The following is a 144,179-nucleotide window of genomic DNA, read 5'->3' on the forward strand; positions in this document are numbered from 1 at the left end:
CCGAGCCGTGCGGGGCCCATTTATGGTTGCGTTTCCACTTAGGGTAGTACCGGCTAGCGGGTACTATTTCACCGTTTTTCTGGCCCCATAAAATCGAGGTTCTTTCCGGGCCAAAAACCAGGCTGAGTCGGGCTGAGTATGCTAAACTAGAGAGAGAATCGCTGGCAAGGGGGCTACAACTACAACAAGATGAACATATTTGACCGTGATTTAATTGTAATACACGTTTCAAAATGATGCCGAAGTAACAACATACTGATACCGGTTAGTAAAAACCATGAATTAATGCTTTGACAAGTCTGCAGACAGACGGCAGGGGAAAAACCTTTTAAAATGCGTGTTTTCTGAATGGAGATTGGCCAAGCTAACGTTGTATATGCTCCGACCGTCCACACTCACAACGGCCTATACAGACATAAATAAACTAGTGACTGTATTCGCCATGACACAGACAGTCTGTGGTTTGTACTTGTTTAAATTTTGTCTAGTTTCTGAACAGATATGAGGAGCTGTGAGCTCTAACAGTCTTTTGATGTGAAAGACACGATTACTTTAATGTTCATTTCTGGATAAAAAAAAGGTTTCTTTAGCTTATTTTTTAGCTTCATTGCATATTTCGTATGTGTAGTTTTAACCATAATTGAATCATGATGATAATTGGTATTTTTATAACTTATAGCGTCCTTGTGAATCCTTAAAACATTTTTTTAATAATGCCGGTTGGCACTTGTTCCTCTTGCCCTCTGGTCTATTTTTTTGTTTTGCCTTGCCTAGTCCACCTGGTTTTGTGTTGTCTCACTTTTTGCTAACTGTGACAGTACGAACAGACCACTATCACAGTTTGTCAAGGTGGGAATTCACAGACACAGAAAGCAAAACAAGACCAGACAGAAGAATAAAGATAAAAAAGAAAAGAAAAAGAAGAATAATCCCTGAAATAATCAGAATAATACATTCTTATACTTTAATGCAGGTCTCTTTCCTGCAGCGCTCTAGTGGTATGAATTTTAAAAGGACCATGTTGCAGAATTTTGGATGATGATTAAAAAGAGGGTTTAATCCATAAAATCAAGATAAAAGCAAAAAAGATATACATGTTTGCATGTATCTGTGCCTGTGTGCATGTATCAATGGAATGGAATCATCAGCGGAACAGAATCATCAGCGGAACAGGTGGTCAGAACAACCTGGAAATTCTAGCAGTCCAGAACCCCAGACTACATGGAGGTGCATTCCGTCAGCCACTTTGGTCACATTTGACAACCAGCCTTTCAAAGAGAAGACAGAAAAACAGACATAGCAGTTAAAACATTCAGTTACAGCACGAAACAAATATGGAATTGATTGATTTCAACTCAACTGAGGAGGACCCTCCTATTAATTTCTTCCTGAGTTCCCTTGAGGAACAAATCCGGGTTGAACTGCATGACAGCAAGGCAAGGCTCACCCAGAGTAAATCTGAGGGCAGAGTCCACCTGGAAATACAAGAGGACTTACTGGCAAACCTTCTCGATCATCTCCAAGAGCGTAGAGAGGATGACAAATGCAGCCCTAAGCAAGAAGGCATGCAGAAAGAGATATGTAGCCTACAGGCGCATTTCACTGAAAGTGTCAGTGAGGTGAAGTATCTCAAAAGCCAGCTGATAAAGGTCCGCCCAATGTTGAGGAAAGCACAGGAAGATCTCGTGCAGCAGACCGCAACAAACAAAGTCCAGCAGATGGCATTGGAGCGCATGAAGGCAGAAAAAGACGCCCTTCAAAGTGAGCTCCGCACTATAAGACCAATGCTGGGTGTGGCAAAAACGCACGTGGAGTTGGAGTTGGAGAGCTATCTCGAATTGGAGAGAGCGAAGACCAGGAAGATCACAACAGCCCTGAAAAAGGCGGAAGATCTCCTGGTGACTGAGCGCCTTCAATTCAAGCAAGAGATCACTGACCTCCAGGATCTCAAGCATCAAACCTCCCTTAACAAAGACAAGCAACTCACATTGGAGCGCATTAAGGCAGAACATGAGACCCTTCAAAGTGAGCTCTGTGCTATAAGACCAATGTTGGTTGTGTCAAATACCAACCTGGAGTTGGAGAGAGCGAAGACCAGGAAGATCACAACAGCCCTGAAAAAGGCGGAAGATCTCCTGGCGACTGAGCGCCTCAGATTCCAGCAAGAGATCAAGACCCTCCAGGATGTCAAGCATCAAACCTCGACAAACAAAGAACAGCAGATGGCATTGGAGCGCATTAAGGCAGAAAACCAGGCCCTTCAAAGTGAGCTCTGTGTTTTAAGACCAATGCTGGGTGTGGCAAAAACGAACGTGGAGTTGGAGTTGGAGAACTATCTCGAATTGGAGAGAGGCGAGACCAGGAAGATCACAACAGCCCTGAAAAAGGCGCAAGATCTCCTGGCGACTGAGCGCCTTCAATTCAAGCAAGAGATCACTGACCTCCAGGATCTCAAGCATCAAAACTCCCTTAACAAAGACAAGCAACTCACATTGGAGCACATGAAGGCAGAAAATGAGGCCCTTCAAAGTGAGCTCTGTGTTTTAAGACCAATGTTGGTTGTGTCAAAAACGAACGTGGAGTTGGAGAGCTATCTCGAATTGGAGAGAGGCGAGACCAGGAAGATCATAACAGCCCTGAAAAAGGCGGAAGATCTCCTGGCGACTGAGCGCCTCAGATTCCAGCAAGAGATCAAGACCCTCCAGGATGTCAAGCATCAAACCTCGACAAACAAAGAACAGCAGATGGCATTGGAGCACATGAAGGCAGAAAACCAGGCCCTTCAAAGTGAGCTCTGTGTTTTAAGACCAATGCTGGGTGTGGCAAAAACGAACGTGGAGTTGGAGAGCTATCTCGAATTGGAGAGAGGCGAGACCAGGAAGATCATAACAGCCCTGAAAAAGGCGGAAGATCTCCTGGCGACTGAGCGCCTTCAATTCAAGCGAAAGATCGCTGACCTCCAGGATCTCAAGCATCAAAACTCCCTTAACAAAGACAAGCAACTCACATTGGAGCGCATTAAGGCAGAAAATGAGGCCTTGAAAAGTAAGCTCTGTGTTTTAAGACCAATGTTGGTTGTGTCAAAAACGAACGTGGAGTTGGAGAGCTATCTCGAATTGGAGAGAGGCGAGACCAGGAAGATCATAACAGCCCTGAAAAAGGCGGAAGATCTCCTGGCGACTGAGCGCCTCAGATTCCAGCAAGAGATCAAGACCCTCCAGGATGTCAAGCATCAAACCTCGACAAACAAAGAACAGCAGATGGCATTGGAGCACATGAAGGCAGAAAACCAGGCCCTTCAAAGTGAGCTCTGTGTTTTAAGACCAATGCTGGGTGTGGCAAAAACGAACGTGGAGTTGGAGAGCTATCTCGAATTAGAGAGAGGCGAGACCAGGAAGATCATAACAGCCCTGAAAAAGGCGGAAGATCTCCTGGCGACTGAGCGCCTTCAATTCAAGCGAAAGATCACTGACCTCCAGGATCTCAAGCATCAAAACTCCCTTAACAAAGACAAGCAACTCACATTGGAGCACATGAAGGCAGAAAATGAGGCCTTGAAAAGTAAGCTCCATGCTGTAAAACCTATGCTGGCTTTGTCAAAAACCAACCTGGAGTTGGAGTTTGAGAGCAATCTCAAATTGGAGAGAGCGAAGACCAGGAAGATCACAACAGCCCTGAAAAAGGCGGAAGATCTCCTGGCGACTGAGCGCCTTCAATTCAAGCAAGAGATCAAGACCCTCCAGGATGTCAAGCATCAAACCTCGACAAACAAAGAACAGCAGATGGCATTGGAGCACATGAAGGCAGAAAACCAGGCCCTTCAAAGTGAGCTCTGTGTTTTAAGACCAATGCTGGGTGTGGCAAAAACGAACGTGGAGTTGGAGTTGGAGAGCTATCTCGAATTGGAGAGAGGCGAGACCAGGAAGATCACAACAGCTCTGAAAAAGGCGCAAGATCTCCTGGCGACTGAGCGCCTTCAATTCAAGCAAAAGATCACTGACCTCCAGGATCTCAAGCATCAAACCTCCCTTAACAAAGACAAGCAACTCACATTGGAGCACATGAAGGCAGAACATGAGGCCCTTCAAAGTGAGCTCTGTGTTTTAAGACCAATATTGGTTGTGTCAAATACCAACCTGGAGTTGGAGAGCCATCTCGAATTGGAGAGAACGGAGACCGGGAAGATCACAACAGCCCTGAAAAAGGCGGAAGATCTCCTGCAGACTGAGCACCTCCGATTCCAGCGAGAGATCACTGACCTCCAGGAGAAGACAGGTCGTTTTAGATTTCTCTGTCTCGCTCAACTGGAAGCACAAACTAGTAAGCTCATGGGCGCTCTAAATGAGGCTCAGCAGGAGCTGAAGATCAGGACTCTCCAGTGGCAGGAGGAGAACATTGTTCTCACTGCAAAGCTGGAGGTATCCCATGTCATCCATCTTGCCCAGCTAGAGATGCATGCATCGGAAAAAAAGACCTTTGTGTCTTTGCTTCAGGAAAAAGCAGAAGCACAGCTTGAAGGGGATCGTCTCCTTGAACAGCTGATGGAGGAGGTTGGGAAAACAAAGACTTCCTACGAGACTCAGCTCGAGGAGCAGCAACAGGCAAATAAAAAGCTTGTGGACAATCTGAACGAGGCTGTGCAGAAGATGGAGCGTAATTGCATCCACTTGGAGGAGGACAGGTTGACCGTCCTGCGGGACAAAGAAAGGCTGAAATATAATCAGCAGATGGAGAAGGAGGAGTGGCAGAAAACAGAGAGCTACTTAAAGTCTCAGATTGAGTGCCAAACCCTCCAAAAGAAGGAGAAGAAGTGGTTCAAGTGGCAAGGGAATAGACCAACCCTCCCTCAGGACTCAACAAACGTGTCGCACAACCTGCAAAAGAAAGAGCAGAAGTGGAAGAGCTGTAAGTCGACCCTCCTTCAGGCCTCATTGAGGCTTGAAAGGAATCTGCAGGAGAGGGAGCAAGTGTGGCAAGAGGAGAGATCCACCCTGCTTCAAACCATAGACTGGCTGAAAAACCATCAGCAGGCGAAAGAGCAAGAGTGGCAGAAAGCAGAATCCTCCTGGGACCTGACGGACCTTCAGAGTCTGAACTCCAAGAAGAAGAAGGAGAAGACCTGGTTCAAGGGCTTCTTCTAAAACCCTGCTCCGAGTGTTTGCGCTGGGTCTGTAAGGCCACAGCAACACCTTAAGCTTTAATAAAACTGCTAAAAGCATGTTAGGTTTATCTGTCGGTTGTTGTTAAACATACATTTTGAATTGCATTTCAGCATGTGTACATTAAGTGCTTTGTTTTAAATTATAAATCAGGGTAAAAGCATTGAACTGAACTAAAGTAGACCCAACTTTTCAAGATTTTAAGTTGGTCCAAATGTAAGGATTTTTTTCAAGAAACACTAATTTAAAACACTTAGCTTCTTCCAGGCCAAGAAAGGTCCTTCAAAAATAAATACAAACTGATGTTTTTTTTAATAAAAATTAAGTTAAGTGTTAAGTAGTGAGTACGTCTATGTTATATGTACATAGATTTAGTTATTATATTAAACAAAAACATGGACATTTTAAAAAGTAAATCACACATAATTCACAAATTGGTCAACATTAGCAATCTTAAATCAAACAAACCAAAAACACTATGATATCACTGAATGATGTAGTAATAATATTTGTCGTTTGAAATGAAAAACCGCTGTAGGAGAAAACATGTTAAAGCGACTGCTGTCCACATTTGTTTTTGGTCACAAAGCAGCCAGCAGCGGCTGCCATTCATGTCACTGTCTATCACTGTAACAGGTAAACCCATTGTTCTAAAGACAGGTACTTGACTTTAAAATGACACCATAGACATGACACCAGACCAAAGCCATCGTCTTTGCCTCGTGCCAAGTCGCAGAGATCCGAGAAGAAATAAAAAGGTGTCAGAGTCTCCCCTGCAGTCATTGACGGGGCGAGAGGGTGACAGCATGATGGATGTCTTGTTATGAGCGTCTGCAAACTGCTGCTGTGTGTGAGCCGGTCCAAAGATGTCCAGGTTATGAATGGACTAGTCAATGAGGGAGAACATAAATGGCCTTTGGTCATAATTTCTTAAAATGAGAGGGGAGATGTCACCGCTCACTGGAGAAGATGCATCGCTCAATTTGGGTGTCTCATCTTTCCTGGGGTTTTCTTTTACTCCTCTTTGATTAGCATAGCTGACCTATCACACACTGGTGCTGAGTCATTATTAGGTGTTAGCATTTTCAATTACCTCACACCTCCCATCTCTGCCACCCCGTCTCCTCTGTGAGGCAGACGCTGCACAGCAGGAGAAAAGCAACAAAATGCTAATTTACTGCTTATAAAAAGGCTAACTACATCTGAGCTCCACTTGAAAAGAAAACAAAAAAACAAGCAAATGAACAAAGCGGGAGAAGCTATAAAAACAAACAGCCCTTCTAATGTCCCGTGGTTCATGTAGAACTTTATTTCAGCTATATGGTTGTTTTTAAAAGCACTTATTAGCAATACAGACTGAACGGTTTCCATGATACATGTCGTACTGCATATGTCAAACATTCATGCCAAAGGAAATACTACTGATACATAATCAACAGGACAGTTACAGGTATTGAAAATAAAGTACAAAATAGGCTTTTTCATAACAACCATAACAAGACAACACTACCATAAAGCGTATTAGTGCTTCTAGCTTAAAGTGTTATCATGACAAATGAAAGGAATCAAAACCGTTCTCAAAAAAGTAGCTTTCAGTCGTAAAAGAGGGGGGAAAAAAATGCTTGTATGGGCTTGCAAATTCCCACATAGCAGAGCAAGCTAGCTATCTTGCTGAGTCTCCACATGGGCAACTGCCTTTTAAAAGAGGTAAGGCAAGTTCTGTTTTAAAAAAAATCATTAGCTTTCCTCCCAAATAAAACATTGGTGAAAAGATACTTGACACTTTTGACAACAAAATGTCTTTTTTTCTGTTTCACAAAGAACACGTTAGGCTTACAGAGACCTATTTTAGCGAAATATGCTTCTACCGATGATTGCTAGAAAGCTATTGCCAACAAAAAGCAAACGGAAAAACATCACAAACGTGTCTCAACATTAATATCAAAGCAGAATGTTATTGAGATTTTGAGGCTACATATTAGGAAGGCAGTGAAACCTATGAATCCTATCTTTTTGGGCAGCAATACAAAATAATTTAATCTACATTTTTATCTTAGTGTTCTAATAGATTGTACTCTCTAGCTTAATAAATGTCAATTTTGAAATAAAGGAAATACACTTAAATTAAAAAAACAATACAAGATAAAGAGCACCTTATCCCCATACAAGTTATTTAAGATTTTTGGAAGCAAATGGCACAGTCGTCAATGGTAAATTAGCAATGCTCGTTGAATTGTACATTTTTTGTCAGAAAATACCGCCAACTCTTAACAGTTTTATTTAACATCAAGGTGTGACAAGATACTCTAGAGAAGTGTTTGCATCGGGTTGAGCTGTGTGTACAACAAACAGGTACAACAGGGGCTGATCACTGGACAGAAGCTCAATGTGTGTGTGTGTTTACTGCCACTGCCATCTCTGTGGTGTGCTACCTTGCAGTTACTACACCTCCACCTGTGTTTTAACACTGAGTAAAAGAGGACCTCCAGAGTCAGTGCAGCAAAGAGCTTTTACCCTGACTCAGCTTTTCTTGTGCAAAACTGTCACGACTGGTCTTTAACTGCAAGGACAGTCGGCCTACAGCGTGTCACAACAGCCAAACTGAACACAGACATGAAGCGAAAACACTCACTGAACCTTAAAGTTGAGCAAACAGTAATGTGTAAAAACAACTTGCCATACTGTCGTGAAAAATTAAGTACTTAAAATCCACATCTGGAGCTTCCGATACCAATACACGTGCATAAAGATTTACAAATACAATGAAACTTGATTGCAGCTGGCAATGACTGCGACAGATGCGCGAGAACTTTACATCCAAGGTAACAGGCCGACCTCTGCATCAACTCTTCTACACTTATGAATTTGCTCAGAGCTGTTCCAGAAACAGTTCATATCCAAGACTAAGAGGCCAAAGAAGCCACCGTAGACTTAAGGAGAGAAAAATAACTTTCACATATCAAGTAAAAACAGAGAAAATGACACAGAAAATTGAACGAGAAGGGGAAAAGTAGGTATAGAAAAAAACTAGAGCAAGCGTCTTTCTTGTTGCAGTGCGGACTCACGACAGAACAGCAAAACTGATGAAAGTCATTTCATAATTTTTTTCCTTGTAACAGAAATTCCATCTGAAGACAATCAAACCATTAAGAGAGCATTTGCTGTGTCCAATAAGACATTTGAGGATGCCCTTAGCTGGCTGACCCGGTGCGGTGTGGATGGTGGAGCAGCGGCAGCAGCTGGTGTGATTGTGGCTTTACGGGCATGGACGCTGTGAGCTTTAAGAGAAGAGAAAAAAGTCTGTGGGGGGTGGGATAGGGGGTCTAGTAAAGAAGGATGCGTCGCTCGATGGCCTTGCGGCAGATGGGGCACTCGCTCATCCGGTCCCCACACAGCTGGCAGGTGCCGTGGCCGCACATGAAGATCATGTTCTTCAGCCGGTCCAGACACACCGGACACATCGTCTGCAATCACAGAGCATGTGGTTTGTGATAAAGTCATTTTAGCTTTTAGAAAAACCCACACAGGGAATGACCACCTGAGACAAGCCCTACACAACAAACTTTACCATGCAGACATTGGTTTCATTACTTATAATATTCTACTCCCTCTTGATGGTTCACGAGGCACAGCTGGGGTGCATCCCAATATTTTCAAATGCAGCATGCCAAAAATACCAGGGCGCTCTACTGCATCCGATGCATTTTTTGCAGAATGCTTTACTGGCTATAAAATATACAAAATTCTCAGCTCAGAGGAAACTAGTCACATCGACTGAGCCGCAGAGAGGCTCAGTCGATTCCAAAATACGGAATCATATGAACGAGAGGGTCAAGGTGCGATGCTATTATGAAGAAGTATATCCCAATTGTATGCATAAAAGCAGCTGCAGTAAGTACTAAAAGTTAAAAGTATGTGATTTTGAACTCAGCCCCGTTAAATCTTACTCTCTTTATGGTAAAAAATAATATTTAGATTTAACCGATCAAGTTTCTTAAATATGAAGATTTGTAAGTTTAATACAAACTGAAGACAAACTGGGACATTTTAAATGGCATTTTCTTTACCATCTTCTCCTTTTATGATCAAAGAATCAATTAAATATTTCAGATTTAACAATGCAAATGATAGTCAGTTGTGTTTCATTAACTAGCCGCCCTGTGATCTACAGCTCCTACCTGCTCCTTGATGTCTTGCAGCTGCTGTTGTAGCTTCTGAACGTCTGCGTTGATGTTGGTGTTGTCCTTGTCTCTCTGCAAGGCGGGGATGTTTCCGCTGGCTGTTTGGATGCAACAGCACAGCAACATGTTGAGGGAAACAGAATTCAGTTACCAGCCAAGAGACTAAACAAATAAGAAGGTTTCGCTTCAGGCCACATCAAATGTTATCTCTGCATAATGATAAACTATATAGTCAATAAAACTGAAATGCAGCCACACTGACAATGTCAATGTTACATCCGTCAATCGACTTTTGAAGGCATTTCACCCAGTTATAAAGGACTTTAATTCAGAAATGCATACTTTATAATTATCTGAAATATAAACTGGCTCAGGATAACGTAGTATTGTAGGAGCCACAATGACATGAGAGTGTAACTGCCTGAATACATTATAAGAGCACTCAACCAAAATTAGCTGGGCTGAGGAACTGTAAGCACCAATGTGATAAACAAACAACAGACTGTGTGTGTGTGTATGTGTATGTGTATGTGTGTGTGTGTGTGTGTGTGTGTGTGTGTGTGTGTGTGTGTGTGTGTGTGTGTGTGTGTGTGTGTGTGTGTGTGTGTGTGTGCTCTTTAAAGGGAGGGAATCATAGAGGTATACTTACACCAACTTAGAGCCAGATTGTTGGGCTGGACAATATCCTGCGATCCCCCTGCCATATTGTTAGTGCTCCCTGCTGGGAATAACCAGTCACATAGTTATAGCGGGGCTGTCCTCACCAGCTCAACGGCTGGCCTAGGGACTGAAACTACTCACTACAGCCTCAAAGGGAGGTCCAAAGAAAGAATTTAAAGAGAAAGCTAGCAGTTGGAAACAGTAATCAGGGAAAGAATGGGAAATAGAGTCTCTTTTGATGTAGAATCAATATTAAAAAGCATAGCGGCAAGTGATTCTTTCTCTTGTTGCCATCAGCCAATGCTAAAGCATGAGTCTAATGCCTGCGCTACATCATGTCAGAGAAGTAGGGAGTCAAAATAATCAAAGTGGCGGATGATTTTTCGTGCACTAGATTTGCTTTTGTAGCAGACGGTCAGAGTTACTGGGATGAAGGCAGAGGAGATAAACAATCAATGCTGCCCCTTGCATGAGTGTATGCGTGTTGGGGTCTGCATTCACTTTTGCAAGACTGCAAATAAAGATTTGCATGCCAACAAGCTGACATGTGTAATAATGAATACACGGGTAAACATGAAGTTAGTGAACTTACAACAGTTTCCCTTTTAACTCAACATAAAAATGTGGAAAACACGGACTAACCACTGGTGAGATGCACCACTAAAAGAAGGTTATGGGCAATAAAACACTGTGTTCGACTTGGAGACAAGAAGATGGAGTGTGATTCAACTACAAAATAAATACATTTACACACTTCATTACATTTTCAGTGGACAGTTTTTGGCTTGTGTGCAACTGAATAACATATAGGTTAGGCGTTTAAAAAAAAAAGTATCATTCCAAAACTGAAATGATCTGCAAGGGAGGTATTATAATTCAGTATTCTTGGACATTCAAGTGGTTATTAATATTCATATATATCATTATGAGTACAAGAAGTAAGCATATGCTTATAAATAAGTTATTCCACTTAATGCAGAGTGATTAGTCAAACTTTTAGAGGCTACAGGAATAGAATAATGTTATCAGCTTGTCTGTATTTTATGAGATTATTGTGTTATTTAGTGCAGGTCTGCAAAACTAGATTTAGTGTTTCCTTTTAGAAAGATTAGAATCAGATTTTTGGAGGATCTATTAAGCTAATTTCAGACAAGGCAGGCAAGCACTTTGAAGCCACTGTCATTTCAGCCAGTATCCGACTAGAAGCTAGAGCAGATGAAATGATCACAATGGAGACAATGATTAAAAGCATGCCAGATCTAGTAGTGGTAAACAGTTTGCAAAATAATATGAACTAAATTAAAACACATGACTTAATTTACACATTTCTAACATGTCTAGTACAGTCAAAACAAAACAATGTATCAATGAGCAAGCTAGCGACAAAGCAAAAGATAAACACGGCTAAAGCAGATACTTTGAAAGGAAAAGTGGAAAAATAGAAAAGAAAGAAGGAAAAATAAACGGGAATTAAAAGGGAACGTGTGGAAGATTCACTCACTAATGTCATCATCATCATCATCATCATCATCATCATCATTTTCATCATCATCATCATCATCATCATCATCATCATCATGATCAGCGGCATCATCCTCCATACCTTTCCCACCACAGCACATAACGAAAGGGGTGCGGCGTTCTACAACAGCCCGGCACTGTACGCACTTCTTCATGAGGCTGGCACAGTCTGGTGAAAACAAAAAGAAAGACAGTTAAAAGTCCATTCTTTACGAGGATAGTTTTTAGTTCAGACGCTGCTAAAAGGATAGAGGTGAACTTACTCTCACAAGCGCACATGTGACCGCAGGGCTGGAACAAAACGGCTGCTTTTTTGTCAGAGCAGACTACGCACTCTTCAATCTGTGGAGGGACAAATTCACCAAAAAAGCGGTAAAAGTTGTCTGCTCTAGTTGGTGAATCATTTCCCTGGACTGGTACTAGTCTTTCTGATACCTTAGTTCTTGACTGGACCTGATCCTTGCAGATAAGACACTTTTTAACCCGAGGTGAGCAAAGGGAGCAGGTGGCGATGTGTCCACAGGGCCCGAAGATAGTGTCTCTCTTAAGGTCTGAACACACCATACACTCGTCCAGCGTCTCGTTGTTGCTGTTCTGAGACGGGCTGCGGGTGCCCACCTGGCCACTGGAACATCGAGAAAGAAAACAGTGTGTGAGAGCAAATAATAATATAGGTTAGGGCTGCTCAATTAATTGTATTTTAATCGCAATTACGATTTTGGCTTGCAACGATTATGAAAAAGACATAATCGAAATAAAAAAAAATGTTTTATTGTTTTTTATTTTATTTGGTTTTTCAGTTGAATTATACTTAAAGGTGGGGTAGGTAAGTTTGAGAAACCGGCTCGAGATACACTTTTTGTTATATTCCATGGAACGCTCTTAACATCCCTGATAGCAATGAATATCTTAAGTGCTTTGACAAGAAATCCATAAAAAAATATCATCTGTGGAAGCCGTAGTACTGTAAAAAGTACGACCAATCATTTTAGCCGGCCCGGCTCAAGTAACTGGATGGCCTACCTGCCTGTCAGCCTTCCATCTGTGCACAAACTTATCTCGTGCCCTCATTGGTCATGTGCGCGTTCGTGTGTGTTGGAGGAGGGGCTCTGTAAGGAAGTGGCAGATTTTTTCCGGCTGTGTATTTTCAAATTCTAGCGCACTCGAGCTGGTTTCTCCGAAATTACCTACCCCACCTTTAAGGTTCAGGGTAATCAACTGTTAAAAACATAGTGTTCACATTTTTTTTTTTTTTCAATAAATGGATGTTTTCAAAGTAAATGGATAATCGTTTTTAATAATCGTGATATCAATTATTGAACCAAATAATCGAGATTATGATTTTTGCCATAATCGAGCAGCCCTAATATAGGTGCAGACAGATAGACACTGAGAAGAGAACATAGGGGAGACACTGAGAAGAGAACATAGGGGAGACACTGAGAAGAGAACATAGGGGAGACACTGAGAAGAGAACATAGGGGGAACATGGCAGAGCATAGGAAACATGGCCCTACTGTACATGTAACATGTTTTGCTAAGAAAGAAAATCAATAGAGTTGATTTTTCTGAGACGGCCCTTCTTCCTATTTCTCAGTCAGGTGTTATAGGTACTGTTGGTGCATGAATATAATTCAAAACACCAAATACATTTGTATAAAATCATCTATTTTTAGGTTTTCAGATTGATTAAAGTCATGTTAGTTTGATGAAGAGTAATGTGTTTTTTGGCCTATTTGGAAAAATAAATAACTTGATTGAGGTCTCTAAATCTAACTCCTCATGTAAAAGCCTTATTCAATAATGAACACCCTCTTTAGACATGCTGGTAGGTGGGTTACTTATTAAGCTAAAGACAAGGCATCATCTTACATTTTTTGCATTTTGTTGAGAGCAACATACAACAATAGAAAACGTTTTTTCCCTCCAGTTTCCAGTCTTTACACTGAGCTAAGCCCGCTGTCTCCTGGCTCCAGCTTCATATTTAACAGACAGACATTAGAGTGCTATCGATCTTCCCGTATAACTCCCGGCGAGAAAGCAAATAGGTGTATTTCCTAAAATGTCAAAGTATTCCTTTAAGGGATGTTTACCTGCTCTTCTCTTTGTGACATTTGGCCAGAGCTTTGCAGAGGCTGGGGTCTGGACACAGGTCCAGAGGGGACTGGCCCTTCTTGTTACGAATGGTCAGGTCCGCTCCGTTGGCTGCCAGGAAGCAGGCGATGGATGCTGCGCTCTTCTTCTCCGCCCCCTGGGTGCCGAGGCCCATGATTAACTGCAGAAAGACAGACAGACACACACAAACAGATACATCAGAGGAACTTCGGGCACTTGTGACATGACATATTGTTTCTTAAGTTGAATCCAAGTGGGTACACAGTTTTGTCTTTACCTCCCACTGTAGCCTTTAAAACTATTACAGAGCAAGAGGAGATATGATATTAATATTATTCAGATGGAATCATGGTGAAATTCAGATGGACCATGCCGAAGTACTATCAGATCATCACTAATTAGCCAATCAAAGACATGCCTTAAGATGGCTGTCAGGCAGAGTTACCCCCTCACCCTCACCCAAAATCCCATTAACTGTCCCGCCTCTCCCTCCCACTTCCAGCTGCTCGTCTCAACTTCAAACCCATCTCTCTCTCCAGCAATTTGGGGCCTCCATGTTTGATTGTCTTCAACCGGTGGCTTTTACATCCCTGCTGATGGAGCCATCGGGCCGGCTAATTCAATTCTCATCCTGAAGGAGAAGGGGAGAGCTATGGGAGGGTGACCCAACCGCACATATCTCAATTAGGCCCGCTGTCGGTCTGTTCCGCTCCTCCGCGGGGAACCAGGGAGAGCAGGAAGGCGGACAGGAGAGAGGAGGCGGAGGAGACGAGGAAGAAGTGGGAGGCAGACAGAAGGTGACAGGTAAGGGAAGTGTGTAGCGAGACCCTGCAGCCTGAAACTCATCCCTGTAGGGATTAGTGGTGTGGTGTTAACATGAAGACGGTTCAGGTCTGACACGGCCCTGTTGGCCCTACAGGGAGACAAACTCATTCAGGCCGGCCGAGAGGCTGCAGCGAGCTGGTTGGCTGCTTCACGCTGCTGCTGTCTGAATGATGAACTAAAGAACAGCGAGGTCCTGTTTAAGAGTGATGTGTTATACGTTTTCAAACATCAGGCAGTGGTACACTTACTGATCCTCATACAGGTCCTGCAAGATGCTGCCAAGACTACCCTAAGTCCAAACACCTAAAATCATGAAAACTAAACTGCATCACATGATAATACTCTCATCACTGACGTAGGAAGTGTTAATCACAAAGTCATTCTCATGTTTCTCAGTGTGGTTTGTGTGTTCTGTCTATGTTTCCACAGGTTGTCTTTGGTATGTTCTTTACAGCCCAAAGTTGGATTATTCTGGAATATGGAAAGGAGAAATAAACTGTCCCTAGGTGTGAATATGTTTGCATGTGGCTCAGCTTTGAAAAACCCTTGTGACTTGTCCAGGGTGTTTCATAGTGTACTGCCTAATGTATTCTGGTCAGACCCTCAATAAGAAAAAACAGGAATAGTAATAGAATGAGTTTGTAAGCTTTATACTCAGCATTTAAGGACAGTAAATCAATGGCAGGCAGACTAAAGTTCTTCCAACATGCTGCATTAGTGTGCATGCCTTGCTTAGGCAAATGCATTTGGGAATGTTAACTGAATCACGTAAACCTATTGGATAACGAGGCGCTTCAATCCATGACCTCCAGTGTTTTCAGTTTGTTCCTTCCTCTCAACACACAAGGCTGTTCCATTTCATGTTAGTGCTGTGATGCCGTATGACACCTAAAAGGAACCTTGACTTGAGTAAATGACTGTGATCATGGAGGAACAGTGAGGGTAATAATAAACGTATACGCACTGTGTTCTTGGAAGGTTCCCAGGGCTCCACTTTGCTGACATCCTGCATATCTTGGAGTTGTCGCAGTTGGGACAGTGTGTGGTGACGCAGTGCCTCGTGAAGTGGTGTGTCCCCGTCCTTGTCCTGCACATCAAGCTTGGCCTCTGCACGCACCAGCAGCTGTGAAGAAAAAACACATACATAAATAAATACAAACTCGCAGTCAAACAGGAACTGTAGCAATAACTGTAAAACAACTTTAATTTTATGCTACAATGCAAATACCACAGTAATGATTTATTAGGCTGCCGATAGCCGAGAACTACCTGAGTGTTTCGCGGCCCCAATTATGGAGTGCATTTTTTCTTGAGTCCACAAGATGGCAACGTGGCAATCTCAATCCAATACTACGCCAAATGACTCTAACCAAGACACTGCCTCGGAGAGCGTTTTCCTCACACAGCATCAATCTGAAGCAGGAGCTCATTCCACTGCAGGACATCCACCAGTGTAAATTAAATATGAACTGCACTGATGTTGTTCTACTCCCCTTTGTGTGTAGTCCACACTGAGAGATTGATAGAGGGATTACTGGAGGCAGAATCTTCAGTTTGAAGTCAAAGTGAGAGGAGAACAAATGAAAGGAGGATAGGGGGGAAAAAAAGGCCCCACTAACCCGGACTATCTGGGTGTGTTGACGCTCCACTGCCAGGTGTAACGCCGTCTGCTGGTTGACGTTCTGGATGTCTAAGCTGGCACTTCCCTTGGAGGTGTGAAGAGGAGAGAAGGAAAACAGACATATGTGCATACGTTAACGACCCACAAAATGAATCACACAAATGTATGTGCTCATAAATACACAGGCAAGTGATCAATGCAGACAAACAAGAGAAGATATTTCAGCTCAAAAGTGATTGTAACATACTCTGACAATATGTAGCATGACAGAGTCTTCCTCTCTTTAACCCTGCCTACCAACAAAGTCTCACCTTCCGCCTAGGAATACAAAACGTGTTCTACAATAACGCTGCACTTGATTGTCATTTCCAATTGCGAACACCTCAGCTGAGGAGATGTGGAGGGAAGATAGCCATTGTGATCAGGCAGTGTGGGAAATCCCCAAGTAATAAGACTGACTGGCTGGCTGGCTGGCAGGGAATCTGCAGTGCACCTTGTAGTGCGGTGCAATTTCTGAATAGAAAGCTGAGCCATCGCTGCATTCTAGACCATTGCAGGGACCTGGGAAGAAAGGCCGCCCCTGCCGAAGGGAAGCTTGAACGGCGAGCGTTCATGCGTTGGAATGTTGCAGCAACATTGCTGCCTTGCACCATATCCTAATTAACCCAGTTCTCGCTTGGACAGGTGACTTTGCCGTACACTCATGTCTCTTCAGAGAGTTAAACCTGCAATCTCAGAAGGGAAAAAGACCATGAACCTATGATTGCAGGAGGAGGAGGATATGATGGCCCAACAGCACTAAAGAATACCCCTAGAGGCTCTGTGAACCGTATGGATTCAATAAAAAGAAATGGCACTTATAGCAGTTTAAATTGGTCTACAGCTTGCTGGCTGCAGGGAGTGCAGTGGAAGCTGCTCTTAATGTTCTGTAGTCAGGGAAAGCCAGGAGTGCGGGCTGAGCTAATGCAGGATATGCTTTGGGCTGATAAACGTAAAGAAAAATAGTCTCTTATAGGGTAAATAACTGCATCTGTTGTCGGTGTTTAGCGTGCATTAAAACGCTTTAATACATCTGTGTTTGTGCCGTTACCTGGTGCACCAACAGCTCAGCCACCTCCACATGGTTGTTGAGGGCAGCCAGGTGCAGTGCAGTGTAACCGTCGTCCTTCTTCTCGTCTACGATCCAAGGCCTTGGCAGTTTAGATAGCAGCACACGCATGGCACTGTAGAGGAGACACAGAGACAGGGAATAAAGTGAGTGTTTGAATTGGCTGAGCTGAGAAGCATGACAGAATAAGCTGCAGAAAGGTACAGAAAGGGTGGTCAATTTGGTAGTTTGTGATGTAAACTGTCCAAATTAATCTGTGACTGAATGTCTCATGCAATGTATGATAGCTGGGGGCCAAACACAAACTGCTGTACGCAAAACACATCGCAGTGTCGGTACTGCTGATACGCAGCATATTCCAACACACTTTCTTTTACAGCAGAGCATATCCCATTTTCACACATGGGGACAAGAATACTAAATCAACTTAGGGAGGAGCTGCTTTCCCAAGCAGAGTGTTATTTACATCAAGCTTTGAGCGGTACAAGAGCAACGTGTTCTTTTAGAGAAGCCGTCCCCCTACCATCTCCTCAGTTAAGAACAGAAGTCTCTTTTACCTCGCTGCCTATCATAGGGAGGCAGAATGGTAATAATTACACGAGATTTAGCTGCATTCACTCGGGTATCCTCCCGGGGGAGAACCAGGCAGGGTGGGAAGGGTGAAAGAAAACAAATCCATTGTTTTAACAGTGCTGTTTAACAGAAGTAGCCCGGTGTGGAGAAAAGAGCCAGTCAGTTCTGTGCCACTGAAGGTCATTTAGAGGATGTGTGCCACAGAGAGAAGTGGCTGCTAAGACTACTGTACAGGATGAAGGCTGAGAAGGAGTCACAGTGGGGAGAGAGGGCGGCTGTCACCTCTCACAGCGTCATTGACGAATACACCTATGTTTTACTATTAAAACATCTTAATGTATCCCACAAAACAATGAATAAGCAGGGAGAAATACAGACAAACTCCATGAGATTGGTTTTATGTAATACTGTTGCAATTAGATATAAATAGATGTGAGGTAACACCCTTTTTCCTACTAGCTTTGGTTCAGCGTTTGAACTAAACCATTATTTTACCCCCATCTCTTCCTACTCTTTTTGCTTTAGCCCCTGGGCACACATCCAGGCATATGGCACATGAGAATACTGAAATGAGATGCATCTGTAATTTAGTGTATGACCGGTGCATCAGTCGGGGATGAGAAGCAAAGCCTGCAACACGCAACTCTTCAATTTGTGCAGATGCTATGGAATATAAAACAAGCCCGTTAAAAAGCCTTATCCCTGAACCCTCTTCTGAAGTTAGGTACACAATGTACCTTCAATAAGCATTTAAGCAGCATCGCTGGAGGGAACACTTCTGACCTTGATTAACCCTGAATAATCATGCAGGGCATATCTTTGAACTGCGACAAAAGGAGGAGGCAGCCGATTCTACTCTAACTTTGATATGGCTGAACAGCCCCCACGCGAGCACTGGAGTGTTCACCTACACAAGAGTGAGGTAAGTATGGTCTGAGACAGTACAGGGAGGTAATGGGCTCCAGCACAGAGCACGAAGGCCACAGCCAGCAGAATCAATGACAACTGTGAACTATTAAGACGGAGAACAGAAAGAGATGCAAACCAACATGCTGGCAGGCATTCAGAATGAAGGTAATCAGGATGGCTGGTTCCCTGCGGGTTTTTGCTAAACCTACAGCTTGTCTCCCTCCTCCTGGGGTAATGAAAGAGAGCATCATCAGCACACTCTCTTGAGGAAGCAGAAAAAAGGGCCAGAGAGGCAGGGGGGGTGGGGGGGACAGGCAGTCAGCACCTCTGCACGGACAGAGATCCAGCATGGTGTACTGCTGCAGTGATGAACAGCGCAGCACACTGATCCCAGGCTCCCTCGCTCTCTCGCTCTACCTCTCAGCGCACAGAGGCTTACGCACACACACCTGCATTGCTTGCAGCCATCTTCAACCACTTAATGCAGAGGAGCACTGCTTAAATGTGATAGCAACCGCACCCTTTCTGCCTAATCTCACATTCATAATGTGTCGCCTTTGTTACGGGAAAAAACTATTTGCGTTCGTACTGTACATTTTACATCTCAGGGGGGGACTTTTGAGTAATTTCATCAGTGGCTCTCCCACCGGGTAGGAGTTGAGACTTAAACAAGCAAATTATTCAACAAAAGACCTTGCCACATCAGACTCCTGCCTGAAGCTATGACATTAAACTTATCCCCAGTGGTTAAACACAGCACTCTCTCAGCTTTTTGATAGACAATACAAGAATGCAGTTTTCTTTCTTTACTACAACAGTATCCATTAGAATCAAGGGCAATTGTCCCACATAAAGCCTTTGTTCTTTTTGTTCCTATTTCTTGCTCCAATTGGTGCAATGTATAAGAGTTGTCCAATCCGGATTGGCTGGAAATATCTCCTATATGTTGAACAACTGGCCAATAAATGCATGCCTGCAACACACCAGGCGCTCAGTGGCGCCTTCTGGTGTCAGAAGCAGGCACTTGAGTGCTGGGCAGGTGTTTGCTGTAGTAAGGAGCCCCTTCAATAAAAGTCTTGATTGACAGGCTCCCTGCCACGCTGGGCAAAATGGGCGGACATTAATATTAATGCCCAATACTGGTACTGCTGCATTGCAGTTAAGCTATTTGCTGTTAAGGCAGAACAAAAGAGTGAATTAAGGAACCAAGAAATAAATCCTTGTTGGTTTTTTTGTAATCTCTTCGGTAAGTGATGTTAACAGTGACCGAGGGGGGAATGAGAGAAACTGCATGTTGGCTCTTAATGTAGCTTGTAGAGTGGGAGATAGAAATAGTCCGCTGCAGACCTTTCACTCAGCAGAAGACACTGACCTGGGAGTGAACATTTAGACACTGCAACGAGAAGTGAAGAGGGGATCTCCTTATTACAACTCAACTATAAAACCAATGCAATGGTCTGTATGAATGCAGGAGGACGTGCCGCTATAGAAAATGGAATGGTAGAGGAGAGAGGTAGAAGGGGAGACGTGATGGAACTGGGTCACCCTGTGAGAGATCTCAAGAGTCCCTCAGGAGTGCTACACCGGGGCCTGTTGTCTTGGGCTGCAATTTGTCATTGAACAGGACGCTCCCTGGCGCCCTCAGCTCTGTGTGTGTTGACGTTTGTCATTGTGTGGAAGACAGAGGAAGTGTGTGATGGTGAAGTCGTGTGTGTGTGTGGGTGTAGGGGTCGACAGGTCCCTTCTGCTGCCCTCGCCTGGCTGACAGCCATCTGTGTGGTGGTCCGCAGCCGTTATTACAACAGGAAGTGAGAGTCGCGGGATAATAAGTTGGGTAGGAAAGGGCAAAACGGGAACAGTCAACATCCAGCCTGAGATTAATGGCTGTGCACAAACATATGGTTACTCTGATGTAGGAGACGTGTTTGGCATACCGTCATCCTTTAACGAAGGCTTCAAGCTCAAGCAAAGGGATTCTGCATTGGAAATGAGTCGCCAAACAGGCTCCACCTTCAATTGGGAAAATAAAGTGCTTTATAAAGCTGATCATGAAAATGGTCAGTCTTGCATCTTTGAGAAGGCTCATGTGGTCAAACATACACATCAGACCAGTTAAATATTCCATACCCGAATACATTAGGTACAAGTTTTGACCTTGGAAATCAATCCCAACTCAAGGTCAACCCTCACATTTTTACCAGGGCTTTAAAAGTACAATACGCCATCTTCATCAGCAGGTGAAGATATATTTTGTACGTACCACTTTTTGGACCTTTGGAAAAAGCATTTAAATAATAAGAAAAGACCAACCAGTCCTTAAATTGTGGGGCATTAAATCCAGAAAATGCAGCAAATTCACTTCGCTGATGAGTTAGCTTTTGGTCTAAAAAAGATGGTCAGAAATAGCTTTAAATGCCTAACCTTACTACCTATATCTATATCTATATATTCCCTTCCCAACACGATAAGATTTTTCCATGATGCAGAATTCTTATACAGCCTTTCAAGACAAGACGACTTCAGGCGATACATGAGGTGTCAGCTCATCGGGGACAGGATCGATGCTTTCAGGTCCTTTGAAATAGGGAGCCCTGTTCCTAACAAATCATTCACAAAAGCAACCCACCAACTCTAACTGGAACCCCCCCCTTCCCCCTTTTCACTGTGGGCAGCCAGCGAGGCACTGTTCATCTTGTCTGAAAGGTTTTGGAAGGCACGGAGTCCTTTAGTTGGAGACAGCTGGGAGGGTTAGAGACATAAAACTGTTCCGGATTTCACTGATGCAAAAACAGATTGCTTTGAATGTGATTGCTGGCTTACATATTGTTTATTTACGGGCATTACTTTAACACGAAAAAGGGAAACTGTCAATTCCAATTAACTCTCCAAAAACACAGCAGATACTGGACATGCCAAATAATTTAAGAAGCGTATAATCTAAACACAATAACACCCGATTGAATTTCGGATTCCTGGCCATTACTCCACCCCAACAAGCAATTAGTTACCAGCTCACTTTGTCGGGGCCGTCCCACAGCTGCTGGCCGCCCCCCTGCTGTGGACGGTGTAAATAAACACAGATAGCGTCCGGGCCAGCAGTGCAGCAGAGAGCCGAGGACGAGAACCTAGCTGGCTCCGCTCAATAAAAAAAAAAACCCTTTCATTACCATGCCGTGAAGAGAATAATTTCCCCTACAATGTGACCTTCCCCTGCCTGCCTGTACCTGAGGCCCCTGAGTGAGCATGCTTTTATTAAAGACTATTTGCATAAACTGGGAAGGGGGAAGATGGGGAAAAAAGGGTGCATTTCTGTGATGTTGTGGTTATCACTACAGCTATTGCCTGTGCCTTGAAGGTTGTTTAGGAGACGCAGGGTGCATTTCAAACATCTCAGGTACAGTTGTCTGTCCATTTAGGAAGTAGGCGGGGGCCTTAGCTTTAATTAGCCTTACAGAACCTGGTATTATGGGCTGTCCCGATTCATAGCAATGTATGGAGAAGGAGGCAGCAAGACAGTCAGAGAAGCCCAATAGCGCGTTCATGTCCCATTGGTTTGAGATGACCCAATTATTTCGCTGTGCTTCTCTTCCTTTCAACTGTATTCTCCACAGCACCTTGAAAAAGACTCATTCTCATCCCTGCACAAGCCATAATACGTCAGAATATACACCCTTCTCCCTGAAAAGCTCAAACTGACATAAAAGATAAAGCAAGGACATGCAGATTATATTAGAACAAAGAGACACCTACATCATGAACATTATACCAAATCATTGCTCAATAGCACCATTAGCTATAAAACAACCATGTCATAATTGCACACCCGTTTTCATACAGGCTTGGATAGGCCTGGATCCTAACTTCATAGGTTGTGCATTCATCTTTTGAAAGTACAAGTCTGGGGACAGTTGAACAAATATTAATAAAACGAAATAACCTTCTGAATGAATATGACTCTAAAGTAGTTGACCTAGGATTGACATAGGAGTACTTTTTACAATGTGCAAATAACACATTTGAAAAGTGACAAAACCACCCGACAGGATTTGGTCATAACATTTTGAATGTTTGACTTGACGCAAGACAAGGTTGACAAACCGAGGCACAGAAAATGACAGTTGTAGTTAAAATCACTTATCAGCAAAGGAAACAAACAGACTTGAGTACGCTGTCACAAGGCGTCCACACTCTGAGGCGCAATGTAATGAAAGAGTGTTTAAACCAGCTGCTAACAGAGCAAGGAAAATTATCTAAAAGTCTTAACCATGATCATTCCATTTTCAACAAACAAGTTTCTGACTGTAATACAGAAAACACCGTTTTATTTTCATGCTTTTTTTTTTATTGATGGGTGTGGCATGCAAGTGCTTTTCCACTGTGTCTCCTGTGAGATACTGAATTCATCAACATGCGGTACAAAAGAGACATTTTGTCTCTGCCTAGATTTGGATTCTATGGCCCCTTAACTGTGAAGATTAGGAGAAACCAATGCAAGTAAAAAAATCCCTTCCAAAACCCAAAAGGTAATGTATCATCATAAGTAGACATCAAATATCCCCTCAGGTTGAGCAGTAGAAAACCCTGAGTTTTAACTTCAATATCTCTAGGATTTTCCAGGCCATTAGCAGTCTTTGTGATGAGCCACCATGTCATGTGAATAGTTTTACAGCTCACCAGCCCAAGAGCATCAAAATGACTTATTATCTGTGAAGCAAATGTTTCATTTCTGACCGACAATGATTTTTTAATTGTGACTGAGATACTGGCCATTCTGCTGATTATAAAGTTCCTTTCAGATTCTATGAAACAAAATCGGACTCGCTCCTGCCTGGTGAAATTAACTGCAAGTGCCTCCAGACTGAGGTCCAAAGCAGTAAATAGAAAGGAGGGATTGACTCTGGGTTTTGCAGAGCGGTGGGGAATTTGGCCGTGCTGAAGGTCCTTCGATCGACAGCCACTCAGCGGCATGCCACACTGTCACCATACCGGCAGACGATCTGAGAGGCTCCCATGATCTACAGTCTCACTGCAAATCTACCACTTTAAATCACTCCTCACTCCCAGCCTGCAGTCCACCTTTTATACCCCAACGGACACTTCCCCTCCCCCTGAAACGATCTTTTCTGTACGGTGTAACCTGCGAGGGTCCCTTTACACACAGCAGGAGCAGTATCGCCCTTTAAACAGGACGGAGAAATGAGGGTAACGACCATCAAATTCTCCAAAGTGACACAAACAAGCTGCCACATTGAAGCTGATGACTGACTTTTTCAGCAGTTTCACTTGGCAGACACGCAGAGGAAGAAGCGGTGGCTGAAAGAGCCGTTTGGTAATTAAAATCCATTGTTTGCAGAGGGAAATAATAGGGATCAAAGGGCCTTGTATCAGCGAGTGCCTCCCCCTAAGCACAGAGACAACAGGCCATATGCCCCAGAGCAAAGCAGAGAATGTCTAACAGCCAACTTGTTAATGGTGGGGGATTGGGCGCTTGTATGAATCTACTAAACATTACAGATAAGGCTCCTTACAAGCGTCCATGTATTCCAAAGAGGTCTGCGATTCTGCAGATCTTCTCCAGCAGTTTTGCATGTAAACTACTCTGCCAAATTCAAATAATGTCATGCATTTTTACAAAGGATGAGCTCGGCCATGGTCAATTTTCTTCAGTATTCTTTGCATGTTCGGACACAAGGCTCCACACATGCACAAGCACACCAAAAGACACAAACAAACACCAAACCTTATCCTCTCGGACCTGCAATACTGCATTTACATGGGAGCCGCTGACTTCAGTGTCCGTACGAGGTTACCAAGGTAACATGGCCTGCATTATTCAACAGATAAGCTTGGTTTGGCTGTGAGCATCGGCCTGAATGTGTCCCTCAGAGTACATTAGGGTTACTAATACCCCATCCGCTGACAAAAGTTGTATACGTCTGGACATGCAATTCTGTGAGTGATTCATCAGACTAGGTGCTAGTTGAAAATGTACTCGGTGAGATGTCCTCTTAGGTTGTGTATTGTGTGAAAGCATATTTACTGCACGGTCTCTGCTGATGTTTTCGTCAGTTAAGAAATAAGCAGCACACTCAGTGTTTAATAATAAGCACAAACCAAAGTGCTGTCACTGATGTTAAGGGAGTGTCAAATTCAAAAATAAATTCGATTAATTATTACAATACATCAAGTACATAGATAAACTACATTTGTTTTTAAATGGAGGGGGGGAGGGGGTATATTAAAGCTGCCTGACAGCTGTGCTGTGGAAATATATCACCTGGCTCTGTCATATTTATTACCTGCTTTGCTGAGGCACTTAAAGTGCCACAGATAAATCCTGCTCTTTCTAGGTTTGGCAAGTGGGCAAAAACCATACCATCAGTGCTTATAGTGCGTTCACAATGCAAGCTTTTCTCTCTGCATGCTATAGTCACTTTCCCAAAAGCTCTTTATGTCCTTGAGTCCCTTCAGTAGGAGATATACCCCTCCCCATCCCTCCCTCCATCCATCCCTTGATCCCTTGTTTCCTCTCTATCCATCCATCCTTCCCTCCCTCTGCTCCCCCCACCCCTCTCTCTCCCAACATGTGCTATAGCAACATAGCAGCCGGGACTCAATGTTTCAGCATGCCACAGGACAGACATAGCATTACAGCATGGCTGAGCTTATCTATTGGCTCAGAGCCACCGTTGGCCCGGCCCTAGGCGGAAGTGTGGGCGTTCTGATTGGTCACAGGGGGATTGGGGCTTGTATCAGCTTGTCCTCTGGCTGATCTGTTGGACTGGTCCCAGCTCAGACAGAGGTGGACACTGGGAGGGCATCAAGCATTGGGCGACTTTTCAATTAAATCACACTGCATGCTGCAGCACATTCGCTCTCTGAGTGGACCAGCCACTGCACTACAGCTTTAATAAGTACACTCAAGCCACAGCAACTTAATGAGTCTAATTGAACAACTGAAGATAATTACAGATATTACTAAGGAGACATGTGTAATAAATCAGCAGGATGCTTCTCTCTAGACATCATAGAGTATGTTATTATTGAATTGTCCAACATAAAAATATTACCTCTCATCGTAGGCTACAAGAACTCACTGAGTGCAGTTCATCTGGATTCCAAAGGTTACTTCCACATATCTCCACAATCACTAATCTTTTAATGAATTACAGCCGGGGACCCTTTCCCCTGACCAAGTTTATCACCTTCACCCTCATGCTATCAGGAATGATCATAAATTACTGCAAAAAAGGCGAGATCATGCACACGGCAAATATAAACAACACTTATAGCCAAATCAGTAGGCCTAGGTGACATCCCATCCGAGTTTGCACTGTAAAAACAACATATTCTACCATTGTGAATTCCATCTACCAGCCACTGACAGATAAATGTTCATATTCACCATCAAATCAAGGATAAATCATTTTTGTGTATGAAATGTTGCCACCGATATATTATACCAGCATTTGGCTTGTGTGGCTGGTGTCCTCAGCAGCTACAACACCTTACCCGTCACCTCTCTTGATTTCATGGCTGGTGCATCTAGCCGTCTGCACTTATAATCACTCATAAAATCTTAACACGCCTACGGTCATGGGTAAACATAACAATATAACCTGTGCACGAATTTTCACGCATCTTTTTGAGTGCCAAATAAATATAAGTTGTAAGCAGTATACTGTGGGTGTGCCTCCAAGATAATGGCCCTACACATGATGCACCCCTGCAGGGAAGTATGTGTGCCGTTTGTGAGTCACTTAACGGTAACATGTGGCGCCAGTAAGGCACGGTAAAAGATCAGAGGCAGGAGAGGCAGAGGAGCTTCCCCTGCAGTGAGGCTGGAGGGAACAATGGGCTGCTGGATCAGAGACTGACTGCCACTGGCTTCCCCCTCCAGCACGCAGGTAGGCTGGCCCATTCATAAATCACTTTTATTCCTCCAAGCGCTCAACAGCCTCACCTCTTCAAATGATGCACTGTGTAAAGGGATGAGGAGGGAGGGGCTGGGCGGGAGGTGTGGGGGAGGGAGCGGAGAGGAACTGACGAGAGAGATAAAGTGAGCACGAGGAAGAGCCAGGCTGATGGAAGAGAAGCGTGGAGATTTACTCAAAAGGCACAAACTGGACTCATTCGAAATAGCTCTAATCCTTCCATGATGTTGACTGGTGGGCAGGCACACAGATGGGAGGAATTATGACGAGCTGAATGAACGGCCAAGACTTTACTAGCAGGCTTGAATCAAATCAAAATGAGAAGAAAAAAAATCAAACAGAAAACGTGGGCTTCATCACCACCTGAAACAGAAATACCTGACTGTTCAATCTGAGAGGAGACCAGGGTGTCATTTTTTTGTGAGCGCACAAAGTCCTGCCACAATTCTTGATCAAAATCCTGCTGCAGAGAATCATCCTCACAGCACGCTGCTGCCACTACGCTTTAAGGTGTGGACTCTGCCAGTGGGCCATGTTTGACTTTACTAAACACAGCATTCACACGTCGACTTACCAGCAAGATAGACATTCCAACATTGTTATAAAAAGTCTAACAACGCTACAGAGGGTTAAGAAACACAATCAGGGCAAACGGTCAAGTGAATCAAGTGAAACGGAATACACCTGAAATTACTATTATTATTTTTTGTACCTAATTTTGATGACTTAAAATAACCACAAGCAAACGGCTTCAAATATAAATGTTTCTACAAGAGACGTATTAACTATCATTTTCTTTCCACCCACAAAGCATCTTTTGAACAATATCCAAACAGTTGATCTCACACCATGCCGTTACATTATCAACATTTGAAGAGAGGTATGTCTAAAGCGGTAGTCATAGGTAGAACAATACGTCCCACCCTTTCATCCAGTGAAAGAAAAACACATCCATTAGTCGACCCTTTTCTTATTGATCGATTAACTGCTCAGCTAAACATTCAGCCCGTGCTATTCATCATGGTGGGAAGATGTAAGCCATGCTGCTTAGTTTCGGATGCAGATGGGATGTTGGGACGTAATTGAGATTAAACTGGTGGGTTGGGTGGCTGGAACAGGCAGGGTGGAGACCCACTGAGGGGGATACACAAAACACACAAGGGTGTCGTTGGTGGAGATAGAGAAGGGGATTAATGCACAACACCAAGTTGAAACGCACATGTACAGTAAGTACTGTGTGTGAATTAACATGTAGTAGATGGAAAGTTCCCTATGGAGGGGACACTCAATTTGGAGTGGTGTGTAAACATAGAGTCTGTAGGGCAGTAACAGGTGGACAGGCACAGTTGCCATTCATAAAGCTGCAATTCAGCATTTTAAATTGGCCATGTAAGGTCAAGTTCAGAGCAGACACATTAGCTCGGGAATCCATTTTGACTCGTGAATGGTCAATTTTTGTAACAGCCGTAAAGATAATGTAATCGAAAAGCTATAAATTGCAGTGACAATACATTAATTAAATTGCACACTTAAATCTATGCGGTATTATCTACGCCATGAAAAAGGAGATTTAACTGCGAGTGCAGAATGACTGGGAGCCTGTTAAAAGGCTTATCAAATAAAGTAGCAGAGAATCGCAGGACATTTTTCTGGCTCATGAAAATACACTTTGACGAATGGTCATGGTGTATTGAGGGTGTTTGGGCATTTTCACAATCGCATTCATTACAAGTCAAATGCCACAGTCTGGTTTCCATACGATTACCTTAAAGAAAAAGGAAAAATAGCTTCCACCTCTTGGGGCACTCTGCAGTTAAAATGCAGGAGGGGTAAGTAAGTGTGTGAGCTGTCATTGAGGTATAGGAGGAGAGAAGACAAGTCTGAAAAAGACAGGAGGGCACAGAGGACATTGCTTGCGTACGGTATAGATGTGCCCTGCGATGAGACCAACTAATTAAAACAGATTCTTCAGTGGCCGCGCCTCGGGAAAGCTTGAAAAAGACACTTGAAAATTAATGGGAGCTCAAAAAGGAGAGAGGGAGAGCAGCCACAACTTTTCAGTGCGTCAGAGGTGAATTTGCCACTTGTCCTGCATTGCCAAAAGCAGTGTAAATAAATGAACGGGGAAACACAACAATATTTCCTGCTGTCTCACACCCTCCGCGCTACACGTTTACCCTTTCCCTTTCTCCATTACTCGGGTGCGCAGTTCTTCTAAGTATAGAGGTGAGCAGACGGAAGCTCTACCATAAGCAGTGTGTTGCAGCTCTATTTTAAAATAAGAATGATAGGGACTGCGGGCGGGGGGGGGGGGGTCAAAGGGACACAGAAAGTGAAGGGGGTGGTATCAGAGGAGGCGGTGGAGTTGGTGGTGAAGGATGTAAAGCAGGGGAAGGTGGAGGGGGGGGGGGGATCAAGAATATACAAGTGGAAGCACGAGAGACCACTTTATTTGGAGCTACTAAAAATAGCGCAGCAAATGGTAGCGGGGGCTAGCTGTCCTAACGCTGCTCTCTCCTTGCAGGCCGGTGGAATCGATAGGCAGGGAGCCGTAAGGGAGGCTTCCGGGAGCCGGTAGCCAACAGTTGCTGAGGGGGGGGGGGGGGGGGGGGGGACATGGGAGGAGGGGTGAGGCAAGGAGAAGAGCAGAGTGGAGTGGAGCGGAGCAGGGAACTATTTTTTGCGCTGCTTGACTAAATATGGTCAGGGAGGTGGTGAGACAAGACACAGGAGCAGCCCGGCAACAGGGGCCGAGGCATGCTTCAAATGCTTGGCTTCCCACAAAGTGCTAACCGTTGAGCTGCTTTCTGTGGGGCGGGGGGGGCCGGTTGACCTCGTGTCCCTAATTTGCTGCCACCTTGTTCTCCCTGCCCTCTTAACTGCGGCAGCATCTCCACTTGATCTTATCCAAGTGAAAAAGGTCACCCCTGGAGATGCACAATCTAGAAGCTGCATACTAAAAGATTCACAAAAGAAACATTCCAACACGATATGAGTCTTTCGTCCCCGACATTGGTAATCAAATCTGCATGTCTCGCGAGGGACTTTTAAAAAGTACAGCTGTCTTCTAGCGCAGAGGCACAGCCACCTCAATCACTATTCTGCTCTAAAACATTCAGTAAAGTCGCTCTTCTTAGCCGCTGTATAAAGTTCCACTGAATAATAAAAGCACATTTTTTGTGTGTGTGTCGATGGAACAGGAAGAAGGCAAGGTGGGAGGACGCTTGGTACACGTTCTGCCTCCTCCAAACGACCAGGGCATCCTCCCAGCTCTCTCCCTCAGAATGCACATGATGGAGAGGAGAGTGCTGCAGTTTTCCCCCCCACCCTTTCCCCCCTCTTCTCTCTCTGCCTCCCCTATTTTTTTTTTTTTCAAATGGCAGCTCTTCATGTCAGCCCCACGTCTTCCTCTTCTATAGGTATGACTTGTGGTTGTATGGGAATGTGTGTGCATGTGTGAGTGTGTGTGTGTGTCCGCTTTCTCTCCTTTTCCCCCCTCCTCCCCTCACTGACTCTGGCACTCAACCCGCCCGCCGCCACCACCGCCACCCCCCCCTCCTCCTCCTCGTCCTCCCCCCAATCATAGAAGCTGATTCAGCGAGTCAGGCGTGCACCCGGCACACACGATGGCTGCAGCAGCTGGAGCGCTCTCTAGGTCATTATGGCTCTCTTCACTACGGGAAGAGGAGGGGGAGAGAGAAGGATCAGCTCAGATAAGAAACTGATCCGACAGGTAATATATGCTCTTCCTTCGCTTTCGGACGGAGTTTACCCCTGACGGGCCTCGATGTCTCCTGTCCTGCCTCTTCCCTCTCTCCTCTTTGGATGCGATCAGTTATTAACCGCATGGTTTGCCTGTGAGTCGCGTAGTCGTAAGGGGGAGTGGAATGCAGCAGCAGCAGCAGCACTGGGACAGAACTTAACCAGAGACCACCTTTGGGCTTTTTTTTTTCTCCTCTCTTGTCTTAAGAGAAGGAAAGAAATAAAGGCTTTATAAAAAAGGGGGGGGGGGGGAAGTATGGAGAGGATGCAGGAGGAGGTGGAGGAGGGAAAAGGAGGATGGGGAGTTGCTATGGTCCACATGGATTTTAGCCCTGTTTTTTTTGCACTCTCCACTCTATCTCTCTCATCTTGTTCTTTCTCCCTCCCTCCCTCTCTCTTGTCTTGCAGTCTTGCACTCTCCCCCTCTCTCTCTCTCTCTTTCTCTCTCTCTCTCTTGTGTTCCTGGCACTGGCCGGACATGCTGCAGCAGCAGAGCTCTTTGGCTCATTAGGCTTCATGGTTGCAGCCCTGCCGCTATCTAATGACGGACTCGTTAACTCAGACCTGGACTGGTGTGGAGAGAAATTCCCTTAGGAACAATTCGCCCTCTGCGTCCGACACCTTCCAAGATGCTTTTGTCACCATCAAGGATACTATATATACACACCAGGACTTTTAATGCACAATATTTTGTCTTTTTTTAAATAGCTTTTTTTTTTTTAAAGATCACTTTTCTATTTAATAGTGGGGCGGGGGAGGTCACTGGCGTTCTTGATTGATGGGAGGTAAGTTTGAGGACGCGTCACACTTTTTGAGTCCAAGGTTGGCCAATTGGGGCGGAAGGATGGAAATGTGGCGACCAGAGGGATGACGAAGCATCAGAATAATGAACAGCGGGCAGGTCAGGAGTGCTGAACAGGGAGAAAAGCGGATTGACAGCACACAGCTGTGAGAAGTGTATTAACACAGATGTGAGGGGGGGTGGAGGTGAGGATGAGCAGTAGGGGATATTGGGCAGCAATGGTTGGTTGAGTAGATGTGTGTCACCGGCTGAACCCACAGCACTAAGGCTAGTAACCCAGTTTCTTGTCTCCCGGTGTAACGGATGGCTATAGGCTCAGCAGGGCATGCAGGGCACACAGTGCTGCAGTGCTATCGCCCACACCAGAACAGACAACAACCAGAGGGCTAATTCACGTTCCCCAACCTTCACCCCGCTGTATGTAGGAAGGAATTTCACCCCCTCTCTCTCCTATTTGCTCACCCTCTCGGGTGGCTGTGACATTTCCTAAACAGGACGTCACACCTTTAGGACCGGGCTCATCCACCAACTATTGCCTTCAGTTCAACCTATTAAAAACCCTTCTACTGCAAATACATTGCAGCAATTTCCCCAATTACACAGTTGTCGTCCAGTAACCAAAAGTCCCCAATCTAAAATAGTCTTCCCTAATCTATTTTCTGTTTTACACCCATTGCCTCAGCACCTTTTCTGCTGGCCAGCTAAGTGTGGTTGCAGGCAGTGTCAACTTGTGGAATGTGTTGGTCTGGGGCAAAGATTCATTAGAGACTTGCTGAACAATTCTCGCGACCATGCAAATCATTATTGATCTGTTCCACCCCCGTTGCAACAGAACAGCAGGTTTCTCTGTAAAAACACAGACAGGTGAGGTTGGATCAGAGCAAATAGGAAGCGAGAGAAGATGACGATAAAAACAGTGATCTATGTGTGAAAAGACAGAGAACACGGTACAGAGAAAAAGGGGGAGTGGGGGTGGTGGGTGGGGGTATAGCCAGAACCAATCCACAAGTGCTGAGTGGGCATTAGCGCCTTCATGTGACCTATGGCCTGCCTCTGCGCCTAAAGCCCAAATCCTGCTCACAAAAGCTTCCTGTTCCACTTGGATCACCCTCGTTTTCAAACATCAGCAAGCGCTCCCACTGGGGACGTTGCTGACACAAGAGAGACGGGGGGGGACAGGGAAGAGCCACATATTGGTCAAAGCGAGAGGTAGGAGAGGAGAGGGGATATAGAAAGTGGGGGTTGAAATAGGAGAACGACATGGCGGTGAGGGAGGCAGGCTGAAAGAGGAGTGGGAGGAGAGAAGGGAAAATGTTTAGTGTGTCAGCGGGGCCAATCAGCTTATAGGTGCACCCCTGCTCCCAGGACTCACGGTCCACAGCAGATGATCATCATACAAGACGAGGTGCACGCAGAGGCACCTCACACCATGGACTGTCCATCAAGGGAAAGCTCGTCCTATCTTCGCTGCCTTTTTTCACCAACCTCTTAATCTACCTCCTCAACATTTTTCCTGGAAAGAGAAAAAGACCACCTTCAAACTGCAGTAAAAAAAAAAAAAAAAGGGAAGCTGTATTCCACTCCTTAATCCTCCTGGATTCTCCCAGTTTTCTGGAGGACAGCGGGGGTCACCGGGACAGTCAGCTATGGTATGGACTGCAAAACTTCTGTTATGTTCAGGGGCGGGGGGACTGGGAGCTCAGCCTTACATGGCAACCAAAGGAAAGCCTTGAACTGCATTTACACTCAAAGTCACCTTACAGTGCACACTACCATACTTGGGAGAGAAAACGGTGAGGAAAATGTTCTGCTCATAACTTCCTGACCTTGGCGAAAGGTGAGACAATTTCATACCTAAGATTACCTCCTTGGTGTACATACTTCTTTATGTACCCATATGAACATATGATAGCTATGGAATGTAAAGAAGTATGTATTCTTAGTGGGGTGCTTGTCCTCGATCTGGGAAAATGACATTGGACAGCAGTGTCTGAGGATTTGCTTGTGCTTTCAAGATTGTTAATACGACTGTGATCATAGTGTGAGAGAAAACAGCAGCCGGAGAGAGGGAGAGAAAAAGAGAGTATGGATGTGAGTGGTAAGGCTCATACATTAGCTATACTGTCTCTGGGCAGTCTCACTGCAGCAATATTCGCTGTAGGGAACTTGCTGCTTGCTAAAACTGGCTCACTTGGCCAATAAAAACCTCTCATCCAAGATATACCAACAATTAATTGGACAGCTACATAAGATAGCATTTATTGATAGCAATCATGTTTTGAGCTTTCTCTGTTCACAATTTGAGTGCACCGATTTAGCCGCCTACACCAACTATGGGCAAAAAGTCGCCTTGTGACATCGCCATATGAACAGGGCCTCCTTTCATTATTAGGCGATTTTACTGCATTATAGCCCCTTGAAATTCAGCCAGCTGCAACTTAGAACCAACTTTGGCGAGCAATGAGAGGTAAGCTGGAGCTGCTTCTGACCATTAATACCATAATCTTATCCAGTGCGCCCACAGGGCTCAAGGGGAAAGAGAAAGCAAAAGGGGTATAGGAAACAAAACTCCGCCATCGTTGCTGGCGTTTTTTTTACTATGCAACTAAAAAAGGGAAAGAAATAGTTGCTGAGGAGGCAGAATGAAGAGAGACTGACGTTGCTGTTGCTGCCCGAGCCGGCTCTATCCTACTGCTGTATCATATGGCTTCCGTGTTAACAATCTTGTGTGTTTAACTATGACTGCCCTGCCTTTATGCCCCCACCCCACATCAACCCGGCTGCCCCGCGCTCCCCTCCCTCCCTCTGATTCCTGCTCTCATTGTTCACGTTTGCTATGCTTGCCAAATGCTTTGCTGGGCTGCATGGCAGTCAGATTAGACCATCAAAAAGTGACAATGCAGGATCAGAGTCAACTCTGGCCTGTCAGCTGATTCCAATTGTTGACCGCTTCAAACAAATAAAAGGCAACAGAATATGGACAGAGGCACAGAGAGAAATGCAGCGAGGGGGGGGTCGTTTGCATGGAGAGCTATTCATATCTAGCACTTTCACCTATTCTGACCCCCTCTCTGGCCTGTGCTCGGATCATAGACGATCCCCGTGCCAGTTTTAGCACAGGTTTACTTCTCTTTAAACCCTTTTGAATTAGATACAAAGCTCTCTCAAGGTATTTTTCTCCACTGCATTTTGGCTCTAGTTTGAAAATCCACACAGAAAGATTATAAATAACGAGGAGAAATGACTGGCTCAATAAAACTTAGTATAAATATACAAATACTACACTTGTGAAGCAGTAAATACCTGCATATTTAAATTGCTTCATCATTCAAATTTGGCTGGGAAGTATCAGTGCCTACAACATTTGTCCCGCAGTGGAGCAAAGAAAAGGTGTACGTACGGCTGTGTAGTACGACAGCTCTGTTCTAATGAAATACAACGCACTTCATCTGAGCTGATTAATATGCCAAGCAGAGGGCTGACTTACTCCATTTCCCTTCAACGAAGGAACTATCTAAGCTGATTGGACATAACTGATACCAACACCTAAAATCTGAATTGTTCACCAAGTTTACTGACAAAAGTAGCCGATTCATCTTTACAAAGAAGGCCTAATGTAAAAAATCGGAACATCAGAATTAAGCAGTTTTTCTGAACCTTAATTCTTTAAATGTATGTCCAATATTCAGGCCCATCTGTTTGTCATGATATCCTGTCTAGCTCTCTTTTCTGTCAAGACATCTGAGGCGTGTCAGGGTGCCTGGCTTTGCACTGCGTGTTTCTCCCAGCCCCTCAATAGCAACGACCTGCTGTCTGAGTGACAAACACAGCAGATGCTGACATTATCAAATGCTGAGTGCCTGTCGTCCCCCCCTGCTTTTGCCCTGTTATGGCCCTCAGACGAGGTGAGCTGCCTGGCCACCTGACTCTGAGTGACTGAGGCGCTGCGTGTGTGTAAGCGAGCGAGTATGAATGTGTATGTTACAAATAGACCTGCCTCTGGTGTGCCATATCAAGCTGGCCCTACATTGACCTCCATCCTGTCTACAAGCAGCGCCGTATATCACTCAGCTGTCAGTGGCACTCTGAGAATCTCATTCGGGCCTTGACAGAAAAGTCAATAATTATAACAGCTGAGCTATGTTTTATATTCCTCCTGCAAAATAGTGTCAAAGGAACACTTATTGCGATTAATGATAATGAAAGCTGAAAAAAGGCCAAATAAATGTCACTTAACTGCAACTTAGTGCAAACTAAATTAAAAAAATATGGAAGCTGTTTGATGTTTCTCTAATAGGAGAAATTGATATTGAGCTATGATTGATAACAACTAGCTTAAGCTTTAGGCACACATAGACAAACATGGAATCAAAGTACTTTATGTCCTGATTTATTTTGTGAGGAAAATACTGTACTACTGTAGCTGTGAAAGAAACTAAAATAATCTGCCCTCAGTTTCTGTTCAAACAGAACTCTCTTCACTACAAATCAGTCTCGAGGACTTAAAATGACTGCTTTAAATTAATGTTGTGACTTGACATCCCAGAGTGCTGCTGTAGGAGCGTGAGTGAGGGAGTGTGTGTGTGTGTGTGTGTGTGTGTGTGTGTGTGTGGTTGTGCCTCTGCATTTGTCTGTTGGCCGTCTCGGTGACCGCAGCGGCAACGTGCTCCGAGCAGGGCCCATCTGTCAGAGCCTGTAATTGCTTCATGACTTCAGGACATTTGACTCAAGTGCACTGCCACAGATTATTATTATCCTTTTCTCAGGGAACAATTTTTCTCACTCTCGGGAGGGGGGGGGGGGGGCGGGCATAAAAGTTAAAAAGATATCGAGGAAGATAAATAGACTGCCTGGGAGGCGGAAAAGGAGAAAGTTAGGTAAGGTTGATCAACTGTACCTCTGTGTTATCGGTGTGGTGGGAAACGTGTAATGTGCTGAATGTAATGTATGTCACAGAGTGGGTGAAGGTGAACAGGCAGGAGAAGAAATAAAGAGTGAGAATGAGCATTTCAACCAGTGGGTAGACATGGTGTGACAACCATCATCTCAGGTTGTAATAAGATGTTCAAATGCAACATGGGCTTTTTCTGATACGACTGAAAACTACTGCAGCAGAGCCTTTGAGACACTTTCCCTCCACAGCACTTCCCATGTCCGTCCGTGAAACAGTGATTCCACAATGCTTTGCTAAAGCTGGTAAAATGGAACCAAATCACCTCTTGAATGGATTTGGTCCCCTTCAACCAGCTGTAGCTATGCTTTGATGACTACAGGAGCTCCTTCTGCTGGGACGCCTTCAGCACAATCACTGTAATGGCAGCGAGCCACGTCATGCTGATGACTTTCTTCTACCAACAACAACTAAAGTGTACAGTAATTGTCATGTCTTGTTTTTCAATAATAAAGAAACCAATACCAGCTTCAAAATGTTGCTTTGGTCCACTTTCCTTTCTGCGTGTTACCTCTCTGTCTCCTGCCTCGGGGATTGATATTCTGACCACACTATCAATGGCTGCTTCAAAAATAGCAGGGGGTGGATGTGCAGCGTGCGCTATTTCAGAAACACAGCACTCACATGTCCGTACAGCTGTCTGGCTAAGACGTCTCCTAAACCGACTGTCTGGCAGTCAATTACACTGTGGGTGGGAATAAGCAAAAGAGAAGAAATAAAGGAGAAAACAAATGCAGCTCAGCAGGGATACCATAGCGAATAAAAGGGAAAAAAGGGGGCAAAATATAGTTGTTTAGAGACTACACACAACACACATGTAAAACGCTTGGCCTCCTTCCCCCTGAAGTGTCCTGCAGTGATGTTGGAAAAGCTGGGGTAGATGAGAGCCAGATGCTCAGAGGACAAGAAGAACTAAACGCACAAATCACAGAGCGCTCACAAACGGTTACAGTCTCACACATCCAGTCGCTGTTACTGCAGATCTAACCCAAACTCCCGTCACACTGCGTCTCCCCTCCCTTTATTTTCCCTTCCTAATTTGGTGCTTAACGCTATGTCAAACAGGCCTTTTATTAAACTCAGTAAAAAAGTGAATTTAGTTTTGAAATTGATGTGAACGCTTTAATTTGTCTCATCACTCGTACTGATGTGAGAATGTGGGTAGAGCATTTACAAATTATTTATTTAATTCATAGTAAATAGCACTCCATTCTCCATTTATTTGGAATGTAAAGTGTTCTCCATTGGACCAATAACCATAAAATCTATTCGGGTAATGTAAAAGACACTAGCTTACTCAATTACGCTGGTCTGACTTGATTAGCCTAGTCTGAAATGAGCAAGAGAGAGGGTGAAAGACTCCTAATTCAATCAATGGCAGCCACGAAGAACATGTGCATAAAGCGGCAAGCCACTAGAAAATGCAAACATTTGACCCATTTTGCAGATTTGCCACTGCGGACCAACAAAACTATTTTCTTTCTAATTGCGATTCTGTTACAATATAGCCCTTATGCTGCTGCCTATTAGTACTGCCATTATATTGGGAATACTGCAATTTGGAGCACAGTGTGAATGATTACAGAGCGCTCCATTACCATATGGGGGTGTTCCTATATGTTGCCATTATAAAAGAAAAAGCTGAGCACTGTATTAGAGAAGGAGAAGGGGGGGGGATATTACAGGGAGGTGACACGTTAAAGGGTACAGACCGCCGCTGCAGGGCTTGTTTGGAGACGGTTATGAGTCATGGGCTATTAATCGTATTGTTTACAGTATTGTAGCAGCTACTGGCATCTAGCAGCCCGGGGGAAAGACACAGAGACGAGCCAGGCTCCCCTTGCAGGCTCGTGCTGCAGTAAACACACACGGGGGTGAAAACACAACGTGGATGTCCGAGAAAATCGACACCTTACTGGTTATAACAGCGCTTTCATTTTTAGTAGCAATTGTAAAAACTTAACTAGGTCTAATTTATGAGGAAATGCCTTTACCTTCTGTCGTGGTGTGTGTGTGTGTGTGTGTGTGTGTGTGTGTGTGTGTGTGTGTGTGTGTGTGAGTAATGAACAAGGTGAAATATAGCAACACTCCCCAGCTCCTGCAGCGCCCCAGTTGGTACACTTGATTTGTTTCTGTATTTGGGACACCAGGTTGAAAGATTAATCGATGCCCCACAGGGTTCCTCCTATGTGTCTTCCTCAATCTTATATCCACCGCTGGAACACCCAACAGCGCTCTTAAAACACTCACATAAGACACACACACGCACACCAGGGACTGTGACGCACTGTAACCTTTTTCCCCCCCCTGTTTTTTGTATTGGAATATTTCTGATTTGAAATTATAGATTAGATCTGTTCAAGCAATGTATGCCAGAGCATTCTGTTTCAGTGCTCAGTCTAAACAAGAGGCGTGGACCTTCTATCAGGAAGCAATAATACAATCAATCATTTACTAGAGGGGCTTCATATAAAATCCCTCATGCAATGGCCTTCCGATCAACTTCCAACTCCAAGCACCACCTCATGGCCGTCGTCAAATGCACCTTTTTGAAATATGATTCTATGGTTGGAATTCCTTTAAGCACTCAATCGAAACAACTGCCTTTCCACTAAAAACACGCCAGACAAGGTGCTTTCATTTCAACCTAGGGAGAGATTTTCGAGGGCTTTAGGACTTGTGGACTGTCTCCCCGATATTGCAGGAGCTCGAGCGTGAAATAAAAGTAAATGGGCAGACTGGAGAAGGCGACATATATCTTCGTTTCTCTTGAAGGCAAGGGGACAGAGCGTGGACCCGAGCGAGCGACGCACACACACAAACACAACAGGAGCCCTGATACAGAAAATGCTGTGCTTCGGCACTTTTTCGCCACTAAATCAATGAGTCCCACAGCGGAGCAGCTTTCTGCTCCTCTACATTCTGACTGCTGGTTTACATATACACATTACACATTACACACCCATTGCATTTGTATATTTGCACTGCAAGCTATTTGCTTTACACTCTGCCAGTCTCTGACCCTTACTAAATAAGTTTAGTATTATTCATTACACACATCAGCCTTGTAATATGTTTTCTCTCACGGACTACAAAGTCAGACCCCGACTTCTGACCATATGCTCAATTTTGTGTGTTGCGTGTGTAAATGTTGTCATTTATCTCGTATAATCTGAAAAAGATTTAAGATATGGATTCATCAGATAGACCCTTATTTATATAATTACATTTAATTATACAATTTCAGGGATCATCAACTCTAGAAAGAGCTGCTGAGGGGCTCGAGCAAACTCGTTCTGTATCTTTTATAAAAGGTAAAAACATTAGAAAAACACATTGTGAACTAATGTTTACTGTTTTTGTGCATTTGATGTACTTGTGTTGCTGTTCATTTCTTTTAGCACCCTTTTCTTAAGATCTGCATTTCCCTAAACTATTGTTTTAAATACAAATGATATTAGTAATGCCCTCTGACCACAGTTTGCCCTCATGCCAAACAAATGAATGCCAGCAAAGGGGCATGACATTTAGTCTGGGATAACCACGCTCAGATGCAACCAACCATAAGCGAACACACTGAAAGCGTTGAGCACGGGATACAGCTGTTAACTTTCCCTAGAAACCGCTCCAGTTTATAACACTGACCCTGTAGCATCGATGCCCATCAATTTAAGAGACCCTGCATGATCGACCTGATCCAGAGCGCCATCTCGCTGAGCCATCTTTAATATGCTCATGGTTGAGAGATAAGAATAAAGCAGCCAAAGAGTGTAAGCAGTAAGCTCCTTCAGACAGAAACACTGACGGCCAAGGACGAGGCGACCCGCTTCAGGCCAGCCTCACATCCCAACACACGGTAACAGACCAGCATTACAGTAAAAAAGAAACAACAAATGAACTTCAAGGGCTATTAACTACACTAAGAAAGAAAGTAAGACAGATGCTTTCAAGGCCTCAAAGGTAGTCTAATGTCAATTTGAGACCATACCATCTGTTGGGGAGTTAGATGAAGCCTATAGGCCTGCTTCAAACTTCAATCAATGTCGGACTAAATTGAAATCCCGGAGTACATTTCATAGTAGGGTGAAATGTGATCATTTAGTTTTAATGGCTTTAAACTACTTTTAAATTAAAGTGGAATCTGTGGAAGAATTGAAATTATCCCCATAAACTGGTACATTTACTACGGCAAAAGACGATTAGAGAATTTTAAGAAGAACATCACACATGACTGAAGTAATGCGTTACATAGGGTTAGGGTTAGGGTTCAGTAAATACTGTAAACTTTCATTTGTACGCTATGTTATGCCTTGGAACACATTCAACTATGCGATACCGAGAAAAGGATCTTTTTATACCCGAGAAAGTGTCTGAAGTGTCATGCTTATACACTTCTGATTTCTCATTAAGATCATATGTCTGTAAATCCTAATGTGTCGGTTTATGTCAATGACTGGACCTATTTTGTCTCCTTGTTTAAACCTCATCTTTCATACCAACAGAGGATGATTAAGTAACGGATTAGTAGTTACAGATTAGTGGTTCTGTCACTGCCTCTGTCCTCTGGCTGGTAATAAACTAAACAGGATAGTCTTGTGCTCGTAGTTTTAAATCATATTCTCGAAAGGTTTTAATATTGTTTGATGATAATTACGCTCTGAAATAGGGCTGTGCAATTAATCGTATTTTAAATCGCAATTACGATTTTGGCCTGCCACAATTACAAAAACAACATAATCGAAAAAAACTATTATTTAGCTTTGCTTGGTTGTGACAGTGCACTGCAACATATTTGATCTAATTAATTTATTTGTATTTATCATATTTATATATGTTTAGTAGCTTGTGGAAGTGCGCTCCAAAATATTTGTTGATCTTGTTTATTGGTATTTATTATTTTTATATTATTTATTTAAATATATCATTTATTTAATTTATTTTTGTATTGGTTTTTCAGTTGAATTATACGTTCAGGGTAATCAACAGTTAACAAGATACTGTTCAAATTATTATTTGTTTTAAAGTTCAATAAATGGATGTTTTCAAAGTCAATGAATAATCGTATTAAATAATCGTGATATCAATTATTGACCAAAATAATCGTGATTATGATTTTTGCCATAATCGAGCAGCCCTACTCTGAAATGTCTTTGAGTAAAAGCAGTTTCAGTTTGGCTCTATATTTGATACCAAATTATGCATCAGTTTGAATTATAATTTAATGCTCAAGTCTAAATAATCCAAACAACATGACATGAGTACTGAAAAATATTTATGGAATGACAGTCACAAAGTAACACTAGTCTAGTGCGCTTTTATTATTTAAGGCTAGAATCTGTAAGTATCAGTATTTATATTGTCTATTCAAATTAAGGACTCTGATAATTAATTTGTCAAAAAAGGAAACAGTGTTTGGACACTTAACATATATATTATGTTGAGAGTTTCGGTATTCAGCATGTCTGTATGTAATCTACTGAAAGCGTTAAGCAGCCATTTATTGAGATATTTAAGTTTCCACAGATTCCACTTAAACATGCCCCTGTCCCTCATAGACTCCCGAAATGTGTGACAAGTAGTGGGAGAGTGGGTTAGTGTCTCATACCTGGGGTTCCCTCGCAGTGCAGCGTGATGCAAAGCATTGAAGCCGTTATTGTTGGTGATGGTGACATCGGCCCCAGCCTCCAGCAGCACTGACAGCATGTCGTCTCTCTTCTTGCTTATGGCATCGTGCAGGGGTGTGTCCCCCTCTGAATCCTAAAAAGGGGAAACTTGTGTTACTTACTATTCCAGTACTAATGTGTGATTCAAACCCTGCCTCAGACGACCTCTCTTCTCTCTACTGTGTCACAAAGAGAACTCTGCTCATTTGTAAATAAGCTGCAGGGTTAGGTACCTGAAGGCTCGGGTGGCAGCCAAAGTCCAGCAGGGTCTTGACCACCTGCAGGTGTCCCTTGTTGACAGCTATGTGTAATGGTGTCTGCCTTCGCTTGTTCCTGGCATTCAAGTCAGCACCGCCCCTCTGCAGCACCTCAATGACAGAGCCCTCATCACCGAAGGCTGCGTGGTGCACTGCCCGGTCTCCATCTTTGTCCTGAGAACAGTGACACACCCGCATAATGACTCAGTCTTTTGACCGTGATAAGATTTGTTCCCCCTGTATAGTGGGCTAAGATGCCTTTATGGCAAGTAAGATTACATATGAGAAGAGAGAGGAGACATTCATTTTAATTATACAAACCTCAGCTTCCAGGTCAACGTTGTGTTTGAGCAGCAGCTTCAGCACATCCACGTGCCCGTTCTGACTGGCTGCCTGCATAGCAGTGTGTCCCGCACACTGCCCGTTCACCTGTCAACACATCAAGAGAGAGAATACGGCTGCGTGTCAATGTCATGTTTAGGTAAGCATCTACTCAATTAGCCGTTCACCTGAGGGGGGCTCAAAGAATGACCAAGGTGTGTTTAAGCGCTCGTACGTGTGGATGTGCGTGCGCGGCTGTGTGTGCATGTTTCATCAGCAACTGCAGCACTGCAAAAACTCAGATCATAAATATTAATGCGGTGCTCCTTTGGGAGTCTCGAGACGTCTCTTGTCCTGGCAGGCGGATCACTTGGCCGAGCTCAGTGTGCTCAGCTTTAAGCAAATAATTCCACTGAAAGGCAGTAGGGCATGTGGCCAGCCTTCGCCACTGACACACACACCCATTCACTATGTTGCTCTCTGAGTGAGGACAGGATTGCAGACCTGACGTAACCACTTCTCATAACCCATACAGGGCACACGCTTTGGTCCTGTGGCTAATGGGTGTTTTCCCTGGCTTGTAGACTGTGTCAGAACACAATCTGCAACCATATGGGGTTTGTAGATCTAATCTTGATTTTCTAGAGTGAATAAAGGTCTGTGCTGCAGTGCACATCAATGCTCCTCGGTGCCTCCTCTGGGCCCAGCCTTAATGCTTTTCAGATAGAGAGAGGAGCAGGAGTGGGAGGATCTCAGAACCCTTTCCTGGGAGACTCTCAGCCTCCTCTATATACTGAGAGCAGAGCGAAGCAAAGCTGGGTATATTCCAGCTTCAATTATAAATGTACTCGCATCTTTTGAAAATATACAATAGCAAAAAAAAAGACTTGTTGTTCATCAAAAACCCATCTAGAAAACCGGCAGCTGCTCATCCCAAAATACAGAACGTCGAGCACTTACGTCCACTTCGGGTCTCTTAAGGATGTCCTCCACCTTGGCCAAGTCGCCATTGGCTGCTGCCTTGACCAGCTCCTCGTTGATGTCTCCGGACTCTTGTGTCTCAAATAGTTTCTTCAGTAACTGAGAGAGACGCTCTACTCGAACAGGGGGGAAGAAAACAGCAGAAAAAGATTGCGTGCAGGTGTCAGAGAACAGGGAGCGGTGATGACGAAGAACGAAGATGACACTCTCTCTATGTCAGCAGTGCCTGTTCACACTTACCTCCAGAGGCGTTGCTGACAGCCGAGCCGGAGGGGGCGATCTTGGTGACGGCGGCGGGATTGTACGTCCAAGAAGTTCCACAAACCTCGACCTTCAGGTCACTGTCGGAGTAGATCTGCTGCACACGGCCCACCTTGCCGAGGGTCTGTTGGTAAATGTTGCGACAAACTCATTAGTACATGGAGGGCTGCTGTCTTTGGGCTGTGTTCGGTGTAACAGAGCCTGTAAGTGGCAGAGCGAAGATGGAAGGGGATTGTTACGAAGAGTAAAAAATGAGAGGGTGCGGGAAAAGGATAAAGAGGACTCAACAAAGCAGAGCAGAAACAAAGCATGTATCAAGAATAAAAGCTGACAGCTTAAATCTGGAATATCTTCTTTTTCTGTGTTTCATTATTGAGATGTACTTGCACAAGAAAGAACAAGATGGATGTAAGAGAAAGAGACCCTTCTGCCGGCTGGACTATTCTTCATCTATACAGGCAATACAGAGAGGACAGCGCAAAATGCTTTCCAATTTTGAATCATATCATCTCGATCTCGGCTATATGAGAAAGAGGCACTTTGAGTCTGTGGAGCGGGGTCTGTCCTGGAGGATGCCATCAATAACGGGGACTGCTGCAGTAGAAGCAGCAGCGGGCGACAAACAGCCGTGGTTAGTGATCAAAGCTACAACCCATCTCAGGGTTTTTAAGGCTCATTAGCTGCCGAGGGGGGTCCCGTTTGGCAGGGACAAGTGGCATATTGGAGGAGACTGCCGTTACATTACCTGGGGCGTGCTGGGCAGCAACGAACACACTGAATAAAAAAAAAAGGGACGAATAAAGTTGTGTCGAGACAAAATAAAGATAAATGCAAAGTAATTGGCAGCCAAAGAGGGATTGAAGAGAGACGATGGACTGGCACAGTTGGGTGTGAGAGGAACAGCAGAAAAATACACATAAATTGAGCCTAATTTAGAGAATTTGCATACAAATTGTACACTGAGTTCCAAGTAACAATTAGGATTTCGAAATGATATATGGTGCCGATATTAACAGCATTGATTTCCTCATATTTTCAAGTGCTATTTTTATTATAAGTTTTATATGAAACTGTCCACTGGAGTGCATTTTTTTGATTTGTTTTGTCACTCGCACAACTTTACAGTTACAGTCAGTAGATAAGTTTGATTTGATGTTGTGCCCCTTGTGAGGGTGGTTATATCTGTGTGTGAACTCATTCAGACTCTTACAGGAAGCATGGCCTCAGCCCACTCTCCGTGGCCTCTCTGCAGCAGCTTGATGCGGTCGATGTCGAAGCAGATCTGCACCAGGTCTCCCACCAGGAACTGGGAGGTGCCCCCCTCCGCCCCTGCTGCTACATCACCGCTGCGCACCGCATTGGCCTTTGTCAGCACTGCTGGGTTGAATGTCCACCTGAGGATCGACATGGCAATGCATTTTAACCACACATCCATCAATGTATAAGATAGGATACCTGAAGGATAGATTCTGAGCAGTCACTCTGGGTATTTGGAAGCTACGATTAAGTAATACAAAAATGATGTGATATAGAAGATATTTTTTATACTTTATGGATGTGATCTGAATACATGCAGAAGACTGAAAATTAACAGATGGGCGCTAAGAAGACCGACTTAATATTTGAATACAAATTACATGTTACTTACATGTTACTTGTTAGATGCTTTTTATCCAAAGCGACTTACATACTCAATACTGTGGACAATCCCCACAGGAGCAATTTGGGGTGAAGTGTCTTGCCCAGGGACACAACGACATGCTGACTGCAGTGGGGTTTGAACCTGTGCTCCCTTGATCCGAACACCAACGCTCTATCCACTGCGCCACACGCAAATCAACCGATCATTTTAAAACGTCTTTCTCTCAAGGATGTTACAAACCAATGTTTATGTTGTAGTGATATACATGTAAGTGTTTGATGGCGTTTGACTGCGCCAAGTCAAAAAGGGTTATATAAAACTTTAATGGGTGAATTATAGTGATAGGAAGCCGTTTTATTGGTTCCACTGTATGGCAGCCAATATTTAAAAGCCAGTTGATAGAGACTCACCTGTTCCCACTGGGGTACTGAACGACGATATCGTGGTCTTCATCGATGCCGCAGACCGTGCCGGTGGTGGTGAGCGTCTCAAACATGCCGTCAGTCCATCCTCCGTGGCCGTGTTGCAGCGACTGAACAATCTCCAGGTCTAAGTCGATGTTGACCAAGTCTCCAATCTGGAGACCGCCAGGATTTCTGTTGCCATTCTGCTCACCTGGGAGATGAAGGCAAAGGTTAGGAGTACTAAAAATAACATTGGCATTACTTAAAGTGTATACAAAAAAAACTGTATTAGTCTTACACTTTAATCATTTTGAACCTTAAGGGGCTAAGAACAGAAGGATGGATAGAAAATGGCACAAAAGAAATACAAATAATCTGATAGTATGCAATTCAACAAATGTACAAATAAGCTCATATGTAGTAGCATACTGGTAAAGACAAAACACAGATGAAGTCAAACATCAAATCGTTCACATCATTTTCTGTGAATATGGACACTATCAATCCTCATGACTGACTTTTTCCTGCAGTGTCGAATCCACAGAGACAATCCACTCTGGAATTCCAGGAATGCTGAAACTGCATGACCTGAGCCCTTTTCTTTTATTTGTGATTATGTGGTGCTGCCATCTAGTGGCCAAACACAATTAACTTCACGTGAATCTCCCCCTAATGCCCTTGAATTCACTGCACCAGAACGATAGGTGAGAGAATTGGTGCAATAATGACGGAGGACACAGATCAGAGGGAAACTCACCTAAAACGGGGCAGTGGTCTCTGTAGAAAGAGCCGCCTTTGGCATCCTGGACGCATTTCAGATCCGACTATGGGAGAAAGAGGGAGCAAAGTTAGATAATAATTAGCCAGGGTAATTCCATTAGAGGAGAGGGTACAAAGATCAAGAATACTGAAACAGAGAATGGAAACACTTGATGGTGTAGTGTCAGTGTAGATGTCTAGAATACCAACAATATCAGTGCCCTAAGGGTAATGCAGGACAATAAAACACTCCACTGCCACTGAGGGAAGGCGTTGTATCATTTGTGATGACTCAGATGTGCAGCCACAGTGGCAGAGTTAGAGGGCAGAGAAGACTGTGAGCAAACATTCCTCAGAACTGATGGAAGTAAAACATGTCCTGACAAATTAAGTCTATACTGCTGTATCCAGCCAGTAAGACCCTTTTGACTTCATAATGCACTGAGCGCAAAGCATACATTACTCAACAGGAAAAGGTGTTGCCGCATTTGGAACAACAACCGTCACAACCAACTGTGTAGCAGCTAGCAGGAATGTCTTAATAAGAAACTTAAAAGTGAAGTCAAGATGGGGGGTCGGAACCATGATTTACTTAATCCAGAGGCAGATGCCTTTTTCTTTTCTCTCAGCCTATTAAAATAACAAAAGGACAAATCTGTTATGCAACCGAGAAACCCGATTGGCCTCTTTTGTAAAAAAGGAGAGGGCAGTCTCCACCAATGAGAAGGATGCTTTTCATTTGAGACGCGTGTGGAGCAGCGCCTGCAACAACCCCGAGAGAATGGCCCCCTCCTTTAAAGTTGACCTCCGTGTTCACTCTCTTCCCCCTAAAAGAGCCCAAGGAACAGCTTGTCTTTATCATGCAGATACCTTCCCTTTCCAGCTGCCTGTACAATGGTGCCTTACTCATGCTGGCTGCGTGGCTCTAACAAAGGCCCCAGCCCTGCGGTCAGACACAAAGCCACCTGACAGCTGATCTTTTGTGAGACTCAGTGGGTGGGTGTGTGTGTGTGTGTGTGTGTGTGTGTGTGTGTGTGTGTGTGTGTGTGTGTGTGTGTGTGTGTGTGAGTGAGGGACGGCGCAGGAGGGTCAGCCTGGAAGTTCGCTCACCATTCCCTCAAAGCCAACTCTGTACAGGTTCTTGGCCCCATTGTCCCACAGAACGTAGGCCGCGCTGTGCGGGCTGGCGGCACTCCAGTCCTGGATCTCTGTCACCTAGGGAAGAGGAAGAGGGAGGAGATGAAAAAGACAGATAAGAAAAACATTGAAAACACTTGGTTTTGGAGTTTTATTTGTCATTTCCTGATCCTTTTAGTGTGAAAAGAACATTGTCTGGATGGGAATTGAAATACATTTGTTGGCATACTGTATGTGAAAATATGGGATTTATTGATTTTTCTTCATTGGGAGCTTGCAAGCAGGTTTTTTTATCATCTTAAAACCTCCTACTCATACTAGCGAATATGCTACTTTCTTTTTCCCTGTGGAGAAATGTATTCTCAAATTAAGGTCAGCGTGAAGGTTGAACTACAGAAGTCATGGAGTACCCAGTGCCAAGCTCAAAGACAAGAACATGTCTGCAAACACAAGCTGAACTCCTCTAGTTGAAGGGTCCAGTGTCATCTGGCCATGCACAGAGCACCAACTTAAAAAATGGTTATAGAATAGAGCAAAAGTCAATCTATAAACTTTCAAACAACTTCAAGTTAAGTACGCATCCCACCCTAACTACGGAGTAATATTAGGTGTTGGACTCATGAACAAATATGATTAGGGGGTTTGATTCTTGCGGTTGCAATTAGATTTTTGTTTTAATTCTCCCAACGTTGCAATCTTACAGTCAATACTAAACCTTCTATTGTCTTTATTTCATCAGTTGGGAAATCATCAAGAACATTGTAATTAAACTCCATCAACCGTTATTATTGTTAACTATTATTGCTTTTTCTAAAGACAACACAAGCAAGTCAAGTTCAGCCAGAGCCTGTGGGAAGCTCATCAGAACAAGAAACACTAGACATGATTTACTATCCAAAAATGTTCCTGCATGTTTCAGAAGAGTTAAGAGGGAACAAGATGCATATTATTATTATTCCACAGATACATACTTAATGACTGGGTATTCAAATATGGTTACATGCTTCATCTTTAAAGGTTTAGGAAGGTCTGAGACATCACTTTCCATGTGTGTTTCTATTCATTAGCATTCTAGGAGGGCTTGATCCAAACTCATGTTGCAGTATGCCTAGATCCCTATCATGCTTATTTAGAAATATATTTCAAAGCTACTGAAAGTAAGTTTCTGTTATTTTTGCAACAACAATTTCAGGCTCCCATTTTGCTTACAGAACTTGGAAACACTGCAGTAGGGAATGCTCTTTACACAATCAACTGTTAATACTGTAAGAAGAAAGGAACACTCCTATCATGACATGCACCCAAAGACTATTAAACTAGAGCCCATCTTTAGACGGGATCAGACAAGCACCAACGCCAAAGCAATGGCCCCGTGTCCCCCCTTGTTTGGACAATTATTTTGGAAAGCATCATTTGTGAATGCATCCTGTGCAGTTATGATGCTATTTCTGTGCTAGAAATCAGTACACAGGCCGACATAAATATAAATGGCTGCTGTGGTGGTTCCAGCATCAGTAGCCTCCAGCAGAACAGTTTGCCATGATGACAGACTCGCAAGCTGTAAACAATACCAGCGTTGCAGTGGCTGCTATTAACACCATTATTACTTGAGTAAGTACTTGATGTATTACATTATGACTGATGCTGCACCCGACTACTGCAGTAAGAACTAGCGTACAGCGTTGGGCAGAAATGTATTGAAGGGCACTGTAAGCCAAGTAAATGATGTGTTATAGGCATAAATAAGCAATGAGCTATGAAAGGGGGGAAATCAATTCAAATTTGGAAGATAGTGTTAGGAGCTTCATACAAGATCATTCTCTCTCCATCACAAGCGGTGCAGTGCTTTCCTCACATTGAGAAAGTGTCAAGAGAAGAGCGGTATTGGAGTAAGTTAATTCTTTAATTAAAAGTTGTGCCTTAAGTTAATACAGAAATCAGATCGTTAAATTATTTGCAGGCCCCTTACAGAGGTAATTGATTAACGGGCCTCAGGAGGTAATATCCATGCTAATCTAACGGAACATCTGAGCTGCAGGACATGCAGTAGCAGATTTGAGGAGAGCATATTGCTTACAGCATCATAAAACAGTAATGAGATATGCCATTAAATAACACAGCAAAATGAAGTCTTAAATCGCCTGAAGGGACTCTTAAATTGAATACTCAGAGGTCTGGAGTAGAGTCAAAATACAAGCACTTTAAAGCACAGTTACAGTATAAATCTAAATAGACCGGCCCGAACAAATGCAACCTCATCAGACATTGTATTACTTTCTAATATGTATTTAAGCCTGGGATAACCTGCAGCAGTGAAGTCTGTTTATAGGCGCTGTAAAGATAAATATAATCAGCGGACTCAATCCGAGCAGTGGTGCAATCTACAAATGATTATCATCACTTACATACAGATTTAGTGTATCATTTTGATCATTTTCAATCACATTGTGCACCTCTGGTCATGAGTTTAGAAAGGATCTTCATCAGATTTGATTTCCCACTAAATGGATTTAGCTGTTTAAGTTTAAAGCAGGTTTTTCATTACAGGAAATTACGGGTGAATCTTCACCCCATTAGTTGTAGCTATCTATTCGTGTCAGTGTATTATCGATACAGTATACGAGACAATGTATTGATTTGGGTTGTGGTAATCTTAACAGTGTACCACCAATTAAGTGTATATTTATATATTCCAGAACAATGATATAGTTATATTCAACTTTACAGCACACCTGGCTAGGCACCAGAGGACTTTATTTGTAGTTGTCACTTCCTTGTAGCATGTTCATGCCCCAAACACACTGTGTCAGACAGTGCACTTCCTGTTTCGGTTGAGCCTCCTGCACATTTCAAATTAAATCACATCCTGGGATGCAAGTTTGTTTTTTCCTCTCCAAGGTTGTTTAGGGGCAAGGGATCCCTGTCATTTCCTTCTGTGCAGCGTTGCATTGTCTCCCGCAGGATTTTTTGAGACTATGGTTGGTGGACTAAATCCTTTAGTCTGGGGTCATGCTCGGCCAGAAGAAACCTTTCAACCAATAAATGCATTGAGCGTGAAGAGGATGGATCTATAAAATCATAAACACATTGGTTGTGGGGTTATACATATTGAATCCACTGCCCTTAACCACCTCAAACTCACTACACACACACACACACACACACACATTAAGCTATCCACTGTCTGCAAAGTATTGTATACAGATTTCTCTGTTCAATATATTGTATATTTAAGCAATAGCTCACGACAGGCCGTGGTATATGGCCATTATATCACAGTTAAGGGGCGTGGTTCGGCCCGACGCGAAGCGGAGGGTCGACAACCCCCTTAACTGTGATATAATGAGCATATACCACGGCCTGAAGTGAGCTATTGCTTTTATAAAACGGTTACCAAGTGTGGCAATATGAAAGAAAAATACACACTCTAATTTAAATAGTTGTTATTAGTAAATAATGATGTTCAAAATAAAATAGTCCCTCTGTTGCCTTCTGCACGAAACATAGTGCGAGGTGGTTGCTATGCAACAACACTAACAACAGCTAGCGAACATATTAGACAGAGAGCGTTGATCCATTATTTGGCTATTTATTTACATTAATGTGTATGTTGCCGTTTATTGTGCACCCACTGAAAAACTGTCCAGCATCAGTAGCATGGCTTACGTGGTTACTTGTATAGGCTGAGGTTGTTCTAGGCTGTTGCTTGGCGTGGCGAGAATATTGCTCCACTTTCTCCGGTCCCCGAGATTCGGCTTCCAGTAGCTCTGGAGAGAGCTTTCGCACCTGTGGCGACTAACGGTCATAATTTCTCTGCTTTGTTTCAAGACCCGCATCAGAAAGCTTTTGAATGGTGATACTTTTCCAGTTGGTCTACTACCTGCTCTTCACGTAGCTCTACATGTCGTCGTTTAGGTGCTTTTTGTTCTGGAGATAGGCACTCCTCAATCCACTCCTCCATAGTAAGACCCCCCCGGAGGTCGAAGTTAATCTTAAATGTTTTTGCGGACCTTTTTGATTACATATTTGAAAACATCGTTGCTTGCTTTAAAAGTAGCACAATTCATTATATCAAACCTTGGAAAGTATCTAAATATCCCTGCCCTAATGCCAAAGGAACTGCACACTGAATATGTTTTTGCCGTTTGATGTCTATGTCTGGGCCGTTGCGTAAAAAGGAGGGTTTCTGCCCCGTTACTTCTCCGCTGCTTACTTGTTCCAGTTTGAAAAGCAAACTGCAAGCAGTTCGCTTTTCAGCCCAACTGTATACCGTTTTTCTCAGACGCGGAGGGATACTGACTTGTTGTGAAAAGTAACTTACAATTCTACCCGTGGTATACGCTCAGTATATCACGGCTAAGAACCAATCAGATTGCTTGATTTGACTTGTCCGTTTTATAAATAGTAGTTTAGTGGTCTTTAGTCATTTTCTTGTATTTACTGTGTCTTTATACATTCAGCATGGAAGGAAAATTAAGAATTTCATTGTACAGGGAAACATTCTCTTACTTTGCATATGACAACGAACGTGACGTGATATAATAGTGATAACATGTTAAAGAAACAGTCAAACTGAAAAAATACACGGTAAAGGAGACATTCACACGCCATCTCCACAGATATGGTGACCTACCTTTCCTCTCCTTCCGTTGCCTCCATCCTGGTCTTCCCACTGCCAGTCCACTCCTCTCACCACTCGGCCACCAGTGAAGATCCCTCTTGCTGTGATTTTCTTTGACTTTCGACGCGACTCCAAAAGTACTCTGCCCAAATAAAAACAGAGGCAAGTTATTCATTTGGATACAGCTTTAAACATGTGACACTGTCAGGTTCGCATGTGCTCTTTTTGCAATTTCAATTCAAATATGTATTTCAGGGGATGTCAGGGCCTCCCTCTTGCTACCTTGTGTCCCCAATTGCCCTTCTGTGTGCTTACTGCTTTGGTGTCATGCTGTAAATTACTTTCAGCAAATGAGACATGGCTACAGATGAAAAATCTTACGGAGAATGTTGGGCCTTCACAGCATCTAATCTGCTGTACTAACTAGGAAGTCCCTGACATCATCACCTGACTCCAAAAAGGGGAACTGATGTTTGGTGATAACAAATTACATTTACAACATTTCGCAGTGGCTGAAGAATAGTGAGCTTTCTAAAGTTTTAAAACCTTTTTATTTTTAGGCTGTGAAATTCCAGGAGTACGCTGTGTGTAAATGAGTGGCAGGTATGTGTCATGTTGTAACTTTATAAATTACAATCCGTTTTTTATGGTAGCTTGGCATTTACACCTCATTGACAATTCCTTCCCTTTTCATCCATACCCAGCAATCATGGCACTGCAAATTAGGGTTGCTCAATTAATCGTATTTTAATCGCAATTACGATTATGGCTTGCAACGATTACGAAAACAACGTAATCGAAATAAAACGATTATTTTTGTATTATTACTTTTCTTTTTTTCAAATTAATTTTTTTTATTATTGGTTTTTCAGTTGAATTATACTTAAAAGTTCAGGGTAACTGTTCAAAATATACTGTTCAAAACAAATTTCTCCAATAAATTGATGTTTTCAAAGTAAATGGATAATCGTTTTTAATAATCGTGATATCAATTATTGACCCAAATAATCGAGATTACAATTTTTGCCATAATCGAGCAGCCCTACTGCAATTGCAAATGAACATCCAGTGGTTAGTTCCAGCTAAAAGGCTAGCCAATGAAAATGGGGTAGCAGTTAATAGCTGAGCAATAACCATCAAACAAGTGGGAGACTCGGCATCTGGACAGTGTAGATCTAACCAATGCAAACAGCTTGCGGCCTAACCACTCCCTTTTCTGCAGTTAGTGACAGGATCTAATGTGGTGTAACAAAACACCCCACTACGGTGTCTGAGCATCTGAGCTGGGGAGAACTCCAGCACCCATTGTGCATTATGCAACGTCTGTCTCGGGGGAAATAAAGTCCTACTCAGTTGAAAAGGCTGCCAGCTGTTGGGCCATGTGTTCATTCAGTAGAGTATTTGGGTGAAATAGGCCTGAAATGGATGAAGCATCATCCCAGTACTGACAGGGTATGCAATAACACAAATTAAATATAAGTTGGGTTTAGTGATTGTGCATGACTAACAGGGTTAATTTATATGATTAAAGACTTTGATTAAATCAGTGACTTGATTGCTTGTTTTTCCAATAAAACAGGAGGTACATTAATCTCTATACAAAGCATCTTCGCATGAACAGTTTAACACAGCCTCCAACAATTTTACTTGATCATGTCTGTACATGAGTTAATAGGCTACTAATGGGTGTTCCCTTTTTCCAAACACCACGCCAGAAACTTTTAAAATAAGACCCGAAGGTAACCACACTTCACATACACCTACACACAAAAGGTAGGACTTATTATATTGTGTGCAGATTTGTTTGTCTGATTACTACTTATGATGATGACCTAGTTTGAAGTTTGTCCAAAGGGTAAAAGCACCTGCGGCAACTCCTTAAATCCTGACCAAAAACTCTCACTCATTTAGATTTTCAGTTTGCCAGCTTTTGACAATGTCATCAGTGCTTTACAGTTAACCCATGACTGTCTTCACTGCAAAACACCTTCACACTTAAATGCATGAATTCTCAGATACATGCAAAAGTGCTAAGTTCATATAAATGATAGTTCTACAAATCCAAATGAAGAGAAAGAGAAAACAAAGGAGGTCTCGCGGTGAGAAAACCATTTCAGTGACAGGATCATCGTAAAGCACGAGGGATTGCAGTAACACCCTGCTGTTCATGTCAGGGACAGTTATTACATACGTCAAAAAGTACATTGTTTTAACAGGAAGCTATCTTTCATAATAAAATTGTAAAAAAAATGTACATACATATCACATATGCAACTACAATGATTTCTGGAGAATCAAAGCACTGATGTTTTGAATTTATAAAGTCAGCTGCAAAATCGACTTTCAATCAAACTGCATGTTGTTTGAGGAGCCTTCTGAAGCTTTCTTGAAGCCTTCTGAAGATATAAAACTAAACCCAATCTGAAAATTGTTCTCGTAAATTTCATAAATAGGAAGTGCTGCATTAATATCATTTTCAAAAAGGTATGGCCGGATCTTGAAATGAGGCTCTGTTGTTGCCTGGCAACTGAGGGCTGGGAGCATAGAGATAGATGCTGTTTGCCTGAGAGGCATGGTGCACAAAAGACTTCTCAAATGTCACACACACAGACATAAAGGCAAACTAAGGGAGTGAAAGCGAACGCCAACCAATCACAATCGAGTGCAGGGATTACCTGGCTACCTTGGGTCCATTTTACCGATGTGGGGAGGGGGGGGGGTCAAAGGTGGGGAACATTACTAGCAATTGCTGCTTGGTTAACTCACCTCTCACTGCCTGGGGTGGTGATCCTGTAGAACCGGTGTCTCAGGTGATGCTTGTCTCCATGGTAACAGGTTGTGCAAAGGTCGTAATTGGTGCACTCAGCACATTTCCAGCGAATACCAATGATGGGCTGTTGACGGCAGGTGTCACACATGGTTCCATCATGCTTGATGCCTAAGGGGGGGGCAGAAGGAGACTACATTAATACACTGGGGTTATATTGTGTGCTGGCATGTGTGTATATTGTACATCAGTAATACAACTTGAATAAATGTTTCACATTTTATTATCAACAATGTTTATTGCCTCTGCGCGGTAACATTTATTTAAGTAGCCTATTTGAAATAGTTTGAGACTATTGTGTGCACTTTAAAACTTGTCTTTATTACCTATATATTTTTGAAGGGTGTTATACATGCTCGTGTGACACCTGATAACAGCTAGACCAATTTTAGCAACAAGTGCTTTTATCATTCTCTTTAAGATAGGGAAAATTAAAAGGACTTCTGAAAACTCAACTTCTCCACCGTTACTCAGGTAAAGCTATAAGAAACTGAATGAAGCCAGTCAATGGGAAACATGCTGAAAAGTGTAGCTGTGTTGGGATGTAAGACAATGGCAACAACAAGGTGATGAGGCTAAACAATGGGTAAGTAGTCCATCCTGCTGATATACTTTTATTGAATGTTGGAACATGTTTTTCCTCTAAATGTGTTATTTGAAATCACAAGCCATTATGTTGTCCTATTCTCAACTCTTAACGTGTATCTTGTATTATCTACCACATCTTATTAGCATATGTTGAACACAGTGATATCTGACTGTGACACACATCTGTTCAGAGAACATTTAAATACTGATCTACTTTTGCGGTAGTCAACAGAATGTCTGCTTTCAACATACATAATAAACTAGCTAAAACTAATTAACTGATTCCTAAAATGTAGAACAAAAACTATGTTAAATGGCAAAATATTATGTTTTCATTACAGCAACAACTTTCATAGCTGCCAGGATTACAAATGCATCTTAATACTACAAAGTCTCTAAATGAAGGCCAATAAAGAACCACTGTCTTGTATATTGAGCATTACCTTGTGTTGCATTAAAAGACACTTGCCTTTAAATGAGTCTCAAAGTGCTGAAAAACAAAAAGGAACGGATGTAAAGTTACCTGTTGGAGCACTGTCTAATATCCTCACGTCGTAAGCCCCGGAGCAGCGGTAGTTAGCAGCCGTCCCGTTATCCCAGACAACGACCACCTCCTCTGGACTTTCAAAACTCCTGACGGTGCCAACATGTCCCTCTCCACCATCCTGCTTCCCCCACTTCCAGTCGGGTCCCCGGACCACTCTCGCCCCAACTCCCTCCATCATCGCTCGGTTATTCCTCCCGGTGGTCATTTTCAAAAAGGACGCGCAGTACCAAAACTCTTTCTAACAAGTTTGCAAGCTAGCAGTCGTTGCTAGCGATCGGTGGACAGTTTCCAGCTGCAAGTGCGAGCAGGTCCTAACAGGAAAGAGACTGGAACAATTCCTAAAGCTAGCCTGTTAGCTTAGTAGCTAAGTTAGCTACCTAAGGAGGCTGTCTCAAAAAACTATTCCCAAAAGCTAACGTTATTTGCAAGCGCCTCGGTTTGCCTCTGAGAATAAGACACGAATAACCCCAAAAGCCTATTGAGAAGCAACATTGCTAGCTTAGACAGATATGACTATCCAGCAAGCTGGCTATGTCTCTCCTCCACTCCACACACAAGAATGCCACCTCTTCAACTTAGCAAGCTAGCGAGCTGAGTTGCTATGCTATCGCAATGCTAGCAAGATAAAACCTCTCCAGGCTAGCAAGTCCTTTTCGTTGAGGTAAATGAAGTCCTTTTGGTCGCTGCTTATCATTATTGTTGTTGTGTATGGTGCTGAAAATCCATCCAAGATGTTCCCTTTGTCAGCCAGAGATGGTTCCCTGGAGTCAACTCAGAATAACCGCGTCGCCATTATTGTCAATCATCGTTCAGACCTCAGACGAGCAACAACTAGCTACGGTGGTGAACGACAAAGCCCGAAGACGAGAGGCTAGAAAAACAAGTACGAGTCCAGCCCAGGTCGCGCATGCGCATCTGGATGTCCAAACCCATTCTCGGTTTGTGTGGTAAAGATAAAAAACATAATCTCTGTATTTTAACCCATTTTAATAAGTAGATGAAGCAGATCTTTTTGAATCTTTTGTCGAATGATTTTCAAATAATACCACTACAGTAATCTGAAACCAACCCAACCCATCCCTTTTAAATGTTTTAATTCGTCATGGGAAGTAGACTACAGAAACAGTCAATAACAATCAATCAAAATAATTTTTTCTCCAGTGTTTGACAAATACATGCATGTATAGTCGCAGGAACTTCTGTATAAAGCAACATTGAGTAAATATTTAATGAACACTACCAATTGTTACATCTGGAACAATATATTTTTGCATATAAAGGCTCATAAACTGTCTGCAGTGTATACTGCACATTGAATTTCTAATGGTATCATTTAAGCTGTCTGAGCTGATGGAAGCTGACATGAATTCAAATTAAATTAAATAAGATCCAGCAGACACAGAAGAAAAAGTGTGTCCAAGAATTCCAGCTGGTATTTCTAAATGGAATGGCTTTTGATTTTCCTTTCAAGGACATGTTAAAACTTTACTTTACTGAATGCAGTTAGTTATTAATTGTAAACATAACTCAACTAAGATATTGAAAAATTATTCTATTTGTTTTGTATATTACATTAATCAACACATTTCTAAGTTGAAATGTTATTTATATCAGACTCACCAGATGCTGTATGTGTCTGATAACACCAAAACAGACTACTTTCAAAGACAAACAATAACAATCTCCGGTTGGCATATATTAGAATAGCCCACTCTAGCTCCGGGAAAACATTACTGTGGGCCCCTTTTGAACTTGTTTCCGATCTTGTTGCATTATGTAAGGATTAAGCCGAAATGTATACCTTGTTAAATCTACCATATAAGCTCAACATGAATTTAATTTAAATTAAAGCGCTTAAACAGTTACCCAGGGTCCTTCAATACTAAATGGGGCCCCAATGTTGCCTTAAGGCGCCTATCATGGTGCATACAGTATTAACAAACGCATTCTCAGTTAATTAAATTACCACCATCTAATTGGCCATCATGAACCTTGAGTCGGCACCCCCTGTGGGTCTGTAGCCCCTGGGGTAGCTGCCTTCTTTTCCTAGTTGGTAATCCAGTTGTAATGTGGATTACCACTGCAGCAAACACGTTACATTGTTTAAGAAGCTGAAGAAGGTAATGCTGTCAGTGATGGAAGAAGAATTCAGATGCTTTACTTTGAGTAAAAGTACCATTATTATCAAAATACTTCACTACATGTAAAAGTCCTGCATTCAAAATCTTACTTATGTAAAAGTCCAAAGGTATTATCAGTTAAATGTACTTAAAGTATATAAATATATCTATAAATGTGAAATTTCTAGATAATATTGTTGCATTGAGTTACATTTTACTGTTGTAGACAAAAACAGTTCTGACTTTTTGTAAAATAATTAAATCATAGTACTGTTTTGTCTTAGTTAATCCACTACTTCTATTCTATTTTATGTGTATTTACTTGCACTATTGTATCTGTTTTATTGTGTTGCACTGTTGGAGGAGCATGTGACCTATACGATTTTCATCGACATAACTACACTTCACTGCTATGTACGAATGACAATAAAATCCTTGAATCTTGAATCTCTACTTTAATTTTTAGAGATGCATTTTGTTAAAAGTAGCTAAAGGTGGTAAATAAATGTAGTGGAGTAAAATAACATTACTTTTCCTTTGAAAGGTAGTGGAGTAAAAGTATACAGTACCATAAAAGGGAAATACTCAAGTAGTACAGTACTTGAGTAAATGTACTCAGTTACTTCCCACCTCTGAATGCTGTCATTGCATCTATCTGTTTATTGTCTTTTGGCTGAGTTCAAGGGGAGGCTTCCAGGCCAATCTGCAGAGCCGCAGGGTGCACCTCCCCCCTGTCGTCTGCAGGGAGCGACTGTGAGCCTCCCTGCTTGTCTGTCTGACTGTACATAGCCGGTCATAAAGCGCCACCGCTCTGCACACAGCGTTATATCTCCCCTTATATGGTCCGTGTTTCCTCCTTCACAGTGGGCTCGCAGGCAGACACAGCTGACTTTCACCCGAGCTGGCCGCTGTCCTTGCAGTACGAGGATAAACAGGAGACCTTGCAATGATCTGGACTGAGCTGGACTTCAATTTCAACATTTTAACTGGGGACCTCTCACATTATCTGAAAGTTGGGCTTTTTGGATCGGGGGTAGGACTGTCTTTGGTTCTGGGCTTTAGCGCAGCGTACACCTGCTATTATTTGCTTTCAGTAGCAAAGGTAAGTCATGTTTTATAACCTGCTTTAGATGGACTATTATGTGCATTATGGTCCTGCATGTTCAATAAAAACCGCTGTGCTTGTCATGGTGGAGCATCACTTGCCGGCCGGGTGATGGTGTTGACTGGGGCTCCTGCTGATGGAGGTCTCGATTATGTTGCATCTGTGCACCAGTGTGCAAACGTTACACATGTGGGGTGGATCTCAGGCAGATAAGACACGCTCGGATGCGCACATTCATCTAAAATGTATGCTATCTACATCCATGTGCAGCACTTATGTAACAACAATAAATCAATCCCCTGCATACAGTTGGATGTCGGCATTGACCATGCTAGGCTAACATTACTGTATGTTAGCTAGACATGCCGTTTCAAGGCTTCCTGCGCTGCATGGTAAATTGCCGTCATTCATTTCATGGCAAGCAGACTCACGGTGTTGGTTTTATGTAATTACAAATCCCCTGCTGAATAAGATTATTATTCACGAGTTAAACAATGACATATTAATAGAACCAGGAATACTTTTTTTTATAGAAATGTATTATGTGAGTAAACATATTAGATAATATGTTTGATTTGTCAATTAGATTGCTGGATTTATTAACAATCATCCTACCATTTCTCCAGTGGAATGACCTTAATCAAAAAAGGAAGCTACTGTAATAGACGATGCCTTTATTAGATAAAAACCTTTATTAGTTGTTGTTGTTGTTGTTATGCAATACTAATGAAGGCTTAACGTTTCATATGCTCTGTTAAAGTATAATAGATGAAGGTTCATGCAGATGTGTTTCTGTTGTATGCTGAAATGTAATCATATACAACAACGTAAATATTCTGTAATTTTTTTAAGAATTATTTGGTCTGTTTTGAAGTATTTATGTTTATTTCAGAGACCAAAATGCAAGTTTTAATGCAATTTAACATTTTACAACATATGATGACAAACATTTCTAAGAGCTAAGCTTCATTACATGGAAGGATCTGCTGTCATGTAATGAAAAGTCAAATTAATTAAACCCTGAGGCAAAAATGAAAAAAATAACTTGTATTTTCACCCTTACTTCCCCTGTCTGTTGCAGAAGCCACAGCTCATCTCCGGGGGTAAAAAGTTCTACCGCTTTCTGAGGGAGCAATGTCCGGTAGTGTCAGAGACCTACTACCCCACCTTTTGGTGCTGGGAAAGCCGCATCCAGACTTTACTGAGACCGTTTGTCACAGCCAAACCAGGGGTTGTCTACAGAAAGTAAGTCTTCACCATGACTGACGTACTAATTATCTATCACACAAGTTGTATTTTCCCAAGAAATGTATCTTTCCTTGCAAGTAGACACGCCTAACTAGTTTAGTATGTGTATTTGACCTCATTAAGAGAGTGTGAACTGTACAACAGCTAAAGTTCAGGTTTGCAAAAGTACAGTGCGTGTGCTTTTATAGTGACAGCTTAAAACCTGTTAAACCCCACGGACCCGCCGAAGGGTCCGAAAATGCTACATCTGCTAGCACCAGTGTGATCTCTGAAGTGTCATTTATGAAACTATTAATGTTCCACACCCAGCTGACGGAAAGAAACTCAGCTAACTGACTATACGAAAAAAAATAAAATAATAATAATAATAATTCCCACAAGAAGCCTTTCAATGAGCCCTTAGCAAATACGGACTAATGCTATTTCTGCTCATAACTCAAAAATGATCATTTATAATTCATACTTTCTGCACAAACAACACATCATCTGAAAGCTGAGATTCCACAGATTCCATGGGTATACACCCCATCACTGCAGGCAAGAATTCACTGAGCTAGCAGCCAGAACATAGCAAATAAACAACATCAGTTTTCAAATCCATGACAATAATTAGCAGGTTAAATTTTACAATAATTCTTTTTTTTTTTTTTTTTTTTTTTGATGGAATTAATAACTATAGTGATGATTCAATGTTATAAAATGATTTTTACAGTCTGGTACCTGAAAAAGGTTAAATGGCACTGATGGAACCAGATGTGCCCAAATGTGCCCAAAGCTTAGTCCGCCTGGACTTTTTTTCCCTAAATATCTCTAAAAAGGTCAATTTTCACTTGTTTTGCCTCAATCTTGATACAGGGTACTTATTATATGTTATACTTTGGATTCCTAGGCTACTAACCCATCATTCAAGGGTGGTTTTCACTATAAGTAATGTTTTTTTTTAGGCGGAGGTAAGAATTTACACTTTTTTACTATGTTCCATCTGAATTCACTCTCACACAGAAACATCTATATTGATTCTGACACTTCTACATCCATCTCACAGATGTAACCTTGCTTTGAGAAAAAAGATTATTAATTTAACCCTTTTAGAAGTGAAGTTATAGTCATTTGTTCTGGGCATGTCATTTTCGAGCCTGAAACCTGAAAAACAGGCTTGGGGTCTAACAGGTTGTTCTGGCATTTTTAGAGTAATTAAATGGCACTGCAGAATTTTCCATGCCCACAGCGAAAGGCCTTTAAAAATAATCTTTGTCACCAAGAAACTGCCATTGCGTATTTCTTGATATCTTTGTGAACAGTTTCACAACTGGAAACAAATCCGTCTTGTTCTTAGCAGAGTTTCAAAGGCTCAGAGGAGAAATAAACCTTTTGTGTCACGATGCTGGCTTAGGCCGCCCTGCGTGCCCTTTGATAATGTACACTGTGTTCAAGATTAATTGCAACTGCATTCCTTGCCCCCTTTGCACATACTGTAGAGGGGATTAAACTGAATTAGGAGAGACTTATTTCCATTATTAATACACATTACATATTTATTCACATTACATTCTCACATCATGTATAATGTATTCACTCACTATTTCCAATGGCCTCTTTGCCTTTACAGTATGATTGTATGATGTGAGGTGGTTGTCAGCCAGGTACCCGTGGTTGGATCAACCCAAATTGTCTATATGAACTTTTGTCCATAGCTGGAATAAATCTGTTCTGGATCTGTTAAAAGTATAGACACTTAATCAAAAGTTTACAATTGTTCTTTTCGCGGCAGTTTTTATCTTTTCAGTTTAGTTACTATTACTGTAGGGCTGAGCATTTAAGTGGAATTTTATCAAAATTGCACTATGTGTACATTTGCAAGAGCCGCAATATAATATAATATAATAATAGACAACAGTACGTCCCCCCACTCCATAATGAAGTTACCCAAGGATGACCCAAGGACGGACATGTCTTTTAGTCGTTGGCTGTCAGGGTGAAATTCCAGTCATCTCATTGTCCGATCAGAGGATTAGCATCAGTTCCCCTCCCACTCTATGCACTGGTCACTCTGGATTGGCCCTGGCTGACCTTAAGGTCTAACTTCCTGTGCATATTTCATGGCGGTTCTGTAATTTCATTCTGATGTCTTTACCGCCAAGTTGGCTCACTGGCTGCTGTATGTGTGCAGTGCAGGTTTTAAAAGGCACAAGCGCTGGTACTGAATGACCTCATCTGCCAGGCTATAGGGTTGTAGAGCAAATCAATTAATTGACTACCAGAACCTCCTGGTGCAATGCCCTAATCCTTATCTGAACTTGCTTTGCGTTGCATAGCGCACTGACAAGATAGTCCCGAGGGAAATGAGGCAGCTGTAAGTGAGCGCTCTGCTCACATATCCAATTCCCCTTTGGGAGTGCTTTTGATGGATGCAATAAAGGAGTCACTTCACCTAGAACTAACTAGAAATGAATAATTATGCAAAGAATGTAACCGGAAAGAGAAGATGACTATGTATATGTATTTGTGTGCTTGAGTGTTTGCATGTGTTTGAATGAGACAAATTAATACTTGTCGTGGCTGATTTGTCGTGTCCCTCTCGTCTCTGCAGTGAGCTTATTAAGGCACCAGATGGAGGACAGATCTCTTTGGATTGGTTTGACAATGATGACAGCCTCTCTCATCCCGACCCTGCCACCAGGCCCACAGTCCTCCTTCTCCCCGGGCTGACCGGCACAAGCCGAGAGTCCTACATCCTGCACATGGTCCAGCAGAGCCGGGATCTGGGCTATAGGTGGGTGGTCTTGGCTGGATACCCTGGCACAAATCCAGCGCTTAGCACAGATACACTGCACTGAATCACACATCTGACACTCTCTGTACCTTATGCTCTAATTTTCCATTCATCTACACATATTTTGTCCAATCATATTGGAATGTCTTGATTATGTTTCGGCCTTGAAGCCTTTTTCAAGATCAACAAAAGGTAAATGTGACACCCACTGTTCCACTGATTTGGTTACTATTGCATAATGGGTGACTGAGTTCCAGTGCCTTGGGGTTATGTCAGATGAAGTGCACAACTAAAGTGAGCAGCTAAGCTTCGTGTCAAGAGCAGCTTTTTGTAAATAGCCAAACGAAGCACAAGCTTGAAGAGTTGCAGAGGGAGGCACTTTTTTCCTCCCTTCGTCCTCTCCAAAACAATCTGTCTCTCTCTGTGCTCTCTGCACTCATTCTTTCACCCAGATTTTGGAAAGCAAGGCAAACTCAGCATCTTCCAGCCCTCACCCCTGTCTGTGTAGTTTAATGAATTACAGCTTATCCCGGTACAAGCTTTGCAGCTTAGCCCAGTCCAGCTTCCGTATCTATGCTGGCAGTGTGAACACAAACACACACACACTAAAACACACCATCTAGTCCCGCCCTGCCGCTGAGTTACACCAACCAAAACAGGACTGACTCCAGATAATGGATGATAGGAGGGATGCTGATGTCTTTACTTTACAGTACAAATAGAATGCTCTTCACGCAGCTGTGCTTCTGCACATCTCATCTTGTTCCCAGTTCAGTTGTTAAAGATATTTGGGACACCATGCTCCTTTGAACATGAAAGTTGGTAGCTTGTAGCAACAGCAAAACAGCTAGCATAAGCTTATTAGAGCCTGTACATTTGTTTCAACCTTGTATACATGCTTTTGATTAAAAGGCAAACCCTAAAAATGAACGTATTCATCTTTTTGTCTTTCAAATGGCAAGAAATTGTGAAAACTGCCCCAAGGTCACATATTTAAATCGGATCAACTCTCATCACCATGAGACAAAAACCCAAAGATATTCAGTTTTCAATTTAAGCTAAGCTTTTATTAATGCTGTTACCAGAAAATAGTTGATCATTTATTTTCTGATGATTGACCCCTTGACTTATCTCTGCAGCTCTATTCAAACTTTTTTAAGAGATTAATTTTGTGTATTTCAGATGCGTGGTATTCAACAACAGAGGGGTTTCCGGTGAAACACTGCTGGTAAGAATCTAACATGTGTTCTACTTTTCAACCCATCCGCACTGAGGTGATAAAAAAGCTTTTTGAGAACAGTTGTTTTTCCCTTTGTCAGCAGAGTTGTCCTTTTCATTGCCTTAACCAGAACAGAGCATATTTCTTCCACACGTGTCACAGAGGGAGCTCTAAGCAGATGCTGGACAGACAATGTTGTTGCATATAAAGGATTAAGTTGCAGGCAGATATTGTATCTTAATGCAGATACACAGAAGTATGACCTCTTCCAGCACGTGCTGTTCTGACACCTGGCTAAATCTGTCCTGATACACATGGGTATATTTAGCTAACAAAAAGCCAGAGCTCTGAGTGCATAGCGAGCCCACTGTGTTTTATGTCCCCCCCTCTCTGTCTGAATGTCTTTGGAACAGAGGAGCATTCTTTATGGACAACTGTATCACCCTGATACCATCCTACCATCACTTCCATACAGAGATCCCATTCATGAACAAATGCTGTCTCTTTACAAGCAATCTAATGTTCATCTTCGTGGGTGTGCATTTTGAATCAGGGGCTGTGACCTGCTGTTGTCTTTGCCATATTCTGACTCAGCTGCAGAACAAGGGGGTAAAACTGTCAAAAGAGCTAAGTGTCATTAGGATTGAAACTGTATTTGAGGTCATAGCCAGCATTTAGTTGTCTCAGCTGTCCTGAGATTGAAAAAAAAAAGTTTAAACCCAAAGACCTTGGCACTGTACCAATTGCTGGCGGTAAGGCATGCATTTTCTCCCTCATTTCACTTAGACATTGTGCTACATTCTATGCAAATTATACAGCATTTGTATGCTCCTGTGAGTGTTTTCTCTGTGTCCACTTAGTGTGAATATCGTCCATTGTTTAAATAGGCCAGAGCTTTGGTTTTAGAATGACCCGCTGTGTGATAGATGCCTCCCGCCTCTAAGACTTTCCTGAGTACTAGTGCCCTATTTCTAGACTTGTAAAAAGCCTTTTACATTACTCTTTCCTGTTGAGTAGCTTTGCAGTGGATACATGTTCCCCAGTTATTGGTATTATATAATATATTATTATCATCATTCTTAGAATTTGGACTTGTTAAATAGTCTCCTTTGAGTTTGAGCTGGGTTTTTTAACACATCTTCTGTTCACACATTTACTCATTTCCGGACTCACCTCTGGAATGGATTCGCAGAGAGATGCCTTACACATATTACAACTTGTAGAAAAACACAACAAAGTCATGATAACAGAAATGACCAATTAAATGATTTAAATTACTGCATTTTAAAGGTGTTTTAGTGAATTGTGTTGGCTTCTTAGGGCTGCGGATACTGATATTGTTCATAGATGTTCAGTATCTCTGTAAAACTTCTTACATATCATATAATAGTATCCATCAATCGACCTCGTGGTTATAGACCGAGCATACTTCCGCTGCTCGACTCTGCTACACACTCCTGATGGGACCTGAGCTAACACAGACCAGTGCTTCACCCATTAGGTGCTGGGGAGCCTATCTGCACAGGGCAGTGTTCAGTGGTAGTATCACTGACACTGTAATCCTTTTAAGTGATGTTATCCATTATTGCCTACACTACAGACAAATAGCTTGGTTTATCAAACATAAGACTAAAGGGAAAAAGGCCAGTTTACATTTTCCAAAGCCTAAGAGGACATTTTTTAATGTATACTTTGGACAGCAGTAACTATCCAATATCACAGAAGAAAAAGGAAAACATCAAATGTTCTTATTCGAGAAGCTACAACCAGCGAATATTTGGCATTTAAAAAAATGTCCTGAGCAATATTATATGAAGTATCATAATAACCTAACTAATCATTTCAGCTGTAGCTTGATCTGCCTTCATATTTATTGACTAATGTCACAATATCTTGTGTGAATTCATTGTATAGCTAATTCCTATTTATTATTACATACATTCAACCTTAGACTTTATACTTATTTGGATCTTTCTCATGTTAGGAATCATTTGAATAAGCCCTTAGGTTACATGTAATCACATTTTAAATCACCTGTTTCATCTCTGGTGTCAGATCATACTCTCCAGATCATACTCTCCAAGATATCGTCACATAACATAAACATGGGAAATGGTCTGTTCATATCTGATATGAGTTAAGACCGGCCCATTGCCATGCAGGGTCAGGGAGAAAAGAAAGTCTCTACAGTTACGTCATAGAGAGCGATGATACGGCTGTCATGCTTAGAATGTGTTGAATAGGAGGCACCATCAATATGTTCCATCTTTAAAAAACAAGTGCACTTCCCGCCCTATTTAAGATGAATATCAAAAAAGAATAGCTTTGCGTAAGAATTGATGGTGGCATCCAATAGGAATGCATCTCCGTATTTGCTTGTATTAGTCATCTTCTGTTCTCCTTGTACTAGATCCGATAAACCTTAAAACGTCAGCCTCCTGCAAGCGTCACTCATCTTATTACTATGCTCATTAAGATTTTCTAAACATCGTGTATCAGCCTGACAGATATAGACTCAGGTCAACTTACTGTGCTGCTATCTCTCCCTGTAAATAACAAAGGTTCTTATGTCGCCCAGGGAGATTGTGTCTGCTACATATTAATCTGTAAGCTCTCTGTGTCCACGTGTCTACTGTCTTTATCTACTATATTTATCTACTGTATATGCCATGTATGTTTGTCTCACACTGTTCATGACGTCATACGAGTTACAATGCATTTCCAACAACAGAAATAAAAGAGGGCTGTCTTTTGGTCCCACACAGACGCCGAGGACATACTGTGCAGCCAACACAGAGGATCTGGAGACTGTTATTGAACACATACAGAGGACGAATGAAGCTGCTCAAATCATGGCTGCTGGAGTATCTATGGGCGGGTAATAAAGCCACTCTATGAAATGCAATACCCACAAATCACCTGACTATTTACTGTAGAACTCACTCACATTTACTTGTTCAGTCAGTCAGGTCGTTGTATAACTCTCTCTCTCTCTGTGTCCTCCTTTAATATTAAACACTCCCAATGCTTATGGGGTTATAGAAGTGAAAATAGATGATATTGGTATTTCTTATTGCCATTTCTTTAATATTATCTTTCGATATCCGCGTTAGCCTAAACAATGTAGTGTCATTTAGGTGTTTTGTTATGATCCCAGTCGTCATTGTAGCATGCCAAAAAAGGTGCTTTTTACTGCACAGCCCTAATCCATTGAAGTGAAGGATTGGTCAAAAATGAAACATGTTCCAATACCGTTTTTCTTTTTTCTCCATCTGTCCCTACCTCTCGCCCTCTCTCCATTTTTTCAGGATGATGCTGGCCAACTATTTGGGGCGCAAGGGCCGTAAGACCTGTCTGAAAGGGGTGGTGGTCTTCTCAGTAGGCTGGGATGTGTTTGAGTGCACTGCTTCACTGGAAAAACCCCTGGACCGCTTCCTCTTCAACTCTTACCTCACCAGCTGCCTACAAGCCTCTGTGGACAGGTCAGCCTGAGCAGGATTACTGCAGCCGCTAACTCGCTGCTAATGCTAAGGGTTAAATGTTTAGGGATATTGAAAAACGCCCATATTACTTATTTAGATATTACAGTTTTTACACTTCAATTTTACAGGCAAAAGTGCTGCTGTGTTTTTTTATTTGTTAGCTGATGAACAAAGCATTGTAAAAAAAAAGTCTGTGAACACTTACCAATTATCATACCCTGAACACGTGTCCTAAAATGGGCATGATATAAATGAACAATAATGCCTTTTCTGGTATTACTTTGAAAGTGAGCTTGATTGTTGTGTCATAATGCAGTTTTAACATTGTCAACATTTTTTAAAGACATTTTCAGCTGCAATTCATTTCAGCTCACAGTAGTCGGTGACAGTTTTATTTTTAATCTCCCCTGCAGACACAGACCAGTGCTTGAAAAGTGTTACGACATCGATCATGTCATGAAGGTTAGATTATTTTTGGTAGAACTTTGTCACAAATGCTAGTCTAATTAAACAAAATAGCTACATTTTAATGAATTTACCTTATCCCTACAGGCAAAGACCATCAGAGAGTTTGACGAGAGGTTCACCTCCATTATGTTTGGTTATTCCACCAATGATGATTACTACCTTGATGCCAGTCCCGTCCACAGGCTGAAATCTGTGAAGGTGCCAATGCTGTGTCTGAATGCTGCTGATGATGTCTTTTCACCGTCGCATGGTGAGTCCCAGCCCCCTCACCAGGTTTTCTGTACAAAACCTTGTTAGTATGGATTGGATGCATTAGAAAAGCTGATGTTACATATATAATGTATGAAAAAAAACACAGCACGTAAGGTCACCTATTGTGCAAAATCCACTTTTTCATGTCTTTTATAAATAAACATGTGTCCCCTCTGTATAAAGAGATTCTGAAAGTTTCAGGAAAAAAGATTCGCTCACTTTTTGTCCTGATCCATTTATATAAAAACCTGTCTGAAAATGAGTTGATCAGATTTTGGCCACTTTATGATGTCATAAGGTTTTTCTGGCTTGTGTAACCATTAGCCAATCACCAACCAAGGTAACACCCCCCCCACCTTATCACCTGAATCTCCTGCTAGAGCACCATTGTGTTTTTTTTAACCAAATATCTCGCAGAGGGGCGTGGGGAGTGGCTCCTTATTTTCATCTAAAGTAAAAGACAGAGAATCAGCACTTTTGAAACAGGGCTGAAACAGAGGGGTTTATGGGATGCTACAATGCATGATCTGCTTGGTATTTCGAGCCAAACACTTCAGAGACATGTTTTGTATATATCTGAGACCTATAATATATTGATGAAAAACAGTATAATAGGGGACCTTTAAATAATCTGTTTCCTTTGCAGCCATTCCAGTGGAGGCCGTGAAGCAGAATCCTAACCTGGCCCTGCTCATTACCTGTCACGGCGGCCATATTGGTTTCCTTGAGGGCCTGTGGCCTCGACAGAGCACTTACATGGACCGAGTCTTCAAGCAGTTTGCCAAGGCGGTCATTGAACAAGGCACCGGACTCCAAGACCTCTCCTGTTCAGAGAACTGAACAAAGTGTTCCTTTAATTGTTCTTCCTCTCTCGTATGTTACTTTCCTTCCTTCCTTTCTTTACATTTTCTAAATGTTTGCCATCCATCTTTACTTGCTGCATTCCATTCTTTATAACTTCCATTTTTATTCCATTCTTGTTTTATTTCTAACATAATTCCTTGACCTTTGTTTTAACCTCCATCCTTTATTTTCTCTCTATCCAGCCCTATTCGACTTATTTCCTTCCTTCCATGGACTTTATCTTTATCTTTGCCCTCCATCACTCCATCCTATTCTTCCTCCTGCCACAAGCAAAAAACCTTTGTTCTTATTTGAAAGGCACATCTAATTGGATGCAGCATCTGTGTTGCATTCAACGTTAATTGATTTATTCCGCAAAGTTACAAGTAATTGTATGTAACGTTCTAGTCGTATACTTAGAAAAAAAACAAGCAAAGCTGTTCGTCACTGTAGAAAAGCTAAATCTTTGTCCATCTCATTTAGTTACATTAGCTAGCTAACAAATTAAATGCATTTACCTTGTGCAATCAATTTATTTGTAATGTAACACAAAAACAATCATCTTTATTCATGAACCTTTAGTAATTGTGTCAGTAGGATTTTAGCCCTCAGGGATTTTATTTATTTACTCATACTTCCTGGGTCAATTTGTTTTGTCAATCATTCTCCTTTAATTTGTATTTCCTTTTAAAAAAGTAGAAATTTATATTATTTCTTAATTAATAATTTAATATCTTTGGAAATGTGCTTATTTTCTTTTTAGCAGAGAGTTAGTTAAGAAGATAGGTGCCACATCAAGTCAATTCATTAAATATGAAGCTACAACTAGCAGCTGATTAGCTTAGCATAAAGACTTGAAGCAGGGGGAAACAGCTAGCCTGGCTCTATCTAATGCAACAAAACTACAATCACTGGCCCGCAGATTGTTTTATACCTTAGTAAGTAGTCTCCTACAGCTTCTTGATGTCATGCTAAGCTAAACTTAGCTTACCGGCTGTCTCATGTTTAGCGTACATATGAGAAATATGTCAATCTTCAAATCAAACTCTCTGCAAGAAAGCATATTGGCGTATTGCCCAAAATGTCGATGTTCTCTTCCTTTAACCTTCTGCATGCACTTTTATTTTCACACATTCTACCTTTACGCACACCAAAAATAGTTGTATAACATGGAAAATAATTCATTAATGACAAGGAATGTGAAATTGCACTATTTTAGTTGATATTACCATGCCTCTAACTCCTTAACGCAAGGCACTTCATTTCATTTGATATTTGAAAGTTTATCCCAAAGGCCGAACAGAGCAGTATATGCATTCCATGAGGTTTTCTTTGTGAAGATGTTGGTGGTTAGTTCTGTAAATGAGTCTGAGGGTGCTAGAAACAGTGATGAGAAGAAACTAATGCACATTGGGAGACAGTGAGTGTACATATTGGCTGTCTGAAGTGGTGGATGTTCCTTTACAAGATGCATAGTATCGTTAATGGAACCTGGTTGTCAGTCATTTATTGATTTAGTTTAGCCAACAATGATCAAGGGGCTGGTTACCGCGTATGAGTTGGCATTGATGATCAGATCTGACAGGCGGCCAGACTTTCAGTAATGCACTGCATGAGGGAATTTGACTTCCTGTTCCTGTGGAATTTTTGGTGTCTTTGTTTTGCCAACTTGTCCATTAAGTAGCATGTGTGTCATCATCATCATGTCCTTAACACTAACATCACTTCTGTAGCACAAAGGACATCTTTGTTTTCATACAATGCTTCATTTGATTTTGTACACTACATAAATAGAAGACAAAAAAAAACTAAAATTCTGTCTTACGTGTGTGCAGCAATAAGATTTTAAATAAAAAAATAGTCTCTATAGTATAATTGCAAGTATATGCACATTATCACCATGAGTGTAATATGCTGTATTTAACAAATTATTAAACAGAGTATAGGTGCATTTGTCTGCTGTCTCAAGTGATTCTGCTTGTAATGCATTTTCTCAACAGAGTATATTGGATTGCCCGACTGCCCATGTACTGCAGGTTAGAATAATTGCCTGCCTTTTGTCAGCAGTTCAATTTCAACTCTCTCTGTCGGCCTACAACAAGAGGGCTTTACACCTGTGACTCAATACTGATAATATCCACTCAAAAGCTCAGTCACGTAAGGGTGACGAGCTGACACTGGACGTCAGCCGCGGTCACAGACTCGTCCCCTGAAGTCAAGGCATTTGACAGTCTACCACTTGAGCTGGCTTACTGCATGAGCAGCGTGTCACTGCAGGGTCACACTCCCTCTCCTTGTTACATCACAGTGTAGGGCTTTTGCTCCCTGGAATTGACTCACTCCACACTCACAAGCTTAGCTGCTGATAGGATATGCATAGCCGCAGTAGTGGATGTGACCCACCAAAGGCAAACTGTAATCCCCCGGCACTCCACTTACCTTCACCCCAACCCCCCAATAAACCCGCAGACAGATGAGCTTTGGTTTTAGGAAGCCAGAGAGTAATTAGAGTAGACTGCCAAGAGGGATGAGTGATTTTCTGTTGGTTACCCACTATGACAATTGATATTATGTGGCAGCAATCCCCCTGTTATAAACGTCGTTGATATCTCAGCTGATGTAAAAATGTACATTGCATAATTATATAGTGACAGATCATTACACAAGCAATGTTCTAAATATTAACAGTTAAATAGAAGGATTTTTGGTTTGGTACAGTGATACTTTTAATCACATTAGTGTTTGAACGTCGATAATAATAGTTCCTGTATTGCCTAAGGACTTAATAATTGAAAAAACTATGTCAGAATTATCAAGGGACTTTTCTATCATTTTCTTTCAAAGCGTTTGTTTAAATAACAGCTAAAGGAATCACACATGAAATTGAAATAGGAAACTGCACCACATGTAAAATTGCAGTATATATGAACCAAAGGTCAATCCTTACATGGTGTATTGTTGGAGTCATGAAAAAGTAAATTACCCTTTGCACTCTTTTGAAGCATGGGAATTCTCCAGTTTCTCAAAATGAATCACATTGGGACATTTCAAATCCCTTGGGCTTCATGCACAACATCTTTATGCTTTTCCCAAAAGAGCAATAATGAGGCGCCAGATCAGCATGCCGGCAGCTCTGTCTTGCCCTCTCTTCCTTATCCTGTCTTGCCTGCAGCTGGTTGAAAATAGACCTGTATTATATCACACAGGGGTTGGAGGTTGATGGAAAGTGTGCTCTAATATTACTTTGCAGGAGCTGAAATAGTCCCGTCCCTGGACCAACAATGCCCCTGTGCCCTTACAGTAAAGATCCTATAGCCTCTATTATGAAGCCATTTTGTGATAACTATAAAGTCACAGTGCAAAGCTACAGAGGTGCGAAGTTAAAACAGAAATTAGGAAAGTAGGTGACAAGGAAACAAGCAGGGTCCTGGTGTTCACTCTTTAAGAGAATAAAACGATTTAGGGTTAAATTGATGAGAGGATTTCAAATCTCATGCCAAATACAGGGCTGCATATTCAGTATGTTCTTATATTCACTTCATGCTTTAGAAGTGAATTAATGCACTTGCATCTTACTAGATCATTCAGTAGTATTGCGAAACTTAACAAAGTCCACTAAGATAAAATAAAAATCATGCGGCTGCACAGCTTGAGTTTTTGCAAGGTGAAACCATATACAAAAAGAGACGCATGATTTTAGAAGCCATTTTATTACATTCATACATTTTCAACATCAATAGCCTTAAATGTCATATGTTCACAGTCCACAACCACAACGATAAACATGAGGTAGATCACCCGGACACCAAGGCTAACACTGGGCTGCACATGGTTTTCAAACACATTTCAGTGAAGATTGTGTGAGCAAGTTGCATATTAAGTGTTAAATTATTCAAAAGAAGGACACATTCTACGGACCATTGGAGTTTCATTAAAAATGTTGATCACCAGTCTTATATTTGGACTAATTTGGGGGCGTGCAATTAACAGTGGGAAATATATTTTTTCTGCTGGCAACTAGTGCAAGTTTACATTTCCTTCCCCCATTGACATTCAATAGATCTAAGAATCATTCTTTGGCTCTTGTGCAAAGCCTTCACGGATGGTTTTGAAGAGGACAAACCCCCTCATTTTAAGCGAGCTAAGCATGCAATCAAATATTACACTTCAATATGATTATCAGTCCAAAATGCTTGTCAAATAAATAAGAATCCCTCATGGACCTGATTTTCATTTTCAATAAAAAGCCAACACAAGAACAGGACGGGATACAGACATATGGTTAAGGACACATCTAGGTAGATTATTTTTGCCATTGCAACATCAAATAAAATGCAGAAAGACGTCATGACTGAAACAGACTGGCAGAAGTTACACAAGACTAAAAAAACACCAGTAACCCTCAGTGGTTTGGGGAATGATATAATATATTAATAATGTAAACAAAGCTTTAAACAGTACAGTAGTACGAAATCCAATTATTTCATTTAGCTTCAATCAGACAAACAACACTTCTTCGCCTCACAGTTAAATGGTTTCTTCATTCTTATTGGTCCAAAAAAATAATGACTTAAGCTGTGACTGTATGAAACGTCACCTAAGGCACATTCTTTGGACAACCCTGCACATAAACATACAAAAACATTCTTCTTTCAAGTATATGAAATGATCGGGTCAGCTGCTTTTGACAGTTTGTAACCCTTTCCTTGATTTTCCTCTGTTATGGGGACAAAAGGTTGGCAGATTGTGAGTGTGGATGGTAGCCATTACCATCTACTTACAATAAACCTCAGAACATTGTAACAGGAAGTGAAATCCCAGGCACAGTCAGTAGCAGGATATTTGGCAGTGAAGAGGCTTGTTTATTATATGGCATTTACTGACTTTATGTGATTATGCTAAAATACCCAGTATTCAAGTCAGTAGATGCCAAACCAAAACATATGTAATTTAAAACATACCAGTAAACTAATCCCACTTCCATGATGCTCAGCCTGATTGGCATAAAATATGAACAGATACGTTGTAAAAGCAAAACAACTCAGATAAGTCTGTTCTAGACAACACACCTGCTTCAAAGCTGTGTAGTTAAGCCAACACACAACTATATACTTTCTTAAAAGGGCACAACTTGTACTTTTCTCTAGTTGTAGTCAAAGTCTTTGGATAAATGAATGTGTCAGTCATTTACAGACTAAACCACACTCATATAGCTCCCCGTCAGAAGGATTATCAGTGCCACATAAATATTTTTTGAGGCACAAGAAAAAAGGAGTCCCCATTTTCATTTGTGTTATGATTCAAATAGGCTACAGGCCATTCTCTATGTTGATATTTATTTAATGTAGTGTGTTGACTTGTCAATGAGCTTTGTTTGAGAGGCAGAGCAGGAGAGGAGGGACAAGAAAAGCGAAGGGAAAAGGCAAGGTACAGCTGAGATGTCTTTAGTGCCAACATAAGTTAATGCCAACAATACACGGTGAGAACAGCTTCAGCGACCTCCCTTTGATCTCCCTTTAAAACCCTGAGATAAACAGTATATCCAGAAAAGGACATACTGCTGTCAAAGTACATATATTTATGTACAGATACATTCTTCAAATAGTCACATCATTGATCTGGGATCGTCCATTTATGCAAACATCAAAACAAATAAAGTTCAGTTTCAGCTGGGCTTTTTCCACATCAGTCTTTTCTTTTGTAGAACACAAGCTCAGGTGGAGACCAACCCAGCGTCAAGCAAACGTTCAAACAAGCACCGACCCTGTTCAGAGCCAGACATAGTGCACATGTGTCCACCTGTGGGGCACTTTGGATCTTGGGCTCCAGCTTATCCCCTCTGCCCTTCCATTGGAAAGGCAAGAATTACGATCGCTGGCTCGTTTGGGATAAAGTATTTCCTCCTTTTTTATAGGGTTTCTGCAGCCGAGCAGTGGATCCATGTGTCAGGTTCAAACATGGCAGCCAGTCAGAAAGTAGAGGGGCCGGTCCTCACTGCAGTTGGCGGTCTGAAACTCGTCCCGCAGGCGGAACTGCCACTCGTCCTCCAGCTCCAGTCGGACGATGGTCTGACGCAGGGAGCTCCGGTCTTGGCAGATCACGCAGAGAGTGGCGCCTGCGGACATGAACAAGATTTTTAAAAAAATAGTCCCAGAGTGTAAAAGCCCTGTTATAAACCCTTATACACTTGCTTGCTGCTTATGTTATCTACCCAGGCTTGTGATATATTTATTAATCTATCTGCACCCTCACTGCGAGGGGGACCCAAGTTCCCATCAGCAAAAACACGTGGGTTTGCTATCCTGGCTCCAAAATGGTGGAATGAGCTCCCCATTGACATCAGGACAGCAGAAGGCTTACACATCTTCCGGCGCAGACTGAAAACTCATCTCTTTCGACTCCACTTCGAGCAATAAAATGAAAAAAAAACGAAAAAAGCACTTATATACTAACTAAGCACTCATATACTAACAAAGGAGTAGCACTTAAAATGGTTTGACTCTATGAAACCTAATGTACTTATATGATTCTGTTTTCTTCAAGTTTGTATCTTCTTGGTCGAATGCACTTGTAAGTCGCTTTGGATAAAAGCGTCAGCTAAATGCAATGTAATGTAATGTAATGCTAATATGCACTAACTTATGAGTACAAAAAGGCAACAATCACAGAAAGAATATATAATAATATAAAATATATATACCTAGGCATGCTCAAGACAGTTTTCTCAAATACTACATGTTATTGATGATTTACAATATTATCTAGGCAAAAATTAAAACATGATTTAAACTCTTGAAATGGACAAAAGTTTTGTTGGCAAACATTGTTTTATAGATAGGACCCCTTATTTTCAATAAAGTATATTCTAAATAAAATAAATATTTCTCCCATTATAATTCCTTAATTTTTAAATCAGCTTATTGTGAGGGTTGTTTTTCTCACATGACAGAACAAAAACCAGTGTGGTGTCAGAGTCAAAATCTACAGAGGCAGGGGCCAAACTACTGATGTGTCACCTTTGAGGAAGCGGAATTTCTTGAGGAGTCCAGAAACGACGAAGGAGTCACAGAGGTAAAGCAGCAGGCCGCTGAACAGCACGCCCTGATGGCTCAGGTTGGTGGAGTGTGGACGAGAGTTGATGTAGCACACAGAAATCTATAAGATATAACCATAAACAATTGATTATTTCCACTAAATCAAACTAAAGGTAACATCAAGTGACATTTCATAGCACACAATTCATTTAAATATCCCTATGAAACCTATATAATGAGCAATTGGAGCTAGTGTAGAGGTTGAAATGTGTGGAACATGATTTATTTCTATAACAGGAGAAAATGCAAACGCAGAAAATGTGCAGAGAAAGTCACCTTACGTGCAGAAACGCACATCAAAACTCTGCACTGCTAGCATTCAGTGTTTGCACATTTAGGAAAATTATACAAACTTCAGGCTTAGAAAACCTATTAAACTCAGTCAGCATGTTTTCTCAGCAAAAGCTTTAGAAATTCTCCTGAAACAGTAGTCAAATATGTACAAAGCTTTTCACAATAGTTTGGTCTTCCTATAGGGTTAAGTTGAAAGAACAATGCTAATAGTCTTCTTCCTGTTTCAGTTAAACCTCCTGGGAGCTCTCACCTCCGGGCTGATGTTGAGGTAGCTGTCGATCGACAGAACTGGGTTGGTTCTGTTCTGAACGGCCTTTGGAAACAGTCTGTGGCTGCAGCTTTGCAGGAACTTTTCAAGCAGGAACTGGGCCGGGGCGTCCAGGAGGGTCTGCTCGCTGTCTGGGGCGCAGACATACTGCGACGGGCTGATGGTGGTGGGGTTCTCTATTTCCTGGGGACCGAAAGAAGCACTTTTAGATGGTGTTTCATACTAATAGGTTCCCTGGAAACCCAATTATAAATGGGCATAGGACACCTACTGTTAGATAAATATCACTCGTAACTGGCTTGAGCTGCAATATCAGGATACATGTATTTATTATGCTTGCACGAATGGAAGTAGTCATCACATACAGAGCATATGGTACAACTAGTGTCCTTCACATGCTTATATACAGTACAAGAGAGGGGGTAACACAGTCACAAGATGCATGAATACCAGTTCAAAGCAGTATACAATGTTTTGTTTAGATCAGCTAAGGCCCACGTCAGAATTGATCATGCTTGTCATATGTCTATATGGCTCTTCTGGGTAATCATACATCCTGTCATGTAGTACACAGCTACAGTTGGGCCTTTGTTATCATGTGCTACTCTGATATTGGAAGAGTACATTCAGTATTTTCCCAACACCTACCATGAGTTTCGGTTTGACCAGGAAGTCTTTGTTCCCCCCAACTGGAATGTGTTTCTTCATGAGGCTGAAGTAGTTGAAGCGACACAGCAGCAGCCCACTGCTGTTCACTCTTAGATTAAAGTCCACCTCCTCACAGCTATACCTGCACATGGACAAAAACAGCAACACTAGGGGATTATGACACTGCAGAAATCACTAAATGTGTGACAGATAAACACAGTTTTCGATTAACTTACCGATTAAGGTCATATTGAACATTCTGCGTCAGGTCCACGTTTAGCATGATGCAGTCGTGGAGGTGACAGCGGCTGAAGAGTTGGCTGGGGGACCTGCGAGCTAGGCTGCTGCTCCACCTGCGAGTCCCGCATATCGCATACAGGGAGATCTTCGGTGTGGTTTCCATATGCTGCAGCACCCTCTTTAGAGACACGTTGGTTCCCTCTGTTGTCTCACTGGGAGAGAAAAAGCAGGACAGGGCACACGTTAATATGTTTTTCTTTTTGAGGACACAGTTTAGAAATCACATACCTTCCACATACTTTCCTATAACAAGACTCTGTAAATATTAGCATATGCACATTCCTGGTAAAGCTTGAAGTGAAATATTGTCAATCTGAACAACTATATTTGTTAAAAACTCAGCAGCTTCTGTCTCTGCGAGTGTTACAAATCAGAAACAATAACTACCTGCTGTCTGCCGGCAGGTGTGTGTTCCACAGCACGCAGGAGTCGTCCATCATGACGATGAAAGGCCATACATCTTGCCTCCTGACGCCTTGCTCCTCAAGTCGGTTTCTCTCCAGCTCCAGGTTGTGATACGACAGCTCTTTGATCATGAAGCGCGCAGCACCTTGAACCGACAGGAGCACATGTGTCAATGTTTCAATTTATACTTTCACAAAACTGCCAAACTGTCAAAGCACTGCCACAGTGCCCTTCAACTGAAACACAGTGCGACATGAGGTCATCATTTAAAAGCTGAACACTAAATTGGAATGGTGTGGTGCTGTACAAAGATTATGATCTTTGTACAGCACAAGGTCTATAGGGTGTAAACCTTAAACAGACATGTTGGAAGGCAGCCACGTTGATACTCAGCGACACAGAGAGACAAATGGGTAAAAGGGTGACTCCTGTTGGCCTTGCACCTGATTGGCTAACTTACAAATCAGACTTTACAGTAGTTCTGCAGATGCGTTTAACACAGGATGGTCTGCTACTGATAACAACAATGAACCTTTTACCTACTTTAAAACAAACATCACGGCTTACAGTAGTAAAACCCCTCATTATCAGCAAGAGATAAATTACGAGATGACGTCGAGTTAAAGGTCCAGTGGGGAGTTTTTATCCACTAAAATAGTGGGTCCCTGTTTGGTTTGTATCACACACACACATAAGGATGTACGTGCTCATGCTATTTGGGGAGAGACACTGAATGTAAACACAACATAACATGTTTTTTTTACATTTGTTTACAGAAAATCTTTATAGATCAGTAAAACATTGGGGGGGGGGGGGGGGGGGGTTATTTGACCAGCCAGTATTTGTAGAGTTATAGTGATTCTATTCCACAGATTCTTTGAATACTCAATTCTGATTGGTCATTTAAGGTATGCTACAGTCTGTTATTTCTTTATTATGATAGACTCTTGTGGACCAATTAATTTCAAATCAATAGTTAGTGTCAAATTATTGATTTTCTTAGTAAGCAGGATGAGCGGGTGATTATCGTAAAGTCTTCAGGGTGATTCATTATACTTGCATCATCCTGTCAAGGTGAATTTAACAATAAAGACCCGCTTAGTGTACAATATCCCTTACATAGCATATGTCAAATGATGCTGATGACATTTTTGAGAAACAGTAAAGAAATCTTAGTTTAGTTAAGCCAGAAATCTGCTCACCAACTCCCGCATTGTTGAACATAGCGGGCAGGACGAGCAGGATGTGGTTGGGCCAGTACTTCCTGTAGTGGGGCATCTCAAACTGCTTGACCACCAGAATGTGAAGATGAGCGGCGCCCTCCATGGCGTGGTAAATGTTGAGAAGGCCGTGCTCTTGGCGTCCTGTAGTCGGGGTGAAGATTGGACTCTTTAACAGATCTGGGTCCTAGAGACGGAAGCCAAGGAAAGAAAGAAAGAGTTACAACAAAGAATAAAGTTGTGACGAGAAACATTTAAACTAACTTGTGATGCTTTTGAGTTTAAGCAGAAAAGGATGCCTGTACTCTCCTGTCATGTTTCTACACTCAAACACAATTACTCCCACATGTGTTAAGTTTACCTTGGTGGAGACCAGAGGCAGGCGCATGCTCTCCAAGTGGCTGCCCTGCTGACTGAATACAAAGTGCTGCTCTTTGGCTTTGGGAATGACAAACTGGAGCTGGACCTCCTCCCCCAGCATGGACGAGCAGAAGGTGAAAGCATGGAAGGTGCACTCCGACAGCTACAACACACAGAAGTACACACAGATGCATTATTAACACAAAATATCACCATTAAGCAAGACTTCTTAGGTTGAAAAAAGCTCTCAAGCCTTCAAGTGTCCAAGTATTTTTGACAGGTTTGGGATTTCTGTACGTGCATGTTTAAGTCAGCAGTGTGTTTTAGATGTTGGATGTAGAAACTCACCTGTGTGGCGGGGGCTGCCTCACAGTATCTGTGACACTGTTCACAGTGGTGAAAGGCATTGTGGGTGGCGAACCTGCTCAGGCGTATGGACTTGGTCTCTCGTTTGGCTGGTGTTTGGCTTTCGTCTTCTTGCTTAAAATCTGCAAAGATCAAACAAGTTCACACGCTTAGTTTTAGATAAGCTTGTTTGAGCTGATAGTAAAGTAACAGTGATAGTATTTCAAGTGCAAGTCTAGTTCAGAGACGCCCTCTGCTGTGAGCTAGCATATTTCTGCTGACCTTTAAAGCACTTTGGCATCTTGTCAGTGTAAACAGAGCTGGCCTTCTTGAACTTAGCGTCCCGGGGGTAGGGGTCAAAGGGCAGCTTTCTCACATCCTCAATGTCAGGCAGCTGGGTATTTACGAGAGTTGTAACCTCTGATGTTTCTAGAGATGGAAAAGAACACAAACACCACAATGCACATCTGAAGTTGCTTTCCTCATTATATTGTTGGTGTTTCAAAACCATAAAAGGACAGTATAAAGGACTCAGTGAGTTCCCAATGATCTTTACCTTCTTCCTCCTCCTCTTCCTCATCATACACATCCACCTCCAACAATCTGATGAGCATCCGAAACAGGATACGAAGAAACTGCAGATAGGCACCAGTTTTTCCCACCTAAAAAAGGACAAAACAGACATCCCTGTTATGTCAAAATGGCATTTAAATCCAGAAGCACAGTTAAACTGACATAAATACTAGCAGTGCTTATATGCACCTACAGGGGGGGCATGCTTCTGTTTTATTACCTGTGGGGGTCCGCTGAGCAGCAGGCGCCGTGGATGTGGCACAGATGGAGCCTCGTAATCGGCGTGATGTTGCCTGGCGATGGTCCACTGGCGGTAGTAGGCGCTCTGCTCCGCCCCCTGCAGGTTGTGAGTGATAAGCGGCCTCAGAGGGCTGCTCCACCCCATATCTGCATGAGGCAGCAAGGAGAAGGAGCTCAGCTGACTCCCCGACTCCCCCGCCAGAAGATTATACGCCGCCCGCGACATGATGACTGTCCGCGCCGACACCCGAGCGGGTTTAGGCTCTCGACAGCACTGCGTGGACTGGCTCGGCCTCTGGGTGGAGGAGGAGGATGGAGAGGGGGAGGACGAGGCAGAGCTGGAGTAGAGAGAGGGAGGGGCTTTGGAGGGGTTGGAGGAGAACTGGCTCCCCAGGGAATCACACTCCTGCTTGAGGCCTTGTGTTGCCGTGCCGATGTCCGACGTGATGCCGCTTTCAGGTGGGCAGGTGGAGGGCTTCTGGAAATGGTCTGCGACGTCCGATGAACTGACTCCGTTTTCTGCCAAAGAGCCTGAGTGAACAAAAGAGGGTTGTTGAATGTGAAATTCTTGCTTTTGGTTGTTTGCATTTGTATTTGTATAAGTATGTCAGTGAGTTCAGGGACTCACCAGAGGTTCTGGTCGCAGCGCTGCCGTTGCTCTGAGGCCTTTCCAGCTCATCTCCGTCATTCAGGCTGGTGGTGGCCTTCTCTGTGTCGGACTCCCGAGGGGCCATGGCTTTCTTTGGCTCCAGGACCACCCCACTGGACACATAGGTGCAGGCCAGACCCACCTCCTGCTCCAGGGCGGTACGGGTCAGGTAGCTGGAGTCTATCAGGCGCAGGTCGCTGTATTTCAGAGACCTGGTGGAGAAAAAGGGTTAAAAAGGGTTGGGGTTAAGAAAAGCTAATACATTTATGGATTCTTTTTTATATTGATTGAATATGTCTATGTTCCCTCTCACATAACAGACTTTTTGATTATTCATTAAAAGTCTAAATGTATTTATTTTAAAACAGTATACAATCAGATACCCAAATTACATTGAACATCAGATTAAATCACTAAATTAAAATGCTGTAAATCTCAGATGGTTTAATTATTCCTATCAAACACAGATACACAACCCAAGACCAGCACACTGGGTGCAGGACCAAACGTAACTGGAGCTCTCTTGTAGAGAAGACAACCTAGACTGTGTGCCTGCAGACGTGTAATATCAAACTCAGAGTGTAAGGTTTAGGCAGCGGCAAATGGGGAGAAATGATAGATGAGCTAAAAGGAAATGTACTGTACTCCCCATGACTGACTATCAGGTGTTGGGGTATCGTGACTTATGAGCTTACCTGGGGAATGTTTCTCCAAGAGGGTCCTTCCCCGTCAGGATGACGATGCAGGGTAGACCCTCCAGATCCTCATAAGTGTGCGGTACCCAGTCTTCATTCTCACAGCCTCTCCATGCCTACAGCACAGCACAAATATTACATAATGATTACTGTTTGTTATGTGATTCATTTGAAAATAGAGCAATAATGCATATTGGATTGGCACTGGACTTATATATATATATATATAATAGGATTTGTAAGGAAGAGGATTTAATTTACTGCAGATATTATGTACATTTAATTATGTTATAGTTAAAGGTCACATATTTAGTAAAAATGATAATGAGTCAAACTGTTACAACGAATAAAGTCCAAAAACATCCACTGGCTGAGTTTCAGTGGAGATTTCTGTCAGTTTACGTAAATGAGGAGAAAGAAGAAGAAGAGAAAGAGATAAGTGAATTCTGGGAATCAAGTAAATTCTGGAATAATCACTGCAGGCCTTTATGTGAAACCCAATTTAATTCAATTCTCATTTAAAGACAAAAATGTATCAACTTTGGGGTTTCACTCATGGATCTGATATCAGCACATCTTGCTTGCATAAAGCACAGTAAAGTTATATGAATATTTGAACGTTTTGGTAGAAATGTGACTCTGCTTGCAAGGCATTCTCACCCTGAGGCGGTTGGTGAAGTTTTTGTGGAGGTTGAGCTCAGAGGCGGGGCTTCCCAGCAGCACGGCGAAGCACAGCTGCAGCCCCAGTTTGTCCCTCACGTCCTCCAGTCGTTCCCGGGCCAGCATGGCCAGCTGCAGGGAGGGGACTCGAACCAGCAGCATGTGGCCCCGGCCCTGGGAGCCCTCTCTGCTCGGGGCGTTGATCAGGTCCTCCACCATGGCCAGGGTCTCTGGGGTTATGTGGTCTCTCAGCGAGGGTGAAGAGGTCAGAGCCATCATGGCCTCAGTGTACTGCTGAATCAGCAGGTAGCTGCGGATCACCATGCTGTGCAGGTGCGGATGTCTGTGGCACACATAAGGGAGATCATTAGGGTGAGCTTTAAAGCTGATTATATTTTATCAAAACAAGCACAATTTAGAGGTCTGTGTTTAATTAACCTACTCACTGCCAGTAAATGACAGTGGTCGAATTAAAGTAAGTGCATTTACTCAAGAACTGTACTTAAGTAGTTTTTTTCATAGCACTTTATTCTTCTACTTCACTAGGGGGGGAAATCAGTGATGTGCAGTTAGATAAGTGGATGGGAAGGCACTGGCTAATAGTTTGGTCAAAATGAAAATACCCAACAGTAAATACATGTGGACAAACTTGAATTGGCTTCTTTATTGCCCATAGATAACGAGTGTTTTTCGTCTGGGAAAAAAAAAATGTATCTACAAAATAATGTAGTGTTACGGCTTCCCATACTTGAGGATTCAAATCTATTTAAAATCATTTTGAGATGAGGTCAGTGTTTTGCTTTACATTCCACTGTATTTTATTTGGAATACTTTGAGTACATCATCCTGATATACTCACATATGTTTATTTAAGTCAGATTTGCAATGCACTAGTTTTATTTGTAACAGAGTATTTTAATAACAGTGTAGTATTACTTCTTTCACTGAAGTAAATGATATAAATACTTCCCTGTATCACTGCTGAATGCCATTTCAAAACGACAAAAAAACACATCTGTTACAGTTGATATTACATCACACAATAGTAACGGATGACAGCTGACTGACCTCTCCAGCAGTGTGTGGACCATCTTCTCAAAAGCATCATCACAGCGCAGGATGGGGCTGGCCACGCCCCACTGCAGGGAGCTGCTGTAGTCCCTCAGGCCGAAGTACAGCAACTCATTGGGAGACTGCTCCCCCTGCTGGAAGAACAACATAGAATTATAAGCACATGGTATACTTTTGATTCTTTTTATACAATCACTTCACTGCACCAAATCCAGCGTTGATGAGCAGAACGTGTTAACTTAGCATGATGCTGGAACTGAGAAATTAAATAAATATCAGGTTCATTTTTGGCTGATGACCCCTCAAAACGTGGCAAAGTCTACTTGCAACTATCAGCACCAGTAGCAACGTGTCTGGGTTATGAGAAAGACCAAAGCTTAAGTAATATTCAGGAATGTCTGAAAATGTTAGTTTTATTTTGATCCTGTAATGTAAGCTATCTCAGTTTCGCACTAATGCTTTAAACCATTTCATCTAAATCATACTTAAATACTTTGCATATCATTTAGTGCCAAGCTCTGAGACCTTGAATTCAATTAATTTGATTGAATAATTAACAGTACAAGATCAAATCATTAGGACAAACATAAACCTTTTTATAAAGTAAGTGCAAAAACAATTACAACACACAATGATGTGAAATCTGAAGTCTGTTTTTAAGACTGAATGAATTAGATGAATCATGAACAGAAATAAACAACACTTTATATTGAGGCTTCTTAGTAACCTTATGCTTCTCCCCATGTTTCCTGTCTACCTCTACAAATTAAAGCAAACGAACCCAAAAAAGAAGGATCTAGTATCGTCTCATGTTAGTGTAAGTGCACTCTATGTCCACCAGGTGGAGTAGCTGAACCACAGCTGTTCCAAACTGGCCTCTGCATGCTGCCATAACATTGCAATTGAAAAAAACATCTGACATCTCAAAAAGTACATACACGACTTCCACTAAACTATGACGCTTGACAACAATGTCGTCATGGATGCATTAGATTGACTTTATTATTCCTTGGGGAGGTTCAAATAATACTCACCAGACTTTCGTTGGTGGGCCAGTGAACTTCGTTGTGGATGCTGATGCGGGACTGGTGGGTCTGCAGTGTGTGTGGGAAACAGCTGACCTGCAGCACCAGGAGGTTCATGGCATCTAAAACCTCCTGGCAGTTCACCACCCGGTCAGCCAATCCCTGCAGCTCGCCGTGGCACACAGAGCCGGACAGAGCACTGTGGAGGGAGTGGGGCAAATTGTTTGAAACCTTAGATAGGGATATTTATAAATTCATAACATTTGAGATTGATGCAAATAGCACCTCGGTTAGAGACATGGCTAAAGAGGGGTTTTATATTTGCTGCTCTAACTGCCCAGTGGGTAGTAGGTCATTCCCAAGAATATGCCTCTGGAAAACAGGAAGTGATCTATTTTCAGTTCCTGGCAGTGACAATAGCAGTATACTTGGAATAAGATCCTAACAGCACAAACAACTTCCTCGGAACAGAAGAGTAAAACTGCATCAACACAAATTCAAACATATCAAATACCACTTTGACCCATATAGGCCTCTTTGTGGTATTTGCTTTCACTTGTTTTTTTCCCTCTCTCCACTTGTCAGTTTATAAAAAGGACAAGGCTGGATTTGCAGCCATAACAACCGTCCGACAAGGACAAACACGCTCCAGCAGCCCAAAACATTTTTCTTCAGGAGAAACACACTGCAGCTTTAGAAAAAATTGAAGGAAAATCCAAAACAAATTCAACAACAAAAACAAGGCTGCAAATGATAAAACATGCTGCAGATAAGCAGCAAATACAGAACGGATGCAAGGTCAAATGCAACAGAAATAACTGCATATCCATTCAAAACAAAAGTCCCCAGGTTTCACAGCTTTGTGTGCTGTCAGCCAGTTTTTGACATCACATTACATATCATTTAGCTGACGCTTTTATCCAAAGCTACTTACAATAAGTGCATTTGTCCATGAAAAAACTAAATCAGAAGCAAGAATCCTGCAGGTATATTTTGTCTGTTGTTTTTTTATATTGTTTCTTTGCTGCAGCACGTTTCTACCTATGCAAATGTCTAAGGCCTTTGAAACCAGAGGCCTGTACTACGAAGCCGGATTTTCGCTTAGCCGGCTGACTTCAGGGAAAACTCGGGCTTTCCGGTCCTACGACGCTCGTTCTCTTTTTAGCGGGCTAGATCTCCATGGTAACTTATGCTGAGCGGCTAACCTCCTCGGGAGGAGGTTAGGTTGCAGGCTAAGAGATCAACTCAGTGAAAGCACCGCCTGCTGACCAATCAGAGCTCCGTGTGCGGAGTTTAAAGCTATCAAGTCATATTACAGGATAGAGGAAATACAGAAAAACTGTCGTTGCAGGAAAGACGGCCGGCAAAAATCAACTGACTGTGTGAACGTGAAAATTAATAGAATATCCCCTCCCATCTTCAGAGCAATCTGACTATTATAACATTAGCGTTAAGAAAGCTTACTTAAATATCTGCCACGACATAAGTAACCGGATCAGAGTAACATTACGTACAGTCCGCGGCACTGTGAGTGCAGACGTCGATGTGTCCCATTATCATTCATATCATATCACATCATAATGTATCATATATTTCCTTATTTGAGTCAGCTTCTTGAGCCGTATCTGGCTGTGCAACACTCACAGTGTCACATACTGTATGCAGAAGTATTCTTTTAAGCAACACATTAAGTTGATGAAACACTCGAGTCAAATGTAATTAAAGTCAGATCCACTCGTGTCTTGGACGGGGCAGTGATATCATAAACCTGTTAATGTACGCATTCAAACACTTTTTCTTTTACCAGCTGTATTCAGCTTGCAGGTGCAGCTATGTGGCTTTTATCCTGGATAAAGTGTTTAAGTCATGGATGTTTAAAGTTTAACTTCTTCATATTTGACTAATATTAAAGTTCACTTTTCATTCAGGAAGTATGACGCTGCGCTGTCAGTATGCTTGTCCATGTTTGTGATTGGTCGAATGCTCCAAATACCACCCCTTTCATGTGACCGCGCACCTAACTAGATAGGACACGGCTGGCTTGAGCGATCCACTTGATAACCAGCGTCGTAGTACAGTTTAGCGAGAGCGCGTATGTTTTGGATTGGGCCAACCGGCTAACTCAAACATATCCAGGTTAGGAAAATCCGGCTTCGTAGTACAGGCCTCAGGTGTCTTCCGCCATATTTCGATTATCAACAATGCAAACTAGTGTCAGTGGTTACCTTGTGAGGTCGACGTGTGAGTTGTCGTGAATGAGGACGAACAGGGTGTAGGGGTTCTGCTTGACTTTCTTCATGAAGGCTTCCATCTTAACGTGAACATCAGCGTCCAGACGCACCACGTATTTGTCTGATTTCTGGTAGGCTGAGCAGACGTCTTCAACTCCCAAGTCAACAAGCACTCCTGAGCAAAAAAGTGAAGAAATGAGTGTTAAAGAAGAATCTCGTTAACAATGCTAAAACATTAAGTCTTTAGCAATAAGAGTTTAGAGTTTGTGTGGCCCAATTGTCCTCCTTGAACTTTTTTTATGATGTTGCAGTTTGACACACACCTGATTGTCGGATGCGCTGTGCCGTCTGGTGTACCAGGATGTGAGATGGAGGAACCAGAACAAGGAAGTCCACTTTACAAAAACGGCCCAAGTCGAGGTTCTGGGTTCCTGAGTCGGCGATGGAGCAGACCTGAGAGAGGAGGCTCCGCGCCACGCTCAGCTGCTTGGGATAGATCTGGAAGAGCTTACATAACATCTCTGCTGCAGGAAGACAAAGAGATGGAAAGGTTACATATTAGTTTAGTTACCAAATTGAATCACAGCAAAATAAGACTGACCTCAAGAAAAATATTGCTTTCAATGAGAAGCATTGCTATGAATTTATTGTAATGTATTTACAGTGATAATGTGGTGCTTGGCTGCAAAATAACCATGAATATTTGATTAATTTCAGATTATTTTTGATTGATAAACAGTTCACAATACAAGTATAACGATGAGAGTAAATGGAGATATGCGAAATGGGACACACCAATAAGATATCCAGAGCTTGAGAATACTAAACATAGGGTATTTACAATATGTTTTACTAACATATCTAGAATTGGAGATAGTTCATGTATTATTCAGGAACATTTATAAGCTCGAAAAACACATGACACTAAGAAATGTACTTTAAAACTGAACTCATGCAACCCAAACTACAAAATGGTCCCAAAACATTTATTCCATCAGTCCATGTTGATAGGATAATATAATTAAGGTATATTTGTATTTATGTTTATTTTTTTGGCTTGTAAAAAAGCGTACTAATCAAATGCTGAGCAGTTCAGTGAGTGTATGAAGAGCAGTCTAACCTCTGTCTGAGGGCGGTGACATGCTGGCAGCCTCCTGCGAGTGGATGTGATCATTGACATCGCCCTGGAAGGGCTGGATGACCTGTCCCTTCCGTCGGCGCTGGTATCGCACCAGCTGCTTGTCCAGATTGTCTCCTAAAAAACAGTCACCATAGTCACATAAAGACACAGAGCAAGGGATACAAGCTGCTAGAACACGAATATTCTCTTTGATATGCAGCACAGTCACTGGAAAACATGGATATAGAAATGCTTGTTATTATACGAATGGGAACAAATGAATCAGTGACAATCAAAATGTTTTTTTTAGAGCTTATACTCTATACCAAAGATCCATGCAAACATCAAGTTGTCAGATATGTAGCTGCCTAAACAAATATATATGCAATGTAATATATCATTAATAATCATTATTGATATAGCATTGGCAAATAGACACTTTCTTTCCTCTTTATTATAGAATGTTGTGGGAAACATTATATTAATTTTGTTTCTTTTAAATGAAGACTTAGTGTTTTTCAAATGTTTTGATATGCCGTCATTGGACAACAAAACAGTTTTCAATAAGCACATGTTGTATGGATGCACTGCTCACCTAGTGACGTGGTTTTGAAGTGAGACGCCAAGATGCTGACTTTCCCTGTGATGAGTTCGTAGCTGATCTCCTTCAGAAATGCATTTGTTGTCAGCATGCCTTCAGCTAAGGCCCGTGCTTGGTACTTTCCTGTATCAAATACATTATTCGAGATTTGATTCATATTATTGTTACAATAATATTTTTGCAGAGATTGAGGTAATACTGTTAAAGTTAAATGATTTCCACTCACCCAAAACGAGCACACAGAACTCGTTGCCGCTGATTTTAGAGGCACATATAATGACTACATAGTTGGGCAGGCACTTCTGCTGGTGAATACCCTCAGTGAGAGAACGAAGGGACTCCGAAATGCCCTCTCCCAAGGAATTATGGGTAACTACGACTTGGACGCTGCCTCCTGAGACGCTGGCTTCCAGCCGAGCCAACCAGGGCAGCTGGGACGGGGATATGGCCGGACCCCTGGGACAGCACAGCATGGCCTTCAAAACGATCTGCTCCAACTCCTCGCTGAGAGGAATCTGCACCGAGCCTGGGAAAAAAATAAATAATACGATAAGAGAAAACCCTGGAATAGATTTTGTTAATCTACAACAAAGTTAGATATTGGTTTTGCCAGCCATATTTCTGTTTAAATAAGACTCCAGCACCTCCCGGTCATCCACCCCACTACCATGTGAGTACAAATACCAGTGATGGCAAGGCTTTTATGGGATTTTATTTGCTGCTTACCTAAACGTGCAAGATACTGTAAAGTGAGCAGAATCATTGTCTCCACACAGAGAAGCTGGCTGCTGTTGAGGCCCAACGTCTCCAGGGTCTTCGCTGTCAGCTGGCTGCTCTTATAGCAGCTGACCAGGAGGGGGCTGACCACTATGTCCCCAACATTTCCATAGAAATAAGGTAAAGTGCCGTGCCCTGAAAAAGAAAGGGTATTATTAGACAAAACAGGAAAAAAATGCAGCAGCTAGAAATATGGAACATCAACAAGTAACTGAATGTTGTTCCTGCTGACTTACTTACATATACTTATACAATAAATATGTATATATAAGAGAACACATGGTGGCTAACTTTGAGAAGCTGGGTAGACATTCTGGCAGAAAATTCGAACCAAATCAAAATAAGAAATACATTACAACTTGTTTTTTAATACAATGAGGCTATAATGATTTTCTGCTTGCAGTTCAATTTTATTCTACAGAATGTAGGGAGGGTGAGCTTGCTATAACCCATTTTTCTCTAACTAAACGTTAGATTGAAAAAAAAAGGTCTGCTATGCTCAGCGGGATGATATGTAATTTGTAGCATTAATACAAACAAATAACCAAAACAAAACTCCTACCGATGAGGATGACAGGGCGAATTCCTGAAGAGTTGAGCAGGTTGTCGGGGACGATGACCGTCTCTCCCACGGTGACAGGTTGGGGCTGAATGACTCCTGCTACTGGTGGCAGAGGAGAGGACACCCCTAACACAGAGCCTGGAAAGGAAATAAACAACTTATATGTCAATACTAGGATTGATCAACAGTAGGTTAAGTTTTAACATATTAGTCTTTTACATTATCCAGAAAAAACAGGGCATGAATATTAACGGCCGTAGTACTGTGATCATATAAATACTATATAGGTAAAAACATCTGAGTAGAAAATGTATTTGGAATGATGCTTGTATAACAACCACAATCACACAATGTTGCACAATCTCCCTCAATCATGCATGTTTTAAAAAAAACAATTTCTGAACTAAACTCTCCAGCTCTATCTCCATGGAGATACTGGATGAATCATCCCTGACAACCAGAGAACGTCAGGGAGGCTGCACAATCATCCAAAACACAGAGGGAGAGGAGAGCGGGCTTAAAAATAACAGAGTGTGTGCTCTTAAGGGCATAAAAAACACACTTCTGCACACACAGGAAATGAGCTAAAAAGAATACACATGGCAGAAAAGGGACAATTTACACAACCCATCTGACAGTGACTCACAAATAATATATTACACACCAGAGAGTTGTGCTGATTGGTTCAGGGACTGACCTGGAGAACAAACTATGGGTCGGATGGGGGTCACAGGGACGGCTGTCGGTGGGATGGGTACCAACGAGTTGGGATGCCAGCTCCGGTGGCGCTTCTTTAGAGGACCAGAGTGCATGGCAGTGGATACTGAACATCCAAAAAAGACACAAAGAACAACGTCAAAACAGAAAACAAAAATGATTGTAAATGTATAACAAACTGGCTTCTAAAAAAACATTTTATTTAAAAGGGACAGCAGTAAGCTACTAAGTACATTTCTTCTTATGGAACATTTGTGACCTAATATGATCAAAACAAGCCCTACAGTGCAACACAATACATCACAAAACAATATGATGCAATGGAATACATAAATACATTACAATAGCTGCAGGTATGTAAAAACAATAAGAGGAGGTAATGGCAGTGACAGAGATTAAGTAGTTTGATTACCTATGATTGCAGGTTTGGTCTACTTGAAACCATCTATTCAGTTCATGCTTAAAGGTTAAGTAAAGGTGCTCTCTTTTACTTCAATAGACAAACAATTTCAGTAGTGGGTGGGTCTGAAGAAGGGTTAGGGTTAAGGAAGAAGAATTCCTGCCTGAACTTGCTGCGCCTGTATCGGCCCCTCTGGTAGTTGCCCTGTCTACTATCCACAGACTACTATCCTACAGCATTATGAACTGACTCAGGTTGTGAGGTGAAAGCACATGTAAAACATTAAAGATAAGGCAAGTGAAATACATTCCACTGTGCAGCCTATTGATTGTAAAATATGTGACGTTATTTCCTCTTCAAAAGGAAGTACTTACCAGGACTGTCTCCTAGGTCAGCAGTGCGATACCCCTGACTCTGAGGCCCTAAAGAGACCTGTGAGGGGCTCAGTAAGGGAGGTCGCCCATCAACGCCCAGGCCATTTATCGGCACGTTCACCCTCAGAGCTGTGGGAACTAAAGTCATACACACATGCAGTTGATTACACACTGATACTAAAGATACTTATTTAATGATTGTTGAAACAAGAAAAGTCTGTCAAGGCAGTGTCTGTGTGAGGCTGTGTAAAGGCACAGCAGTGTTTTGAGCTAAATGCTAACACCAGCAGGCTAAAACAGTGACAGTGACATACACTGACAATATTAATAGTGTCGTTTTTTTAAATGTATTTACGTACAACAATCTCCATTTGTACTAGATGTAGCTACTAGCTAATTATTTCATGTTGATTGTGAGGTATAACAATGCTTCCACTAAGAGTGTGAGCATGGTAAACAATTGCTAATTAGCACAAAACACAAAGTACAGTTAAATCTGATCATTTGGGTCAGTTAACAACCAACTAAATATGATTCATTCTCTGGGCACAATGAACATCCATAAAAACTGAGATGGCAATTGTTGCTGAGATAATAATATAACAAATATGTTCGCAGCTGTAGCTATCTGCTGAGCAATACATCAGAATGTGTCAGTACTAACAGTGGCTTATGGATTTCCTATGTATGAACATCTATTGCCAATAACCCGATTGGCCGTTTTGCAATCTCATATTCCCTGTGTTTGCTATGGTCTGAAACATTGATTGGTGTGTGTAGCCTTTGCTTGTCAATATCACAACCTTGTGAAGGAGCTAATGGATAGAAAAGCCTTAAAAAGTCATTATAGCATTCCTCCCTTCAGTATTGATTGGTGTGTAAATACAAGTGCACACACATGCATCGCGTGTGTGTACATGTTTTGTGTGTGTCTTAGCCAGCCATAGCAGAGGTTAATCTTGGGGCTATGGTGAGTCCATCTGCCTTGTGCTGAACCACGTAGCTAAGCAACGTTTTCCAGCATAAGTACCATCTAAGGCCATCTAAGTGTCACTCGCATACAGGCAAAGGCTTATTAGCATCTAAATCCTTGCAAATGCCACTGTCAGATCCAGGATGCAACTAGGAAAATGGGAGAGAGCTTAAATGTTTGTGGTGTATGTTATTGTGTGTGTCTCTTGTATTGTCTATGTAGCACAGTAAAAGCAAATTACATTGACGTGGCTTGTAAAATAACAATACATTACAGGTGTACTGAGAATAAAATGCTTCACCTATTGGTAGAGTCTTGTTTCCAGGTGTGGATGACAGAGGTTTGATGAAACTGCAGTCTCTGAGGTCCTGACTCCCGAAAAAGGGCACTTGCGTTGTTCTGGTTGGGGGAGAATCTGGAGATAAAAACAAGATGATAAATTATCATTAAAATACATGTAACACTTAACAACTCCCTCCGTTCCCCTGACTATTCATTTATCTTCATGCTCTTAATCAAAGAGTCTCTTCTGTATCAAATGTCCACTGCACAATACAAACAAACAATTTTTTTTACTTTTCATCAATCATTCCTGGATAAAAATACGTTTAGGGAGAGGTGGCGAAGTGCACGTAACCTCTTGACTTGTGCTAAGACTGAGCGACCTCTTTGGGAACAGGATGAACCTTAGGGACCCAGTCAGGAGATTTCAGGCAAAGGTTATGTGAGCAACAATCCCCACTGCTCTGCTCTCTGACACATGTGTGTTTGAGATCTCTGTTGACAGGCAGCTTCCAGGTTCAGAACAAATCAATACCAAAAGCCCAGGAGCTTTTGGTAATCAAAGAAGGAACAGGAGCTCCTGTTGTGAGAGGTCAGGGAAGAAACATCACCTTAAAGCCAGGCCGAATCTTTCTCATGGGACAATTAGCGGTCAGATAACCTGAAATTATTTTAACATGTCGATATGACCTCATTTCATAAACAATGGCAATATTAAAAAGTGTTGTGTAAAGGCTTCCCGGATGTATTCAATTCCCTCTTTGCCCTAAAACTAGTATAAACAAAATGGGCAACTGACATCAACACTGATAATAATATAATATAATAATAATAAAGTAGGTTTATTTACTATTGAATAAATGTCAGTAGGACAAAGGAAAATACACCAAAGCGTCACAACAAAACAGCACTGATGAAACCAAGAGAGTCTCCTCTTCACTCACTGATAAACAACCGGTGCAGACTTTGCTCATCCCTAATACATTTCAGGGCTTAGCCACTACCATCTGTCTCTATGGCAACAACATAAACCAAACAACAAAATAACTCAGATTGTCATTTTAGGGAGAATGGAGGCAATACATTAAACATACCTTTAGGAAGGATTTAGATAAATACTGGATAACTGTTTGTTTAATCACCAAGCAGGTAAATGAATCGATGTTGGCCCTAAAGGGGATCACTAAATCTTAAAATGCGTTACGTTATCTGTGCTTTGTGCAGTCTCACCTGACAGGGAGAAGGGAGAGCAGCTGTGTCCACTGGTGCCTCCGTTTTCTTTGCTGCTGAGAGAGGTGGACAAGCTGGGTTTGGACGTCGACGCACTGTTCGAGAACTGACGGGATTTACTGTCTGAGGAGAGAGAAATCACAAAAACTGTAGCAAACAGTTCTTAACAGCATATCATTTCGAAATAAAAAATGTGTTTGAAAAGGTCGGATTTATACCTTTCCAGCAGATGAGGGGTCCTTTGCACAGAGCACCCTGAGCATTTTTCACCAGGTAGTTTTTTAAGTGTTTCTGCTTCTTTGGCTGAGTGGATAACTTCAGGTTGATGTGGTTTGAAAACTCAGTGAAGTATCTGAAACCCTTTTCTCCACAGCCCACACAGTTTCCTGAAAAACCTGGAGGAACACAAAATGGAATATTGCATTATTTTACAGTTCTGTCTGTTTGACATCCTTCTACCAGGAAGTTGAAATGACGCTGATATCTGACTGGGAGAACAGACTGACCTAAAAGTGCATTTTTCCCATTATCATCAGGTAAAAAGCGGCGGTCCACGGCACACACCAGGATGTGCTCGGGCACACCGGGGGACCGGGCGCCGACCAGCTCGAAGCCCCCTGGGATGTCAATGGGCTCGGTTGCTATGGAGACCAGGCGGAGGTCCTTGCCGGCCTGGCAGAAACCTGAAGAGGAGGGATGAGACAGATGTGACATTTGAAGTGAATAAAGAGAGATTTTAGGTTGGATTGGATAGTTTATACTGTAAGGGAGGAAAACAAAGACACCCGCTATACTGTATATATATATGTAATGTTTTTGTGATTCAAACTAAACCTGTTAAGTGTTTATGGTCTACATTAAGGCCTTTAAAGTTACCGTCCAGTGTGCAGCAGCCGTCGGGCGCAGCGGCCTGAAGGTAGGGGAGGGGGGGGCTGTTGCTGTCTGAGTCATCATCGTCCTCCATCTCTTCCGGATCGTTGGAAGGGTTTCTGTTCACAAGCTCGTGGCCTGGCTCCACACCATGGAGGTCTGCTTTTGACTTCATGTCTGATGGACATTTTAAATGTGATTATTTTCACCAGGCCTGGATTAAAAGTACAGGTAACACTGGATTTTCAATTACTAAAAAAATTCTAATAGATTTACGAGAAGGAATTGAAATTGTGATTGAATACTCGTCATAGGAAATTATAGCGATTTAAAGAACAGTAACATAAAGAGTCGTTTTAGTCAATGCACAGCAGTTAACCTCAACAGGCAAAAGTTAGACATTTTGTTTAAAGTAACGCATTAAATTGAACCTACATAAAACATTAAGTTCTAATAATACATGTATGCATTTTTATGTGAGTTTAACTAACTAACTAACTAACTAAGAAAGTCTCCTTCAAATAAGAACCAACTGACATATTTTTGTTCGTAACCAACAATATGACCACAGCTTTGACTCAATAAGTCAATATTGATAACATGTCAGTCCTTTTAGGGAAAATGTAACACTTTCACAATGAATGTGTCATATTTTATATTTTAACCAAAGGTGAATGTCAAGAAAACTCAATATTGATAACCGGGCAGACTTGTGCATTTCCTACCTTCCATGTTACCAGGATACTGCTCCGGCTCCAGGTAGAGCTTTGTGAAGATGGGCTGTGGGTCTCCACTGCTGGAACGCAGCGACGCCTCGATAGAGTTGTGGAGAGCCTCTTCAAATCGAGCGGACTTCAGCTGCCCGGCGTACGAATTCCCCATTATCTGTGAGAGCAAAGAGACCAAGCATGATGAGCAAAGACGCACAGTCATGGTGCTGCTTATCTCCATTCATTGATTAGCTCCTTTCAGAAGAATAGAAAGCTCTGCAGATGGCCAACCAGCAGCACGTGTCTCCTACAAATGAACACAGCTGTATCCTTCTTGAAACTCTCATTCTAAAATTGGAAATACCAAACTATTGATTGGTCTATCAACAAAATGGTGAAAATATGCTTTAGTTGCAGCCACAGATGTGCCAGAAAATTGAATAACATGCACATGCTCTTTACAAAACATATATGTACTTGCAATCACACACACATACACACACACACACACACACACACACACACACAGTTTCTCTATGTCAGCCCAAAGAAAATGTCCAAGGCCAATGTTTTTTTGCTCTTTTTTTTTTGTGTGGCTCTTTCTCCTTCTGTCTGTTGTGTCACCTTGCCTGCTCTGCCCCTGTGCCCCCTCCACCCCAGTGTCCACTCAGGGACATCTGCCGGGGTCGGCTGTGGACCCCAGGTTGGCTGCAGCTCTGGTGGCAGGTGGCAGCTGGACAGAGGGCTGAGCATGCAGTCTCAAATCAGAGAGCACAAGAAAGAGAGAGAGCGGGGGAAGAAAGAGATCCAGAAAGCACTTAAATGTCGGGTAAAAAAGCAGCACTGAACAAAGGTGCCCAATCATTGCAAATGGGACCTACTTACTCCTCCAACTCTCATTTTCCGGTTGTCAAAACATTTCACTATGTCTGTTTTTATACCTAGCAAGTCGTCAAGAGCGTTGAAACTGTAAGTTGAAAAAGCGAAAAAGGGAGTTTTGGCTGCTTTCCTGACACATGAGTTTGACTTGAAGTGCCTCCCTTTTCTGTCCTTGGACTTCATTTGACTGCCATAGAGCTGTGTGGTGGTTCATTTTCACAAGAGCAGCCAAGAGGAGGGCCAGGTTAAAGATTTCAACTGTTTGGAGGAAGCTCAAAGTCTTCATTCAGGCCTCAAAAGGATCCTGTGCAGCTGTTCAAGCACTTACATGACAACGTTTTGAAAGAAGTCAGTTAAAAGTGATCTATTCTTAAGCTTAGAAATGAGTAATGAGAAATAACTAGGCTTTTTAAGAAAAACAATTTCCATAACAAAAATAACCAGATTGTAGATATTTATATGCATATGTTGCTATGGAGCAGCTTTTTAAAACTGTATACATTTCTTTAGGGGTAAAGGTGCACATAGGCTGGATTATAAATATAGTTGCAGCAATTTGGCTTGATACAAATAGGATCATTCAAGCAATTTTGCACTAAACATAGACACTAGATGTGTAGATAAAACATTTAATTAATGAAAACTACTATTTAAAATCCGTTGGGGCTGCAACAATTGTTTCATTACTGACTAATTATTAAGTAATCAACATGTTGTTAATCTACAAAATGTCAAAAAGTAGTAAAAACAATATCCATCCAAGACTCTATGGTCTTCAAATATGCAACCAACAGTCCCCATAACATATTAAGTTTTCTATTCTGGCGTTGAATGCTCTATGCGAGTTGTTCTGTTCATCAGTAGCACACACTGAGTGAATGTTAGTCAGTGGATCAATATCTACCAGATAAACAGTGCCTTTTAGCCCCACAGAAACCCTGAACCTTTTTGTTTTGTCAATACTGTGCGGGCTGGGAATCAAGTTGGAGCTGCCTTTCTCCTCCAGGTCTCCGTTTGCCCACGCCTGAACAGGTTCCAGACCCCATGTTTACCTTCCTGGGGAGGAATCTGACCAACCCAGACAAAGGACAAGATTAACAGTGCCTGACTGTGCTGGAAAAGAGATAAGCAGCTTAACAGAATGAAGCTACAGTATGTCTTGCTTAACTGATGGAGGAAGGTGTCTGCACAGAGAGACAAAGACAGAGGGGGTAGAGTGAGTGCCTGAAGGCGTTTTTAAAGCAGCGGCTGCCTCTTCAATTGAGAAGTCAAAGAAGGCTCCGGAGTCCTCTTCGGCTGCCTGACCCTCAAGCCTCAGCGGACATATTTGTCATTAACCTCACACATGCCGGAGGTGAACACAGAGAATGACCTTTTATCACCTGCACAACCTGAAACAAAGCGTGACTGTTCAAAAGGTCCCTGACCGAATGTTTCTTGGGTGTGACTCAGGTGGTGGCTGAGGTCAGTTGTAGTGACAGGGAGGTATTTCAGGTGAGTCAGCGGTTGCAGTTTACTTGATTGATGGCCAAACATAATGAGTGTAGTCTACTGTGGAGAAGCAGTTTTATGTTAGAGGACTAATGGCTTCAAAAGTGGTTTTCATGTCACTGAGTGCTGAGTTTAAAACGGCCTCTCGGGCAGTCAGATGGTCAGTCAAGGCCATTCCTCAGCTCCTGGGTGGCATCGACAGATTGCATGAATGTGACCCCAGGTCAGAGTAAGGTAATCTTCACTCAGTGGATTTGAGAAGACCAGGACACAGAAAAAATGAGCTCACAGACACTCTGAAATTCATCATTTACAAATGAGCAGTGAATACAAATTTAAAAAGGCACTTACGTTGTTGGATTGTTCCCAGGCGTGAAGGGACTTGTTCAGCTCTGCTACATGCTGGATCTCTACCATTCAGCGGAAACCTTCAGCAAAGATATTTCACTCAGTGATTCGAGACCTGGGGGAAAGCAGGGAGATCTGTAGTTAGCTCAGATTATAACTGTGATAAAGCGAAACAAAAATTAAACATGTTATACCTCCTGAAAGATATGCTGCAGCAGACTGGAATTACATTTACTATAGTAGCTAGTGTACATTGTAGGATTGCGTTAATCTTTATTTATTAAAAACGTAACAAACAGGAACAAGGACAAACTTTTAAAGTAGTGTAGTGTCTGATTCAGTTTTTAAGACTTATTTTTCCAAATATTTGAAAATAAAAACAGATTATTAGCCAACTTGTTCCCATTGCATTTTCCCATTAATGGAATTTTTGAAAACATCGTCCTATTTAGGACGGCATGACACTAATTTGTTTAAAAGACACCCACAAAACATGATGTCAAAAGACAGATTAAGGCTGATAATGAATTATATCTCACTAATTACCAATTATTCTGAACAAATATGTAAATTACATTTGTGTACTGCTTCTGACATACTGCTGAAAACAATCTCCTTAAGAGGTTTTGTAGATTAGGTACAGTGTTGAGATAATGTAGCATTGCAAGAAATGCCATTAACGTGCTGCAGAAAGTGTGGAAGTGCAGGTCACCACGGTCCGAGGAACATGCCCATTCGCAAAATAAATTGGTGCACTTATGTCCACTCTAACATCAACAGTAGCTCTAACCATGACATATGTACTCACGACGAGGCAAAAAAAGGCGTTATGTGACACCACGGCCCCCAGGGCTATTTTCATAAAACACAATTGGGTGTCTTAGTTTGTAGCCGCACTCACTACACACAGTCACTCCACTCTGAAAGGATTTGCCAGCTACTTTGACCCTTTGACAAGTATTGTTTAGCCACTCAGGCAAACAACATAAGCAAAGTTTCATTCAAAACACTGACTGTCACAATCTACCGTGTCATCATTTCTGACTGTATATTGGTCCAGGGTCCAAGTCCTTCACGTGTATAAGATGGTCCAACTTGCATTGACTGACCACAATGTAGTTTATTATGTGAATGATTAGCCAGTGTGATATAGCTAATCAAGGTAAATAGTTACAAATGTCAATATGACTAAAAGCTGCTTCTTTAACTTCTGTGCAACTGATATGCGTTTTCACACTTTTGTTTGAATCAGAAGTAAATGTAGCATTGGTCATAAGAAATTTAAAATATTTGCTAAAGTATCACAGAACAAGTTCTGGGTGTTCCCACCAACATCTCAAACTCTGCTAATTACCCAGGGAGCAGAGCTTTGAAATATTTGGATGCTTATCTAGTTGTGAAGAGCAGACGACACAGAAGGAGACGCAGATGGCTCCTCAGATGAAGACGAAGGAGCCGTAAATCTACACACCGACACGAGCCCAGCCCGAGGTGCTTATTAAGGTTCTATCTTTCCAGTAATGACATTTAAGGGAATGTTAAGGCCAACACGCTGGGTCAGTTTCAGCCAGACTGGACTGAGGGCAAAGGTTGGACACACACATTTCTAAAATACTCTTTTGTAATGCAAATGCAACTGCATGTGCAGGCACACCCAGTATATAGCTACTTCTAATATGCAGTGCAATGTGTATCAGGGTTTTCTTTAATTGTAGCAAATATAATACACTGCAGTTGAAAATGATCCAATTTGAATATGTTGTCATTTAAGTTTTAATCATTCCATTACCGTACGTCCATTAAATAACTTTTTTATACAAAGGGAACTTTTAAAAACTGGCAACCCATCATTTTACATTATTAATGACGTTCATCAAACCTGATGTGAACCTACTGTACATAGCCCCTTTGAGTTAGAAAAGCTTAAACTAAAGGTTTATTTGCAATTAGTGAAGAGTGGAAAGACCCAATTTTGTATTGTGTAAAGTGATCCTGACTTAAATAACATAAGGTATTTAACCATTTACAAATGTTCTGATATCTTAGTCTATCCAATTGAGCCGATTTTACTTTTAAATCCTGTCTTTCTTTCTCTACAGTGCTTCTTTTGTTTCTTCCTAAACTGCATAATTACATTACAGTGTTTACAAAAGAGGGAGAAAAGCAGGATTGACTTCCCCTCTTGATCTGGTTGGATCACATTCTGACTCAGCAGATCCTTCAAGTCAAAGCCACATTTCTTAATTACTGTCAAGCTATTATTCTACTTTATTTTTTCTCTTCAAATGAATATGTCTGAGAAATAGAGGTAGGAAGATGAAGATACTTTCCATAAAGATAAACTTGACATTTGTCTTTCGTTTAACAAGTGCTATTTAAAAAGACGACATGTAAGTAAAGAATCCAGGACAATTAAATAAATACAACATACTGACTTAATTCTCTTTTCACCTAAGCCATGAAAAAACAGGGATGTGGGTAAAATGTTAACTAAAATGTGATAAACATCTTAATTGTTTACACCTCATTGTTATAATAAATTAACATTTTAATTCCATGCCAATAGTTGAAATGCAGGAATGAGCTCAGCACACTGTTAACATTAGAAAAGCTGTGGTGAAAAGACACTGCTCATCAGACATGAGAGAAAGGGGGATGGGGTAAGAAATGAAGAAAAAGAACTAAATTAGGTGTGAAAAGCCCAACTCATTAATGCTACCTCAGTCACACGTGACACACAGCAAAGCAGTTCAAAAAAAGAAGCTTCTCCTGTACCTTCCATGATTACTCGACCAGTGGGTGAACCCTCAAAAATCCAAATCAAAAGCAGTAAATTCCAAATGTGACGACAGTGTTTCTCTCAGATGTAGTCCATTTTAGACAATAAATCCCAGTGGAAAGAATTTGTTGATATCCAGGCAGCATATGGAGTTTCAATCTTCTCTGGTATGTATCAAGTCACCTTCGTCATGATACGCTATAGAGAGTAATGGGAATCCCACTCTTGCCCTCAGAAAAGCAGAAAACCCTCCCTCTCTCTCGCCCCCTCTCTCTCTCTCACTTGTGTGCAAACAAACACGTACACACACACACACACACACAGGCCCCTCCCCCTAGTCCCCTATGCCCTCCTCTGTCCTGTGCCATTTGCCAAGGAGGGGGGGGGGGGGAATCCACCGGGGGCTCATTCATCTTGGCCCTGATGACCCCCTGTGGTGACAGATGCTCTTGGAGGCCTGCGGAGCTGTGGGGGGGAAACAAAGAGGAAGACCCCGCATTTCCCCGCTGCCACACGGCCCGCCACGCGTGACCCCCAGCACGCCAAGACACTGACACCGTGTCAGGTGGAAGTCTTAATTTCCTGGAAAGAGGGCTGGGGTTTTATCCTGAAATCAAACTTTCGCTCTCACGCTCAGTTCAGTCTCTTGCTGACACACCCAACTTTTTTATTGGGGGCCAATTTAGGTGACAGGAGAATCCGCAAAATGGGGACAAGAATGTCAGGTCAGCTTGAGCATTTTGTCTTCGTAGCCTTGCCCGGGATTGACCCCACACTGGGCTTTTACTCCCGCTATAAATACCAGGGGCTCATCTGGTCAAAATAAATAAACGGAAATGCACCACAAATCAACAGGCTGGCAGATGTTAGGGATTCTATGACATTAAAGCCAAGTGATCAGGGCTAGCACCTTATGATATTGGAGAGGGGCTCTGGATATATCACACTGTATGTAAGTAAAGTTATGTATGTGTCACATTGCTAGTAAAAAATGCAGCAGAATGTGGAACTTCCTCATAGTGTATGTTATATTTGATTATATTAAGTTAATTATTATCCATTTTCTATTAAAGATTGTTTAATTGTTGTAACAATTTGGTCTCACACATCTTAAGTTACAGCAGTATGCTCTAAGACCCCTTTGTCTGTTTTCCTGCAGACTAACTAATGCCAAGTAAAGTCAGCAAGAATTTGTCAGGTAAATAGTAGATCTGAGCAAACTCTCATCTACTTGATGGCCAGTGTGATGCACTCACAATGTACCATGACATGGCCTTTTTAGGTCTCTCTTTCATACAATCCCCCCCCTCAGATTAACTGATCAGATTCATGAAGAGTTACAAAGCTTTTAAAAAGATGATATAAAGTAAAAGGTTGACTTGTTTTTTTTATATTAACTTCAAGAGAAGGTACCTACTTAAAACAAAACGTAAACATATGAATGAATGATTACAACAAACGCTGGTTACATTGGTCTTTTTAAATTCTCATCCACATTTCCCTTGACTTGCACAGGTTTTAGCTTAGCTGAGCCGTGACTGCTGTTCCAGTTCATTACCAACAGACACGGTCAACAGTTGTTTTAATCAAGTCGTGTGCAGCTCTTCGCACCTCCACTCCAATGGTTATATTAGGGGGACAGTCAGCACCATGGCTGCTGTAAACCTCCCCGCCAGCCAATCAGGGCCTCCATTAGTCCTTACGGCGCTTTCACGCACTCCTTTCTCTCCATCAGCCACATTTCTCTAAACATTGGGCTTGAGTTTGACTGTGAAATGTGTCTGGTTATTGCTTAATTAAGACGACACATGGAAATACAGTATGGCGGTAAGCCTCAAACAATGCCTCAGATTATAATTGACATTTGAAGTGATGGAGATATTGTGAATTAACTTCATTCGGTGTAACAAAAGTCAAATCTCAACAATGATACAATTGAGCCACAAGTTCAACTGGGGGAAAAGAGCTGTCAGCGTGATTTATGCCTAGCCCCTGACTTTGACGTGGCCTGTCTTAAATAGCCCATTTAGAACAGAGATAATGAGTAAACCCGGCATTTTCTTTGGCCTCAAAAGCCACTGTGCAAAAAAACAAAAGAGTGTGGATTGAATGGCTTCCCGCCCACTAAACCCATCCCTCACCGCTGCATTGAGCTCTTGCTAAAGTCCCTGACAAAGGGGAAGTGTCCCTGCCACCGCCACCTGAGGAAAGACGAGTCACATGATCAGCTGTTGGGGGTTCTGGGAGATCTTGTGCTTGATGCTCTTAAATGTGGAGGGGGTGGGGTTTTTATTCTCTTAGGATTCCCATAGGAGCGCCACAGCTTTGTGTCTGCTGACTCAGCATACATGACTAACTGTGCACATTAGGATGGCCTCTGTTGATTACTTTCCGTGGCTGCTTGAGGTTCGGATACTTCAGGATGAGGTTCAACTGACAAATCGAGCCATGAGAGATGAGTATCAGGTGGGGAGGAAGTACAGCAACAGAGGTGCTAGTTAGCACGTCTGACTCTTACAATAAGAAAACAAACCTGCTGCTCAAATGTCAAAAAACAAAACATGACAACAATGTGAAAATTCCCGCAACAGAATTCCCTTTTTCTACCTGCCTGCCGTGTTATACCTGACGCCAAGGGTGTGAGGACTCGCACGAGTGTTTACTAGCCGGGTGGCAATCCAAAGCTCTAATTTCCTTATAAAAGCCCCTCAACCTCCGAAGCCCCCCTCCTCCCGCTCCTCGGGACTACCTGCTGGGCACTGAAGTGCAAATTGATGCTAGTGAGGATAGCAGATGAGCTAAGGTCATTCATGGTTTTCCAGTGGGCCACACAAACAAAGGCAAACATTCCATCTGAATGCCATTGCTGAAGACGGCAGCAACAAGAGAAAGAGAGAGAGAAGGAGAGACAGAGCAGGGCTCAGTGGAGATAATACCCTGAGGGTGCATGTGTGTGTGCACATGCATGTGGGTGTGTGTGTGTGTGTGTGTGTGTGTGTGTGTGTGTGTGTGTGTGTGTGTGTGTGTGCTAGGGGATTATCTGTGGAACTATAAAGTGAGGTGAACCGGGGTTTAAGGCCTGATGTGACCAGAGGGAACGGGGGCAGGGTACAGGGCCTGAGGAGGGGCGGACAAAAGGAGCATTTGGGCAGATGAAGAAGTCATCATCATTAAGCCACTGGAAGTTTACTGTCCAGTTATAAAACTCATTTCAAAATTAGGGACAAGGGGGTGCGTGTGAAAGGCTAGCAGGGCTGTGAAGGCCTGCGAGGGGCTGGAGGGCGGTTTGGAGCTGCGCTGAGGAACTGTAGCGCTAATTCATTAGGGAACAAGCGGCCTTTGTGTTAACACTAGCCTGATTGGAGGGGTGACCTTGCCACACACTCTGGCCCAGCGGATGAGTTTAAGGGCAAGGTATTTAACCTTAAACTAAATCCCAGCCACAAACAAAGGAGAGCATCATTTAAGGGCACCGGCCCACCAAACAGACAAGTGATGCAGCACACATGGCAAACAAGCCTTGTTGAAAGTATCCGACTCATGGATAACACTTCCTTACACTGAATTGAAATCAAATTAAGGTTATCATAATAAACATTAAAGCGTTATTTCTTGATTAAATTTGTTTTCTTCATTTGTGAAATAGCTGGCCATTTACTGATTGTATGTACTTTTTCATTGATGCAGTTTCAATGAATACGGATAAAAAATACTTTTAACATATTTTTGTAAAAGGAAAACAGGAATGCATCATTTTTATGATTAATCTTTTAAATGTATTTTTTATTATGAATGAATTTCTTAACAAATTACTTATTTTGGGTTCATCAAGTTTTCTCAAAGCAGTGCAAATTGCCCATTAAAACTGCTTTTTATGTCCGACAGTCTAATCAAACTGGAACTGGAGGATGTTTTTGCTTGAATGATTAATCAATTATATAAATAGCTTGAGATTTTCATCACTCAGCTTATTAATTAATGAACTAATTGTTTAAACTGAACTCAAAATAATCCCAAAAGTCTTTGACACGGTCAACCAAAACAAATCAATTGAACAATGGCAACTTCAAATGTTTCATTTTATTACTGCAATTGCAAATTCCTTTTTCCATTAGTAAAGAACACATTCATACATCTCTTGCCTGTTAGGAACATGTTCTACCAATTGCATCCTTGGGGCAAACCTTGTATCTTCCATCTTTACACACAAGCTCAAATTCCTCCATGCTTTGCTAAAAACGTCAGCTCTTTCTTAATGTGACCAGTGAGCAGAGAGGTCAGTTCTCATGGCAGTATTCCCCGATAGAATAAGTGAATGAAAGTGAAGGACGAGTGACAGTTTACAACGCTGTTCATGACTGTGTAATAAAATAGAAGGCCTGTCAGTGAACCCAATCTGCATTTTACAATGCTGCCGGGTTGAACGTCAGTTCACCTAAAGTCAGAACAACAGGCAGAGACACAGGACCCTAATGCATTTATGGACTTATTCAGACAAGCCATATTGAATGAGACAACAAAGAGTTCTATTTCATACTGTAAAGCTGTCACCAGGTCTGGTCAAACCCCGGTCAATGGTAAAGGGCAAGAGGAGGGAAGGAGAACAAAAATAAAAACATGAACAGCTGCTGGATTTCTTTCTGGTACAGATGCATCCACTTAGCATTCCCCTGTTTATCTTAAGACTGGAAAATGATCCCTATGCTTATAACACTAATGAAAAATGAAGGTTAAAATAAGCGCATTACACATGATCCCACTCATTCGCCAGTTCCTTAATTATAGCCTGATCCTATTCAGAGACAGAAATTGATCCTCCGCCATCACCAGAGCTTCTTCTAACATCTGGTCCACACCTAATGACTCATCCCAGAGAAGATCTTTGATGATGGTTGACCAGGCCTTGTCCTGGCCATAAACTGTTGTTTAGACAGCCCTGTTTGTTATGGGGTGTAAAAGGAGAGCCATGCATCACGTTGAGAGGGCCAACACTATCAAAACACTGGCTCTTATCAGATGACAGAACTAGCTAAGGGGTCAGGTTTTGTTTCCAGGGGCTGGCTAGAGCTGCACTCAGATCTGCCCCCACATCACATGTCACTCAGAATGGGGTGCTGAAGACGTGATAATAAAGGGGAGTTTCAGAGATGATCACCACATTAGCTAAACTATAAAAAAATAAAACACAGTCGAAGGTTTTTGTGTTGTTTAACCTCAGTTGTGGTATCAATACCAGCAAATATGTGTGTCAAAATTATCTAAAATAAACAGCATTTCACAATCTTCACTATAAAAATAATTATGTAATATGTAGTTGTTATTGCAGAAGAAATTGGGATTGGGAAACAGATGATGATTATGATAGCTTTTGGTTCGTGACACTTTTTGATAGTCGATACAAACAAATATATTTGGGTAAACCAGTAGTCTGTTCTAGAGCTGAAACAAATAGTCGATTAATCAAATGAATTGATCAACAGGAGATACATTGTAAACTACTACTACTAATCAACTAATTAAAGATTTTTACAAGAGAAGGAAAGTGAAACAATTGCTGGTTCTTGAACACAAGCTTTGGCTGCTTTTTATTGTCTTATGCAATAGTTAGCTTTAGGAAACTAGGATATCTCACTTTCATCTGACATTTGACAGATGATTCAGATAATTTAAGAACTAATAAGCAAATAAATCGATTAGGAAAACACCGATTAGATGCAGCCCTAGCCTGTCTACTCATTGGATGTGTTAAGTAGATATAAAAGATAAATATGTCAACTGTTTGTGTGTGAGAATCTTCACTCAACATCTTGGAAACGTTTCCCCCCTCCAAATAAAGGGATATACATAAAAGGCAGACATACAAAAGACAGGCGGTGCACTCAAAGTTCTTCCCTGAAAAGTTCACGCAACTGACACACTAACTCAATTTAGCCACGCAGGAGCCCTGAGCACTCATGGAGAGGACATAAGAAAGAGTCTGTTGTGTTGATCAGGCGTCCAGAGAGAGACCCACCTTTCACAATAGGACCTCTCCATTCTTTGCCTTCCTGAAAAAAGTCTCAGCCACCTTGAATCCATTTGAGTGACACTGTGACAAAGAGGCTTCTCAATGTCCCGACGAAGGGCGCCTCCTCCCCTTTCCCCTCTAAACTTCCTTACCGGCCGATCAGCTGGATCCATCATGTCCCTCTTCCTGACCCCAGGCGGCATTGCTGCATCAGCACAACCCACCCCCGCTACCCCCCCTCAATCTCTTGCCACATCCCCTCCATTACCCCCCCACTCTCCCGATTAATAAGCACCAGGTTGCCCTCGGTGACAGAACCCACACTTAAATCCCATCAGTCCTCCTTACAGCAGCAAGAGCAACGGCATCAGCAGGACTCTTTTTTTGTTTTAACGGGACAATGGAAGCTGAGCCAGCCTTTGTTGAGAGCTTGACCCCACACACAAACCTTGCTGATGAGAAAAAAGTGACAGTAAACCTATTCAGGCCTGGTGCACTTCATCCTGCTCTGATCCCTCTGAGGGATGAGATACTTTACCAACTGGCAGATGTGACAATTAGGACAGGGCTCCTGTGGACAACGTCGTGTACCAGGCACACATAACAGTTAAAGCAGCACTCAGGTGGAAAGTTACAGAAAGAAGAAGAAATAGAATGTTGACCTAACTCTATTCCTTCTTTTTTCCAGCCACAATATCCTTAAAACAACTAGGACGCTCAAGTGAATTGATGAGTGGGCATTTGAAAAAGGTTTCACAATGTTCCTACTTTCAATCTTGCACCAAAACATTGGTAATGGCTGTTTAAAAGTATTATTCATCATACCTAAGAACTGAGCAAGTTCTGCCGAAGCAGAATGTTTGCCTATCCTAATTTCATGATCTTGACTGTGTGTAATATATGGGCTTCGGTTTTTCTTCATATAATGTCCTTGAATCATTGCTAGTGCATTAAGAAAGTAAACACAACTTAACATCAGACTCCCAAACACTGTTAAAACCATAGCCCTTCTTATAATGCTTGAAGTGCTGATTTAATTCTGCAATAGTCCAAAAGGGGAACACAAATATAAAATGCACCACCGTTGTGTATGTTGAAACATAAAAGTGAATTTTAAGGAATAGAATGACATCTTGGGAAATGTGCTAATTGGTGTTTTTGCAGACCAATTGATAAGAATATAAATACCACTCTCATACATGTCCAATCAATATAAGGCTATAGCAGGCATCAGATTAGCTTAGTTTAGAAAAAATAATTGAAACCGCAAACCTGACTCTGGTTAAAAAGGGCAGATGTTTCCACTATGGTGACAAAGGTTGCATTTTGTATTGTTAAGTGCATAGAAAGGGGACACAAACAGCATAAACACAGCAGAAATGGATTACCATACTACCAGCGTAGCATTCCTGAGTTGGCCCTGCTTATTTTGTCATAGGAGACAAAGATACAGAGAAAGCTACTGCAGGTAAAATGTGTTCATGTGTTTGAAATGTTTTCTTATTAAAGCTTGAAGCTGAGATTCAGGTTTGGTTTGATTGTAAAAATGAAAACACACAGATGTGTTGACAAATTAGAGGAAGAACAGACATTAAGTGTCTGATTAAGGTGTTAGGCCACCATGTGAGAACAGCTGCATGCATTGCTCGCAGTCAAATAGAAAAAGGTAAATATAAATATATATATATATATTGCAACACTCATTAACTAAATGGGATCTGTGTTTGTCATGAGTCCTCCAGTTCACATGGGTTTCCTGTCTTTTGTCATTTGTCTGTACAAAGTTTTTAAGTGTCAAAAGATATTTTTGCATTTGCATTATGAAGTGAATGTTGATTGAACTTATAAATAATGATGCCATCTGCGATAAGATTGATAATCTAAAATCATTGTTTTAAAATTCATTTCTGGCGGCCAGTGTGTAGAAATCCCCTTTCACAATAAATGCCCTGGACATATTCTGCATTAACAACAAGAAAGCTTTTTTCAAGAGATACCTCAAAAGAAAAAAAAAAACGTACAATCAATGTTGCTAATTATATATGAACAAGTAGATCCCACACAGCACTCGGTCTTCCTAAATGTACCCGTAACTGGTTTTACTGAATTAGTTTAATGAAAATTGCTAATCTGTCCTTTAATGCTATTGATTATATCAGCATGTCAATACACAGAAAATCAATAAGCAAATCTTAATTTTCAAGTTTCTTTTCAGGTTGAGCTGCATTACAAATGTGCACAAAGAAAAAGGGAGAGTGACCTCGGCTGTCAGAGGAACGTTGAGTCCTCGCAGCAGAGGGCTGGGTCTTGGTCACCGTAGCCTTGGACAACGTGTGACAGCCTATGGAAAAGCCTTCTGCTGCAGACAGCTCTCTCCCCCACAAACCCTGGCAGCATCGCCACATGCTGACCTTGTGTTTCAATATGAAGAGGGAGGGAGGGAGGGAGGGAGAGTGAGAGAGAGTGATGTTTGGAATGGTGTGTGTGTCTGTGTGTGTGTGTTTGGGCAGGGATATTTTGGGATAGTATACAGAAAAACTATGCTCCTGCAACACTCAAATTCCCACATCAGCACGAGATGGGAAATCTGGCTACAAGCCTGAGTGTTTCCAGCTGTTGTTAGCACACTGTCCTGCCTTTCACAACAACTATTCCAAGATACACAACCCTGCCTGATGTTTCCAAGTTATGTTCATATCTGGTGACTGACTATGAACAACTTGTATCAGTCGGAGCTGAAGTAAAATCCAGCATTAATCCAAATCAATCTCCTTGAACTAGACATGAAAACTGATTTACATGACAAGTCGAAAACTCAACATCTCACATGTGTTTTTTTCTTATAAAAGCAATTTAAAAGTACTGAAAAAGAGCATGAAAAAGCAAGGTTATTACACCTTATATAAGGTAAATATTTGGCTATTTTTTAACAAATACAATACATATTTCCCCATCTCTTATCTCAGTAAACTGCAAGTTGTCAACATAAGTTATGACAAACAGAGGCTTTCCGGAAATGCTCAGTGTTGAAGCTGGCACGGCTTGAATGGAAAATGAAAGTTAAATAATAAAAGCATTGTATGGTCACCTATGTGTCCATGTCAATCTTCTACCTTTGCAAACAATTCTGACACTTATATCAAAGGCCAAAACAATCAAAACCTTAGAAAACATTAACGTCCCATCAAATAATTGTACTTTAATCTAAGCACAGTACACACTGTACTCTGTCAAAAGGACATGTAAGCGGCAAGAAATAATTTCTGGCCGCAGGTACTGTTCCACTGAGGTTGGCATCTGTGCAAGGGGGGGGGGGGGGGGGGGGGGGGGGGGGGTGGTTTACAGCGGTACACTCTGTGAGAACACACTGTTCCATCATAACATTACTGTGTGAGAAGGGATTCTCAGCTAGATGCTTTGCAGCTTTCAATGGAGAGGATGAGGATATATGATTACAAAGAGCTCTTCATACTGTAGAGCCGCATGCACACTTCGCTGATGTAATTGAGTCCACACAAATCAGAGAGACATGAGATATAAGCACTTCATGCAACAACCCTGATGTATTGGGATGCTAGATGCGACTACTCGGGTTTAGGGGTAATGCTCCTTGTGTGTTTTCCGGCTAAAGAAATGTAAACTAAAGGAACAGAACACAACTTGACATGCTATCTCACACAGGCACAAAGGTACTCTAGCCTTAGAGCAACACCTTGACTTTGCTTTAACGTGCTTACCAACCAAAGACTCTAGGGCGCATTCAGATACGTTATATTTCAATTTTAATCTCAGAATGTGATAAATTGAGTAAGATAAGATAAGATGTACTTTATTGATCCCAAATTGGGAAATGTTTCTGTTGCAGCAGCATACAAAAACAAGGCATTGCACTTAATTAGAAAGAGTAAAAACAAACTATTTTAAAACATCTCAAAATATAAATAAACTGGCATAAGAGAGAAGAAAATATACAGTACAGTTAAATCTAATAAAATATGAAATATACTGTATACTATATTCAAAGTAGAGAGCTGTGCTGATTTAGGAGAGGTAGTGTGGAGAGGAAATGTGCAACATGTGCAGGATTTACAATTTCTTTAAAGTGGGAAACAAATCCGCTGGAGATGTTCCTCTGATGTTTAAGAGCTCTTCTCTGGTGAAAGAGCACGGTGTTAGTGTTAACACTGAATTAGCGCACAACACAAGACAAAACAGAGCGCACCACAACACAGAGGCAGCCATCCACGGCGCCATCTTAATTAGTCTTAATCTAAAAGTACAGTCAAAAAGAGACCCATAGAGGTAAACAATCTGAGCTCACGACCTTATTTAACTCTGTTCTATTTACTGTATACGGCTCTATACAAATACCTTGGAACAGTGGCATGAAGTAGTTGTATAAATAGGATTAAGCAATGTTAAATATTAAATAGAATCAGGGCTAGCGGGTAAATAAACAAGCAGTCCTTCAGTTAGTCAGCAGTGCCAGATAAGAAGCTGCCATGCATGTCAGAATCAGAGATAACTAACAGGAAAACAGGAAGTAGCATCTACAGGGGTCATGTTCCATTCATGCATACATATAAACACACACACACACACACACACACACACACACACACACACACACACACACACACACACACACACACACACACACACACACACACACACACACACACACAACACACACACACACACACACACACACACACACACACAACACACACACACACACACACACACACACCACACACACACACACACACACACACCACACACACACACACACACACACACACACACACACACACACACACCACACACACACACACACACACACAGACACACAATCATCCAAAGCTTTGCAACAAAGAGCAGGATGTGCAGGTCAGTCTTTTTGGCTTCACTCCTACACATTTCATGTCCTACCTTCCTGGCGCTCGGTTCCTCTCATCCATCACTAAATGCCACATTCAAAGGCTGGTACAAAGAAAGGCATTTTTTAAGCTAAGAGGAATTTCATTCTCACTATCTCTCCCTTTCCCCTTCACTCATGAGTAGGCTATAAACACACAGGCGTGAAGTTGACCTGCAACAAACAGCACAAATTCATGGTCAGACATTTAGAGATGAGGTGTTTATTTTAGAATGAAGCTACATTTATTAGTCCTTAGTAGATCAGTTACAGTAATGTGCCTCAGCTATAAAGTTGATTAGTGGGGATTTGTTACTTTAAGTTAAATATTTGTTATACAAAGTTATATCTCATTATTATAGTGTGTTTTACTTTTAGACTTTGCTATTTCGTATTGAAATGTACGGTTAAGTGTATTACACAAATGGACTTTACCTAGTATTCCTTATCCACAAAGCTGTTCCCCAGTTCAATATACTAATGAGTATGCACTGTGACCTTTGTTTTCCCAGCTGTGAGTAGCTGCTCAATTGACTTTGTGCACTGGGTTGTGGAACAAAAGGCCTGCACAAATGTCTTTTATTAGTTGCTTCAATTAATAATTGAGTCTATAAAATATCGGAAACAGTTCAAAGAAAATCGCCCAATTTTCCGAGAGCCCAAGATGACTTGCAAGTCAAATTCATTAGCCTCAAAAATATAAACTTCACTATCACAGAACACTCTAGAAACACTATATATATTCACATTTGAGAAGCTAAAACCTTTTTGATAATAAATACTTTGAATGATTGAATTGATCAATTATTAAAATAGTTACTGGTTGATTTTTATGATCAATAATTGTGTCAGCTCTAAACAATAATGCACTTAAATAAATCAAGTGAATTCAGTCTGTATATTTCTCTTGTCGCTTTCCAGTGAAAAGACACTCAGAACATAAAGCATTGAACATACATAGAAAGTTACAAAATAAAAAACAACAATAATAAAGTAAATAAGGAACAAGAAAAACAATTAAGGCTAAAAAAAAATACAATACATTAAGTGTTCTGCTTCCTGCAGGTGAAACTAAGATATAACAGCTGATGTTGGAGGGCTTTGAGGAGGAAACCCCACCCCCACCAGAGGGATCAATGCACATAAATGGAAGAGGTCACAGACCTTTGACATCTCCTTTCAGGCAGGGGGAGGGGCCTTTGTGAGATTGGCTTTAATGATCCAATTGTCGACTGTGTCATGCACTTTCTTAAAGAACATACTTTGTGTTGCATTGTCATCCTCCCAGGGCACACTCCACCCTCACCGTGTGTCCGTTTATAAAACTGGTAAGCCACACGTGTAAAGTTTAAATTAAAAAATGCTGCTCTGCATCTGACTTGCATCCAGCTGCTTTGCGTTGCTCTTCATCACCCCCACATCTGTTTCAACCTCTTCTCCCATCTCTCTCCCTCAGCCTCCCTTTGCTCCTCCGCAGACCTTATCTGTACTCCACCCCCCCCCCCCCCCCCCCCTCCCCCCTCTTTCATGCTGCATTTATAAAAAATAATTGTTTGATCACTTCAAAGTCCAATACAGAAGACGACGACCACATTCTAAGAAACGATTCTGTATTTTTCTCCATGGAAACCATTTCAACAAAATAGCAGTAAAGCTATAACATTTAATAAATGTGTTATTCTGATTTTGGTTGGATGAGTGGTTCAAGAAACACATGCAATTTCAGCAAACTATTTGAATAAATGCTTTTAAGTAATAGAGCTTTAACCACACAAAAAAAACCCATAACACCACCAATGTGAAAATGTCTCTCTGTTCTACTTTTTTGTGAATATTTCTCTATGCTTTACTTTAACTGAAACATTACCAGGGAACACAGTGTTCCTGGCATTCTTGACCCTCAATAAAAACACAGGTTTACTAGCTAGCATCCATGCGGAACACATTTGGCTCTGCACAGCACAAAGATGTTCTTTTGATTCTCAATGAAAACAGCCATTAACAGTTAATCTGATAACTGATTTACAATCTGAGTTACGTGACCTCACTGTACTCATTAGCTAATTCCATCTATTCTATTCAGCTTCTGAGTAACAGCAGGACTTCACTTAATGACTTCAACTTACATCTGACACTATTTTACTAAAGCAATATAGATAGATTGCAAACTAACATTTATAGGAAAACGTTTATACTATTATTTTAGAGTGAATTTAACGTAGTACTGAAATTCAGTTTTAAGGTATGACTTTGCTTGAGTATTTTAATGGGATGCTTTGTTATACTTGAAATGAATTTAAATAAGGTATGTTGTACTCCACTATATTTACAGCAACACATACTAGTTACTTCACTATTTAATATTTTATACACCTAATATATGATGTATAAAATATGATGCATTTATATGGATTATACACCAAACTGTATTAAGCCGATATAATTAGCTTCACCTCCAGCAGCTACAACATTAAGCTGCTGCTTAGACACTAATGCAACAATAACAACTCAAATAAAATGACATTCAATAATGTTACACTCACATAAAACTGTTCAACATAATTCATAACTTTGATAATTCAAGTACATTTAAAGTTTGATAGCACTGTTCCTTTTTCTTTTATTGTATTATCTACTTTCAGATCATAGATTGTTTTAATGACACAAATGTCTCTCCAAGTGAAATTTAGATTTGTTCCTGTCCTCTGCGTCAGTAGTTCTGATGAATGAAGGGCATTTAGCGGACCACCTGTTGTCTAAGTCCTGTTGCCTCGTGCACAAAAAGTGTGAAACAATAGCCCTGATCTCCCTGGTCGTGATTAAGTCCCTTGTACCATCTGTACTGAGGATCAAGAGGAGCATCTGCCTGCTGACCAGTCCCACTGGTGTTTTTGTGATCTTAATTGATATTGCGAATGATGATGAGGTGTTTCATTTGAAAGATGTTTCATCATTGATCAATATTTAACATTATACGTCTCCGACCAAAGCCTCAGCAGAAACTGAAACCTCTTTATTACTCACTGGATTGGTAATCAATGGTTTTGTACACCTTTTTGTTATGCCAACAAACACAACCCTAAGTGTAATATGACACACTTATTTGTCACAACAGAAAGGGATAAGAAGATAACACATTCATTAAAAATCAGTTTCAAATGAACATACATCTTCTATATTTACCACAGAACATTTGAGAAAAGACTGAGGGCCATCTGAGAAAACACGAGACATTAAAAGCAAAAGAGGAGAGCTGGTGTGCTCAAAAGTATAGCGAGAGAATAATGAGGCAAAATAAATAATTGGTTGCCCAGGTGACGATTGCCTAAAAGATATGAAGCAGTCGTCTATCGCAAGCTTGGTCGAGATTTTTCATTTCAGAAATGACATTTAGTATTTTTAGAAAACCTATTCGCCTGAACAGCAGGCTTATAAGATCAAACAAAATAAGGTTTAAAGAGGGCATCTTTTGAGGTTGAATGTGGAATACATCATTTTAAGTTAAGCATATCTCATTTTGGTTGATCATAATTCCTGAAAGTCAAACAAGGACAGAACCTACATGTGTTTACTTCTCATAAATGACATACTGTTGAAGTTTGTAATTTTCAATATTAGGAGTTTTACGACAAACCTCATGAGAAGGGATATAATAATAATATAAGGGTCATACCAATTTCAGTTAAATATTTCAGTTAAAAACATATATCATTGCCTTACTCCAGAGTCAATTTACCACTCGTGTTTGAAAAATAATCTGCCGAAATCACACAAAAAAGCTGTACCAAACCTCCCCAGCCCAAGGCCTTCACAAAGCAACTTAGGAAGGAGATGTCTCCTTCAAGGCTAAAGAGAGAAACCTGTCCGACGCAGGAGTGGTGTCACCGGGCCTTACTTATCTCCTCCCAGATTAACTCCCAATTGTTCCCGGTGAACAAAGGCAGCCAGGGAGGAAACCAGCCCCCTGAGGGCCAGATGGTCAGCGCTCAGAGCCCCCTGACCCCTGCAGCCCTCTCCTCTCTGACAGGGCTGCGCGTGCTCGGGGCGAGACGGCCACCCAGCGTATTCTCAACCCTCGTACACTCAGAGAACACTGTACTCCCTGTCTGACCTAAAGCATGTTTCTTCTAAGTAGATGTTCAGAGGATGCATGTTGCAGGAGAGTCTGGAATAACAAATGGGCAAATAATGGCAACAATCAGGCTTTTAGATGTAGTTCTGATCACGGATTAAGATGTTTTAACCGGGACTAAAACCACCAGACTCAGGGACAGTTTCATCCCACAGGCCATAAGACTGTTAAACACCTGAACCTTTGAAAGAACATCCATAAACATTCATCTGTTTGCATTTTACAAATTATTTTTCTAATATATCATATTCCATTTATTTGTATACTCTTCTTGCACTATTTCTATTCTATTTTATTTGTATTTACTTGCACTATTTTATCTGTTTTATTTGTTCTATGTCCTATATGTTGCACTTTTGGAGGAGCCTGTGACCTAAGTTTATCATTGACATATCTACACTGTAGCTAATGTACAAATGACAATAAAGCCTTGAATCTTGAATCTTTAAACAAAAAAAATTGAATTTCTTCACCTATAATAAAATTGTTGGAAATTCAAATTCTAAATAGTTGCTGTTCAGTCACTTATTTGACATTACAGTTTCTCTACAATCTAATTAAATGAACCCTGCTGTAGTCTGCAGGATCCTGTATTGTGCATGTAATTTGCAAAGGGAAGAAGGGGGTAGTGGAGATCGGAGGAATGCAACCTTTGGGACATGAAACATGAGGAATGGCAGATTAGATTTGGTAAAGACTGACTGGTTTGCCTGTAATTACAATGACAAACCACCAAAAAACATCTCTGGGTCCTGGTTATCTGATATGACTTTATCTCAGCTGCTGAAGCCTGTTACAACAGTGAGCCTTAGGCAACTGTAACAGTATTCAACAGACAAACATGTAAATGTGTGACCTGGATCCACTTGAAATGACTGTTAACGATTAATCAGTAGTGACATTTTCCAAGATTAAATAAGAATTCTATAGAAATGTATTCCCGTTGCCAATAAGAACAGGTAAGCGTGACGTGAGATTTTGAAGGAACAAAGATTAGACCCGTTACAGAGAAAATGTACGTTATTAGGGCCTGTTCCAATGCTGGGAACGGTTTCAAACTAAGACCCTAAACATCAGGAAGAATAGGAGGTCAGGAGAGTTTGTTATGTTCATTTGGATGCTGTTATCATACAACTTGGCATCTCATGTGACTTATAGTACTAAATTACGTATGCCAGGTGGGTGGGGAAAAGCATATATGTGTGTGATATTTGTATAATGGGGGCTTTTGGTATTATTGCCCTGTTGTATATTTGACACTAATAAAACTAAGATCTGATCTGCCTGTCGTCTCATCCTTTCTCACCACTACAATAGTCAAATCAGCATTTAAGGCAAAAATAGACTGATTAACACTACTTTAAATACAAATTAGACAATTTGTTGACTGTTGATTTAAGTAAGGTTTCAATTAACTTGTTTTCAGCTACAGGTTTGCCAAAAGTTAACTGACACTCATATCACACTGCAAGATACACCTCATTAAACTGAGATGTACACATTTGGGGGCGAGTCCTACTGACAGCCAAAACATTAGGCAATGCTAATTTGTGAAAACAAAATGGAGCAAATAATCAACAGGTTCAACAGATTACAAATATATTCATGCAGTATGCCTGGCATACAAACAGGCTTTACTGACCGACTTTGCTTAGGATGTGATGATATCGTATTTCCTTTCGTTATTCTTAATTTAGGCCAACAAAACATCCTGCTTAGCTTTAATACAATGTTAATAAAACACTAACTTTAAGCAGCTGTTCCAGCCCTGTTGACCGACCTGATAACAGGCGACCACCCTCCGGAGAGCGATCCCAGCCTGATCCTTTTTATGATCACTAGCATGCTCCCTTGTGACATGCGTTTTAAGCAAGAGTGGAGTTGGAAAAACCACTGCGTGCACGCCTACCTTTATCCGCACGCAGAGTCGGTGTTAGACGGTCATGTCCATGTAGAGTCGGGTGTGTGGGTTAAATGTTGGTCCGTGGCTGGTTGAGCACCGCCGCCTCACTGCTATGCTGCTGCCGTCGCTCTGCTGCCACAGCTGATCTGCGCACGGAGAGGGAGCTGCCGAGTGACGTCACGGAGCTACTGTACGCACCGTTTGGTTCATGAGGAGAAGTTCGCATCAGCTTGTTTCTGCTAAAGGAGGAAAAAAACACAAAGGATTAGTCAGACAAATAACTAATACGTCACAAATGTTTTTCTTTTAAATGTTATATTGTGTTTAAAGCCCATCTTATTCTAGTTTACATGTATAGAGGCAGGGACGTGCACAGACATTTGGAGGGGCTATTGCTCTAAACTGGAAAAAAGGCCTCCCCCCGAAAAAAAATATAAGACCAAAACGATTATTACATTAACTAATTTGAACAGTAATTCACATCATCATCTCATAACAAAATAAGCTAAGGCAACTACTTGCATTTGGTGACTTGATTATTAAAATGAAAACCAGGGACATTTTTTGTTTTGCGGTCCATATCTCATTAAAATATGTAATGTTAGTAACTATTAAAGAAAAAATGGGGACAATTCACTGTAGTTTGACCATTGTAACTGCTGTGCAGACATACTGATGAAATAGGGCTTCTATAATTACCTTAAATAAAATCACTAATTAATTAAACCAGTTCAATACGCATTATTCTTATTCTTATCATTCTTTATGAGCGCAGTAACGGTAAGGTATCTAAGTACTTATTTATTTAGTATTCCATAACTTAATAACAGAGATGGTCAAATTAAAGTAGAGACATGGCAGAAATCCTACAAAGCGGGACAGTGAAGTGTTCTCCTGTGAGAGGGCGACCAAGAAAAGAGAGCGAGCGGCCCGTTGAGGGAGTTTACCATGGATGTTTAATAGGAGTTTACGGAGCAGAGTAAAAGACACAGAAAGACAGAAGCACAATAACAAGTATATGTACGTGTTTTTTTGTAAATAACCGACGGTGTCAAGAGGAAGTAAAGTCCCTGCCATGAGAAAACTCAAAATCCATTTTCCAAAATCCGACACTAGAGGTGGCACCAATACAGTAGCCTATAATAAATATCATATATATAATACGTAACATGTGTAATCACACACTTAGCGATATAGAACATGCATAATAAAAACGTAAGCCTACCTGGTTTAAAACACTTTTGTGGTCATACTGTGGAATGAGTTCACACTGAAACGAGTTCTTCATTCAAAATTTCGCGGGCAATTACATGTAAGAAGAAGGAGAAGAAGAAGAAGTAAAATAAGTAGTAGAAGAAGAATGAAGCTGTTGGGTTTCCCGCAGCGAGACACTACCATACTAATTGTGGGCTTATCATTGTTGATTCGACCACAACAGAAAAAAAAAAAAAACCTCTCGCTCTCTCCAGAGAGGTCAGCCAAAAAGGGAAAACGGGTCGTTGCCCGGGCAACATTAGCCCGTACCTGTGCACGTCCCTGTATAGAGGTTACTACACATTGGTCACTGGCAAAATTCTCTTGCAGTGTTTTATTTCTATTCTGTTTTCTTATTGCATTATTTTTTATTGTTTTATTGTTTGATGTTCTTTATTATGTTGCATTGTTGAAGGAGCCTGGGACTAAAACTTTTCATTGACATAACTACACTGTAGCCAATGTGCATATGCCAATAAAACCTTTGAATCTAAATAATTAAAGTTAAGTATGAATGTTGAGGAAGGTGGAGTGGCAGAGGCAGACGTTATACTAGGCCTAATAATAAGGTTGCTCTCTAATAAACGTTTGTTTTATTGCAATACACACAATGACATGCATATACAGCAAAAATAAATCAATTATAAGGAAGTAGAACATTACAAAATAAACAGATAGACAAAACAAAATATGATTGAATAATTCATTGCATGATAGATACTTACACACATGCATGCATGCTGTGGAAAACAGTTATTATGAAGGAAATGTCTAAATGGACACAATTCATAAAGAAACCGTTGTCCCGTATTTATCAGTCTATTTAAGGTGAAAACATCTCCCTCAGGTGGCAGAACTTATACATTGATATAAAGGGCTTCATATTGCGTAGATTTAACAAAAAACATCTTTACAATTTTTTTTTAATTTACTGGTATACATAAACATGATATTTCTTTTAAGGAGCACGCTTCACGTTTTATTTTTGACAATGTTAAAATCATGGGTCTTAAGTTTCTGAACACAAGTGCTTTGTCATATTAAAGTTGAACACCACTGCCCTCTGTTGGCTCACATGCCAAATGAACGCTGGAGGAGGCTGATTGCAACGTAAAGAAGAAAGGGGATTTGTTTTTAAAATAGCTTTGTATAACTTGCTTGATATATAATTTGATATAGGTGGACGCTTACCTATGTGAGGCCCTTACAATTATTGATTCATAAAATAATTAAATGATTCAATTAAAAGGTAGGTACACAGTTATTATCTAGCCACTATTTCTTATAAAAAGTGAAGCTTTTGCATCAAACAAATAGATAGGGCATGTGACTATAATATAATGACTATGTAACTAAAGTCTTATTTAAGTGTTGATGATTAAATGTCACACCATTAATCCAAATCTGCAAAGTAACTAAATATATTAAAAAAATGTAGTGAAGGAAAAGTACACAATTTACCTCTGAATTGTGGCGGAGTAGAAGTACAATGTAGCATTTTAATGGAAATACTCAAGTAAAGTACACGTATCTTAAAAATTACTTAAGTACAGTAGTCTACTTGAGTAAGTTAGTGTAACTCTGCTTCCTATTGACAATGACCCTTGCAGAAATATCCATTCACCTTTATGTACCTTAAAGGATAGAATATATTTGAAAAGGGCATACAAAACCAAACAATACAAATATGACCCATCATTCATAACTAAGGGTACATGATACTTACTATCACTGAAAGCCAAATCGAAATGGTCTGCATAAAAAACGTTTCGAAATTGTGAAGTACAAAAAAGCTTTTAAAAAAAACAAACATTTTAAAGGAAGAAGGCAAACATTTGAACACTAATACTAAATAAATGGTTCTTCTCCCCTGGGTTCTCATGAGATGCTCACGGTTAGCCCACAGTGTAACATTGTGAACAGCAACATGTTGCCATCAGTCTGTGAACTCTTTGAATGCGCTTCGTCAGGGCGCATGCGTAGTGCTTGACATTTTGAAGTTGCTTCTCCGGGGTGTTTGAACAGGAAGGCGGACATGTTGGTCAGGCTGTGGGAGAAAATCGGGCATCGTCTGCTGTTTTTTTCCGAAAACTAACACATATCTAAAGCCGATTTGTATGCCTTCGACCTGAGAGATGTATCTATGTGGACGGGAAACAGTCGACAGTCAGTGACAGTGCACGGGATGCCGCGGAAGGACTGCCGTTAAACGTTGTAACGACTCCGTGTTTAAACTGATCGAAATTTGGAAGAAGCAGAAGTTTTTTTCCCACCACTTCTACTTTTGAGCTGTCAGAATCTATTGTCGTTTTCTGCAAGGGCCTGGCAAAATATGGGAACGAGTCTGGACTAACATATCCGTAAACTGTGCTTTTCAAAAAGACATTACATCTAACTTTTAATTGCCTTTTGTTTGGATGCACCAACATTTTAAGCCCTTATCCTCAGTTGCATCCTGCGGAGGCTGACTAATCTGTCGCCGACTTTATCTTTTGCCACTGAAGTTGTTTGCAAGGAAAACATCTTTCGACTCTGAAAATGTGGCTTTTGTACATTCAACGCAATCTTAAACGTTTCATCGTCTGTGAAAGCTGCAGGAGAACGATGTCTTTTCTTTGAAGTGCCGTGTAAAGTTCACCCGAAGAAAGGAACATTTGGCTAGCTAGCTACCGCTGGCTGCTGCTAAAGCTAGCTAGCCAGCCTTCTGCCTCGCCAGTGAGCTGTTTTTGTTCACAAACCAACATCGGGGCTGAGTTTAACAGCAAACATGTCTGCTGGGGAAAGCATGGCGGCTCGATTTGAAAAAATCGATGCCATGTTGAAGGACCCAAAGTCAGAAGTAAACACGGATTGTCTTCTGGTAAGTTTGTAGCTTGCTAGCTGCTGGCTAGGCGGCTAGCGAGTCAACCATTCGGGGTCAGTCTACTCCTTGGAGCAGAAATTATTTCCGAGACCAACAAGTCTTCTCAATTGTCACTGAAGGAATGTGCTGATATTGCCACTGACAGGCCAGTTTTACTCACACACTCAATCACGATCAAACACCTGTGTGTTCGTGTTTATATTAAAGATTTGCAATTAGAAAATAATGAGTAGTTTGATACTTCAGTCATAAACGTGCAGCCAAAAGCAATAACGTGGTAATTACTTGCATTAGGTTTTATGTTAAAAGATGATGTACTGTCAGTACTTGACAAACTAGCTCTAATAACTAATCAGAAATCAATGGTGAGGTGACAGAACAAGACTGACATATGGGAACCGTGTTATTGTTCTCAACAATACAGAACACGGGCCAGGCCAGGTAAAACAAGTCATGTTATTAGATCTAATCAACTGTATTGGTCTCCTTCACCCACTACAATCTGATTAGGCTCTGTGGTGGCATTATTTAGCTTTTTTAGATCACTAGGAAGTAGGTGGTCAGGTGCTGTTTCTCTAGAAATACTTATCTAAGCTTAATTTAAAGTGATAGGGCTGCCAGCAGCCTGTTGTAACCTGCAGACCTCCAGCTGCATCAGTTCACCTGCTGGAGGTCACTGGCTTCTTCCTGTCTACACTTGACAACTCATGAAGTGACTTTTCTGTCTGAAGAAAGAAGGCGTTTGCTGCCACGTGCTAAACCCCAAAGCAACACCTTCATAGGTTTTTATTACAAGAGGCAATCCCAGCAACTGACTCACCATGGAGTGGATGCCAAAGGGGACGTTGTTGAGTCAAGTGTTTGTTGATGTCAGGATCCTTTCAGCTTGGGTGACAGTGGAGTGTTTTCACAAGAATTGTTGCTCTCATGGGAGCAGTTGCAATCCTATGTTTAGTGTGATGAAACAGACATTCATATTGGTAATTCGATTGCACATTTTGGTTTTAATTTCACCAGAAGTATGACAGTTTTTGCCAAGGGTTCACTGAATAAACAAAGAGTGACTGGTACTTCTTAATCTGCGTGTACAGTAGTTTTACTGTAACTTAGTCAGGTAGTAGTTTCGTTGTAACTCATTCAGGTGTTGTTCATGTTAGGTCATACTATTTGATTAATGATTCCTGGATCTTCATTGGATGTATTAGCCTGTGGTCTGACTTAACAAGCAAAGGAATATTGGGGAAGCAGTCTGTTTCGGAAAGGGGGCTTGTCCTAAAACACCACCCACACGGCCAACATGAAGTGTTTGTGTACAGGCTGCTCTGGATAGCTGTCTTTTGAAATGAAAACTTTCTTAGTCTCTGTGACCTCCCATCCTGTTGCAGAAAAAGGCAATTAAACTCACCTAAAAAAGTGCACACGTTCTGCATTTTTAATGGCAAAAAGCTGTGGGGACTGTTCCTGCTGGCAGCCACACACACAAGGGTGTTGTTCCTCTTTTTTCCCTTTTCTGCAATCTTGCCTGATCAATGAATGGAGGCCTTTTGCTGAGGCTCTCTCTGCCACCATGCAACTCCACCCACAGCTTAATAAAATTCCATGCTAATCAAATAACCTCTTGTCTTTGACTGGCCTGGAGTTCCCTGTGTGTCCCAAAGCCATTCTGCACGTCTGGAGAGAGTTGAGCCCAGGCAGGCAGCTCTGAGGTAGCAGGGTGTGGGCTCTTCGTTCTACCCATAAACCAAAATTATGTGGACTGAAGACTCATGTTTCTAAAGGCCCGTGAATCAGGACATTTAACTCATAAAGCAGCCGACATGCTTAGCTATGAGTAATAGGTTCCATCAGAATACACAATGCAAGCCTTTTACTGGCCATGTTGTTGTACCTGGGTCCTTAGCTGGCATTGCTTTCTGTCTGAAGTATAGCACTGTTGGGCCTAACCGTTTTCCGATGGAAGCCTGGTCTGTGTTGTGTGATGCTGACATTTGGCCTGCACCTTACCACTCAGCTCTTGCCCGGCCAATTGAGCACAGTATTCCAACCCTGCAGCCCTTATCTTCACCCCCTAAATAAATCCTGCTTGGAGAGAAGAGCGCCTTATCTGAATGGGCTGCCCCCTCCCCGATTATCGTGCTCTAGGCAGGACTTTTAAGAGCCAATCTGAACAGACAGAATTCCTGACATTGTGATGTGAACGCTCACTGACATTAAGGGTCCTATCATTGTCTATATTTATGGTTTCTATTGGAAACAATCAATATGCTTCATCAATTTTATCAAATGATATGTCTGGATTAAACGTGTTAGCCTTAGTTAGTTGTTAGTTGCTTTTCGCTTGGTGGTTCCCTAGTAGAGTCAGTCATTACTTTGTAAATTAGAATACTTGCTATTTGTTGATTTTTTGAAACTTATATCGCGTAGGCTCTGCTTTTGTTTGAAAAAGATAAAGGCATTTGTTATTGTTCTAACTATTACTTGGGGTGCTATGGCTTCTCTGTGTCTTGATTCCTCTTTTAGCTGGACTCGATATCTGTAATAAGAGTAGTCTAATTACAGGAAACTGTGAGGCTAGTAAACCAGAATTGTAGACAGTGATAGAAAGTATGAATGCTGCATGTACATGCTTTTGTGGATGCTCTCATTTATAAGTGATTTACAATTTAACAGTTGAATAGGCTGAAACAGTTCAATCAATAACACCACACTGTTGTACATGTGGTGTGTCACTAATACAAAAGGGCAAATTAAGCTTTGTGCTAATTAAAATGTTCATCAAGTGTTGTTCCCTAGAGGCAATTTAAAGAGGAAAATTAAATGTAAGGATAGACCTATATCAGTTTTCCTTTTTGCAGGTTAATGTCTGCCATTATTTCCAACTCAAAAAGTCCAACTACAATATATTTTCATTAATTGGAAGAAATTCCTTATTTGTACATTTGTCAACTAGTTAATGGTGCTGTTTGGCAAAAAAAATATATAAAGTAAAACTTGTTAATGTAAAGCATTACTTGTTTTATATGATTTATTTCACCTCCAATCTAGCCCAGTCTAAAATTGGCATGTCTTTCCTTTCTAGAAATTCCACCCAATTCTTAGAGTGTAAGGATTCAAAAAGAAGCTATAGGAAACACAGGGTCTACAGATTGTTTCCATGAAGGACCTTTGTACAGACAGGGTCATTTTTCAGTCACAACTGCCTACTTTTGAGTCATGAGAATGATTTGTAGAACCATTTTACTGGCGCGCTCCCTAATTGCCTTGCATAGTCAATCTGCTATGGCCCAAGTTGAGTATCAGCCCGAGTACAGTCACTCCTTGTCTTGCTGTGTGTGTAGAGTGCCTGCCCTTGTTCTACTGACCTTTGCCTTTAATGTACAAACCTTACCTGAAAGGTGTTGTCAGCACTGATAAAGCAGCTATAGTTGCTTCTCATCTTGGCGACAGATCTGCACAGTTTTGAGCAAGATGATTTTCTGTATTAACACAACTTGACATTTGTACAAGGGTAACCTTTTGCCTTTTACTTGACATATAACTCGGAGATTTTGTAAAATCCAATTGCTCAACTCACTTTTCGGAAACCTTTTAATCTGGTGCAATGCATGACATGAGATCATTGTTATGGCACATACTGGTTTGTCATACAATTTGCTTATACTTTACATTAGTTACACCAGTAACCACTTTTACAAAGAATTCTTTTAGATGTGTTTGTTGTGCCCCCGCCAACGAAGCCCCGCGCCCCCCCCCTGAAATACAAGGTGTTTTTCTTTTTCTTTTTTTTTTTTTTATATATATAATTTATGTGCATGTTTCAGTGTCTTATTCTCTGCAGCTTTGACTCGGATAACGACTGACTTTCATTGTAAGTTGTGAGTTTAGTGTTTTTGAACCTAAGAAACACTGATGCATTCATAAATAACAATAATCCACAGCTCCTGTCTCTGCTCCAGAGGATTTAAAAAAATATATACCACCCCCCGGCCAGGCAGCACCCCCCCCCCCCCCCCCAAGCAGTAAAGCTAGGGGAAACACTGTATATATAATAATATATTGTTATATTAATGCCCAGCCTTGTTATTGTCATATGGTGTTGTGGCTTCCAGGAGACACTGATTTTGAAACGCATACTGGATTCACGGAGTTTACAGCATTCCTCGAATACACCACAATTTGTTGTTGTTTTATGTTCCCTGCTCATAGCTAGCTACATAATATAAAAATGACGAAATGTTCCCTTTTACTTTTTCAATCCTACTATCATTTTCATAGCGTTCTGCCTGGAGGCGGCCAAAGCACTTTAATACTTTTGCAATGCAGACGGGAACCTTTTGAACTATATGTAATTTGTAGTTAATTTGATAAAAACGGTACTATTTCCCCCCCCCTTTAATTATAAATTATCAATCCTTGAGTTGAAAAACATGTATTTGTGTGGTTACGGTTATTTGTACTATTTGATAAATCCCTATTGTCAAAAAGGGTTCAGGGCTGTCAGTTGTAAACTGCTCTCCTCAGCTCTTCAGCTAAGGGAAAAACAATTGGCTGAGCTATTTGTAGCTCTGCATTCCCTCAACTGACTCATTATGTGCAGGAATGCATACTAAAATGATCCAGTCTTTTAATAATGGAATGCTCTATCCTTTGATTCACCCATTGAACTTTACAGCCTACTACTCTACTTGCATCTCATATCTTAAGGGCCCCAGATAGTTTGTCCCACTTACAGAGGAGGACTGTGCGACCCAAGTCCTGTGAAGATGTTACAAAATTAGCTGAGTCGATGTTTAATTAGACGGTTATTTATTGGGGCGAGATCAGAAATCCTGTGCAGAGCAGGCAGGACAGCAGAGTTTTGCTCGAGAATCCAGAGCTCATCCATTGGAAACACGTGAGTCCTCTCCACTGTTGCAATAACTCAATTATATTTTGACATGAAAGCATTTGTGACAGTGATTCTCGCTCGCTGGGACCTCATAAGGAAATGGAATGCCCCGGTTTTGCCACCCCTGGGTTCACTGTCACTGCCATTTATCCAGTAGAGTTGTTAGATATGCAGTCTTTCTAGGTAAGTGGGATTTTCTGTCAGTAGATATTATGTAAAGCAAGACTGTACAAAAAGAGTTTGGACCAGGAACCTAGTTAAAAAATACTCAAGTGAATCTCAGTGATGCCAAATCCCAGACAGATAGATATGTATTCCCTTATAGTTCTTCCTGTATCTGAAAAGTAAGCAGTGACGAAGCAATGTAGTGTTTGACGTTTTGAATGGCTCCATTGGTTTGTATGATCACATTTGTGTTTTAGGCACAGCCTGCAATGGAACTGCCTTTATTTGCTTGGCAAACTGAAGTTGGCTGTCTGCACAACTTGCTCACATGTGGAAAGCATATTGTCTTAAAGAGGTGGCAGAAAAGGAAGTGAGAAGTAGGTCTGGACTTAGACCAGTCCACATGCCTTGTGCTGGCATGCAGAAAGGGATGATGTGGCTGAGTCTCCCATGGAAATTTTAACTCAGACTTTAATGTCTGGAAAAGAGTGTGTGTGTGGATCTGTCTCCTAAAGCTTAAATACATATTTGCCATGTGTAATGCCAACCACTGGCGTGTGCATTTTAAAATAACTATACCTTTTTTTTATTATTACCACATTTCATGAAGGGTGATGGGATGGTATTTCATATTATTATTTAGTAATCCCAAGGATGTGTCGCCCTCTGGCTGAAGCAGCATCAGCAGAAACAAGATAAGTCCTGGAAGTTTGGTTTCTCAGCAATTTCTCCAAAGATTACCGCATAATACAGTTTAGCCTTTGGACTATACCAACACTTGAGTAGCTTTAATGCACACCTTTTCCTCTGATTATAATAGGAATGATTATTGTGTATGTTCTATTTTAACATTACAAATTCTCGCTTACTTTTTAGATGTTCTTAAAATTGTTATGCTCTTGCCTGGTGAATTCAGGCCTAACCATACAGTGAATGAGGGTGTTTTAGAGGCTACATTCACATATATGTAATATTTGATCCCCTTCTGTGTTAATATTGATATCTGCAATTTCTTTCTTTTCCATTTTGTCTTGCACATGTTATCATTGATGCAATTTTTCCTTCTGTTTGCATGGAAAGCTGACTCCTAAGCCCTTGGAAATTTCAGCTGCAATAAGTGCAGTATAAGTGCTTATCTAGGAACTGTTACCTCTGGAAATTACACTAAATTATAAGCTAAGAAAGAGCTTTGTCAGTGATTCTGGACCATGAACCTCATATTTTTCAGTACATCTTGGAATCAGATTTTGAACTCAGCCATATCTGTGTTGCTGGCTGTTCCATCTAACCCAGTGGCAGAGAGGTCTGACGGCTAAAGACTGATAGTGACAGATGATGTTTGGCCTCTGACCCTCAGCCTGCATGTTCATAAGTCAGTTAGCAGTGGTTGGTTTCATAATTATATATTGGATAGTGATTTTACACAAAATGCTGATTTTTATTTACACACTGGCTTTTTTTCAATGATATATTACTGATGTGTGAAGCATTCAAGTACGCATGTGAGGGTTGGCCAATATGTCTGTTTTGGGAGGCGATATAAAGTAATCACAGTTAGAGTTGTGTATCATTGTTGTGCTTTTGTAGCTCGGGTGGCCATTGTGGGCAGTCTTGCATTACTACATTATAGAAAAAGTAGATTTCTCCATAGGTTTCAGGTATTAAATATGCTAGAATATCTTAATTCATAACTGGTTTCCTGCTTTTACCACAGCATTGACCATATCACTGTTTCGTGAACACAAATGCATATATCTAATATTAGGATTTAATCTATATGGCCCACTCCAAACACCTCTGTATCTCTCTTTCCATGAAGATAGCTGACACCACAGCAGAGATGCAAATGCGGAGATTCAATCCTGGATCTGTTTGCTGCTCACACACCCAGTGCTACACACTCTTACTGCTTCAGAAAGCTAATTTATAGTTTATTCCTAAAATCCAATTAGTTCTATTAAGCAATTCGATTATTTTGTGTCCTAGTGTTTCACTGACTGAACCTGGGTATTTGTCACACTGTTGTTTCAAGACTCATAGCATGCCTTTCTTCAGAATTTCTTTGTTTTTTCCTTCATTTGTTCTACTATAGGGCTAGCCAGGCCCCCTTGCACCAGCCCTCCCCTTCCTCCTCCTTTCCGTCATAGTGTTAGGAACTAGTGCTGATTGAAAATAAGGCTCACTGTGTCACTCTGTACTTGGGATGGATTTTTTTCCCTCCCTTCCTTCACTTTTTGTTGAGAACTTGTTTGGCCACATACCTAAAATAGCTCTCTGACGTGTACAGTCCTGTTAAGGAATGTTACTGTGGCTGTCCAGAGTTCTCTGCGGCAGGAAGTTATGCAAACGTGCATTGCTGAGCACAGAGCCTTGTGATTAGGGTCCTGAAGGACTCGGTTCTTCAGCTTTTTTCCCCAGTGCAGGCTGGCTGGATACCGTATGGCCAACAAGGCCCCCTTTTTTCTCCCAGCCTTGTGTACATTTGCCTTGCTGAAAGTCGACTGTATGTTTTCTCTGAGCAGATGATGGCTCTCAGCTCAGCCATGTGTGTTGATCACAACCTACCCTCTCATTAATTTCCCACATTCTGTCTACGTTGCCTTTGTTCTTCCCACCAGCCATTCCTCACCTCCCATTTGCCTCTTTCCCTGCTCCCACCCATCCCGCAGGGCGCTTGCTTGTTTTATGTCTCAAAGAGGGGAGGGGGGGTATGGCCCTGACCTCCAGTCAGGTTACTTAAGAGGATTCCTCGCCTTGTCTGAGCTGCTGATTCACCATGTGTCATCATTGTTTTGCTCAGAGAAGCAAAAAGAAATCCTTTGAATATTTCACCAGCATCATTCACTATACAGGAATGACAAGATTCTTTCTGTGACAGTGAGATCAGAGGAGAATGTAGCTTATGTCAACAAGTAAATAAAGGTGTTTATTTTATATACTATGGGCAGACCAGCTGTAATATTGACCTCAAACCTTTTTCAGGAAAAAAACTGCAAGCTTGGTGACCCATGGCAAAGGGTTAGAAGATGCTCAGTTTCCACATCTGGCTCACACCCGCCAGAGGGAATACATAACAGTATGTCATGCACAAGTGCTCGAGTGCCAGTCTTCTTTCAGCCATTCTGGATTATGGAAGATTAGATTAAATCCTGCCAGCAGCATTTATTCTCCTGCCTAGCAAGACACAATCTGGTCTGTCTTGTGTGTTTTAGCTCTTGGAAATAACTCCAATATTGTAGCTGTCACATCATATTTAAAATGGATATTTGTGCACTGTCCTTTTCAGTTTTATTTAAAGACACCATCATTCTTAACTCCTATTTTACAACTAACAGGAACTATGCAGCTCAACGTCATGAAAGCGTTTCTAACGAGGGTCTGTGGGTGTTGCAACACTCTATTGTGCATTCACACGGTTTGCCTCATCTGTATGACTTTTGTTGAGGACCACACTGCTGCCCTAGTCATCAAAAAGTACCTAAGTTACATTTCTTCAGTATATTTGAATAGATACTTTGTCACCAGGGTGGGACATATTGCCATTGGTCATCCAGCCAAAACGAGCCGCTTCTTATGCAAATACAATGTATATGTTTACATTGCCATGAGTGTCTCAGTATGGAGGCCTAGTTTTGCACCTATTTCTGATATGAGTTTTACATGGAACTCAGAGAAAGCTGGTTTATTATTTATATCCCTGTGTAGTGATAAATTGTGGTATTCTGGTTAGCGATTTTTGCATGCTGTATTTGAAACATTCTTTTTCACAGTGTCCATGTTTGCTCTTTGGCTTCAAGGTTTTCAGCAGTATGGCTCATAAACACATTTCTGTTCAGCAGCTGGCAGAAGCCCCCAGTCATCATAACCTTTCAGAATGCATATGCTCTCAGAGTCTCATGTACACTTTCAGTAACATAACCCTGACGGTAATTAGACCAGACATGTTTAGTTCTTCATAGGGCTGTGCGATTATGGCAACAATCATAATCACGATTATTTTGGTCAATAATTGATATCACGATTATTAAAAACGATTATCCATTTACTTTGAAAACATCCATATATTGAAAAAAAAAATGTGAACAGTATGTTTTTAACAGTTGATTACCCTGAACTTTAAGTATAATTAAACTGAAAAACCAATAAAAAAAATAAAAAAATAAAAAAATTTCTTTTTTTTAAATAAAAATAATAATCGTTTTATTTCAATTACATTGTTTTCGTAATCGTTGCAAGCCAAAATCGTAATCGAGATTAAAATACGATTAATTGCACAGCCCTAGTTCTTCAGGCAATGGCTCTTTTACAGTTAATGTTAGCTTTCTATAAAAACAATAGCGAGTGCTTAAGTTATCCATTCCATTAATTGTTAGAAGTAGCATTTGTTCTTTATTCCTGACAAGCATTTATAAAGACACACCATGAATTGTAAACTCTCTCTGCCAGCATTACAATAATACTTTTGTGAATTTAAATAAACTTTAGTACTGTCCATTGCAGGCGACATTTAATAGACCAATCAATGCCACTTCTATAGATCTGTTTCTAACCACTTAAATATTTACAGCAGCACTGAAATCCAGCTATTTATAATAAATTATTGTAATCCAGGCTGAAAGCCGACCGCTTGCATTATGCAGAAGTCTTTTTAAAGCCGTTCTTCAGAGGCCTGACAGGACTCAGTGTTTGCTTTTTGCATGTTGTGTGTGTGTGATGTCGCTGATGTGGTAGACACAGCAGCATTGTTTGCCTGGTTGTTAACCCTTTCTCCTCTTCCCACAGGATGGCTTGGACGCCCTGGTGTATGACCTTGACTTTCCTGCCCTGAGGAAAAACAAGAGCATTGACAACTTTTTGAGTAGATGTAAGTAGCTCACATCATGCTTCTTCCCTTATGTCCTCTCTATATGTCTTTCACTTGAGCCATTTTTTGTTTGAAGACAAAATACATACATATATGGGTATAAGCCTCGGAGAAGAAGGCTGTTATTGGGTCACCGCCTCTATGTGGGCTTGGACACAATAGGTGTCTGCTGCTTAGTGTCCCCAACAAAGGGGCTTTCATAAATGGCTGGTGACCCACATGGTGTCTATCCTGATGGCTTCTCTTTTTCACAGTGCCCTCAGACTGGGGAACCCCATAACTAAAATACCAATCCAAATACGGATGGTAAATCTACATTTTCCCCTAATAAATCTATTATAACTGCCCACTTTCTTTGCATTTAGGTTTATCCTTTGTGTTTATTAGCTTTCCTTTTTATTCTCAGTCTTGATATCTTAGCAAAAACGCTTTGCAGTGACAGCCATTGAAATGCATGTTCATGTGCAGCATAGATGGCATGCTGCTCTGTTTACACTACTGTTGTTGTTGCATGTGACTAGGGTTGCAAAGGGGCGGAAAGTTTCCGGTAAATTTCCGGAAAGTTTCCATGGAAAGTTAAGCTGGGGAATTTTGGAAATATTTGATGCAAAATTAAACAAAAAAACATGACATTTCAACAGATTTTTTTTAAAATCTTTTTAGTAGAACAGAACAAGTTTTAATTATTTGATTGAACAATTATTTGTTTCATTGAAGAACGAAAACAGGAATGTTGAGTTAAATGTTACTCATCCCCCCCCAACCCCACAAAAATGCACCCCCCATCCAAAAATCCCCACAAAGTCCCATTCAAAATGTTAAAGGTAGGGTAGGTAAGTTTGAGAAACCGGCTCGAGATCGCTAAAATTTGAAAATACACAACCGGAGAAAATCTGCCACTTCCTTATAGAGCCCCTCCTCCAACACACATGAACGCGCACATGACCAATGAGGGCACGAGATAAGTTTGTGCACAGATGGAAGGCTGACAGGCAGGTAGGCCATCCAGTTATTTTAGCCGGGCCGGCTAAAATGATTGGTCGTACTTTTTACAGTATTACGGCTTCCACAGATGACATTTTTTTATGGATTTGTTGTCAAAGCACTTAAGATATTCATTGCTATCGGGATGTTAAGAGCATTCCATGGAATATAACAAAAAGTGTATCTCGAGCCGGTTTCTCAAACTTACCTACCCTACCTTTTAAATGAAAAGAGCCCTTCTCCCTCCAAAAAGTCCCATTAAACATGCAAATCTTCCTTCAAGCAATCCTCTGCATTTTTGCTCAACCCTTTCAGTCAATGGGCTCTTCCTGGGCCTCATCAACATCCAACTCTTCCTCTTCCTCTTCAGTGTCACTGTCCAGCCTTGTTGAGGATGGCTCTGTGTCCGGCTCAAAGAGCCTTAGGTTTGCCCGAATGCCAACCAGTTTTTCCACTCTCACATTTGTGAGCCTGTTGCGAACCTTTGTGTGGTCTCAATAGCCATGCAGTAAGCAGTGTGCTATGGCATGGATATTCAAGTGTACTTGAATGGCATCTGTTTGTTTTAGTCAAGATTATGCTAAAATATACTTTCCCCAACTATATTTAAGTTCCCTATGAAGAGCCAACCTTCAATTTTGAAAATTCCCAGTTTATTCCTATAAATTCCCGTTTATTCCCGTTAATTCCCGTGGAAAGTTTCCATCTTTGAAAATTCCCGGAATTTTGCAACCCTACATGTGACCTTCCTTCAATAGGTCTGCAACAGAAATGCATTGCAGGCATTTTACAATCATTTTGCATAAAATCTTTTAAATTGTATTGACTTGAGTTAAGTTGGTCAAAAATGAAGTGGGGACAGCCTGCCTCTATATGAGAAGTTTATTTTTGTCAGTGTAAGGATTTCTCTTACACTCTTAGTGGAACAAAAGAAAAGTTTGAGGAAATGTAATATTTGATGATAGACCCAACCTACTGGAAACCCCTAGGCTAAAACTGCCATTAGGCATCTCCTCAGTTACTCTTGGTACAGTGCGTTTGTGTATAGCAGCAAAGTATTGGAGATGGATGTGGACTAATGGACTAGCTGTCTTATGAGAAACTGGTTCTCAGTAGCATGCTTTGCCTAAAGGGCTATTTACTCTTGAGTTCTTTCCTCCACGCACTGTGCCTTGCACCCTGATCACATCAGCTGGTTGCTCGACTGTATGTATAAAGGGACCGACTGGAAATAATCCTCCTCCACCCCAACACACATGCAAATACACACAGTAACAGCAACTTCAAATTATATTTGTACCATTTCTAAACATGCTTTATATGTCATTAAGGTCCACTGGGACTTTCATGATCCAGGGAACTTATGCTCACAGTGGAAATGAGTCACTCTTAAATGTTCTTATGTTAATAACTCAGGCCTTGCTTTTTATTTTTAGTTCAATTGAACTTAAATGCCCCCCGCATCTCCCTTTTCCAGGAGCTCCAGTGCCAGTTCTGACCCATGTGAATTGAAAATTATCCCCCCATGAAAATTATCCCCCCTTGTTTTAACTATGACCAAATTTGGCTGAACATTGAATACTATCTTCCCTAGGGGAGCTTGAAATTGTTGCATTGGGGAGAGGCCAACTCTCAGTAAGCAACACTTTCCCTGAACAGCAGATCTCAGCTGTGCGGAGGCGCTGTCAGCTTTTTCAGCTTGCTGTCAGGCTGGATGTTTCTACGAAAGTCAACTTCTGCTACGGGAGCCTGCTTAGGTGTCACATTGTGTCAACATATAGCAGAAGTTGACCCGTGACTCGTTCACTGCAGACTTTCTCGCCACCTAACCATTCGCCAAAATGTTTTTAATACCAGCTGTAACCGGCCAAGCAGCGGGCAAAAAACAATCTTCAAATAAAACAATGTCACCGGAGGAGTTAAAGGAGAGTGACAGGGAGTAGGAGAAGAAGAGGGAGAGAACGTTTCAGCCACACTGGCTTGATCGATGGAGTTGGCTTCAATATGATGCCAATATAAACAAGGTCTTTAGTCGGCTCTGTACATCAATGCCGACCTATGCTGACAAGTAAGTGAAGCGTAGAAAATATAAAGGTATTGGCTATAGGGAAATGTCCCAGCAGTTTAGGATAATGAAGGTTCTAATCTAGGCTATTACATTCCTAACTCCTGATAATGACAGGAAGGCAGAAAGCGCATTATACAAATAATAATACTCACGATAATAATAATAATAGCAGACATTTTTTAACAATGAACACAATATAATTATTTTAATAAACCAAATATGAACAATTGAGGGAAATGAGGAAAAACTGATGATTCAAATGTTGTAGTACAAGTAGTAAGTAGTTTGTGCATAAATGACTATTGGAACAAATGTGTTAATTTTCTTCATTATTAGTCGATTTCTTGGACTACCCCTGCCTAAATGATGTTGCGTAAAGTAAAAGTGTCCCTGATCTCCCGTACAAATTCAACATGGAACTTTATTTGAATATAAAAAACCCATGCTCTGAGAGCTATCTCCAGCAACGTTCACTATACTGACTTGAAGTATAAGACTCTTTTATAATGGTCAACAAATTAAAAACACTAAGAGCAGGTTATTTCTCGTCGTAAAGACAACATTCAAAGTTGCCCCCTTCTTCCCGAACTAAGAAAGTGATTTGGCCCACGCCACAGTGTAAAAGACAACCCCAGATCCACTTTGTATGCTTGGTGTTTCCCTTGTTCTATTCATGCTTTTGGGTGCTGCAATTCCAAGCTTCCTCTTGGACGTGTGCCGTTGATTCCTTTTTATTGTGGTTGACACACGAAAACATCCTGAACACGCAAAATGAACATTTTACCCATTGTGTATTTAGTCTTAGCTTATAAAGCTTCTATTTTCTATTAGACTCTATGCATTACATTAAAGGTGGGGCAGGTAAGTTTGAGAAACCGGCTCGAGATCGCTAGAATTTGAAAATACACAACCGGAGAAAATCTGCCACTTCCTTGTAGAGCCCCTCCTCCAACACACACGAACGCGCACATGACCAATGAGGGCACGAGATAAGTTTGTGCACAGATGGAAGGCTGACAGGCAGGTAGGCCATCCAGTTATTTTAGCCGGGCTGGCTAAAATGATTGGTCGTGCTTTTTACAGTACTACGGCTTCCACAGATGAAAGTTTTTTATGGATTTGTTGTCAAAGCACTTAAGATATTCATTGCTATCGGGATGTTAAGAGCATTCCATGGAATATAACAAAAAGTGTATCTCGAGCCGGTTTCTCAAACTTACCTACCCAACCTTTAATGCACACAATGTACACAATATATTTGTATTATTATTAATGCACATATTATATTCCCTTCTATTTCAATGTAAATACTGCTAGATTTTACTATATTTTTTATTATTTTTGTAATGTTATTATAGTTCTATAATATCTGTGTTTTACTTTTATGTATGCACCATGACACCAAGTCAAATTCCTCGTACGTGTCAACCTACCTGGTAATAAACCTGTTTCTGATTCTGACTAACATCTGTCTTTCCTTGTTTCTTTTTAGATAAGGACACCATTAGTAAAATCCGTGATCTACGCATGAAAGCGGTGGACTATGAGGTGGTTAAAGTTATTGGGAGGGGAGCATTTGGAGAGGTGCAACTGGTAAGAATATATATCATCTTTTGCTCTAAAACACGTTGGTTTATGAGAAAGAATTCAACCCAACTAAAACGGTTTTCACCTCTTCATCTTTTCCAGGTGAGACACAAAGCCACGCGCAAAGTATACGCCATGAAGCTGTTGAGCAAGTTTGAAATGATCAAGAGGTCGGACTCTGCTTTCTTCTGGGAGGAAAGGGACATCATGGCTTTTGCCAACAGCTCATGGGTGGTGCAGGTATGATGTGATAAGAGACAAAGCGTCACAATCCTACTTAACTTAGTGTAGTATTATTTAATGCAGGCCACACAGACATTAACCCAGCTTTTTGTGTCATTCTCAAATGAATTCTTAAGTCATGTTTTCACTTGTGTCTTTTTTACTCATTGTTTTAACCAATTTTTTTTTTTTTTTTCTTCAGCTATTTTTCGCATTCCAAGATGACCGCTACCTCTACATGGTGATGGAATACATGCCGGGTGGCGACTTGGTTAACTTGATGAGCAACTATGACGTCCCGGAGAAGTGGGCCCGCTTCTACACCGCTGAAGTGGTGCAGGCTTTGGACGGAATCCACTCCATGGGCTTCATCCACAGGTAACATCAGAGCTCTCCCTCCCTTTGGGTTTGTGAGTTGGGTTTCCATTGGCTGCCGTCAAACACGTTGCTGTGATTCATTTCTGATGGAAAAAATCTGTAAGGCAGTCCTAGATGTTTCGTAGTCAGTTTGGAATTCTCTCTGAAACCACGTCTAAAGTAAATGTGTAAAATGATTTATCTTTTAAGGTTCTCAACATCTGTGATCTAATCAACGGTGGACCTCACAGTCAGAAATCAGAGGAGACTGTGAGGTCCACCGTAGACGGACCACTTTTGGACAAAATGTCCTCTCCATTAAAGGCAGCTCATTGTGGAATAGCCTCCCAACTGAGATACGGGATTGTCCCACTCTCAATAGTTTTAAGGTCAACTCAAAGAATGGTTGAGAAACAAACAGACGTGCAATCACCGCTAAATGCACTTTAATACAGGGGTATCTCCTCCTGCACTTTATGTATCTCTTGTATCTCTCTTGCATGTTGTAGCTGCTATATTCAGGGTTCTTACGGTCATTCAAAACCGGGAAAAGTCATGGAAATTCAAAATGCTAATTTATGGAAAACAATGCTAAGTTATGGAAAACAATATTTTTCCCAAAGTTTTGGAAAAGTCATGGAAATGTAACTAAAGTTGCATCAAATATAATTTATATTTTATCTAATCGACGAAATAGTAATACTATAATGATAATAAATACTGTATCGTATAGTAATGAAACGTAAAATGGCATTTAACTGACGAGGTATTTTGCTGGTGAGAGATTTGAGTTGCTTTAGCGTGTAGAAGCTAGTAAGCCAACTATTGATTTGTTTTAGATAGGCACAATATGCTTCATATGCAGACCTTATTTTTCTGTTCCATGTTAAAATAAACAATTTTCAGTGGTACTGCTGAGAAAGAGTACTTCTTTTGGTCATGGAAAATTAGGTAAAGGTCATGGAGAAGTCATGGAGAAGTCATGGAGAAGTCATTGAAAATCATTGGTGAAAAAGTGTATGAACCCTGTATATTGTATTACCATGTCATAAATACTTGTGTATGCTGCTCTTGCTCTTTTGCACCTTTTGCATATCATGTATTTTGTTTTTGCTATGTTTGTAAATTGTAAACTTCTTAAATGTTTTATGTGAGGGACTGCGGATAGAAATGAGCTCAAAGCTAAATCTGGCACTGTTACGCTTGACACATTTGAATGTTTTAAGTGTTCATTACTGTGCATTGTCCCTGCCAAATAAACGATTAAATGAAGAGGTTTTATAAAAAACAGATAGCCAAGGGTCAAAGGTACTGGTTTTAACATAAATGCTAGTGTTTTAGGTCGGCCTTACTACTTGTTTCTGAACATTCATGTCATATATTTGTGTTGTTTCACTACACATGCAGCTTGTCTATCTGTATCTCAGTTTAAATGAGTTGCACTTGTTGTCAGTGTTGTCTCATTTATGTTGTGACATTTCAGCAATGATCTTTATGAGATTCAAATTGTCTATTAGCGCAGTCCCATGATGCTGGCTCTAGGTTTTTGATATATCTTTGAGTAGTAGGGTAATACATCTGTGTGCTCGACAGCAGCACATTTTTATGATTCAATTTCAATACATGACAGCCATCAAAAAGAAATGTGTTTTCCATTTATAAGAATGCTACTTGATATAGTTCCACACACTAAGCTCTCTGCACAGCTGCGATGGTGGAAAATTCTCACCATGACATTTTTTATTCAATAGCTGTCTAGTATTTTCAAATTAGCTTAAAGTTAAAGTGTAGGAAAGTTGTGTAAAAAAAACAAGATATCTGCTCTCTCGGGTCCCAGCGTCCTTCATACCTCATTACATCTGATTTATCCCTACAGAGCTCTGAAGCACCTTCAGACACTTCTGATGAGGAGCGCTTTAACCCTTAACTCTTCTCTTAAATGTATTTTCTGGTTACATGCTTGAGTTAGCTGCATTGTTTGTGTGTTGCATGTGTTTGATATCGCTGTATTCTTGCCTTCTCAGGGACGTAAAGCCTGATAACATGTTGCTAGACAAAGCAGGCCACCTAAAACTGGCAGACTTCGGGACCTGCATGAAAATGAACAAGGTATCACGTTTAATTTACATCACCAAAAGGAATGTTTTTACACCACAGGCATGACAAGTCCTATAATGTTGAGATTTTAAGTTGTTTTGCTGATTATTATGTGTATGAAAAATGCAGGGCTCCGACAGTACTTCAAGGGATTTATTATTATAAGGATCAAATTGTGATATTTTCCCAAATATTTGTCCCCTTTAGGATGGTATGGTACGATGCGACACAGCAGTGGGAACTCCAGACTACATTTCGCCGGAGGTACTGAAATCTCAAGGGGGAGATGGCTGTTATGGCAGAGAGTGTGACTGGTGGTCAGTGGGGGTGTTCCTGTACGAAATGCTTGTCGGTGAGTTTTTGATAAAGTATTTCCTCTAATAGTTCACTTTAATGTTATTATACCTGTCATAAATCTGAAGTTTGTGTTCAAAACCTCTGGAGCATTGTTACTTTTCTCTCTTTTATAAAACACCACAGTGAAGCTTTCCTGTGCGCTTTTCGTGTACTGTGTGTATGTTCTCTGCAGCTTGTTCTTACTGTGGGCACATGCGTAATCGATTGCTCTTTTTTCTTGTGCACAGGCGACACTCCTTTCTATGCAGACTCCCTGGTGGGGACCTACAGCAAAATTATGAACCACAAGAATGCCCTGACCTTCCCCGACGACAGCGACATCTCTAATGACGCCAAGAATCTCATCTGTGCTTTCCTGACTGACAGGTTAGATAGTGGCATACTAAGCACTTGAGGTGCCACTTGAAGTGGGCTCTTATCATTATAACCCTTTCCTTGTTTAGGCATTGATTGTTTCCTGGCTTAGAGAACACTCTGTGGAAAGAATCTTCAGTGACGTCAACATAATAACTTAGAAAATGTGCTTCTTTGCATAGAGATATTAAAGAAATTCTATTGGTATTAATGAAATAATGTATTGTTAATAATAAAAGTATGTTCCCCACAGGGAAATTCGACTTGGCCGTAATGGTGTTGATGAAATCAAGAGGCATCCTTTCTTCAAGAACGACCAGTGGACATGGGAGAACATCAGAGACAGTAGGAGCCTTTTTTACTGTTAACAATGCACATTACACCTCCCATATTATTTGGCAGTGTGCCAACCATCATGTTTTCCATTTGACCTACTACGGACAGTTGCAGGAAATTCTTGTAGACGAGCCATTCATTCAGTATCCTCTCCAAAACGTGATTCCTGCTCAGAGGAATAATTGGCAGCACAGCGTTTTTTGAGGCCAACAGGGGGGAAGCAGTCCAATGCAACATGTAAATGCACCAGTGTTGACGCTGCAGCAGATTAGAATTGTAGGGCTAAATCCAGGAGCTATGGTCGGTTCTTTATTGGCTTTATTTTTTAATACTTCACTAGGCTGAAGTCAGCACTTTGCTGTGGGCCACCGCTGTCGCTCCACTGGCTGAGCGGCTCTGCTAGCTCGCTGGTTTACTTTGTTTTAAAGAGATCTGTGCTCCAGAAAAACTCTGCTCTGAAAAGAGAAACACTTGCTAACTGTCTCTTATCTATCTGGAAGGGACATAGGTTTAAAATGACATTATACAAATAAAATGCTGTTAATATACTGCAAATGTTAAAAAGATGTCAAATTCTTATGTGATTTGGGTTAACCTATTATTTTGACTGTTTGATTAGCCTTTACAGTGAAAAACATGAAGTATCTTATTTTACCGCCGTCTTTATTGATCTAAAGAAACTCAGAAAACATAATTTTTTTTCTCTATTACTCACTGTATTAAAAGACATCCTGAAACTTGTTATTAACATTATTTTTGTATCATTGACTGTGCCTTTAACACACAATGAATAATTAGCCATAATGAATGGTGGCGGCCCTGTTCATATTCTGTATCTTAACTAATATTCCCTCTTCTCGTGCCCTGTGTAGCGGCTGCCCCAGTAGTGCCTGAGCTGAGCAGCGACGTTGACACCAGTAACTTCGATGATATAGAGGAGGACCGGGGGGAGGAGGAGACCTTCCCCACACCAAAGGCCTTCGCGGGCAACCAGCTGCCCTTCGTAGGCTTCACTTACTACAGCAGTCAGCAGTGAGTGTGCCACACATGTTTATAACCCAAGTGTAGAACTGTTAGGATTCTTGCATCACTAAATTGCCCTAACATTATATGTGGATGTAGGATTTTTTAAAGCTCTGTGTAGTGATTAAGCATTTTTCAGTCAGTACTCCACGTGTTAATATGAGTCGTGACTTCAGGAGCAGCCCATAGGGTGCACTCTCTGTTTTTATGGTGGAAATCAATTTGTCATAGTCGACATTGTTTGAATACCTTATTTTGGAGAGAATGTCACGGATGTATGAACTCCTTGCTTAGCCTCTAAATGCTCCTTTTACAACAGCGATACCTATTTCTTCTGTAAATAGGTAGATGTCGTTTTTAGGAGGGATTTAAGTATAACTGTTGTAAACATTTCTTCAATAATAATAAAATGTGTTTTGTTTCCAGCCTTATGCGAACCTCTCCTGCCAACGCAAAGGCCGTTGACAAACGTAACAGCCTCACAAAAGAAGACAAGAGTCATGTAAGTAGTAGAGCACAACTTTAAGGAGCTTTAAATCATAGAATATCTGCCTATTTCTAAACCGTTTCTTTACTTCAGGTATCTGCACTGTCTGTATACATGACGTTTTAAAGTGCACCTATCATGCTATTTTTAGGCAATAGCATAGGTCTCAGATATATAAAAATATATAAAAAAACATGTCTATGAAGTGTTTTGCTCAAAATACCAAACAGATCACCCATTCTAGCCATGCCTCATATCCCTCTATTTCACTTCCTGTTTCAAAAGTGCTGATTTTGGGTATAAAGCTTTAAAAAAATATTGATAAAAAAGTGGGACCCGGCAGCTACTGTCTAAACTAAATACTGCCGTGATGAAATGCCATATCATGGATTATCAAGGATTATTTCTGAAACAGTATGGAGCTCAAAGGCTTTCTCTCTTGCCGGTTATACCACAAGGCGAGTTTCTTTTTATTTCCTGCTTCTTCAAACACATGCTCTCCAGTACAGGTTAGCTCTGAGTGTTAGCGATGCTAATGTAAACACCGACCATATTACGTCCAAAACAGTCGGGCATTGTTTCTGATGGCAACTTTCTGATAGTGCCTTGGGTCCACATTTCCGATATTACGTCATATCGGACGCAAATCTGGATCAGCTCCGTTGTAGCCCCGTTTTTAGAGATTTGGGTACGGAGGAAAAGAGAGAGGGTTTTATTTTCTGACGCTGCGTGAGTTCCCTGACACACCGGGGACACATATTTATGTATAAAAGACATCAAAAAGTGCATTTTGCATGATAGGTCCCCTTTAAGGTTGTTTATTGTGTGTTGTAGCTGGAGGGCCTGCAGAAGAGGATCTTCCAGCTGGAGGAGCAGCTCCACAGTGAGATGCAGCTGAAGGATGAGTTGGAGCAGAAATGCAGGTACAGAACAGGACTTTCATTCATAAAGATACAAATAGACACTTACATAGTCAAAGCACAGGCATGATGCAAATTATTTGGTCCTCCGATCTGTCAAAAAGCAGACGACAGCATTACAGAGGTTTAGGAAAAACATTCATATTTACTTCTAAGAAAAAAGTGATTTCATTGTTTTCTAGTCAAATTCGGAAAGGGCCATAAATAAGTTATATGACATATGTGTTCTCTTGCCTTTGGTTGCAAGTGTTTGCATGAGTATTCTTGATTGCTTTTAAATAGTAAACCAGACTTTTCAATGTATTAACTTTTTATTTCTGTTCTCCACAGGACATCGAACACCAAGATCGAGAAGATAATAAAAGAACTGGATGAAGAGGTTAAATGCTGACCATTTTCTCAACACTCTTCTTATAGATATCCATAACTATATCGATAAAAAGAAGCATCTACAGCTTTTGTCTTGGTTGAAAAATGCAGAAAGTTTGACGATAGACAACATTTTAGACATTCTGTTTCAAATCAGGGGCTAGATTAAAGATGGCTTTTCCCATCACAGCCAC

General features: G+C 41.4%; 4 protein-coding genes across 13 annotated transcripts in view; 2 read left to right on the forward strand and 2 right to left on the reverse strand.

The window, feature by feature from the left end:
* Positions 1–6,397: 6,397 nt before the first annotated feature.
* mib1 (mindbomb E3 ubiquitin protein ligase 1) lies at positions 6,398–56,982 on the reverse strand. Of its 6 annotated transcripts, none has more exons than XM_034137758.1 (22): positions 56,106–56,982; positions 54,934–55,105; positions 52,180–52,309; positions 47,520–47,624; positions 46,408–46,474; positions 45,657–45,861; positions 44,815–44,998; positions 43,584–43,728; positions 43,323–43,456; positions 42,363–42,470; positions 42,018–42,215; positions 41,727–41,878; positions 17,173–17,305; positions 16,081–16,167; positions 15,426–15,584; positions 13,615–13,796; positions 11,957–12,146; positions 11,785–11,863; positions 11,604–11,690; positions 9,990–10,061; positions 9,338–9,438; positions 6,398–8,623 (listed from the first exon to the last, which is right to left on the reverse strand). In XM_034137758.1, exons 1-22 carry the CDS (start codon positions 56,332–56,334, stop codon positions 8,483–8,485), a joined length of 3,060 nt encoding a protein of 1,019 aa, XP_033993649.1. In that variant the 5' UTR covers positions 56,335–56,982; the 3' UTR covers positions 6,398–8,482. The 6 variants fall into 6 exon arrangements, with proteins under 6 accessions (XP_033993649.1, XP_033993646.1, XP_033993648.1 ...); XM_034137755.1 differs by having other exon boundaries at positions 11,502–11,690; positions 56,106–56,334; XM_034137757.1 differs by having other exon boundaries at positions 9,990–10,058; positions 11,785–12,146.
* A 2,087-nt stretch (positions 56,983–59,069) lies between these two features.
* On the forward strand, positions 59,070–71,588 carry abhd3 (abhydrolase domain containing 3, phospholipase). The gene is made up of 9 exons (XM_034137759.1): positions 59,070–59,351; positions 60,436–60,599; positions 63,193–63,375; positions 64,558–64,603; positions 67,360–67,472; positions 67,903–68,076; positions 68,490–68,538; positions 68,629–68,794; positions 69,443–71,588. The coding sequence occupies exons 1-9, from the start codon at positions 59,196–59,198 to the stop codon at positions 69,634–69,636; spliced, it is 1,245 nt and encodes a 414-aa protein (XP_033993650.1). The 5' UTR covers positions 59,070–59,195; the 3' UTR covers positions 69,637–71,588.
* Positions 71,589–73,330: 1,742 nt separating this feature from the next.
* Positions 73,331–118,905, reverse strand: greb1l (GREB1 like retinoic acid receptor coactivator). 3 transcript variants are annotated; one of them, XM_034137746.1, is made up of 34 exons: positions 118,797–118,905; positions 99,055–99,166; positions 96,349–96,508; positions 95,630–95,800; positions 95,260–95,436; positions 94,972–95,148; positions 94,754–94,876; positions 93,543–93,656; positions 92,269–92,406; positions 91,475–91,600; positions 90,778–90,915; positions 90,165–90,350; positions 89,665–89,964; positions 89,433–89,561; positions 88,838–88,972; positions 88,041–88,241; positions 87,712–87,892; positions 85,496–85,685; positions 84,459–84,595; positions 83,391–83,733; positions 82,731–82,846; positions 82,015–82,247; positions 81,367–81,917; positions 81,130–81,235; positions 80,856–81,002; positions 80,577–80,716; positions 80,230–80,391; positions 79,851–80,055; positions 78,631–78,793; positions 78,180–78,395; positions 77,944–78,085; positions 77,278–77,478; positions 76,656–76,794; positions 73,331–75,754 (listed from the first exon to the last, which is right to left on the reverse strand). In XM_034137746.1, the coding sequence occupies exons 2-34, from the start codon at positions 99,118–99,120 to the stop codon at positions 75,591–75,593; spliced, it is 5,877 nt and encodes a 1,958-aa protein (XP_033993637.1). In that variant the 5' UTR covers positions 99,121–99,166; positions 118,797–118,905; the 3' UTR covers positions 73,331–75,590. The 3 variants fall into 3 exon arrangements, with proteins under 3 accessions (XP_033993637.1, XP_033993639.1, XP_033993638.1); XM_034137748.1 differs by having other exon boundaries at positions 75,591–75,754; positions 88,041–88,238; XM_034137747.1 differs by lacking the exon at positions 118,797–118,905 and adding an exon at positions 101,827–101,991 and having other exon boundaries at positions 75,591–75,754.
* Positions 118,906–122,059: 3,154 nt separating this feature from the next.
* Positions 122,060–144,179, forward strand: part of rock1 (Rho-associated, coiled-coil containing protein kinase 1) — a 34,381-nt gene continuing 12,261 nt past the window's right edge. For all 3 annotated transcript variants that reach the window (XM_034137749.1, XM_034137750.1, XM_034137751.1), the window contains exons 1-13: positions 122,060–122,904; positions 132,743–132,824; positions 137,369–137,469; positions 137,566–137,703; positions 137,888–138,063; positions 140,067–140,151; positions 140,347–140,491; positions 140,724–140,862; positions 141,104–141,195; positions 142,059–142,218; positions 142,636–142,711; positions 143,531–143,619; positions 143,947–143,995. In XM_034137749.1, the coding sequence (XP_033993640.1) occupies positions 122,812–122,904; positions 132,743–132,824; positions 137,369–137,469; positions 137,566–137,703; positions 137,888–138,063; positions 140,067–140,151; positions 140,347–140,491; positions 140,724–140,862; positions 141,104–141,195; positions 142,059–142,218; positions 142,636–142,711; positions 143,531–143,619; positions 143,947–143,995 (1,425 nt within the window). In that variant the 5' untranslated portion in view covers positions 122,060–122,811. The remainder of the gene's footprint in view (positions 122,905–132,742; positions 132,825–137,368; positions 137,470–137,565; positions 137,704–137,887; positions 138,064–140,066; positions 140,152–140,346; positions 140,492–140,723; positions 140,863–141,103; positions 141,196–142,058; positions 142,219–142,635; positions 142,712–143,530; positions 143,620–143,946; positions 143,996–144,179) is intronic.

This window comes from Trematomus bernacchii, unplaced genomic scaffold, assembly GCF_902827165.1.
Source record: "Trematomus bernacchii unplaced genomic scaffold, fTreBer1.1, whole genome shotgun sequence".
In the NCBI taxonomy this organism is placed as follows: Eukaryota; Metazoa; Chordata; class Actinopteri; order Perciformes; family Nototheniidae; genus Trematomus; species Trematomus bernacchii.

Bases quoted from the DNA above. Each gene is read 5' to 3' on its own strand.
- mib1 (XM_034137753.1), bottom strand. From the start codon at position 56,334: ATGACCACCGGGAGGAATAACCGAGCGATGATGGAGGGAGTTGGGGCG. The intron at 17,306-41,726 runs GTATGAGACACT...TCTCCTCTACAG, and splicing joins GCACTGCGAGGGAACCCCAG to TGCCATGCGTGTGCTGCTAT. The intron at 11,691-11,784 runs GTAAGTTCACCT...TGTTTTCACCAG, and splicing joins TCACATGTGCGCTTGTGAGA to ACTGTGCCAGCCTCATGAAG.
- abhd3 (XM_034137759.1), top strand. From the start codon at position 59,196: ATGATCTGGACTGAGCTGGACTTCAATTTCAACATTTTAACTGGGGAC. The intron at 67,473-67,902 runs GTAATAAAGCCA...CCATTTTTTCAG, and splicing joins GCTGGAGTATCTATGGGCGG to GATGATGCTGGCCAACTATT. The intron at 68,795-69,442 runs GTGAGTCCCAGC...TTTCCTTTGCAG, and splicing joins TGTCTTTTCACCGTCGCATG to CCATTCCAGTGGAGGCCGTG.
- greb1l (XM_034137746.1), bottom strand. From the start codon at position 99,120: ATGGTAGAGATCCAGCATGTAGCAGAGCTGAACAAGTCCCTTCACGCC. The intron at 89,562-89,664 runs GTGAGTGGAAAT...TATTTGATACAG, and splicing joins GTTCTGTGTGCTCGTTTTGG to GAAAGTACCAAGCACGGGCC. The intron at 77,479-77,943 runs GTAGGTGTTGGG...TTCGGTCCCCAG, and splicing joins TGGTCAAACCGAAACTCATG to GAAATAGAGAACCCCACCAC.